At 42.3% G+C, this 144,179-nt stretch overlaps 1 protein-coding gene across 1 annotated transcript; it reads left to right on the top strand.

Annotated features, from left to right (window-relative positions):
• Positions 1-35,467: 35,467 nt before the first annotated feature.
• Positions 35,468-140,770, top strand: col13a1 (collagen, type XIII, alpha 1). The gene is made up of 39 exons (XM_070916542.1): positions 35,468-35,764; positions 43,841-43,910; positions 84,325-84,332; positions 88,895-88,921; positions 92,818-92,853; positions 94,460-94,486; positions 98,589-98,639; positions 101,014-101,049; positions 102,009-102,035; positions 102,283-102,309; positions 103,572-103,598; positions 103,688-103,714; positions 104,505-104,531; positions 107,400-107,441; positions 111,115-111,207; positions 111,831-111,872; positions 111,977-111,994; positions 112,527-112,553; positions 112,922-112,966; positions 115,090-115,116; positions 116,192-116,196; positions 123,199-123,281; positions 123,393-123,415; positions 123,553-123,588; positions 124,346-124,402; positions 124,495-124,518; positions 124,606-124,659; positions 124,882-124,926; positions 125,134-125,268; positions 127,388-127,429; positions 127,580-127,621; positions 128,300-128,326; positions 128,418-128,504; positions 132,418-132,471; positions 132,565-132,618; positions 133,119-133,154; positions 137,305-137,391; positions 140,549-140,587; positions 140,699-140,770. Exons 1-39 carry the CDS (start codon positions 35,468-35,470, stop codon positions 140,699-140,701), a joined length of 1,914 nt encoding a protein of 637 aa, XP_070772643.1. The 3' UTR covers positions 140,702-140,770.
• Positions 140,771-144,179: the final 3,409 nt, after the last annotated feature.

The raw sequence follows: 144,179 nt of genomic DNA, 5'->3' as shown, positions 1-144,179 counted from the left end.
ATGAATCCACATTGTTATTTTTTAATATTAATCATTTAGTCCAAAAATAATGACAAAATGCCCATTCCAAGTTACCATAGCCTAATGTGATTTTAACTAACTGCATGGGTGTTTCAACACACATTACACAAGGGTGACCGTACTTTCAAACCTCCAAACCAGCACCCTGAGGTGTTTGCGCCTGCGCTATGGGGGACAATTATTTCAGCGCTTAGCACACCCACCGAGCGCACACCTTTCAGCACCATGGACGCCTTGAACGCAGCATTTTCGTTGCCGAGTACTTGACGGTGGAAGGAGTAAAGCCTCCTGGAGCTGGTCAGAAAAGACCGACTTTCCCTTCGGCACGACAGCTAAACGTTAGCACACTGACACGTGCTGCCATGACGCTTGGCTGTGATTCAGAGCCTAGCAACAGCATTGACGACAACACATTGATTGATTGTACTTTTATTTTAATTGTGGTGAAAGCCGGGACAATTAGGTAGTGAATGTTGAAAACTGGGAGGTTTGAGTGTTTTACAGATATTTGTCCGTATATTATACTCTACCAGTTGCAAATGCCTTGAGAAGCAAATCTCTGACACACCAGAATGGACGTTTACATGTGGTGGTAACGATGGGAAGGCGGTTTCAAATTGCTGTCATGGTGAGCAGGATGTGTCTCCTACCTCCTGAATATGTCCTGTGGCCAAACTAAAAACAGAGCATGCAGTTTAACTTCTGACTGTGCATCAAGCCGCTTGTGTCAGTGAGCAAAAGTCAAGGAAGGTCAAGGTTCAGCGATGTCGTGAGGGTCACACCTCCCTTCCACAAAGACCATTAAGCAGCAGACCTCTGCCATTGACACAAGAACAACTGCCATGATGGATGTGGCCACACCAAGAACCGAACAGCAGGTCAAGGCTGAGCCGCATGGGGGGGGGGGGGGGGGGGGTCCATCTCCTCGTCACCATAAATATCCAAAGCAAATTGCATGGAAATCCAGCACTTTGTTTTCAATACAGATTGTTTTGGACCAGAATTTTGGTTTCATGACTCTGTAACGTTGTGGGATCATCCTTTGGGGACCATGAATATCTACACTATACCAACTTTCATGCTTAGTAACATTAATGGAATCTGCCAATTAGATTATAGTGTTAACAGTGTATGTGTGGTCATTTTAGCCTGACGCCTGATGGTGGAATCAAAGGAAAGGTGAGGGGTCAACAAAGGCAATAGATAAGATTTATCCTCTGTCTTTGCAAACTGGCCAGTACTTGCTAAATACCTTACGTTTGGTGAAGGGACATTTTCGCCTGATTGAAAGGTACGATATGTAACAATATGTGACAATTTACACATATGAATCGCTTTTTATTGCCAATGTGTGAATGGATTGTAATGAGACCCTTTCGGACTTTCTCTGTTGCCTATAACAGCCTGTGGACTGATTTCTATGTAAAGGACTCTGGACAAGCGATGTAAAGCAGGGGTGGACGACTCGCTAACTTTAACCTGAGCTAAGGTAACACTAAGGTTAGCCAGCTAGCTGTGACGTAGCTATGCAGCATGGTGTAGGTTGCTTCGTAACGTCAGCTGATGAAGTAGTACCTTTAATTTAGGTTGTCCTTAACAAAAGCTTACGGGGGTCATTAAAAACAATAGAAATATTGATGAGTCTTTCTGGTTATTTGCCATAAATGGAGCTTTTTGTGTTGATTTTTTTGACCCACAACCTGGTGGTTTGAATGTTTTCATTGTTCAACCAAAGTGTGGAGGAAGTTCTTCCATTTCTTTTTAATCATTCCCAGGTTGGAGTGCATATGGCAGATTTAGGGATGAGGGTGACAATTTCAGTTAGTCTATAAAATGCGCAGGAAGTCCTTTCCCGGGGAGGGATTAAGCGTACCTCAGGAACCACCCCCACCTCTCCTTTCTTTTATGGCGCCGTCCAGGCTCTTCAGGTTACGTTCCCTGCTCCTGAGCAGCTGTCTCTCTTTTATTCACGTGGATTGTTTTTCAGGGGCAGTGGTATGTGTGCGACTGGGTTCCCTCCTCTTGGGTCCTGATGGACTTTGCAGGTTGGGGAATCAGGGGGAGACGATCACCGGTGGGAGTGGAAGGGAAGGGAAAGGAAAGGAGAGGAGAGTGGTCATTGTCAAGCCTCTCAATGGAAGGTTTAATGGACATGTCTGCCTTTCTTTTGTGTTTCTACCCCTCAGTTTACTCATTTAAAGTCTTTGGTTCCCCTAATGCCACAATTCATTACTTGAACTACTTGATCTGTGTGTCGCTGGTTATCTCTTTCACTCTTTCTCATTCTTTATTTTACCTCAGTATCCGTCTCAGAGAAGTTCACATTGTTGTGCTGTTTATATACTGTGTACCCCAAAACGAGTGCACCCCGGGGTGTCAGATATAGTCAGATATAGTGACTGTCAGAGGAGATATGGAAAGATTTGTCACCGTATACAGAGCCTCAAAAGAAATTCTGATACATCTCAGCCCCCAACATGGTTCTGAGACAGCTGAACATGTTCTAACCAAAAGGAAATCAAACTGTAGAGTGAAAGTTACATGGCTTAAAGCCTTTATATACTTTTATAAACAATAAATACATGCTGTCCAGTATCCATGTTTTTTTGTCCATGAAAACTTAAAATGTAAGCTAATTTTACCTTTTAAACAGGACAGAAATACAAGCAATTTTGCAGTAAAATAAACATTAAACAACTGACTTTCATTGAGATTTTGTCTATATCACTTCATATTATTAGTTTATGTATCACCATGAAAAATCACCATGAAAGGGGGCCATAGTTTAAAAAAAAAAATCGTCGTGTCCATGGCTATAACACTGGGGAACAATTTGAAAAAAAGATTCTGTTGAGTTAGATTTGTATGCTGATTAAAACTAAAATTGGCATGCTGATTCCAAAATTGCAGTCAGTTTTTTTCTAGCACGTCAAGTTTTTTCTCCACAGCTTACCCTCCAGATAAGCAAAACTCCACTGATTAGCTGTAGTAAGACTTGCCAGCTGATTACGATTGGACTCATCTACAGCTACGTGGCAACTTGTTTGTGCAGTCACAATTGAGACAGTGCGGTGAGAGGTGTGTGCAGCTCCCAATAGGTCAGTACTATCACACACATATCTGTTAAGTACAGTATTTTTCATATTTTTTAAGAAAACGGGGATCCTATAGTTCAAAAACTTGACGTGATAGAGAAAAACTGAGATCAGTTTTGGATTCCGCACCCAAAAATTTGTTAAAAACAGTTGTCAGACCTAACTCAACAAAAATTGTGTTCCCCAGTGTAATTTATGCCCTGATGTTTTCTTTCCTGCTGCAAGAAGACGCTAATTGCCGTAGCTTACAGTAAACAAGGCCCTCTCATGACAAGGACAAGAACTATATGGGGAGAAAAAGCAATTTAGTCGATGATTCTGCATCACAGTCCTTCTTAGATCTCAACATTAGATTAGATAGATGTTCTTACGGGCAGTGTGAGCATGTAGTGCGAGTATGTTAAGTTTTTGCCTCTTGAAAGTGAAACGTATTGAACCTCAAAGGTGTTATGTGTACAGTTTGGAAACATACTTGTGGGTCATACTTTTGAGAACTTCACCCAAGTTTACTGCGTTGAACCAGGGGCTACTTTGCTTTTACCCTGCTAGTTAGGCGTAACAACAAGATTTTGGTGGCTTCTATATGTTCCTATACTTATCATTATCAGTGGGATAACCTACCAAAGGCTTGTTCTGTCTTTTAATCCCTTAACAATTAGTCCCTCCCCCCCCTCTTACTTACCATTACCATTCCATCAGATGGAAGATGTATAGTGCATCTTTTTGCAGGCATTTTCACAATTCAGCCTGACATTGGGGACATTAGAAACTTCACCAGAATGTCTGTTTGTTTGAAGAAGGACCGGCTGCACAACACAGTCAGTTTTTACTGACTGAGCCACCAGCAGGACACTGAGGTCCATGCTGTAGTTCTGAGACTGTCCCTGACCCTTACATCAAGGTTCAAGGTTCATTATTTGTACTTGTGGCCGGTTTTTCCGTATTTAATGGCTCAGGGCGCTTTATAACCACATGCTCTCTGCCTGCCGAATGCTTCAAAACAACTCTTTGGTTGTTATTGTTTCACATTGCACATCCACACGGACTGCTGTCAGTTGCTGGCTTCCTTTGTCGTGCTCTCGGGAAAGGTCCAAGATGACACAGAGGAGAGCGTGTAGCAGAGCAGGTGAACGGAAGAAAGGAATATTTGGTGAATGAGGGCTTTTTACTTCCTACCCCCCCCCCCCCCCCTCGCCCTTCCTCATCTGCTGGGGCTGTATTTAAACCCTTGAGGGTACAAGTCTCTCTCCAACCCCTTTAAATCCAGCTTCCTGTTTCTGCACTTTAGGTTTTGTTCTGTGGTTGTATGGGATAGCGAACACACACACACACACACACACACTGCAGCACCACAGAACTTGGAGCATTTGGTCTTCTAATTTTTTCTGATAGCTGCCAGATGATGCAGCCGGGGTGGGTGGGGGGGCTACTGACTGATGGTCTGACTGACTGATAGACCAGCTCGCTAAGCCACATTACTGTATTTTGAGGGGACAGGAAGTAGGCCCGTCTGCCAGAGTAGCATGGGGGGATGGGGGTGCTCCAAAGAACAATTTCCTGGCAAGAAAACTACACTTCCTTTGTCATGGGAGCTGCAGTATCCCTGGCCTATCACCTTCAGTCCCGTGTCTGATGGTACTCAGAAGTGTTGTTGAAAGTCAGAGAAAAGGCAGGAGCTGAGGGTCAGTGAAAGGTTAGGTAGTGTTAGGTCCTTGAAATGTTACGGAATGGTCAAAGAAGCTGCAAAATTTAGGACAAAATTAGATGCTAACAAGTAGACCCTATTTTGGAAAGGGTCTGATAGCTGTTGCATGCTTCATGTAATAAAAAAAAAAACATGTTTCTTGTTTCTTGCGCCTGTTATCATGCGAGGTCATACAAGTCTTTACACTCCTGGTTGCTGCATCTTAAAAGACAAAGACGTGTGCAGCCGTAATGCCATTGATTGGCATTGCTAGGCCCATCCTTTCAATGTAACACCTGACCCAGGCTACCTGCTAAGAAGCAATAACTTGCCATGTAAAAGCATGATGATCTTGCACAAGAACAGATATAAAAAAACCCCCATGTTTTCCAGCTAAGTGGCCTCTGATAATGGCTAGTCTAATAACATTCTAGTTTATCAAAACAACATGATGCGATGAATCTGGTTAGCCCTTGGTTTGTTTCTGTGGTTAAAACACTAAATGACACACTTAACATGGCTGAGCTTTCCAATGAGTCATTTATAACTAATAATCGCGGTTGTTCTAATGTGTTAACTTGCATTAACATATGATGCTAAGTGTAACCCTTATGATGAGATTACTTCCTGTTGTCTTTGGCAAAGTCCACTCCCTCATTTTGACATGCCCTCATGGTTTACTCAGTGTGACACTAATGAGTACTTACAGCAAGATCCTAGTATTCTGTTTGGCCCAAGCACTTATACTTCAGGTGAGGCACACTTTTTGCTAATATAGTATTTTCATCAAATCTGATATCTGATATTTGATCACGTTTTAGTCCATTTTTTAACCGCACTAACAGTGAGGCTCTGTGGAAGACAATGTGAGTCGAATGTGAATCGGTCATCTTTCCCACCACTTTGGTCCAGACTGAAATATCTCAACAACTTTCGCAGGCATTCATGGTCCCCAGAGGATGAATTCTATAGAATTGTGGGGTCCCGTGACTTTTCATTCAGGGTCAACATAAGTCTCAACAAGCATTGGATAGATTGTCATTACATTCATGTTTTTGGTGATCTCCTGGCTCATATGGCGCCATCATCAGATCAGAATTTTAATTTGTCCAATACTCTTGATTTATAACTAAATACCTGCAAAATGAATGATATTCCAATGACATTATTAATAATCTTAATAATGACAAGATAGTGACCATGGTAAATATTACCTCCTAAACAGCCGAATGCTAGCACTGGCCATTATGAGCAACTTTAGCATGCTGACATTAGCGTTTAGCTCAAAGCACTGCTCAAAGTACACTGAGACTGAAATCAGCCCTGCGTTTAAACAGCGCTTGCAATGACGAGTAATGAAATCCCAGCAAGGCCAGTTCTAATGAGTGCGCTCGTAGAACTGTAGTTACATCTTGGGAACTTCTATTTCAGGGGTCACGAGGATGGCATGTCTCAGCACTTTTTTAATTTTGCTCACTATACAGTACGTTGAGTAGCAGACAACGGGGCAGACTGTTGTCATTAGCAGTGTGGCTTTAAAAAAAATGTCAAATGGAATAGAAAATAGTTTTTTTTTTTGTAACTCTGTCAAGTAAAAATGAATTTGGGTCCAGCTCCTCAAAGGTGAAGATTTGCTGATTTTTCTCTGTTCCATGTCACTGTGAAATGAATCCGTTTGAGATTTTAAACCTCCTGGTCTCTGTGATGGATATTAATCAACTCATTTGAAATATAATTTATATTCTAGTATTCTTAGCTATTAAGATGAAGCTCTGGTGGACACATGGGGAAAAAAATCAACACAACCCACTGAATTATAACTATTTGTGGGTAACTTAAAGATACTCTCCCTGGTTTTGTTGTAGCACCAGGTAATTTGTGATCCCGTCTTTAGGCGGCCAGTCCCACTGCATGGACATACTGCAATAGCATTTACAATGCTCCGGCTGAGACAGTCGAGCTCTTCCTGTACCTGTCGCCTCTTCAGTCTGTGCTAGCGTTCTATCTTGCACATGCTGTCTTTGCGCTCAGTTGAAAAGCGTAACATGGCGCATATCAGATTTTTTCCCATGACTGATGGCTGTACTGCAGCCCCCCCTCGCGCGTCAGTGATGATCATGTGAACTGTGACCATGACCAGGAAGCAATTTGTTAGGCTTAAGAAGCCCTGAAGAATTGGGAGGCCCTCAGGTCAATAGCACACATATTTCCGCTTAGTTCTCTCTGAGAAGGGAAGACCTGTGGCTGTCCCCCCCCTTTAACTTTAGAGAGACAGAGTCAAGTCTTTAACTGCGCTGATGAACTGAACCCTCTTTATGAACGGATAGGTAATGTTACAAGTGTTCCGCCCTGATTATGCCATCCCATCATGGTGGGATCTTGGGTTCACAGTATTAGGTCTGTGTTATTTAAAGCCACACATGGGGGGGAAAAAATCCAGCTGTCTTAAATCACAAAAGTGGGGCTGCAAAAAACAACATAGCCGACAACGTCATTGTACAAAACAACATCAGCACGGTTAGCCAAGGTTGGCAGCGTCATGAAACACTGTCACAACCGTCATCACCATCATCTTCATCGTCACCATCATCATCAAAGAACAACACCATCACTGCCATCTACCCCCTACCCTCAAATAAGCCAAAATTTCTTTTATCCCAGTCCAACTGCTGGGAGCTCTACTCATCACTGAGTGTTAAAAGTTACACTTTTGGTGTAAAAGTAATATTTTTGGAACCAAAGCAGACCAGCCATCACTACGCCTCTCTGCCTACGTGCTTTCTGGGAGACTCAGAGCGACTTGATTCAGTTGCGTCCTTTGACGAATGCTGTGACTGGAAGCTTTGGGTGGACATGAGCTGTGCGGCCCATGAAATGCCTCAGAAAACAAAGTTTTACAGCACCTCATAGAGGAATAACTGTAAATCTAACAACAGTCACAAAGCGCTCTATAGCAAAGGATGTGAAATAATATTTGAAGAGTCAGTTCCAGATTGCTTACTTTGGGGTTTTGGGCTGTCCGGCAGCTGTTTTACAACACCCTTGATGGTCAACAATAGGAACTGATTTATTCTTTCCCTGGGTAGGTGCTAAATACATTAGATGCTTTGTATTTACTGCACCATGCAGGAGTCTTTGTAACTTATAGGAACACACTCCTGCCGTTTGAAAAATGTTACTGTTAGCCCGCATAAATGAATACATTTGAAAACGTGTTTTTTGTCTATACAATCGTAACTCAAGGCACACTTAACTAGCTATTTACACAGTTTCCAGCTTCATCAAATTGTCTACATCTGGCGTTTCGTTAGTTCCAAATAAGTTGACGAAACCCCCTAAAACAAATCAAGAGGCAGATTAGTTTAAATCAATTGCGATCTATTATGATTCGTAGTGTGATTATTAAGTCTATGCACATCTTTAATATGTATGTATGTGTGAGCTCAGTTACTTGCTGTCCATAAGTCCAGTTATGAAAGAAGTATTGAGATCTTTCACTTAAATAAAAGTAGTAATACCACGATAGGAAAACACGCCATTACAAATCCAAGTCCTGAATTCAAAATGTCAAACAAAATATATCTAAAAGTAAAAGTACTTGCCGAGTATTGTTATATTCCTGTGCAAGTAGCATTTTGTTTTAGCACGTCGTTGAAATTAAATATGCATAATGAACATGAGACGTGAGACAAAAATGTCTTTTGTTGACTAAAACCAGACTAAACTAAACAATAACGAAATGACTAAAACGTGACTGAAAGTAATCTACATTTTTGTCGAAAGACCAAGACTAATACTAAATCAAGATCAAGATCAGCCAAAATAGTCCATAGAAAGCCTGTGTCAGGAGTTCAGGATGTGTCGGGATGACAGATTATAGGCAGAGAGATGAAGGGAGGAACATTTACTGAAAATTGCCGGGTATAAATAAGTATTTTTTTACTTTCAAGGGAAATAGCATAGCTTGTAGCCGCTGACTCCACCTCTGGACGGTCGATGCTGGACTTTAAATAGAAGGTGATCTGACCTGAAGTGAAAGGTGCTTGTGGTGTCTATATCGGCAGGATATCCCCATTATCAACACAGGCACACTGCTTTTGTTACACCAAGGACTTTTTTTGTCTGTCAGTGCGTCACGCGCAGGTTTTTTTTTTTTCTTTTTTTCGGTCTACTGATATTGTGACAGTTTGGAGACATGAGGCTTTTTGTGCGGCAGCTGCTCTTCTGTTTGAGGACAATAAGATGATTATTTCACATGGTCAGTTCAAGGATACTATGGTAGGCGTTGGCTTCCTCTCAGGCGGCGTCCTTCTCTGCTGGCGTTTCTCATCTGCACACTGCGTAGGATCGCAGTGTCTGAGACACACTTTAAACTTTTTCAGCTTTTTTTTTTTTAACGTGGCAACGGCTGTTTGTTTGTCTTGTTTTCCATTGAATTTGTATTAAATGCACCTGTCAGAGACAATGCAACAATGAGTCAGATGTGGTTGTCATCTGTCTGCCATCTGTTGTTCCTGTGCAGGTGTCAGACGCCACTCAGGCCAGCTTATTTACTGTCACACAGTATATAAATAGTATTCTCATCCGTTTCTAATATACTGTATATACTTCATAAAACTGTTTCATTACTCTATAGTTCATATGGTATATAAAACATTATATACTTGTATATATATATATATATATATATATATATATATATATATATATATATATTGTACTTATTGTTCATACTATATATAGTTCTACTGGACGTTTTTTGGCACAAATAAATAGTCTAAGGCATTGCAACCTATATGTCACAGCGCTTTTTTTTGGTCACCTCTCTGATTTCTTTCATTTATTATCGTATTTTATTTATTTCATTCAGTGGTTCTTGTCGCATTGTTTTCTCATGTCTTAGCCTGTCCTCGCGAGTTTCCCCTCGGAGGTCATTAAAAGCCTTCTCTTATTGTGTTCCCAGATCTCAGCTGTTAAGTTAAGCACAACGTTATTATTATTATTATTACTGATAGAAATGATGGTCGAAACAGGAATCTCGCATTAAACCGCATTCCACTGTAATTGTACCTTATATGATTACATGTGCTGTGTTGCCCCCTGAAGTTGTGGTTCAGTTGATAATAAACACATAATTAATTAATTCTTAACTTAACGTAATTCTAATCCACGGCACTGAATGATGTAAATGCCATTTTAACATTGTGTGCTTTGACTTAGCCCACCGGTGTCAGCTGCATTTTCTTGGAGATCCACGGACGGATTTTGCTGGTAACATCATTATCATCATGGCTCATCAGGTGCTGGCCATCAAATGTCAACCCTCCTCAGAGCTCAGCCAACACAGTGGCAGCTGATCAAGCCTGACTCACGCTGAAATGAATTCATGTGACCTGCCTGGGGGCATGAGAGTGGAAGAAGTGATTCCCTGTGTACCTGTCCCACCAGAAGGACGGGGTCTGTTTCCCAGGACTTCTTAACTGCTGCAGGGAAGAGGTCAGGAGAGAAACGTTCTCACTATAACATGAGACCTTTTCTATTTAACGGTATTCATCACTTGATTTGGATTCCATTTGGCTCATAACTTTATCTTTAGAAGAGCCACGTTTGTCAGAGATGCACTTAAGCTATCATTCATGTAGACAAATGAATCGACCGGCCGCGGCTAAAATTACCACCCACAAACTCCTGCAATGGTCATTAACAAGACGAACCACACCTGAGTCAACAGAGCAAGTGCTCAGCTGTAATTAGAGGCTTTCAGAGTGTCTGCTACACTCCAGCATGGATACAATTACTCGACATAGACATTTATTTAACGCAACAGCGTACAACCTCATTCAACGGCCCCATTCCATTAAAAAAAGAAGAAGTTTACATGTTTATCCAGGGTTCTGGAAAAGCGGTGAATTCTATCATTTCCAGGTCTTCAAATGTTGGAAAAGGCTGGAGAAGAAGGCTTAAGAAGGCTCTCGCCAAAATGGATTGAGGTTTAAATGTGTTGAAAGCATTTCTTCCCTCACGAAACATTTGCAAAGCCAATTTGTTTTTACATTTTAAACCATGCTAGTACCTGTGCATGCGTTCATGCGCAGCATCGCTCCATAGCGCTACTGGTGGTCAGAATCTCCACAGGGGTACCTTTGAAATCGCACTTTGACACCCTGCATTACCATGGACAACGACCCCTTTACAGAAAGAAAATAGGCAATCAAACCCAGATGTCGCCACCCTCGCAGTTACAATTGTTAGTTATAACCGCTAAAACCCCTCCCCCCCTTATAGCTTTGTCAGATTGTTGCTCCACCTTTCCTTCCATCTTTCCTCCCGACTGTTTGCACCCATTGATTAATAGAAACGTATATGCAACTACCATTTGCACATTCACATGGGTTGTGTTTCACTTGCACGACCCGAAGTGGCATTTTTGTTTACCGGCCGACGCTGAAAGCGGTAACATTGACTTCAGTCCCTCCGAGTGTCCACCTCCCCCGATGGTGCAGGCGGTTGTCCAGAGCCATTTGGAGTGCTAGCCTTGCTTGACGAGCAGAGATAGAACATAAACACATTGATCAACACTGTACACTACTAGCTTAATGTTGGAAGAGCGAGTGAAACTTAAGTGTCCTTGAGCAAGACACTGAACCCTAAGTTGCTCCCATCGGAGACAATATGGCAGTGACGGCGGTGTGTGAATGGGTGAATGAGATCTTACTTGAATACTGTCCACACTAATGACAGTCAATTTCTCTATTAATATGTTGAGGGTTGTGGGGTTTGTAAGGGGTAATGGGAGGCTGAACCAGTTTACAGTTTGGGGACAATGTCATGGATTTTCCACTCATTTTTTTTTTCTTCTTGTTTTTTTTTGCGCGCACATGAGCACATTCAAAAAAATGAAAAGGAGTCAGAAAGGTGTGTGCGTGTGTGTGTGTGTCTGCCAAAGCATTAATTCGGGATGTCATCTCTCTCGCAGTCTCTTTGTCTGAAGTACATTTTCATTGTCCCAGTTCTTGATATCCATACATTGAAAACATGTTTTGAGAAGGAAAGCAGAAGATGCCCTGATAAGTCAAAGAATAAAGTTCAAGGAAGAAAACAAGGTTATCCTAGCTGGAAGGGGATATTACAGACAGTGGTGCAGACTTTTTGATATCTGCCTCCCACCCTAAATAGAGAAGAAACTGTTCTGCTGTTCAGAGCGGAAGCTGTGCGGAGGAGGAAATCTGTCTATGATGCCTCCTGTCCTGTTGTTGGCACACCCTTAAAATAGTATAGTAAAATAGTACTCCAACTTGTATTCGATGGATAACATGTACATCCTGGGTCTTTCAATCTTTGAAGCTCTCAGAAGTTTCAGTCCTGTTTCATGCTGAATAACACGAATACATCGATTCCATAAGTGCGAAAAGTCTAAACATAACTGACACTGTGCACTAAATAGTATTAGAATAAAGTATGAAGGTTCATTCTTGACCTTGGAAAATAGTGACTCCACAAGATAATCTTAACTCAGGGACCACTTTAGCAAATGGAAATACGCTCAGTTGGCATCATGGGAAGTATGGAACTTCGGTCACATGATAACAGATGGTCTGATGTGGTGGGAGATGGTTGCCCCTGTCCCTGTTCAATGATGGTCCCTGCAGCGTCCAGGTCATTGGCCTGGAGTCAGGTGCGGCTGATCTTGCTCACAATGCCAACATGCGAGTGTGATGTTACCACGTTTACCATCTTAGTTGAGATGGTTTACCTAGGCCACTGACCGTTCCAATGTTACAGTGTGCATATATCTTAATAAGCATTGGTTAACGGAGCCCAAATGTTCAGATTATCCTGCTCTTTGCTGATGTAGTACCTGATGACCACATTCTCTTCTACGGCATAGTGACTCAAACTCAACAATAAGAACATACCCATCTAGGACCACAAGTTGTTCACATTAGGGCACTCCCACATTACATACTATGTTTCTGAGCACTTATTTTAATGAAATGTTTTACTTTCAGTTTTTGTGGGCGTTTGTTATACATAAGGGACATTCATAGGAATTGAAATTGTATGAATTAAACATTAGACAGCATCACTGCTTTGATTCCAGTCTGACAGCAGAGACTTGAGGTCAGTGTTTCTGATCCCGATGAAGATCCAGTATGAAGAAACGCTGGGTAAGCATGGGTAGATTTTTTTTTTCTTTTCATGTAGACCCTACGAGTGTAGGCACCAGCAACATCTGGAGTGACCATAACAACGAGCTGACAGATGGCGATTAAGATTGCTGTGGCTGATTATGGGTTCAGGCTCTATAGCAAAAGCCCTGCAACAGCCCCCATGCCAGGAACACAGAGGGAGGCAGTCTCTGATACAGTACCTACCTGCACAGAGACCACTGAGGGGAAAAATATGGGCCAAACCATAAAATAGCCAAGCAGGTTGGGTTTCACAGTAAACCTACACCGCAGCTCCATCTTTCTCCCTGCAGCACTAAATATAAACATGGACAGCTGAGGAGGGCAGGGCTGAAGCTTCCTGCGGTTAAATTTGTGATTTATGCCAAAGAAACACCAGCAAAGCCTTTAATTGGCGGTCACTGCTGGCACTGGGACTTTATATAGCAACTGTTCCCAGACCAATTTTTATTAACACACAGATACATCTGTGCTGGTCTAGGGACATGCTTCTATTTTACTACTCCTTATCTTAACACTATAACCCAATTCTGACACAACATGTTCATGAAAGCTTTAACATTTACCTCTTAAATGGGGGCATGAATCAGACACAGGTAGGAACAAGAAGTAGGTGGTACAGTCAACTTACACTGCCAAATTCTCATTATCCTTTGCATGATGACCCTAATTGCTTATGCGACTGCAAAGCTGTTCAGCTACCAGACAGAGCAGTTCTTTGGTCCAACTGCATTATGACTAAGTAGTTCCTGGTAATGGTATAGCCTTAAGATAGACTTGAGCTAAAAATGTCCTACAAATAGTTTTTACAGGCCAGGATTTGCCCACTCTATTTAAGCTTTTGGTCATAGACAAAAACATTTTGTTTGCCTGAAGACAGTCAATGCCGCCCCCAAATTAAGAAGACAGGCACAACGAGAACAGGTGAATACGACAAGTACAAAAGGGCAATATTTTAGGCTCAGAGGTCAATGCAGAGGACTGTGTGATAAAGCGTCAGCAGTAACATTGCCTGTTCTTTTAACAAGTCTAATATCAAGGTGGTAAGCCTGAAGAAACATCAAGCATCAGCCTCTAGTTTGGATATTAAAAAAAAATAGTCAAAGGACTGTGGTCCTGTGTGAACATATACGTCAAAATGTTGTAAAGCCCAAATGAGTGACAAAGCCTCCTTCTCAATAACTGTATAATTACGCTGGTAATTATCAAACATTTCGGCCGAGGGTTGAGGCAGGTGACCGCCTACCCAGAGCCTGGTTTGTTCTGTTTGTGGTTTCTGCCTTTTAAAAGGGAGTTCATCCTTGCTGCCGTCGCAAAGTGCTTGCTTATTGTGGGAACCGTTGGGTGTCTGTAAATAATATCTTAAAGACTACAGTCTAGACCTGCTCAATGAAAAGTGCCCCAAGATAACTTCTATTATGATTTGGCGCTATATGAATACAATTGAATTGAATTGAATTGAATTGAATCTAGGACAGCTAAAACGGGAGAGGAGCATAAGACAGAGTTCACATTTTCAAAAGCTTGTGGACAGTCAGAGGACCAAGCAAATTTCGCCTTGGCCTTGAGCATTTCGGTGAGGGGGAAACACAACAGTAGAGATGTTTTTACAAAAACTCATACTAGTACTAAACCCAAAAACCTTTTTTTGTTGTGGGTTGTGGGGATTCGGCTAGTGCCGTGACTTTTTTCTGGACTGGAGCTGAGCTTCAGCCAAACATTTTAACAGTGTGCGGATGTGCTAAGGATGCCAAGTATCACTGTAAATGACCAAATCATCAAGGTAAACAGAACAACGCTTTACACCACCAGACACTAGACGATTCATCAAACGCTGTGACGTTGTGGGAGGGTTCTTTAACCAAAATGGCATCACCTTGTAGGAATAAACATGTTAGACGCAGACATTTCTTGTACCTGCTTGGATAACGAAACTTGCCAATACCCTTTAAGCAGATCGAAATTGCTAATAAATTTGGCGTACCCCACGCCAAATTCATGAAGGAATGTCAGATAACAAACAAGGATACTTTCGTAGCATCTCCGACAGTGTGTTATGTTTTGACAACAACTAGTCCAAATTACGCCCATACAACAGACTATTGTCAGGCTCTGGTACTCCATCTCCCTCATCTGACAAAATTCAAAAAAGTCAAAGCAAGATTTGAAATTTTCTCGGCGACGGTGTATGGACCTGTGTACTTTGCCTGAAATGGATAATCAACAATAGGCATGAGTGCGAGAACCTGGTCTCCTAGACTGAACTGCGACGGTCATACAGCTTTTTCATTTTACTTTGGGACGCACACAACTTTTCTTGTGCTGTAGATCCAGCTATAAACAAATGATGTCTGAACCCATTCACAGAATCAATCAGGTTCAGTATCAAAGCGGTAAAACTTTCAGCGCTGCCGAGAGACCCTGACCTTGAACCTTTATTTCTAATTCAGGTGAACTGACCCTTGAACAACAGCCTTAACTGACATTATTAAGACACCAAAAACACTGGCTGAAAAGTCATTTTGAAAACTGAACCTCAAAAGGTGGACGTACTTCACAATATGTTTGATCCTGGAAGTTCAGTGTAGTTATAAAAGGCATTGATGGAGGAAGTGAGGCAGGAGCATTAGGCTGGTATTTCCCTGGTCCCTGCCAGGCTAAACTGTTCCTCGGGCCCACTGATAAGCCCTTCAACTGCAGCGATTATAAGAGGTGTTTTCATGTTTTCTCAGCTCACCTCGTTGTGTTTTCAAAGCTAAAGTATTTACTGGCATGGAAAGGCTGAAAGAGTCCGCTGCGCCCGGTGAGTAAAAAAAAATGTAAATGAACTCCTTGGATGTTTTGTTAATTAAGGGTTAGATGTGAGCTTAGATTCACTGTAAGTCGCTCTGAATGAATCTTCAGCTTTTGTCATCAGCTGGACATAACAGCAGCTTGTGGAGCCTGAAGACACAAAGGGAGGAGGTCACTTCAAAGCCAGCTAAGAACTAATGTCACCACTCTGCAGCGAAGATTTTCACAACAAAACTTCAATGTCATTATGTTTTCAACATGGCCACTAAGCTTGACCTAAATGCTGTGAGGGTGGAGGCAGGGAGGACACTTGGTCCCTCCTGCTGGGCTGGCAGACCCATTTCTTCCAGGGCAGGCTGACTTAAAAATGACTAAGAATTGTCTTTCTAAACTAATTTAACCTGCTTTGCGATTCAGTCAGAATTATATGTACTATATGTTTCTGTGCTGATGACTGTAGTTGCAACTTGGTTTGGTGTTTGCAGTTTATGCTCCTTGTTACATCCCGCCCTTTGGCGGCCCTATAGGACGAACAAAAACTCCACCACCAACCCAATCGACCACAGTGAGACAACTTTAACACAACCAAAGCCGTGGGATTTAGGGAAGAATGTACAGCCGTAACACTCCCATTTCGTCATTAACGCTGAGCACTCAATCCATCTGGGTGCTTTCTCAGACAAGAGACCAACATGTTAAATTGCCAATCAGGTTAACGTAAAGGAGTGCATGTCTGAAAGGGGCTTTAGAGATGGATTGAAATCCAATTGCTGAAACCACCTTTTGAGGTTCAGTTTTCATAATTCAGTCCACTGCAACCAACCCAGTATCACGGCAGTTCATAAAATTGTCACGAAATGTAATCTATGGATTCTTGTACATGGATGCAAATTTCCCATTTTTTTTCACAACACTCAGCAAGACTTTCAAACTAATGTATTTAAAGTAGGAGTACAAAAACGGTATTGTTTTTTTTTTTTATTCAACATTTAATTTTATCCTTGTTTTTATGTCTTTATAGATATATATTTCTTGTTTTAATTGATGTTTACATTTTTAGTTTCTATTACTATTCTGTATCTTATCTTTCTGTGATTTATATAGCCTAATACAATGGTTCCTTCAAGTCAAAGTAAAGTAAATATATTCTCTGGTTAATTAACAAGACTGCAGAGTTGTGTTAGGGCCACCGCTCCTAAATGTTTCTGTTTCTTGTCTGAGAAATGCCGTTTTTCCATTGGTTTGGTATTGAAATATAAAGAAAATGTGTGTATAATGAAATAGATCAGCCATAAACTGTGCAGGAAACAGAATTTGAACAGGCATTCTCTCATTACGGTCAAACAAAAAGGTTATGTGGCTAGTAATAGTCTGCTGCATGGTTTGCTTAAATGTTATAATTGATGCCTTTCTTCGCCATTACCTGCATGGTTTACATATTAGAGCAATGATTTAAAGCCTGACCAATGGTTTCACCATCACCAGCCAAAAACTCTAGCTAACGTTCAGCATAACCTAACACTAGCTTAAGTTATACCAGCTGTATGTCAAGTCTAGCGTGGAGCATTAGCATAGGTCTTCAGGGAATTTCTTCAAATTTGGCACAAACGTCCAATTGGACTCAAGAATGAAGTGATGAGAATTTGGTGGTCAAAGGTCCAAGGACGAGGTCACTGTGACTTCACAAAACATGTTTTTGGCCAAAACCCAAGAATTGATGACCATATTTTCACAGTTGGTCACACCATGAAATGATGACACTTTTGACTCAAAGGTCGAAGGTCACTGTCACCACAAAATGACCTTGACAAACATGTTTTTGGCCGTAACTCAACAATTGATGCAGTAATTATGACAAAATTTCACACAGATGTTTAATACAATGATGGATAATGATGATGGATGGGATACAATGATGACGTGATGACATTTACCCAAAAGGTTAAATCTCAACTTCACTGTGACATCATAATGTCCTGGAAAAACGTTTTTGGCCATTATTCAACACCATAAGTCAGGAACAGCAGGGGAGACTTGTTGGTCGGACACTGAAGAGGTGACAACTTTGACTCAAAGGTCAATAGTCATTGTGTCCTCAAATAGATTTTTAGACATAATTTAAGACTGAATCAGGTGATTCCAGATTTCACACACATGTTGACTGGGACGACACGAGTCAACAATAACCAGCACAGTGCGGGCTTTCCTCCATTACTGCCTTTCACTTCCTGCCTTGTTGGGAATTTTGAGCGTCATTGGAATCACGTGACTGCAAACAATGTGTTGGTAATCGTGATCCTGTGAGTGAGTGAATTTCACCTCCAGTTCATCGAGCCGGGAGAAAACAAAAGCACCACCAAATATATACATGTATTATATGAGTCTGAACAGGCATGGGTGTAAACTGCGTCTTGACTGGTTGGCGGAGGCATTCGACCTTCAAGGAGGTAATTCTAGTGACATACCTCATTCATTTTGTACTTGAACATACAACCTGGAAGAATGTGTGGAGAAACACGATTGCAGAAGATTCCATACAGATGTATTGCATGATGCAATTAAGCAGTGACCATCCCATCATGCTCTGTGGCAAGTATGAAAATGCTGAGCAGGCCCAGTGTACTTTTGGATTTTGGATCAATATAGCAAAAGTTCTAAGTGACTGACTGAGTGCTCCCTGTCATCCAATGTGGAGGTTCTGCTTACTGTACCCTCAGCACAACAGAATCCTCAAGAGGAATTTACAGAGAAGAACCCCTTAGACACAGTACAGTACATGGGTTAAGAACACTATGTATTAGAGATTTGGGCCAGTTCCATACTTCACCACGAAATTGTTCAAATGTATGTGTTTATTCTACATATTCATCAGCTATTATTTTAGAAGGAAGTCATTTGGGGTAGCACTTAAATTATTTATTGTATTAAGAAGATGATCCCCATCTGGATCAGGACCAGCTGTTATAGAAAGCTCTTGACCTCAGCTGTCACATGGGTGTGGTTTCAGTAGACACAAGCAATTTTCACCCAGTTTAATGCTGCCAGCTTCTAATTATGGGGGAATATACCAATGTATGTGAAAAATACAATTCCAATCACGGTGCCAAAGAACTTGTTGCATAGCGTGCAGATCAGTCGACATACGTAGTTCTAGGGTTGTAATTATGGTTATAAAAAGTGTATCTTTACTAAATATGTCGAGTATCTACTACAGCCGAAACATACGGACTGCTGTCTAAATGATCAGGGTGAAATAATCACAAGGATGTCAGTTCATCTGGGATGGTTTAGCTGGGTATTGTAGAAATTAGGCCATGTTCACACATGCCTTCCTCTAGCTGTCCACCGAATGTCCTTGGCCTTTCCCTCCTTTTCCTCATCACCTGACTGCTTCACCCATCCACACACCTGTTCCCATTTCCCATCAGCCCTGCAGTCATCTGAGCTTCCCCACCTGCACCTCATTTCCTAATCATCCCTTCACTACATATACTGGCCCGCATCTTTTGTTCCTTGCTAGTTCATTTTATGTTATGTTGCTTCGTGCCTTACCGCCTTACCAGTGTTTTGGACCGTGTTTTCTGGTTTTGACCCTTGCTGCCTCATTATTCTGTAAGTCTTTGTCCCCCTGGTTGCCCTTCACTGGTTATCTGTGAATTTTAGAATTGATTGTAATATTTTGTTTGTGTCCCCCCCCCCCCACACCACACCACTGACTCTACTGATTTCGACATCCCATGTTGTGGACTTCAATCTGGCACTTTAATTTGGCTTAATAATCTATTCTTTAACTGTATCCATGGTGTGTCTCCCTTTTTTGTCGTGGCCAGATCTTAACAGAGATCCTCTGTCAAGGCCTTACTAATTGCTCTAAAATCTCGGCTTATCGCTAAAGGTGGCCAGGCCTTTGCTGTCCGGGCCCATCAGCTGTGGAACTCCTTGCCTGGGGATCTTAGGCAGTCTGTGTCCTCTTTTTAAATCTCTTCTTAAAATTCAATTGTATCTCATGGCTTCTCATTCTTAACTGATGGTATTTTTTTGTAATTATTCAACTATTTTATCATGTTCTATGTCTTTGTTTTGATTTTATTTACTTGTATTTGTTTTATCGTAAAGCACTTTGTAACTTGGTTTTGAGAGATGTTTTAGTTATTATAATAATACACATGAACCATGTCAGCATATGGAGGCGCAGGGAGGGGGAAGCAATTCGTCCTTTCTTCTTCAGGACATTCTAGGGACGGGCACAGGGGAGGCAGCAGTCGCGCCGCTGGGAGCACGAAGGGACAGCTTCCTGCACGAACGTCACAGGTCTTGACTGATGGCTGGTGGAACATCAGTTACCATGCTCGAAAACTCGACCAGACTAGTTATGTTTTCTCTTTTTTTGGAATTACCCCTCTTTCTAAGACTCGCAGGCTTGGTGTGTGTGTGTTATCTAAACCACAGTTTAATAGACATTAAAATGAATGCTACTTGTGGGCTCAAACTTGCAAGGCAAATGGTAGGAGATACAAGTCCAGTTGTAGTAGACAAAGGGGTCTCTGAACATGAGATCAACCTGTTTTGGGGGTATAAAGCCTGAGCTGCAGCATGAAGTCAAGAGGTACAACTCAATTTAACCGTCTGCCTGTTTCCGCCACTGGAACCTTTTTTTTATGAACTTTACCTGCACTTCAACCAGCAGAATCGGTGTTTAACTTTACTGCCTCTGCCATAGTTCCTGGTGCCAAAAAGCGGTTCCTTTTACTGATGGCTCATGGACTGTCAGGGTGGTCAAACGGAAACTGTGCCGCTGCTGCAAGTTGTGTAAAGCTTCATTGATTCAAGCATTGGTTACCAATAATATCAAGGACTATAAACTGACATTTCTTGTAATGTTTATGGACATTAAAAACTTAAAGTGAGTGAATGAGAAACTAAAATTGTTTGCTATTTGAGTCAATGCAGCATACCTACTACTTAAAAGAAATTACTTACAAATAACCATCTCACCCCCCCCCCCCCGATGCTGACACTGTATACTGGTTCCTTGCAGTGATCTAGTGACCCCCTCCACAGTCCATGAAGGTTACAGGTTAGGTGAATTGGAAACTCTGACTTGTCTGGAGGTGTAAATGTCCATGTGAGAGGTGAGGACTTAACAAAGCACTTCGTGTTTCAAGTAGAAAATTTGCACATTAGGTTTATACATGTTAGGGTTATAAGTATCTTATTATTACTGATGTTTTGACTTCAGACAGAAAGGAGTCTGAATTGGTATCGAATGTTGAATCAATGAAAAGTGAGCGCAGCTCCGTTAAAGTTACAATTTCCAAATATAAAGTCTCTTCCAGCTATTGCTTTCATGCACACTTTATAGACTCTCCATGAACATTAACAGCCAGTCAAAACAGTAACTGTGCGGGTCAAGTTTGTTTCACTGCTATTAAGTCTTCGGCCTCTCAATAAATCCGCAAGTCCTGGATCAGTATCCAAACCAGAAAGCTCAGGAACTCTGCTGGAAAAAAGAAAATCCACCCCGAGGTCTCTTTGTTAAAGTCAAACTGTCCTGCCAAATATCTATAAATATCCTGCTGAATGTTAAGGCCATGGATCTGACACCAGAGCCTCCAGGTTTTACTTATTGGTTCATCTATGATGTTGCAACCAAAACTCTCTGGGAAAATAAAGCAACATCTATTTGTATAGAAAATTGGTTGATAGCAGTTTTAAAAAGTCTAGACTAAGTAGTTTCTGCACCTCCAGTTAAATTCGATTTTTTTTAGTTAGTCTCTCAGAATGGAAAAAATGGAGTTTTGAACTTTCCTTTAATGGTGTTGGATGAAAAGCATGTTCTGTATGCACTTTGATTAAACTTTCACTGATATGTAGTTTCTAGGATTGAGCCTCTGGGTGTATGGGAACTCGAGAGATGACGACAGGGAGGAATAACAGAATAGATCTGACTCCACAAGGAGATATCCGTGTCATCACCGATGGACTACTGAGCAGCATATTTAAAGAGTCAGAGGAGATGAGGGGCTTTGCCTGGTTTCATTTATCTACCACAGTCAGGGATTTGCCCTCCCAGCTCCCCTGGCACAGTCAGCAGGCAGCTGGTACAGCGGGCAGTGGTGCAGGGCGTGGCTGCGCTGCTGCTTAACACTTTCTGGCTTCATCTCAAGACGGCAAAGTGTTTTGCTGCTCTCACATTCCCAGGACACCTCAACAGGCTGTCGCTGCACATTTGTGACGGCCAAGCTGAGATGAGAGCAGTGGACTCTGCTAGAGGGCTGATAAAGTTACTTCCTTACTCAAATGTAGAGGCAGAGTTTTGAGTTAGCAAAAGGAAATAGGGGTGCTTGGCATTATGTATATTTTTTTGTCTTTATATTTGTAACCACACTCGCAACGTGCCTCTGAAATATCTCACCAAATATTGGAAGGATTGCTATGAAACATTTTAAACATTCTTGTGCCTTTTAAACGAGCCGTCAGGACTTCCGCGAGGTCGTGATTGTCACAACTATACAGTCACCGCACTCGGCCATGGGCCCCAGCAGGTCATCAGCTGGAACCCGTATCCTTAGTTTTACCTGGAGCTGCAAAGTCATGCAATTTCTCCTCCACTTTAATGGTCAAAATGGGCCAGTGGGACCGGGACGTCTGATTTAAAAATGACGTTGACACCAATTGTCACTACAAAAAGGGGTGACCTCTTGTGATTTCAGTAGGACGTTAAAGCTTTGCTCATTTAAAACAAAACCTGGCTCATTTGACAATAATCCAACATGAAGTCACCCTATGAACAAAAAAATATCTGATGGTGTCAGGAATACTTGCTGAATAAACAACAAATGACTTGCCATCCCATGCAGTTGGCCTTAAGTTTGCTTCAAGGCCTGACATCTCGACCATCCGCAGACCAAGTGTGTGGTTAGATCTGAATCATCTTAGCTGTGCTGGTTCAGGCCAAGTTCGGAGCAGTCCAAACCCCAGCTGCTAAATCGGTCCGCTGACTGGGGTCTGACCGCGCGGGCATGACTGAACAAACGTGGTTGCAAATCCCAGTGAGCGGGACCTGGTGCTGGAGCGGCACTTCTCATCATGTTTTCAAAAATAAACCTGCATCCAATGAGCTCACTCACCGTTGCGGTTAGCCTAATTAAACCATGCAGCTGAGGATTATTCAGAAATCCAATTTCTGATTTGCAGGGAGTCCAGAAATATCTGTAGTAACTTCCCCGCTCATCTATAAATGTTAGGTGGACGGGGTTGTTGTCATTTCCTAACCCTAACCCTAACCCTTTGTTTCATGAATCTTGATATGCTTGGCATATGAGACACTAATCAAGGCAGGCCAAATAAATTACAGAGGATTAATACTCCTACATAAACAACAATGCAACAATAACAATCAGCTTGACTGAGCAACCCTATCTCCACACAAGGGTGTTGATATTGGATCATATCATAAAATCCTGTGTTACATTCAACTTTTCATCCTTGATTTCTCCAATATTTGCACACGGTAAATGAAGTAATGTTAAGGTCAATGAAAGTCTGTGGTTGGTGGTTGGTTGGGAAATACGCTTGTTTGCTTTCCTGCTGAGAGTTAGATGAAAAGATCAGTGCCATTCTAATGTCTGTACAGTAAGTCTCTCACATGAAAGCCTGGACGGACTATGTGTCAATCCACCCCGCACTGGCATCGACCATTGGCATTGTCCATCATGGAATTGTCCAATGTGAACATAATCACTAGGGGACACTAGGCTGGGCTGAGAGCGTTTTGTTTACGTGAATGGAAATCTGAGAGTTAATAAAATAGTTGACTGAGAAAACCGAGGTTCGTCCAGAACAGAGGTCCATGAATCGTCATTGGACATGTCTCAGCAGAAATTCAATACTTACCAAAGTGGAAGCCTAATAGTGGCAAACTGTAACAGCGGCCTTTGTAATGATCAGTGATGGACCCATCAGCCAAGCAAGAGCCATGGATCCTGTACTTTGGCGAAATTATACTGTGGGAATTAGCAGTAAATCGTAAGCAACTCGGTAGAACAAGCTGTGTAATTAGTTTTTCTTTCTTCATTAAAGAGCCTTTAACAACTCCCCACGTTCTACAGTAAAGCCTCGGGCTAGCTGGTTCTAATTTGTCATCCCTTACATATTATTAACCTGACCAACCTCAAAGTGGATCTGATACAATGACGGGGGGTTGCCTGAATGAGGATAACACCAAAGGCACCTAATAAGCACGTTTATTTTGCCAGGCATGTGGTAGTGCTTAGAGAGAAGGCCACATGTTTGTAGACATACCTTAAAGGACTAAGTTTCGTGGAGTTTTGACTCTTGACTAACATCTAACAGCAAACTGCAGGAACTACAACAACTCAGCAACCCCAAAATCCCTTGGTCCACCCCAACTTCGCCATTCGGACATTGTATGGTAGAATGCTACGATGTCCTCCTCTATCTGCAGGATCTGGAGCTGAAAGCAAGTGTCCAGCTCACAGAGGAGCTAAATGACCTGACCAGAGCTGAATGAGAGGCTGTAATTTATTTGACGAGGATATGTCAGCAATACTTTTAATATGCAAAAAGAAAATAACATGAAGGGTGGAGCGGGGGACTAATTATAGAAGAGTGAGAAAACCACGCAAACCACCCTCTGGGCCTGGGGTGAGGACTCGGAATCGCTGAGGCCCATGTGTGTTACATTGATCTGCCTCACTTTGTGTTGCTGGAGACAGTTAAGAGTGTCTGTTGTTGATCTGAGAAATAAAAAGAGCCATGTATGAGGCTGTGCTCTCGGTTTACAAATCCATGCGTACGGTTTATAAACCCAAAAGGCCCCAGGCTGTTTGTGTAACAATTACTTTGTGATTTTAATTGCCACGCAGCAAAACTTGTGACATAGTGGAGTTAGTTTTCCTGTGTAGAAATACTGGTTGATTTCTGCAAACGTGGGTGTGTTTGGGCTCAACACAGCACATTTTTGCCCCAAGCACCGAATGCCCTAGCCGATTAATCCGGCCCTGGCAGTAGGTAACCCAAATATCTGTACCACTGTAGTAATCCATCCAATAGTTGTGGAGATATTTCATTCTCAACCGGAAACATAAATCAAAAGTCAGGAGATCACCAAAGTAATTAAAATACTGTGCAGAATTTCATGACAATCCATCTAATAGTTGTTGAGAAAGACAAAAAGGAAGAAAGAAAGAGATGAAAACAAGCACTAAGCGAGGGACCTCAGCATGGCCTCATTACAGTCCAAGCGGGCTTGTGTGCCTCTTTGAAGAAGTGTGGCCTGTGACTGTTCTACTGTATAATAACACGGCGCGGAAGGAGTGGGGTTGTAATTTCGATATTCAGAAAGCCACAGCTGCTTGATATTGCGGTGACAGAGGAAAAGATGAAAAACACACTTGGACGTTTTCTGGAAGGTGCCTGGTGTTCCGGGGAGTCCTTGAACTGTTCGTCTCATTTGGTTTGACTGAACATGAATTGAAAGGCAAATGAATGAAAAAGAGACAGAGGGATGCTCTTTTTGTGGTCTGTTCAGCACTTGTTTCATTAAAAAAAAAAAAAACAGCCTGCCTGGCTGTGGAAAAAGCTGGTGCTTTTTAAGCCTTGCCAGTGTATTCACAGATGGAAATAGAAAGGTTGATAAACTCCAGTTTGTGATCCTCACTGGGCAATCAGTTGCTACTACAGACAAAAATAACAAGTATTTGTTTGAAAGTAAAAACCCAAGACAATCCTACTTTGTGTACATACTTCATTTTATTATACAGTTTTTTTTATTTCACTCAAATGTTGTGGCCTGCAAATAACCTAATTTGGATTGTTTGCACAACCAGCGTCATTTCCCCACACATGTTGACATTTGAACTAGCCATAAATTCCTTGATCAACGATAGCTTCCATTTCTCTTACATCCACCCAAGCTCTAAATATGCCAAACAGTGGGGTGCCCCAGTAGCCCACCTGCTAGAACCATATGAAGGCCAAGTCCTTACCACAGTGACCCGGGTTCGAATCCAGCAAAAAAAACCCAGTAGCATTAGAACGGTCATATTAAAGTTCCCATCATATATCATAGTGTGCACGTGATGCTCACGCACTAATTGTCACAGCCTGCCGTTTCCCTTACCTACTTCTCAATAGTTTTCCGCTCGACCCACCTCATCAAGCCAACTCTGCTCACCTGTTTGACTCACCTCCTCCAGATCGCCAATCAAGCCAGCCATATATAAGCCTCCCCGGTTCGCTCGCTCACTGCCAGATTGTTCTTTGCTCCCCTTGATGCGAGACTCTCCAGCACTCATTCCCGGATTCAACGGATTTTCCGTTGCCGAAGCTGCCTGTCTGTCTCCGACCGAACCGTCTCGTCGTAATCCCGGTAATCACCTCAGCCTTTTGGTGGTCCCTGACCACGAGTTCTGCTTCTGTCCCTCCTGGGTTCTGTGTGCTCGTGGCTGCCTGGCTTTTGGGCTGCTACTGGTTTCCTGATCCTCCGCCTGGCTCCGACTCGCTTTCTTTCCAAGTCTCCTGGCAGTCTAGTACTATAACTTCAGTTTTTGTCTTGAGTTTAACATCAGAAAGTTGCAGGTCATCCAGGTTTTTTTATGTCCTTTCATGTCCTACAAACCTCTGGATCAAGAGTGGGCTAACTACATGTACTTTAAAGGACTGTGGTACATAGCTTGTTAACAATTTTGTCTCTAATAGTTTAGAATTTTATCATTTAAAGAAGCTCAAGAAGTCAGTATTGCTGAGGGCTCATTAGAGCTGTGACTCTGTCGGCCTGGCTACAGTGCTGAAAAGAACCCTGTGGTTGTTCTTGTTTCCTCTATTAATGAGTAATGGGCCACTCTGGCATTATGGAGGGCCTTCCTATATGCTTTAAGATTATCTTGCTAGACTAAACGTGATTCTTCCAAATTGGTCTAACGCCATTTCATTTGGGTTTGGGGGTTATACCATGGAGCTAACCTCCTTTTTTGTTTTATTATCGTCTTTATTAGAGGGGCAATAGTCTGTCATTTGCAGTAAGCCTGCAGCACTATCAACAGGATGGCCAATTTTGGAGGGGCTAAAGTTAGTAGACGAGTCCTGTTGTTTATATTGAGACACTGTATTGAATTAAATGCCATAAATTTAGCTACAGCATTATCAGATAGACATCTAGTGTAGGAAGTTTTGCCTGATGGTGTATAGTCCAGCAATGGGAATACAAAAGTTATTAAAAAAGGATTCTGTGGGAAAAACTACTTGATGTTCGATTTCAATGCCAGAACAAGGTTGAGGGTGTTGAGGAGGTCCTTACCCCACCCAGGTAACAAATTCCTCAGCCAAGGCTTAGAGGACACTTCCCTGCATGCAGTAGTCAGAGCTGTCCTTCTGTACTCACTACCAGGGGCCCTCTTCAACAACCTTGGAGGCACAGGATGGTGTAAGTCCCCTAATGCAGTTCATCCTCAAGTAATCGGTCTGCTGGGTCCATGGTTGGCCAGATCATTTTGATACGATGTCGTTAAGTGCGGGACATGGACGTAGGTGAGGCGAAGTCATCAAGATTTATTGTAAGGTAGCAGGGAATGGATGTGTGTGTTGAGAGGAGATTGTGGCTGGCAGGGGCTGGGGGCAATGGGAGTTAGTGAAGCGTGCACTTTTATCAAAATTAATTAGTTTCAAAAGGGGGGGGGGGCAGTTTTATGCTTGCTTTTATGCTACCTCCTGCCAGTTGGAAAGTTTTGTTAAGTGGATGCAATATCAAGAAACTTCAGGGTATTATAGCTTTTTGTTTTTCTTGAAGCCGAATACATCTGCACTTGCTAAGATGCCACCAAATCCAACCATGTGCGACTTGTGCAGTGTTCATGGTGGTCCAATCTGTTGAGCTCCCCCCCTCATTTCTCAATGTTCTCTAATGGACACAGAGCCTGCTGTGGACACATGTGTCCACTTTAACAGAACGGGGCTCTTCAGGTGATTGGTGGTATTTCGCCTCCAGGGCTGTGAATGTCCTCCTGACCTTGGGACATTTCCCTTTTTTATTTCTAAAAGCTCAAGACAGATTGCAGCAATTGTGTTTGTTTGTCTAGTAAGACGGCCTCACCCATCCACCGAGGGTGACGGAATCGTCCATCACACGTCCAGTCTCTGTCGGCGTCTTCCTGTCATGTGCCACGAGATAACTGTTGTGATTTGGAGCTATAGAAATAAAAGTTGAATTGTATGTGAAGTAATTTAAAACTAGCCCCACTTTTACCAGCTGCAACATTAAAGTGCATAAATAATTATAATCCAATATTACATATTATTCTGAAATGGGCCATTCTGCCTAATGAATACTTTTGGTGCTTTAAGTATATTTTGATGCTTATACTTTTACCTGTAACAGAGTAATTCTTTACTGTGGTATTGTTAAGCCTCGTATGCTAGCGTTTATGCTCAATGGGCAATCTGTTGCAGTATTCTTCGAAACTCCAGGGGTGTACACACATGGCTGCACTTAGCACTGAAGCTTGCTGTTGCTGAGGAACAATGTATGTGTTTTTTTTTATCTATTAAATGTGGTGTCAGTCTCTCTCCGTGAGTTCAGAATCGTGAGGCTGTCCCTGTGGTCTCTCATGGAAGGGTCGTAGAGGTGCTTGAAATGACGTACCCGCTCGGCCAGCCTGGTTTCACAGACGTCCATGTTGAAACATTGTGCCAAGTGCGTTTCCTAGTTACAATAAATTCCGAGGTGCACGACCACGCGCCATGGAGCCTTTGGCATGGCACGATGATGGCATTTTGGGAGCATGGACCCTCCCGCCAGTGACACTACAGCAACCTAAAATCCAGCTTTACTTCACTACTATTTATAGGAACTGAGTTCCACCACTGGTGAAGCCCCACAGCTCAGATTGTAATTCATTGGCTGTCACAAAACGAGGCAAATATTTTCTCCGAACTGGCCCAAAACTCGCACAATTCTTTCCCAAAAATCCCTCTTGCCATGGATAATGTGTTTTCATAAGGCTGAATGAAAACAACATGCAACATCTATCAACATCAATGCCACCTAAACTGCAAAGAGAAATCCACAGTGCTTTTTGCAGAACACCTCATCTTTTCCACATGTTTTCCTGAATTGACCTGGTGCTAGCATGATGTATGAGTTGTAGCACGTATGTACTGTCAATACACTGGACTGATATTGCCGCATCACTTGGACTTTTGTTTCTCAATGTATGGGGGAAAACAAGTGACAGACCTGTTTCTGGATTATTAGTTAGAGGTAGTCCACCAACACTAGATACACTGTACTCATGCTTCAGATTGCGCAGCATGCAAACATGCTAAATTAAGATGGCAACCATAGAAAACATTACCTGCTAAACATCAGTTGACATTTTTATTGTGAGCATGTTCGCATGATGATGTTAGCATTTAGCTAAAAGCGCCACTGTGCCTAAGTACAACCTCATAGAGTTGCTGGGATGGCTGTAGATTCTTCCTCATCTTGTCCAGATCTTCCTGATCTTTATCTTTTATTATTGGGGGGGGAGGGGAGTCAGACATTGTGACTGAGTACTTTGTAAATCATGTTTATGTCCAAAAATCTGTTCATACACAGTCCATCCATACACGAATGCTAAACCGCATAATCAATAGAAAAAGATATTTACTCTATTAATACAAAATAACAATACACGTATAAAACTCCTGACTATATAATATTAATATAAAAGATCAGTCTAGAACAAAGGGGGGAAAATGCATCTTTTCAGTGCTTTGGCATCAAAGGTAAGCAACAGCTTCAAGCAACAAAGGTATGTTAAGAGCGATACATAGCTGCTACTGCCCAATAAGCCATATCATGAAATCTAAATCTATCAGAAGTACGACATATTTGCATACAGTGTTGTACTACAGTTGCAACATTTAGTTCAAAGACCAAATGAAGTAATGTTGTAAAATGTAGCAAGAGTGAAGAAGATCAATGAAGAGCAATGAATGAGACTGAAGCATCCAACTGTACTGATTTGCATGAGAAGCAGGATTCATCACTTTTAATTTAAAAGAATCCCATGATTGCAATAAATGTACCTTTTTTTTTCAAAGTGTGTCTTTCAGCTCTGAGAATTACAAAGCCAGCTGGCCACACCATGATTACAAGCACATGGAGTCATTATGTAGTGATTCCGGCCCATCAAGCCGTCGTCATAAACCTCTGCAGACGCATTGGCGTCCTAAGATGTGGCTGACAGTCGAGGGGACATCTCTTGGTCTGACTACAATTACAGTGCAAAGAAACCATCTTTAGAAATCTTTATTAGCATTTTTAAAAAAGCCTTCTGTGGTGGCCTGACACCATAAAGAAAACCACCCATGTGCTTTCACCAATGCAATTAGACAAGCCACTGCACGAGGTCGACCATCTTCATTCGACTGGCCTTTCAATCACTGCAGCCGAGCTGCACCAGAGCAGCAAAACTCTGCATTTATTAAAGGTAATGTACCCCTCAGCTTTACAGATTAATCAACATGGCATCACGGGGAAGCCACACATGAAACCGGAAAGGCTGCACATAATAATTTCTCTTTTTAATGGTCAATGGACAAGCGTGAAACCTGTATGTGCGCAAGGCGCTGCAGACCACAGCTGTAAATTCCCTACAGCGATGGATCCACTGAAACAGTGACATCTTCTGTTTTGCACCAGCAATGGGACGCTTATTAAATGTGTGATATGTAGAATTTTAGGACTCTTCTCTGGACTATAAGAGGGCAGCTAAAGTATATACGGTATACTGGGGATGCCAACAAGATAATCCAGTGGTAAAAAGTAACTCAGTGCACTCAAGTACAATTTGAGGTAGTTGAACTTTACTTGAGTATCCATTTTATGCTACTTAATACTTCTACTCCGCTACATTCCTGAGGGAAATTATTGCACGTCACTGATGCTAGGGAGATGGGTACCAATGATGTTCTGGGTGGTTTTAGTCACCCATTGCAGAGCCTCCTGTCCTGGGCCGTGGACATTTCCATGCCAATTTGTAATGCTTCCAGTCAGTATGCTTTCTATTGCTCCTCCTGTAAAAGTTGAAGAGAAGATGGCACGGGAATTTTGCTTTCCTTTTGAAGAAGTACAGCCGTTTCTGAGCTTTCTTAACCACGGTGGAGATGTGAGATGACCACAGCAGGTTCTCTGTGATTCTGATTCCCAGGGACCTGAAACTGTTCACCAGCTCCACCTCAGCTCCACTGATGTAGACATCATGATATGAAGTCTCATTGTTGTTTGTAATCCGGCCGATGATGATGATGGTTCTCTCTATGTCGGGGATTGTAGTCGTGGGTGTACAGCGTGAACAGGAGGGTGCTGAGCACGCAGCCCTGTGGGGCACTGGTGTTGGACACTAGAGTGGAGGAGGTGTGACCGCCAATCCAAATTGTCTGGGGTCTGTTTGTGAGGATGTCCAACATCCAGTTGCAGCGTGGTACTCAAGCCCAGAGGGTTAAGTTTGCCAATCGGTTTCATGCAGAATGCTGAATCCATCCATTTTTTTCTGCTTATCCGGTGCCGGGTCGCGGTGGCAGCAGGCTTAGCAAGGTAGTCCAGACGTCCCTCTCCCCAGCAACGTTTTCCAGCTCCTCCTGGGGGATCCCAAGGCGTTCCCAGGCCATCCTGATCCGATGTCCGAACCACCTCAACTGGCTCCTTTCGATTCGAAGGAGCAGCGGCTCTACTTCGAGCTCCCTCCTGATGTCTGAGCTCCTCATCTTTATCTCTAAGGCTGAGCCCAGCCATCCTGCGGAGGAAACTCACTCAGCGTTTTTGACGTGCTGGAGGACCAGTTTTTCAAAGCACTTCAAGAATAGAGTTGAGCACCACAGTTCTAGTTCCGATTAGTCACTGCAGACCTGATTCGGTACAGGAACGATGGTGGCTGTCTTGAAGCAGGTGGGAACAATCTCCTGTGACCGTGAGATGTTAGAAATGCCAGTGATGACATCGACTAACTGGTAGGCACATGTTCTCAGGACACGGCCAGGGATGTTATCAGGCCCAGCAGCATAGCTCACATTCACTCTCAGCAGGATTCTTCTCACATCCGCTGTGGATACTGACGGTGGCCGGTCCTCTGGAGGCGGGTAACTTGACAGCTGACTCTTTTGTTGAGGAGATCAAAGCGAGCATAGAAAGTGTTAAGCTCATTTGGCAATGTGGCCTCACACATGATGGGGGTGGGGGTGTGTGGTGCTCCTGCATTTGTAGCCTGTGATATTCTGGATTACCCGTTGCATACCTTTTGGTGTTGTTGGTGTTGCGCTCTCTCTCCAGTCTCTCGTGATGTCTCTGCTTGGCCTCCTTGATGCCATCTCTCAGGCTCGCTCTGTTGGGGCAGTAGGTTTCCTTGTCTCCTCACTGAAAGGCAGCTTTTTTTGGGGGGGGGGGGGCTCTGGACAGGGCCCTCACCTCTCCGTTCATTGAGGGTTTCTGGTTGGGGAATGATTTTATTGTACTGATCAACACATCTGCTGATGTATGATGTCACTGATCACTTATTCATCAATAATGATCTAATATAAAATGATAATGAGCAATTTTACTCTCTTACTTTACTTACTATTTACTTCAAGTTAATTTTTGTTGCGAAAAATTCTTTTCTTTTTACTTAAGTAAAATTTGAATGCAGGACTTTTACTTATTTTTGTAGTGTCGCTACTTGTGAGTACTTAAGTACGAATTGAAGTCTATTTTTTATTTTTATTATAAAATGTCCTCGTCTCTTTTTTTATTTTACAATGCCAGTTTTCTTAATGGCCATTTTTGTCTTTGCCAGTCAATCAAGACACAGTTATGTGATTTTATAAATCTGGCTCTTTAGCCGCTAAATGCTTCACTGTATTCGCCGGCTAGTTGCTAACTGTGCCTGTCTGCTGTTTGACGCCGGGCAGGTAGTGTGCAGTGGGTTTTATCAGAGCTTTATCCTGCTGCTGGCAATGAGGTTGATGAGAGCGAAATCTCCGTGGAGCTGACTGGAACTGCACAGTTGATATTAATTCTGTGCTGGTTTGGTCACTATGACTGGCGCCGTTCACGTTGCACGAATCCCACAAATCCATGAACATTTCTGGCAAATGGAAACTTGATCAATTTGACCACTTATTTTACTGGTTGAAATATAGAGCGTTAGCAGAATTCTGGCAATATCAGCGGCGAGAGAGCATGAAAGCAATTAGTTTGTGGTCGGACAAATAATGACGGCTATTCTTTGTTCAATTCTGTAGAAAAATAGGATTAAAACATTGCATGCATGTGCTTGCTGTGGAGGGGGAGAAAGGTCACTGACTCCAACTGAAACTGTTGTGAATCTTGACCCGGCAGGTCTTCATCTAGCCTCCCCGGATGGAAGAGGCTTATCAAAGGTTCATGTTGGCAGCATGAAGGCTACATTACATCATGCGTATTTGTGGTGCGGTGAGATAAGCGGGTTTTTAAAACTGAAACCCAGCAAACAGTGGAATATGGACTTCAAAAGTGACAGTTAGCGATCAGGCTATAGATGTAGTGGACTTTTTTTTTTCTTCACCCTGAATACAAAAAAAAAACTGTAAGCTAGGATTAAAGTATAAAGATTTTTCCACATTATTCATTTAGAGTGGTCTAAATGTCAGATAAAAGTCAGGATATCTTACCTAAACTGGTTTTCCGTTGGGGTCCTCGATGTAAAGACGGCAAAGATGCAGGAGCCTTTGCGTTTCAGGGTTAGTTTAGAGGTGAAATCACACTTTGGTGTAACTCACACACATTTGAAATGTTCCAGGCAGCCTTAATTAGACACTGTTGTTGGGAACCACTGGTTTAATCTTTAAGAACGCATTGCATTTCCTACATTTACCATATGTTTTTGCAAGCTGTGGAGTATAACATATGGTATTTTGCTAGTGTAGCGGAGTATGAAGTAGCATGGAAATGGAAAATACTCAAGTAAAGTAATAAAAGTAACTCAAAATTCTACTTAAGTAGGCTGCTTGAGTAAATGCAGTCATAGTTACTTTCCACCACTGGACACAACAACAACATTTTGCTGTTTTAACAGATTTGAACAGATATACAGTGCTTAACAAATGTATTAGACCACCTGTCATAAAAACGAGAAAACACAAATATTTTAGAAATCTGTCAAAAACGTGTTTCAAACTAAAAATTGTATTGTTATTTATCAGGCAAATAACAAACTGGAACAACTAAATAGCCCTTATTCACATATATTAACCAAAAATCTTAATATTCTGTACGACCTCCTTTGGCCCTGATAACAGTTTGCATTCTTGCCGGCATTGTTTTTATGTACTTTTCGACCGTCTCTTTTGTTATTGAGTTCCAAACCGTTTCTAGCTGTTCCCAGAGACTTGCTTTGGATGAAACTTTTGTGCGATCTACTTTTTGAACTCAACAAATCCCAGATCTGCTCCAGTAGGATTCAAGTCTGGACTTTGACTTGGCCAGTCCATCGGTTCCAGTACTCCAGATTCCCTTTTCCTTGGTCAAGTAGTCTCTGCACAGCTTTGCAGTGTACTTGAGGTCGTTGTCTTCTTGGTATACGAACCCCCCCCACGACCAATCGGGTTCAATCCAGAAGGGATTCCATGATGCAACGAGATTGTTGTGGTCGACCTTCTTATTCATGATACTGTCGATTTTAATATATATTATATATCTTCACTAAAATCACTCCAAGTCAAGCTTTCAAACAGTAAATTAGAAAAACTTTACTTTTCATTTTATGTGCAAAGGTGACTCATACCAATTTCAGGTAACCTGAAGGGACAGAGCTGTTTCCACATAACGCCTGTGAGATCTAGATAAGCACAAGACATCAACACCAGCTTTAGTCTTCGGTGGCCACGAGGTTGGCGTTCCACCCCGTCTGCACAGAGCACCCAACAGGTTCGCGGAATCCGGCAGATCCTCTTGCAAACAGAGCCGGGTCCGCACAGTGAAAAGCAAAGTGCGCGTTGTTTTGGTCCGAGGCTGCACAGCACTGTCAGGAGCCCCCACCCCCGCCTCCCGCCCGTCAGTGTACCACCGTGTGACTGCGTGCGCCCTCGCCTTTGCGCACCCTTAAAATATCCCTCACCAAGTAGGCTGCGCGGATCAAAGGGGCCAGCAACGCCGCCGCGGATCCCGCCCCGGCATTTCACCTAAAGCCTCGCAGAGGAGGAGCGTGCACCGCGAGCAAAGGGCCCCCGCGGCATCCAGAGCCGCTCAGAGGAGAGAGAGAGAGAGAGACAGAGAGAGACCGAGAGAGAGAGAGAGGCCGGCTCGGGTTTCAGGGGCAGCGCACCGACGGCTTGACCCGCTGCGCAGAGAGTCAGATCGCTCAGAGGAGGAGGAGAAGCAGCGAATGGGACAAACGGAGCGGAACGCAGGAGGAAGAAGAGTCAGAAACGCCACCGGCTGACTGATGACACTCCGCAGAATGCCCCGTCCTCTAACTTTTACGCAGTTGGCCATTTGAGTGCGGCAAGGGCGCTTTTGGAGACAGTTTGGAGACAGGTTGGAGAGGACATCTATCTGCAAAGCAGCAGAGAGTCGCAGGTCGTCGGGATTCCTCCTCTGCCGCTCTCCACCTGATGAACACAGGGATTTCCGTGCGGATAAAACCCCCCGAGTTAGACGTCTAGATATGGAAGAGGGTCAGAAGTGGGGAGTCGCGGGTAAGCAGCAGCAGCAGCAGCAGCCCTCAAAGCGCCCGCTGTGGAGGAATTGGAGAGATCTGTCTGGCGTCGCGGTGTGCATTGCGGTATCTCTTCTCTTCCTCGGAGTTTGCATTGTGGTTTTTGTGCGGACCTCGGAGTTGCAGTCCAGAATACTAAGTCTGGAGCGGCAGCAGCAGCGGGACGCGCAGCTCTCCGCGTGGATGTTGTCTCTGGAGCAGGTGGAGCCCGTTATCCTGGGCCGACTGGACCAGATCCTGGAGGAGGTGAGGTGTTTTTTTTTTTTTGTTTGTTTGTTTGTTTGTTTTTTTTACTATAAAAACTAAATCTAAACTTTTTAGAAATAACAATATGACATGTGACGTCTGGGACTACTACAATATTTGTTGCCCTTCGGTGTCATTCCACAAGTGGTCTGTACAACCCCTCAAAATACCCTTAATTAATTCTTATTTTTCCACTGAAAACCCTTCATGTGGCCATTCATTTGAAAACACCTTAATTTCAAAAGCCCCCTAATTAAGACCTTAAGTAGATTTTAAGGGGCACTTTCTCCTTAATTTACACATTCATTGGGAATGTTCAACAGACACTTTCATTACCAATTGAAGGCGTTTGTGATTTTGGTTTATGTCAGGGTTCCTACATATTTTGGGTGCAAATTGATATTTTCAGGGATTCTTGATCAGCATTCAGGTATTGAATATGTTTTAGTGAGGTTTGGGGTGAATGGGAAGGATTGGTAAAGGTTTCTGTGGTTTCAAGGGGATTGTCTGCACTGTTTTTTTTTTTGAGGGGTAAAAAAAGATTATCATTATTAATAGATACATTAATGGGATTATAATGTAAAAAAAAAAAAAAAAAAAAAGGAGGGGGTTCAGTTTCATAAGGGGATGCTGTGTGCTGCAACTTCCGATGGGACTCGCAGCTTCAGTTCAAGTCACTTTGAGCGGATGGTGGATAGTGTCGGACGGATGGGGAAAGAAGGATAACAAGTTGACTTATAAGTCGCTAAGAAGACGTTTAGTTACTTCGGTTGTGTGTAACGGTTTCATGGGGAACGAGCTGCTCACACATCCTCAGTAAGTATTTTAAAAATATGAATGAACTATTCTTGCGTTCTGCTGATCCTTTTTGAAATGCTGGTGCTGCCGACTTTGCAGTTGCACCAAATAACTTCTTACTTTATAACGTTTTTTTTGAGACTTCGCAAACCCAAACGTGTTCTCCTTAATGGCTTCTAACTTTATAAAGTGCAGGTATATGCTTTGTTAACAACTAATCAAGCCTCCACCTTTTTTTATAAAGGGTTAGAAAGCGGTACAAGAATGTCTTGGCCATTGACCATTAACCAGCAAGCTGTACATGTGTTGTAAATATCATGTGTGCTTCTGCACTGAGATCATGTGTGAGGAGGCTCTCTCTCTCTCTCTCTCTCTCTCTGGCCTTTCACATCTGTTGCTCCTGAGAGGTTGCCCTCTGTGCTGCCCTTTCATTGACCACTTCCACAGCTACACTAACAAGCTCTTCCAAAGTGATTGAAGTACCCCCATGGGGTTCCCCCGCTTTCCCTCTCCTCCTCTGTTTCCACCATTCCACCGCGAGCCCTTTCACTAGGGGCTAGTGTAATGCACTTACCATGAGAAGAAAGAGCGCGGGCTCGACAGTGGTGTTGCGCTCTCTATATGTTAGCCGCAGAGTCGACATTCTATCAGAGCAAATATCAAGAAATGATCCTTTTTTTTTAAATGCTCTTTGTTTGGATATTAGATAATGGACCATTTGTTTGATTTATGTATCAGAGACAGGCACGGTTGAGCATTTTTGGGAAACTGGGACTTCAAAGCTGACACAAGGTTGTTCGCCAAGAAACCAGCTTGACTTAAAGCTTGCATCAAACGAGCTAGGAGCGTCGTGTCAAGAGGTGTTGGTGAAGTCCATTCTCAACACACGGGGCATGAAATCTTCTCTCACTGTGGTGATGCACAGCCCGAGGCCACGTCAGCCGTGAGTGGACAAATAATGATAAATAAACGAGATCCCAGATCTGTTCAATAGACACGCAGAGGAAAGTCACCGATTTTTAGATGTCGTGCTCCTTCCTGTGTGTGTGTGTGTGTGTGTGTGTTTGTTCACAAATAGAACACAGTGAGGCTGATGCAGCGGAGGTTATATGCGACGAAAGGTGTCGGTAACAGAGCGCCTCCGTGGGGGCCCGGTGAGGAGGATGTCTCACCGTCTTCGTCTCCAGATGGGCCCGGGGGGGGCGACGCAGCCTCCCCCTCTGTTTAGCTCCGTGTGTATAAATAGTCGTTATTAATGGGACACAAGCACAGATGTGGCCTTTTTGTGGAGAGAGAGAGAGAGAGAGAGAGAGAGAGAGAGAGAGAGAGAGAGAGAGAGAGAGAGAGAGGACGTGTATGGTACTCTCACCCAACACTGTCCAGAATCCACCAGCATGTCTCCTGCAATGATGACCAGCTTTCTCTGTAATGGAAAATGTGCCTCGCTCCAGCAGCACAGAGTTTTTGAAGTTCCTTTATTATTATTATTATTATTATTATTATTATTCCAGTCACATTTGGATCACAGCAGAATCCATGAACTTATTGAGTAATGTTTCTAGTACATTTTGTTTGCAGTTGTTTTGCCTGGGTATGAGGCTGTGTAAAGGTGTCGTGTTTTTCCCACCATATCGTTCAGTACAATAAATAACAATGACACACACTGCTGCAACTAGGTGACGCTCACTAGGGCGCCTAACGGGGATTAATCCTCTGCTGAAAATAGTCCCCAACAAACGCACACTTTACTCCCATGTGTGAGTGGCGTTTGATACAAACTACAGTGCCCAGCTGTTTTAGGAAATGACTGGCCTAAAAATGACATGCTGTACATTTGTGATTTACATCTTCAGTAGGAACTAACGGGCTTGAGAGCCGCAGAAAGGGTAGGGAAGTTCATTTTGCTGGAATTTGTTGACAGTAAGAAAGATATTGAATAACACCATCCTTATGTTTTAAACATTACATAAAGTCTGGGTTCATTTCTGTCAAAGTTGTATTTGTGTTGTGTATTAATCATTAATGATGATATGTTATGCGGTGCCTGGACCAAAAAAAATGTTGTTGGCTCCTATGGTGGTAAGCATGATGTAGATGTAAAGTGTGTGTGTGTGTGTGTGTGTGTGTGTGTAACCTGACCCCACCCCCCCACCCCCCTTCTCTCACTTTAACATTTAGAATTGACCACAAAGTGCTCTCTGCGGATACAAACCTGGTGCACATAGTAAGTGCAGAGAGAGGCATGATGGGAGCTGGAGGCCACATTGTGAGGTGTAGAAATGTAAAATAGTCGACCCCCTGCTCCCCACAGGGCTGTCACCCAATACATTCACGCAACACAAACACAAATACATGCAAATACATGTCTACATCTTCTATGGTGGGTCTGTGTGTGTGTGTGTGTGTGTGTGTGTGTGGGGGGGGGGGAAATGACCCGCGTGCTAATAAGACAGCCTAATGCAAACACCACACTCAACTAGAAGTGCCCGAGCCACCTCTGCACTTCGTCAGAGCACAGTTTGTGATGGCTGCACACACACACACACACACACACACACACACTGAAAGTCATTTCTTTCACCTGACCCGAGCGATGCACTACAGTTGAGCTTGAGACTAAACAGGCGTGCTGACAGTTGCACGTATCGTAAAGACATGCCACGCAGTAATGATTTATAATGACTTTTGACCATTAAGCGTATGTGTTTTTCTTAATTCAAACATCAGGTCACTGTCAAGAAGTGTCATTTCACGACACGGCATTAAATGCTTTAGGCCCGAGCGATTGATGACATCCGTCTGCCAACAGTGCGCCTACCGGATAAATCAGCTTCCCATTACAGCTGCAACAGGCCTGAAAACCCTACAATAGCAAATCTCTGGTCGGGTAAAAGGTATAGAGCTGAAGTCCCTATCCATTTACATTCTCACTGGCTTGCCAATCGATCACATCCATCGAAGTGTGTGGCTAACAATATTAAAATTGATTAAGTTACTTTATTTTACCCAGATAATCCACTCAGTATCAGTATTGTCTGATCAATGAAAAATGGATTTAATGATATCATTAAAGTCAAGTTGAAATGTAATTTTCCATTTGTCGTTGCATTACAATATAAAAATGATTCTTTTAACTCCAATTTTCATTCGTATTGTCACATTTGAAATGTGTCCCGACTCCTTTCATGATGGTCAATTTCAGATCTCAGAAAAGAAGCCTGGGAAAAATCATTATGAAAGTTTTAGTTTTCATTAAGAATGAGCATGAAAAAAGTTGTACAAAATGTAATTTTTTCCCATACATCACGTACACACAAATGGAAAAAATGAAATTTCAGTTTGATAATGTTTTATCCTCTGGCTGTTATGGCTCGCTAAAAACAGAAATGTTGAATAGATAGTGTTATTGGATAACATAACCTTTCTGGAGTGAACCACACAACAATGTTGAGCAAGGGTATGTTCGGAGTATGCATTTTAGTAACTGACATTATCACAAATGTCAGTGTTTTTTTTTTTAGCCTGGGAAGCAGACGAATTTGCAAGCTCATGCTTTATTTGCTCTGGCTGATGATGTGTCTGGCCCCCCCTCCCGTTCAGACAGATTTCCATCAACCTTGATTCAGGTCGGGCCAGTCACAGTGGTTTATCTACTACGGGGTGGGTTGTTGAGGCATTTTTCGTAAACAGCCAAGACGGCTGCCACAGATGTGGAACGTTTCCGAATCGTCAGCATTTAAACAAACTGGATGGTAGTTCACGTTATTGTGCAAGTGGTAAGTGTTGGCTTCTGAATCATCGTGCCCACGAAACGTCTGTGTATCATGTTGAACTAGACGCCATATGAGTTATGAGTAGGAAGAGTGATCGGCTGTATCGTCCAGAAGCATTTTGGTCTGCGCCCGTTGATAAATGCGCCTTGGAAATTGAAAATGAACTGAGAGGTTCCAGACTAATTTGCGTTTGCCAATTGGTCTGGCCATGCCAGGCTAGGTTTCTTTTTTTTTTTTTGAACTTCTGGAACAGAACCAGGAATTCCTGCTTTCACTTGAGCTCTTCATGAAGCTAAGAAGTGAAGGCCAGGAGAACACTATATATAACAGGAAGTGTATGGAGCCACAGTGGCAGGTCTTGATGTTCATTTAGAGTACAGTATAGTAAAAGGTGTTTGTCAAAATAGAGTGTTAAAACCACATCAAAAACTCTGGCGTCGTGTTACTACCTCACACACACACACACACACACACACTTAACCCCTTTTGCCAAACAGATTGAGCGACCCCAGCTGCTCTACATGTGCATGCTATGCATCATAACTAGTCTCTAGGATATCATGGAATGACCTCGCTAACAGGTCATTAGGATGCTGAGCTGAGTGAATTCAGCTTCAGACAGGAGTAACATCCTTGGTTGAGTTAAACTAAAAACACTTAATCCTGACCCGATTGACACAATTTGCCGGCTTGCTCAGATGTCCATCGTAGATAAACATCCATAAATCTGCTTTAGAATTTCATTCAAATTAAAAAAATATGTGGATTTAGTATTTTTCCACCAGAAGTGTGTGAGGATTTTTTTTTTGGAAAAGCCTGGGGGGGAAGTGGTGGCCTTGAGGAAACTTGACCTCAGTATATCTAAAATCCTGGATATGGCCCTGTAAATAGGCAAAAGCAATTATCCAACAATTCAAATGTCTTTTTTTTCTTAAAACTGGCACAACATGAATACTATTGTTCCACTCACATGTTGAGCGAAGACATGCCAAATGCCCATAAAAGGAGCGAAAAGGTAGCAAAAAAAAAAAACCCCCACCTAGGATTCACATTGTTAAAAACCATCTTATTACAGTCTGTATGCTAGCTTCCAACTTACGTAATTTTTTCCCCCAAAAGGGTTAAAAGGTCAGGATTAAGACACACTAATACTTCAGATTTCCGTCTTCGCCAGTCGCAGACTCCCGCCAACTAACATTTATGTTAAACACTGGCTTTTTTGGAGCTTTTGCTCGTTGAAGTTTACCTCAATTTACGGGGGTTATTGTTTCCCACAGAGCAAAAGCAGTGTGTAATTTAGGTAGCACGGTCATTATACTGTAGGACGATGTACACGTGAAGACATGAGTTAAAGGCTAATGACAGTCTTTGAAGCATGGCCATTACATTTCTCTCCCTCTGGCAGGCCCTGCTTCTATTGTGAGCTTTGATGTGGTGATAGGCGCAGCTCTTTTTTTTTTTCTTTTTTTTTTGTTGTTGCTGTTGTTAGAACTGACTTCTGCAGTTGAACTGAATCTCCGCGCTCTGCGTTGTCTCTCGGGCAGCTCTGGCTGCACGGCTGGATCCGTCTCACTAAAGACTTCTCCAGTTGTGAGAGAGGTCTGCCAGTATCAACTAGATAAATTCCATCGAAGCATTCATGAATAATATAAAAGTGGGTTAAGGGAAATTTGTCCGGCAATTTATTCCGCATGAGACTTTTGAATGACGAGAGCACTTAACTTTGGAATCCTTTGGTTATTTTGAGGCCGTCATAGATTTTGAAGTGTGCTTCATGGCTAACCCCATACTTAAGAAACAAAATACTGACGGAAGGCCTGTAGTACATGCATTTATTTTTAGTTGTTCTTACAGTTTGATCTACTTTTGGTTTGTCTTCAGCCTTTATTGCTTTATGCTTCAACCAAAAATGCTTGTTGGATCATCTAACCCTGAAACCCCTTTGCGAAATTGGGTTCAGGTTCCATCCACCTTGTCCAGGTTTCAGGAGGTATGAAAGCAGGGTTTGAACATTTTGCCCTACTCCTTGACGGCAGGCTTTAGATGTGCTCAGACGGCCCTGTGCACAAATCTGATCCATTCACAAGAAAATACAGCCGAGCAAATGCTGCACATTTTCCCTTAATGATCCCTCGTTTGATCCATGGCAGTCCTCCCGCAAACCGGGATGACGGGTCCACCGAGGTAACAGGCAATACCCGGAATACTTGCAGCAGTGCTCAGAACGGCAGTGCCTTCATGACATCCCCTTCAGCACCTGTTGCAGGCCTCTAAACAGTTCGTGCTGGCACTCCTCTGCTGGTAACCATCAACAGTGGGACCGACTGCTATGCTGTGGAGAATGTACTTGGATGGTTTTGTGTTCTGTTCAGGGTCAAATCACACGCAGGCTTTTGATGACTTAGTGACGTGCATGGCCACACTGTAGTTTTTAGTTGTTCGTGTTGCTGTTATTTGTTGTTTGTGCAATGCCGTTATGATTTTATCAAGGCATTCCACGCTTCTGTTAAATTATTTATATCCTCTTAATACGTCTTTGGTCAAAGTTTGTTGTTTTTAAAAGTGCTCTACAAACAAATTCACCTGGCTCGACTTGGGATCAACTGTCACACTTGAAGACTAAACATTTTCTTGAACACATCATGTAAGGACTACAAGGGTGGCATGGGGGGGTGCAGTGGTTACCACTGTTGCATGGGAGGTAGAGCAGGGTACAGCGATTTGGGGGCTCGATCCCCTGGCTCCTTGGCGGCCATCGGTGTGTGACTGAGACCTAATCTGTAAAGTACTTTGGGAACCGCTATGGTTGAAAAGACATTTCGGTAGCTGTTAATACCTCGACATGCTCCTGGTGATGATTTTACCAAAGTAAAAACCAAGACGCAATGCCTTTTTTTGGAGGAACCTTACTTTTATAGTTATTCCCAGTTGACAAAAAACCGACTCTACTCAAGGTCTTACTCTCTTTTTCTGGAGCTTTCAAACACATCATGGGGTCTTCCATCGGCGTACGAACTCGCTCAGTTAATCACTCATTGTCCACGTTGGCTTAAAAGTTGAGCTTGAAAGTTCACTCCCAACATGGACAGGAAGTCCTAAAAGTGCTCAGAATTATGGAAGGTTTTTTAATATGTACAGTTTCATAACTCCACCTGCTAAAGACCATGTAACACGGGCAAAATATGTATTATATGTATTGCTGGTTTTCATTTTAGAGTCTTTAACTTTTCTAATTTGACATGGATACACTTATGACTTAAATATGTATTGTTTTTGTGGCATAAACTGGTAAAAAAAAAAAAAAAAGGGGGGCCAAGTCAAGAGCTGAAAAGTCCATCATATTATGGACATCTGCAGTAATTGAAGACATTTGATAGGTTGAATATTAAGGGCCCCATGGATGATAGTAAATTGTGCTTTGACAACAGACATTTCATGTAAGGTGCAGCGTGGTGTTGAAACGTCAGTGCACTCTAACGTTCTCGTTCCATTCCCTCTCGTGCAGAAGCTCGCAGCGCGGCTACCGAAGACGCGGGAGGCGAGAGAAGCTCCCCACAGCTGCCTGTGTCCCCCAGGTGAGTTCCGCACTCTCTGCGCCCACCCACCCATCCACAATGTCTCTCACTTTCTTTCACTGATCGATTCCACTCACAAAGGTCAAACACAAGGTCATGTCGGTGGTGATTCCTGCATTCGTTCTTTCTCGTGAAAGGTTCTTGTGTTGCTCTACCGTCAGGTTTGAGCATGTGTAGGTGAATAGACAGGGGTGCAGTGGGTGGGGAGCTCATTTAAGACAGTCATTAGTGGACATACTGAGTTGCGGTGTTGTGTTTCCACCTGTTGCCGCGAGAGGGTTTCATTTTTCCACATTATGCTTTGTTATTGATTATTGACACTGTGCTTATCAGCTTTTGCTGTTCAAGAGGTTAACTACAGCAAGTACATAAGAGAGACGAATGATAATACGTCATGGAAAGGGTGGGGGCAGCTTTAAACAGATAATAACAAGTGTATAATAATGAGATTTACATATGCAGTCATTTGTAATTAAATGCCACACAGTTAACATTTCTTTCTCTTTTGCCACTTGTGTCTTGTAGTGCTCTCTCTCTCTCTCTCTCTCTCTCTGAGCTAAGCTGACTGGATCTAGGCTGAATTTTTACTTGGAAACAATCCAGTTTTTTTTTTTTTTACGGATATAATCTGTTGTATTTGATAGTGTGCATGCCAGCCGGTGGCCTCACTCTGCACTTGTGCCCCTCGGCTCACTCGGACATGATTACAAGCTGAGGTGTATTTCCAGCTCAGCTGGCAGTCAGGGCCATTTCGTGTTCTGTTAGGTCATGATGCAAGCTGGTGTGATGAGGTGGCATCATTGAGGCGTTCCCGTGTAACCAGCGGCATCACTGTGGAGCATGGTCTGTAGCTAGGCAGTGCACTAGCCAACTCTTTACCTCTGAATGTCTGAAACCTTTTGTTTGTGACTCGTTGCTTTTGTCAGACATTATTAAATTGGCACAAGGGGGATTCAACCGTTTCAGATTTGCGTCCCAAAGCTAAAGCAGCTGAATTGCTCAGGAACTCCTTCAGTGTCTAAAGCCACCTGTTTCTCCACCCCCAGGTGGTAGTCATTAAGTCCACAGTTAGACAAGGGGTGTGTCTGTTTGTGTGTGTGTGTGTGTGTGTGTGTTGACTCTTTGCACTTACTGACACACACTTGACACCTCATGTCATATGGCATAGAGATGGGAAAGATTCCCAAGTTTGTGAGTGTTCATGTCACATGTCATGACGACTCAAGACAGCTGTACGACCGCAGAATTGCTGCTGTGCACAGACGATACAAACGTCGCGAATTTGTGCGTAATGCGAGAACGTGTTTGATTTCCTTTTCAGACACATGGGCATTATTAAGTATGTAGGTACGTTGGAAGAGTTTCCCCATTGGTAAAGGTGGTTGTTGAAGAATTTACAGTAACTTCTATATGATGTCAACGCAACATTAGCTCTTCTTGTCTTGTGCTTGCGTGACAAGTGTATGAAAAGGGGCAAAATTACAAAGGAGTAAGCCAGTCACAAACGCGTGGATATACGTAAATGCCACTGCACACAGAACACATAGAAACGGCAGTTATTTGTGCTTACTAGTCCACACTACACACAGCTAAGCCAGGCAAAGCTAGCTGAACGAATTCAGTCGAATACAACAGCCTTGCATAATTCCTACCTACATCGAGGTTCTAATCTGTGCCGAGAGGCGTCTCTTTTGTCAGTGTTTTATCTGTTCAGAACGGCCGCACTGGAAGGAGGATTAAAAAGCTGGCGGACGTAGAGAGGGTGGAGGAAAGATATAGTTAGCCTGTAAGTCATTCATACTGTTGAACTTGGTTGTTCACGTGAAAAAGTGACAGAAATAGTTGTGTAACAAATGAAGAAGAAAAAAAAGAGAGCTAGAAAGAGAACTTCCAACCCAAATGGTCGGGGGGGGGGGGTCTCCGAAGCTATTCCACCATCCAACAAGCAGTTCTGATGAACTTTCAGTCTCAGGGCGAGAGCTAAAATATGCTAATGAGTGTTTCTGTCCAATTTCAAAGTCTAACGGGCTTTTGCTATTGCACTGAATGGTAACATTTGAACACCTCCATGATGTTAGAAATAAAAATAAAACATTTTGTTCGTATTTAACAGCTTCAGTGAGGTTTTGGAAGCTAGCCTATCGCCAAAACGTGTGGGAGCTGCAGTTGTTGAATAGTTAAATGAAATAACAGTTTTGGCTCCTGAGGGCTTGCTCAAATGTTACCGTCCCACGCATGTGGACAGAAAACTCTTGGGTACAAGTCTTTTTAGTTTATTTTCTACTGTGTGTGTGTGTGTGTGTGTGTGTGTGTGTGTGTGTGACAGCCTGTGAGAACAGGGGGAGGCGCCCGTCGCCACACATTAGCACTAATTGGTCCTGTCAATAGGATGTTAGTGTTTTAACATGGCAGTAAGTGTCTGTGGGATGGCCCGTGAACGCCTGTTGAGGTGGCGGTTTGCTCACATCTTCAGAGGAGATTCTCCAGTCGCTGCAGGTGTGGGAGTCTTTTCAACTCGGAGCCACCAGATGGTCTGGCACTTTTACAGTGCCTTGTGAATTTCTGTGTCACACAACTGGTAGAATGCGAGTCTAGTGGGGAAGGAGGGTTTTTTTTTGTGTTGTGAAGTTACTTGACAGTCAAAACTGACCGGACACCTAAAAGCGTTATTTCTCTGTGGTGGATGTTTTAACAGGAAAGGACATGTCCGTCTGAAACAGGTTTTGCTTCCTGTTCATACCGGCCCTTGACAGATCCCGTTACTGCAATTGCAACCTGGCATCCATTGTCCTCGTTCTGTACACAAATACATTCAGTTAATATGAAGACTTCAGCAGCCTCAGTTAGTCAAGTCTTTTTAGTACAAAATGTTCCTTTTTGTTGAGCTGAGGAGGGAATTGAAAGATGTTTATCAACTAGCTTAAGCCTCATGTTGGCTTCAGATAAACTTTGGAATATATGTTTTTTTTTTGCACAGAATGATCCTTTTTTTAATGGCCAGTATGAACGGCAGGAACGACTACAGAAAGCAAAACCAATGTTGGTATAGACAACCCCGATTCTTTTTTTGAAACAGACTAACAAGCACCCACCCTCGACAGAGAATATGGCTCAGTATTTATTTATTTTATATATCTAAATATTTTACTTCCAGTTTTTCTTATTTTCCAACATTATGGTTCTACATGCTGCTTTAAAAGCTCTCCTCAAACTGCTCGCAACACAATTCTGTATATTGAATTCTTTATGTATGATTTTATTTTTCAATCCCAAAGTAGTCCAGCTTAAATATATTGAGTCTAGAAATACTCACCATGTGTTAAAGCCTGTGAATTCCCCTCATTGTCCTCAATGCTACTGCCCTGGACTTTGTATGGAGGCCAAAAGTGTTTATACACAATATATGCAATATAACCACACGATTGTGAAATAAATCAAAAAGTCAATATTCTGAAAGGTTATTTCAACCAGCTACTTTAATCCTGCTTATTGCACGTCATTTTGTTTTTATTTCAAAGTGTTTCTATTCTATTTTATTTTGCTTTGGTTTGAATGAGCATGACATTCTATATCATTGAACTGAGTTTACGAAATGTGTTGGATTATTTCACAGTTCCATGTTGGTATTACATATGTTTTCTGTATTTATTCATATGATTATTTCTTTTTTTTGTTTTGTATTATTTATTTATTTAATTTTACACTTTAGGTCTCCATAGAATTATCCGAAACAGACCTACTACGTACTAGAACTCCTCCAAGAAGCACAGGATTTGAATACATTTTCATGTATACTTTTTGGAGTAAGATTAAAATTCTTCATTAGAATCGGTCCCTGCTAAGAACTTGCTATAGTAAAAATCATATTGATCCATCATTGGATGTACGTATCAGTAAAACCACAATTACTATATATATATATATATATATATATATATATATAATATTCTCGTACCGTAGCGCATTTTTTGGCTGTTAATTCACTTGTAGATGTTGTGAATTGCGGGGTGTATTCATGTAGAAATGGCTATAGGGCGCCTTCCCAGTGCCCACCTGGCACCTGCCAGTCAGCACCAACCGCACACCGTGTTCACATGGCCGTCATGCTTTTGATTATTTACAGTGCCAGGTGACTGAGAGGGCAGAGCTCTGAGGCCGAGATGGAGTCAGTGCAGACTGGGGCTCATGTTATTTAATCACTGGCAAATGCATTTGATTAAAGGAAGTTGATAATCAATAACGATGGGGGGGGGGGGAGAAGGAAATTGCTCATGCGGCAAATAGTCTAGATGATTAAAACTATGTAAACGTGGCTTTTGTGTAATTACTAACCCCCAAAACGGTTTTTGAGACATTAGTGTTAGGGCCAAAATATGACCAACATTGCACGTCTTACGATATAAATAGTAGATTATGGAACTTGCTGAGCATGTTTATGTAAGAAATATTTTCAATAATGATAATATGATATGAAAAAAAACAACAACTTGTGCGCATGAGATGATAAGTATGTGGAACTTAATGGGGACGGCGGGCCTTGTGAGAGATCAGCGTCCACAAGCCCCGGTGGCCTGAGGAAAGAAACTCTGTCTCAGTCTTTCTGCTTTGGCTGCGACTGTGACTTGTGGGCCGCAACAGCTGGACCAGTCCATGGTCGGGGTGGTGAGGATCCTTTCACGATCCTGCAGGCTCTGGCTCTGCACCTCCTTGGTGTGTAAGTCCCGCAAGGGAGGGGAGTGTAGTTCCGGTAGTTCAACTGAGAAGGCTGTTATATCCTGGCACCAGAGTGACAGCGTCAGCCACTTCCCCCAGGTCGGCCTTGTCAATGTTGTCGGGGAGATCCGACCCAGCACCACTGTGTCATCGGCAGACTTAATGATGGAACCTGGCTACACAGTCGTGATGAGTAAAACGTGGTGTGCAGAACCTGAATATACACTGAATATATAAGGTGACCATAAAGCTTCCTGTTGTGCCAGAAGTTAAGAGGAATATATTCTCTTCTCAGAACATAGCTGTTGTAACTCTGGGCCAGTGTGTGTGTGTGTGTGTGTGTGTGTGTGTGTGTGTGTGTTTGAGGGTCATGGATGCCTGTTTCTCTTGAAGGGCGCTGAGTATTATTCTGAGCTTGACATGTTTCTGAGCCGCCTGTGAAAAATGAACTTTGCGAGTTGCTAAAAATAGAGCAGCAGAATGTGAGACACTTCGGGCCTCGTAGGTGCCACGGAGTCTGTTGTCTTTTTAAAAATGTTTATCATGACCATGAAGCGGAGCAATGGGCCTAAAAATATGTGTAGCATACGTGATGCTTAAAGTGGCTGGAGATGAATCACCAGACACATTGCTTATGGCCAAGCGGGCCTCATATCAACAGTCTGGGTATGTTGTTATGCGCAAACACCACATGGCCCTATTAGGATTTGGCCAGGATGGGATTTTGAGGGACGATGATAATGGAGCAAAGCCTATGAGCCAGTTCAGCTGACACTCCCGTGAAACACACCCCACTCTGTACAACACACACATCCAACACACTCTTTGCTACAAGATGACATGTTTAAGCTGTCAGTGCTCAGCTTACTCTTATACTGCCGTCGCTCACTGCAAGCATTCGTATAGTTTATATATGCTGGCGGGCTATTCCACATATGCTGGTTCCTTCAGAGCTTAGCTGGCGTGCATCTTCAAATGCTAAAGCTAGAAGTTGTGTAGGGATGGGTGGGTGAGGGCGCAGTGTGTTAGGAAGCAAAGTAAGGTCAGCAGCAGTTTTCTGAATGAACTATAACAACAACAACGACAAACGTTTTTTGAAAATACACCAATAAAGCTTTTTCCCAATAACTGGAAATGATCAGGGAATGATGCATAAATGATGACGGTGTCATAAAACACAAACACATCTGCTAGTTTTGCTATTTTTACATGACGTTTTCTGAAAAACCTCCCGTACACCAGTTTGACCCTCGCCTCCACGGCGTAGAACACCATGGGTGACGGGATGAGCAGAGCTATGTACTGTATGTGTCACCTCTCGCTCAGTATCACATGCTGACAAGCCACGCTGCCAAGAATAAAGATTCTTCCCCCGAGGATAAGAATGTTTCGCAGAGCCTTTGTTTGCGTTGGCAGCCGAAGCGCGTTTTGTCAGGTTTGTTTTGTCGTAATTGCCTGCATGCTTTTGGTCTCAATGAGCTCTAAATAACAATATTTCTGTTTTGGAATGAATTTACGTCGTTGGCCTGTGTTCACCTACATTTGGGGTTATAGTTGGGGGGTCTACATAAGAGATTCTTAATGGTGGTAACAGACATGCTGGTAGTCAAGCAAAGTTTTATTATTTCTATTATTATTATTATTATTATTCTTTTTAGATTTTTGTTGAGCACTATTCGTAATGTATAAATCAGGCTTGTTCGGGGTGATCGGAGTATTTAAACAAGAAACACAAGGATTGCTGACCTTAACCAATCCGGTACAGATCACCAGCTGGTTTCTTGACCTTTGGGAACCGTATATGTAACAAGGTAATCTAAGCTCAAAGGTCCACTTGCTAGCATCCAGGGCTGAATGAAGGCCGTGTGATGCTGCTGAAAGCAGGCACCACTGAACATTCTGCACTACGGAGCAGCTTGAAAGATCAAAATACAATACAAAACAGTGGCTATTCTTTTACATCTCTACCAGGCAAAACTTGCCAAATATACATGTATTAAAGTCATATTGTGTAACATGACAATAAATATACATTTTGCAGCTTTGAGTAAACTTTGTACCGACGCGTTTCCACTTCCTCCCACTGTACAAAAATGAAGCCAAAAGATCCCGGATGCGAGAGTCTGTGTAGTAGTGACGGGGGGGGGGGGAGAGCTCCGGTATCAAGGTCCCGCCCATACACCCGCCTGACCCAATCGTGAGCACACCACAGTCAATTTCAGCTGTCAATCATGACATTTCAAACCAAAACCAAACTCATCAGAAAAACAAACACTTGAACAAACATCAGCGTGATAAGAACTACGTAAAATGACAGAAACCATCTTTGGGGAAAAAATATATTTGACGTGTACTGATTTATTTTTATTTTTTTAGTTTGGCCCATGTTGTCCCATCTGCTAACATGGAGGGGGTTATGACCTATACTGCAGCCAGCCACCAGGGGGGCGATCGAGACATTTTTGGCTTCACTTTCAGGGAGCTGTCATGTCGTCCGTCTTTATATACAGCCTATGGTGTGAACACACATGAGCAAGAGTATAGCAGCCTCATCCAAGACTGTCATTTTTATTTAGAACACAGTAGAGAAAATGAAAAAACCCACCAACAATTTATTTCTGAGCAAAACAAGCCCAATGCCATGTCTGTTCAAACAAGCCACACGAGCACAAGTTAGCAGTCCAACAGGCCGAAGTAGAGGAAGGGAACGCGGCAGGGATGTGATGGCAGTCTTGAATTCACGGCCAAAGTCTGAGAACTGACTTGATTCCCCACATTGTTCTTAGATGAGAGGAAAGAAAAGCGAGAGAAAGGATTGTGCCTCAGCAAAGAAGCCCTGACTCACAGGATTTAGTTGCTTTGTGCCACGGCAACACAATGCCAAAGGACTTCAAGCAAAGGGGGGGGGCTCTGTGTATTGATCTGTATGAGGAGCCATGCTAAAGTCTGGAAATATGCAGGTTTTCGAAGGCAGGAACCGGAGATGATTGATGATTGATCTCTTTTGTGCAAGCATTCGTTGTCCTATTCGTTAATTCTAATTCTGTTTCTATAGTTACAACTTGGGTCCCTTTCTCACAGTTTCATCCATCGTTCCTACAAGTAATAATGACATAATAACGAGATCTGGGAACGCAGCAGCATTGTTAAAACAAAATTGTTGTAAACCCCCATCACAGTATACCAACCAGCTGTATGATTCGGCTTTGATCTGCTGTACCTACAACTGCCAGACAACAAGGTGGGGCACGCTGGGGTTAAGCCGCTCGACATGTCCCCACTTTTCATCCAGGTGGGGGACCTTCCCTGTCGTATATAAACGTATATAAAAAAAAATAATGTAATTCCAAGGGATACTGGGCTGGTATGTAGTGTAGTTGTGTTCTATGTTTGTTTTACCCTGAATAGTTTGATGCGTACGACGTCACTTTTATCTTGGGACAAGCTTTTCATTGACACTGTTGGCTCATGTCGGGGGGGGGGGGGGGCAGTACGTACGATAGAAGACAGGAGGTTTGGAGACGTTTTAAGGCCTGTTAAAGCCTGACACTTCAGAGGGAGGAAGTGGGCTTTGACATTTTACCTGTCTGGGATTTCAGGAGGAAGCCATGATGGGAGAACAGAGGCATGTAATCTGACCCCCCCCCCGTCTGTGGACAGACAGACTGACTGAAGATGAACCCTAGTATTTGTCCCAAAGGCTTCATCAAAACACATCTTCTCACATCCAGAACTGGTTCTACTCCCTGCCATTTCATGATAATACCAGAGCAACTGTTAGCTTTGGTCCTTCGAAACCGTAGTGGTTGGTGGCTGCTTTCTTTAGGCTAATTCCATCGGCTTTACCCTGGCTCATAGCTGGTGACTAGCTTTTGCAGTCCGTGCAAACCCTGCTGCGTAATGTTGCATAAAACAGGTGCTTTATTCGCTCGGTGCCGCGAACACAACACACAGCCCTTTTTTACAGCCGCTATACCACCCTTAAACTTCCCATAACAAAACCCACCATACCACGTCACATGCATTCGTTACCCGCAAGTCCATCTTCCTTTAAAGGAGATTGCTCAGCCAGATACCGTGCTGTATCGGTGAGATGTAAATAGCACGCAGGTTTCCCTTTAGAACAGGAGGGAAACCTGTGTAGACGGTGATATAAATGGTAAATGATCTCACTTATATAGCGCTTTTCCCCCCAAAAAAAACTAATTCACACACCTGCCGTGCAAGGTGCTGGTCTCCATCAGGAGCAACTTAGGGTTCAGTGTCTTGCTCTCGCCTCCCTAGCTTTTACCTCCCATGCAACAGTGCTAACCACTGCGCCACCATGCCGCCTTATATGCAGGAACAATGTCTTTATGGCCCCAAGAAACAAACACCAGACTGAGAAGCTCTGGTGCCAAAAATGGCTGCCAGGGTGGTGGTGCTACTAGAGGCCAACTGGATCTTTGGGCACTAAGAGTATTCCCAGCAGTCTGCCTGTTGACCGACCACTGCTGCCCACAGCCCGAGTGAAACGGCCTGCCCCCTCCCCTAGCTAGCTGTGTTCCCCCATACATACACATACATACATTGAGCAATACGCCTCCTGAAAAAATGACTACACTGAGTGAAATGTAAGGCATGTCCAACACTGCTTGAAATCTTTACATTGCATTTGTAACCTCAAAAAAATGTACATAAAAAAAATGCCAGTGGCACCACAAACCTAAACCTACTACTACCTACTGACAGGAACCCTGAGGCAGGTAATGCCAGCGTTACCATCTGACCCTACTTCCAAAGTACAATTGCCATAAACTTTTCCCAGTTTAAGTCTGTACCTGATGTTTTATTTACATGGACATATAAAGCCCATAAAACGAAAAAAAAAAACCCATCCACCTTCCTCGAAGAACCGTCTTAAGCATGAATCTATTTATCCTACATTGGACGTCTTAGACTCAAAACTAACAGAGCTCCGTTCATGAAATGAAGTATAAAAAATACCAAATCCTATTGAATCCGAGCTCATTAATGTTGAATTGCATCTGACTTGAATCATGTCCAATTGCAATTGGAGTCACAGTGTAATTTGTTGTTCACTTGATGACGACGGAGAGGGACAGATACACTGATACACTTCTGATTTGTGATAATAGGTTTCAAATCTCTTTCACTTCACAGGCTTAAATGAACCTGATATTATCCGGCCAGGTAATCCAGAGAAAAACAACCCACAATGCCCTTGTAAACAAGAGGCGTCCTCTAATCTGTGCAGCTGATCTGGGGGTGGTGGTCAGGAGCAGTTATTTAAGTCCCCCCTAAGTTCACCTTGACATCTGTGCTGACAGGAAGAGAGCACGGCAGATCCCCTTTCTTCGCTTGCGATGAGTACACAGTGCAGCTGCCAGTGTGTGGCCATACTTGGGGGGGGGGGGCGACAGTTATACAGACGAAAGAGGGGGAGCGGTGGCTCTAAGGGCTGGTTGAGTGTCGGGCTGGGATGATTCACTTTACATTGTCAATTTGTTATTCATATACAGTGTTTAACAAATGTATTAGACCCCCACCCAGTGTGAGGTGTTTGCCCCCACTGCCCTAAATGAACAGTATTGCTGATGACCAAAATATTTGATGTCTCTGTAATGGCCACCAGTAATCCACCAGTATGTGCAAGCCAAGCTCTTTAATCAAAATGATCTCTTTAATGCTAAAATAGAATTATTGTTGTTATCCATGAATTCTCAAATTTACTGTTTTACAAAAAAGCAGAAAAAAATAGTAAAGCACATTATTATTTTTGGATTGAGATGCCAGATTACAGTTATTTGAACAGAAACATTTGTTTTGTGGTTGCAAGAATGCAAGCTGTTGTCAGGGCCAAAGGAGGTCGTACAGAATATTAAGATGTTTGGTTAATATATGTGAATAAGGACTATTTAGTTGTTCCAGTTTGTTATTTGCCTAATAAATAACAATACAATTTTTAGTTTGAAACAAGTTTTTGACAGAATATTTGTGTTTTCTCATTTTTATGACAGGTGGTCTAATAAATTTGTTAAGCACTGTATGTTAAAGGAGGCAAAAGCTGTTTTGAATGTAATACACGTAACGACGTAACTGTGAGTTTGAAGTAATAATAATAACAACAGTAATAATAAATAATTGTTTTTGTTTTTTTACATGGCACTCATAGCGCGACCCCAGACTCATTTCCCCTGGTTTCATCCAACATTCCACTCAGCTGGTCACGTTCACGTTTTACTCCCCAATTTCAGTGCTGAGATTTTTTTTAAACCCCAAAGTGTAACGTGCCCCAAATGTCTGTTAAAATTCAGTTGACTACAGTAGGTAAAAGCTGAACCAGGAAGTAGTTCTGAAGGGTGTAGATTATATTATTACATGACAGTAGCATTTTTCCATGTGTGTGTTTCCCCCTTGTATTTTATGTCCTCAGATCTGTGCAAATAACATGTTATGATAACTGACTCTATCTCTAAAATTCCATAAATTGGAAGCCAATCCCTTCTAGCACAAAAAAAGGTCAAATATGTGGGGCACGAGCAGTTTGCCCCCTTTGAGTACTGTACATGACTATGAATGAACACGAAATGGTTCGTTGTCTCAATCACACGTGCAGTGAGTAGAAGAGGTGATCGCAGGAGGTTGGGGGGGACGGGGGGGGGGACGCACCATCTGGTTTCCTCATAATAAGAAAGTGTTGTAGTGAGCTTTCAGCCTCCCGATCTCCCCTCTCTCCCACTGTTCCAGCTTGAACACAACGCACACACACACACACACACACACCCACACCCAGCGCGCCACTCAAGTCCTTAACTTGTTAGCATCTTGTTTGGAAAGTGTTCACAGTCGACTTGGAGAGAAGTGTCCTCGCGGGCCATTTTGGCTCCCTGCGCACTGTCTCGTGAGGATTGAATTTGATTCACGCAAATAGTGTGCATCTGTAAACAGGAGAGCAGGAGGAGAATTTAAAAGGGATTTTTAATCTCCAGTCAAAAGGGCAAAAATACCCTTTTTGAAATACCAAAATGATCATTTTCTTGTCTTAGCATGATGCTTACCAAAAGTGAATTGTTCCTGTGTGAGTGAGATATTTTCCGAAGCAACGCTCCGCTGTATCTTGTTTTATGTCGGCCCGGTCAGCACATGTTTATGTGAATGGAATTTGGGAAATGCGTGGCCATTCGGTGAGAGCTGACCGCAAACGAGCGCCCTCTTTTCTGCTGTTCCAAATAAAAGCATGGGGGTGAATACAGCAAGGTGAAATTAGATGTAATTGAATCTGAACTTCCCCTAATACACCCCCCCCCCCTTCCCCCCCAAGGTACAATTACTCTTCAGCTGCCCCTTGTGGGGAAAAAAAGTATTCCAAATGGAGTCTGGTTGGACAACAGTACATCAGTTGAACCTATTTTGTCTTGATTCTATCAGCTATGAAACAGTTGCACATAATAAGACTGACCTCCAGTCTTTTAACATGCTCATGTTAGCCTTTTTCTGTTCGGGTTATTTTATCCTAACCATTAATTAGAGACAGGGGTGCACCGATCCGGATCCACTGGATAGGTGTCGGTCCTGATGCTGGCCTTATTAAGTGGATTAAGTATCGGCGGTTTCTTCACCTGCGTCTTTTAAAAATTAAAAAAAAAGTTATATTCAATCAGTCACAGCAAGCCGCCAGCTCAATTTAGTTTCCAGGTGTTGGGGGACTACTACTACGTATGTGACAACAGTTGTATAAAACCTTAAGTGTATAACAGAGGGAGCTCTGTGAAGTCCGATAAATGTCCCCAGGTGATGTCCCTTGAGTCGGTGTCGGTTGGGGCTGAAGACCACAGGCACTTTAGCCCGCTCCTAATCTCTGCTTGAGGCCAATGGCAAAACCAGCCAGCTATACTAGCATAACACGCCCGAATCTCCAACCAAACTCTCAGCAGTTGAGTTGCGTTGTGGGTAATGCAGGCGCCAGGTTTTTGAGAAGGAAGAAGAATATGTGGAATAAAAAACTCTGGCTCTGCTGCATCAATTTTGATCCTTTTTTAATTTCAAACTATCCGTCGTCATCTTCATTTTTGTTCCAAAAGGATACAAAGAAGATGTGAAACTCATAAGCTCGCCCTACAAAGCTGTCATTGGCTCCAAACAGTAGTCAGTGAGCACAAGACCTATTTTCATATCTGAGAAAATCTGAGATGTGGGTGCAGGCCGTGGTTCCAGAACCAAACAACTCAGGGATGCATCTGAAATTAGTGGGGCGGTGCACTAATAGCTGCAGTATGCTGGAACACAGCTGGAAATAGTTGTGAACAGAAGTGAGTTAATACAGCGTGTGGTTCCTTTTCAGTTCCACAGTTTGCTTTATTTGCAATGGTTCCTTGAAAAGTCTTACAATTGCATTTTCAGGATATATCCAGCGTCCTTCCTCTCACAGAAAGAAGAAGAGTTCTATTTAGTCTTTGGACCGGAATCAAATCTGTTGCACTACATGTTAGAGAGCCCATTCAGCTTGAAAGATATCAAACACAGCTAATGAACAATTCCAGACGCATAACGCATTTTGCAATTTGCATTCCGTCTGGCTTTTATACTACTGGCTCGCTGTTGTTGACGGCCATTTTCGCATACATGCATACATATATGAACATGCATGAGCACCTGCCAGACACGCCTTGCGTGGCTACTACGCAGCCACCAGTGTGAGAGTGGTTTGTCCGTTAAGGTAGACAAGCACTTTATAAGTGCAGTCAGTTTCTTGACCTGTTGGGCCTCTCAGACCTCCACTTCTTTTAAGAAGAAAAATGTGACGTTTCATCTCACGTTTTGTTGAGTCTAATAGTCCATATGTGACCAATTCCAATATGCGGGACCAGTCGAACCTTTTTTTGTCTGGTGTTTGTTGGCACAAGGGGCAAGAAGATTTGGCTGAAAGCGTCCTCCATAAACACGCAGCCGAGGAACTGATAGTAAAAAAAAAAAAGTATGTGAATGCAAAACAAGTACACATGCGCCTCACCTTCATTTTCAAAGTCAGATGTTATTCTCGTGGACGGCTGAGTTGTTTTCCAGATGGTGCTGAAACCCCCGACAAAACAACTCGCAGCTTTCACTGAGAACGTTACTGCCTGTTGATGATGTTTTGTCAGTATGATTGTTCACATTATGGTATTAAGTAAAAAAAATTTTGTTTTACCGGCAATCAGCACGAATCTGCAAGCTGAGAGGGGAACGTTTTTAACAGCTTAGCTGGACAAGTTGACCCGCTCATAACGAAACGTGTCACGCCTGCGCTGACGCATTGCTCGTGTTCACATATGTCAGGCTTTTTACGGTGTTAATTAGTCCCCGCGCGAATATCACACTTGCCATTTCACACTGTTCCTACTGTAGCGACAGCCTGCACAAGTAACCCTTGATGCCCTCAGTGAACAGATTCTGCGTCACAGCATCACGCCATCGCGCTGAACCAGATAGTTTCACATCCAAGACCAAAAGCATGCTTCACTTGCGTTTACAGTTAGATTGAGGAGTATCTGCACTGTAAATAATGGAGGACCTACATTTGGAAGAGGTGACCCAGAGGTGGGTAGGAAAAAAAATTGACTTTGGGCTTTACTGTCATAGCAGCTTGGCTTCTAAGTATGTAAATAAGTAGCGCCCTTTTTGAAAATGACGTATGGAATTAGAAAAGATGAACCTAAACGTTACAAAGTGATAACATACGTTCCATAAAGAGTTGAGAGCGGTTGTAGAATTGTTGTTCCCATGTGTATTCGCCACCATGTTTACGATCAATAGCCGGTCCCTGTCTGGTTATTTTTATCCATAAACGACAGGGTTTGGGCTTGATAGGATTTCGCCATCAAATCTGCTTGGAGAATCCGAATCCTTTTTTTCGAATCCCTTATCAAATCCATTATGGGCTCAGCTCTTACGATTTGTAACTGAAGTTAAAGTTGAAAAGAACCTCATTCAGAGGTTAATTTACGATCCATGGTCACCTGTTGTTGTCTGAGAAGGCGGCAGCAGTTCTGAGAGGCGGCCGTGTGAATGTCCAACCAGAAAATTAGCTTCCACGAGTTGCTCGCTCCACATGCTGTGGGTCAAGATTCAGAAGTATTAGGTTGATCAGATATTCATAAAAGTTTATTTTTGGGGGGGGGGATTCAGACTCCTGAAACTGACTCTTTGGTCTTCTTGGATTGCTAAAACGCACAGTCCGCTTGCGGAGAAAACACATTAATCAGACAGCAGCCAAGTCTCATTTTGCAAGCTACTCATGGCGTTAACGTTGATAAGCCACACACACACACACACACACACACATTTAAACAGCAGAAGGCAACAGTCACTGTAAACTGAATGTTTTGCAGATTGCTAATAAAAAAGACAGTAGGAGATTTGTTTGTCTCAGAGCCTGGCAAATCTGGGTGTTTTGTTAAGTAGAAATTGGCCATCAGAACCCAACCCTAATAAATCCAATTTAAAAGGCTTAAAAAGAGCTGATGAAAAGCAAATTCAGTGTGTCATGCAAAATAAGACGCCAATTGTGTTCTCATTCCAAATTTGCTGAGAGATGGAAAATGCACATAAACACCTAGTTCCTTCTTTGGCATGCACCCACCGCACAGCGAACCACTGTGCTACTGTGTCACCACATCAGCCCTGTTAAGCCAATGGGAGTCATTAAGATACATGCGTTCAGTAATGGCTGTTCACAGGGAACGCCGAGCCCCAAAACTGATACACTGCAAGTTGTCAAGAGAGTGAATTGTCCACAGCTCCACGACTGAGACTCCACACACACACACACACACACACACACTCTCCCAGTTTGGCATACAGTCTGTGAGGCCCGTGCTGCTCCAGACATCCTGTGGGTATCGGAGCGATTTAGCAAACCCACAGGGAGCATGGTCTTATGTTAATAGGCTGCCTGCCAACAACAGCACGTTTCGGAGGATTTTCTTTTCTTTTTTTAGAAATGGAGTTAAGAATCAGTTGTTTTTTTTTGTTTTGTTTTTTTTTTTTACTTTAGCTGGCTGCAGGAGGAAATTGCAGTAGCTCATTTGCAAGAGGTCATGTATCACCTTCAAAGTTCAGTTGTAATCAGGGGCACTTGAAAGACTGAGCCAACGGGAACACACACACACACACACACACACACACACACACTGGCCTTTTCAACATACATTGTTGAGCAGTTGACCAAAGAGGGAATCTCAATCAGCAATGCTTAAAATGTTTGATATTCTCAAAAAAAAATATCACAAACAAAAAGATTTTGTGTAATAATTGTATTACATTGTTTTGTGTTGTATTGAGTATTCTAAGTACTTAAAATCTAGGGGACTCCCCCCATATGATGAAGACATATTTTTCATTTTACAGATCGTACTAAATGTGACAGAGATACAGACTATTTACAGTCAGTGAGTCGCATGCCACTTCTTTGTAATATCTACTGGTAAAATAATATAGAATAACGTTAACGCATAATTGGCTGGACATCAGCGAAATCACCAAAACATGTTTACGCTCCCCACCTGTTAGCTGAACTGATTAGTCCATAATTGATTATCCACAGCTATTTTGATACTTTTTGATTAACTGTGTAAGAGAAATATGCCAAACGTTTGATGGTTCCACCTCCCTCAGATTTGAGTATTTGTTGCTTCTCCTAGTAACTATAGTACATTTCATATCTTTGGGTTTTGGAGTGTCGGTCGGACAAAACAAACAATATGAACACCTTGTCCACGTCACAATTTATGGACAAAATATTTATTATTCTACATATATTAAAACGTTAGTTGCAGCGCTACTATCCAGTGGCAGGGCAGGAGCGCCTGGAGTGGGCAGGGGCTGTAAAGACAACACAGTTCATTGATATGAAGCTTTTGTTAATAAGTCACCTTCTAGGTGGCTCCAGCGCTCCATTAAAGTTGCAGGCTTGTTGTATTAGCATACTTAGATAATCCCCATGTTGGTGGTAAACAAGGAAGTGAGAGCGCTTCTGGGTTTGCCGCCGTTTCGCGCCCCTGCCCGTCTCAAGGTGCTTGTGTGGCAAGTCACCAGGGACGCTCTGGGCCACGATAAGTGTGTGTTGCATTTGGGACATGAACATGCACTATAAGGGCCTCAGGGGACTCAACAAGTACCTTTGCCCCCTGAGTTGCCCCCTGGCCCCTTTTGAGACCCTTGGGGTTGCTGATTTGAAATGCCAAGCAGCTTCAGCCCTTGCTGTGCCCTGTTAGGGCCTTGGCAGAGTACATCCAGCCCACGCAGGCCATCAGGAAAACTGATCAGCAAAACCCAGGCTGTCCCACTGGATCGTGGAGAGCATTCGGCCGGCGTATGTGTGTCGGATGTGTCTGTCCCTTCCAGGGTTTGGGCACTATTAGTAGTTTTAGGGCTACGGTTTGCTGAGGCTTGTAGATTTTTCTGCCGAGATGCTACTCCACTCTGCATTTAAAGTTGGTTGCTGGTCCACATATTTGGTTTTGAAAAGAAACTGAGGAATGTGGAATGATAAAACCTACAACCTGGACTACAGGAAAAGGAGCTGTGCCAAACACGCCTTGAATGTTCAGCTTCTAAAGAGCTGTGTTCCTCTGGAGTTCGAGAAGCAGCAAGCTTCTGCCAGACAGGTGACTTTTTTTGGTTTCCATGGACTCTGTTTCTTTCTGTCTGTACTAAACAGCACCCACTATTAGACTCTGAATCAGTTAAGCAGCGCATGACTACGTTGTTTCTGTAACCATGTGTTTTTTTTACATTAGGCATTTATGTATTCTTGCCTTCTTACCTTTACAATGTCTTCACCTGACGTTCCCAACCCTAGATTATGTCCAATGCTAACATTTTTATCACAATATCTGTGTTTGACAACTACGTTATGGTTAAGGTTAAGTTGGGTTTAGGGTTAGGCAACCTTTTGGTTATGGTTGGAAAAAGATTGTGGTTATGGTTAATAAAAAAGCTAATGTTAATTGTAGGTCTGAGACAGAGTGCGAGTCAGACACACTACAAGGCAGTCAACTGCTGCAACCTTACTTTCCACCTTAATGTATAAAAGACATACTACTTCCTGCGTTGGTCAGGTGCAGAATTATCCAATATGGATGTAATTCCTAAGGATACTGGGCTTGACGTTCCACACTTAGGCCACGTCATGACACCCGGGCCATACGCTGACAAAGACCTGAGATGCAGTTGAATGCTCCAAAAGATAATAAATGGAGCTTTAGTTCAAATAATTTTGTCACACGTGGTTTAGTATAAAGTACCACAGGCACAGCTATAACAGAGCCTGCTAAGAGGTTTAGGTTTTGGTGTTTGGACACATCATAGAGAAGACCTGTGTCTGATATTTCAAAGGCCAAATCAATGTACAGATCTGTCATTTTGAATGAAACCTCTACTTTTGCAGATGCGCACACTTTGGGAGGCTTCACCCATACATGGTTTACCTTTTTTGTGTCAGACATACGGCACTGATTTGTTCGATCAGCCTGGAGGCCGAGCTTAATCCATTTCCCCTCGTGCTCATTGGATTTTTTTTTATATGGAGCCACATGTGGGGCCACTTTATAGAGTGATTTGCTCTCAGACTGACTGGCAGAAAAACGGACTTACGGACAATAAAAATGCTTAACTGTTTCTCAGAATGAAACTCGCAGGGGCCACAGTGACCTTATTTACCTGGTATGAGTATTGACTCATTGTCCTTCCACTGTGTAATGGCTACATTTTCATGTACAAATTGAGCCAACTTTTGCCACTACTTCTAGAAAGGCAATGCAGTTAAAGTCCTGTTTACACAGGACACACGTAGCCAGTCTAGTCCCATTGAAATGTACGCCTGATATCCAAAGTGAATATAATGTGTGTCCATTGTTACATTGTCTGAAGAGAAATGACCATGATTTTAAGTTCAGTTGATATTCTATGTATCTCCAAATCCTACTTTAGGTCCTTGAGATGCAGACTCCATCAGCTTGACATTACAACGAACTGGCTTGTTAGTTTTTTATTTCCTTCACCAGTTAACTTGTATTTCATATCACACAATTCACTTGGCAGCACTAATAAACTTTCAAACGTAAGTGACCATAATAACTGTGTCAGAGCTGGAGTTGGGAATCTGAAATGTTTATGGGTACAGAACAAAGGTAATTGACATTTAACATCTTATTGTTGAAAACATAAAAAGGAAGAAAAGACAATGAGAAGAATGCTTTATTTGGTGATATGTTTTGCTGATCCAAATAAGGCAATTTCAGCAAAGCCTGTACAAAGCATTGTGTGTCTTATCATGACAGTGAGGCAGTGGAAATAGTGACCCCCCCCCCCCCTACTTGAAATTGTCGCAAGTGAAAGCACGATATATGGGCGATATGAATAAGAGGTTTTCACATCAACCTGTCCCTGTGAAAATGGGACTTAAAAGCTTTCTATGTGATTTTATAAATGGGCACATCCAGTTTAAACGGTTTGACTTGTGGTTATTGCAAGTAGTCACACTGTATTGAAAGGACAATATGAGCATATTATGCAACTTTTAAATCGGAGACAGAGTAGCCTGAAAACCCAGAAAGTACAATAAAGGGCTTTACCCCTTTCCTTTACGATTGGAGTTTTTGGTGCGTCAGTGCCAGGCTTCACTTAGCGCTTGAATCAGCTGCTCATTCATTATGATGGTTTGACAGAACATTAACCCCTATAAACCCCTCTCCCTTTCCCACCTCAACCCCTACCCCCATCAGCCCTCTATCACCTCAGCACTGGTCTATAACAAGGGCAGGCCGCAGGATTATTTCAGTGCTATTCGTGTTGGCTATTGATGGATCAGGAGACGCCTGGTCTTGGAAGGGGGATCCATTACAGGCTCCAGAGACTCTGCAAGGGGTCATTTATACCCTCTGACCCTCAACCACCCTCCACTCTGACCCTAAAATTATGCATGACAATCTGGGAATAGCTATACCTGAGACATGGCGATGGACATGCACACACTGTATTTCTGAGTTTTAGGGAGGTACCAATAATTATGTAAATTGATTTACCCCAAAAGCAGAGAGAGAAGCCCTTTATTTTGAAACTGGCTTATAAATTAGAGACAGACCTTTGCTTCTGATCTGTTTTTCTTCATATTTAAGTTAGAAGTCTCCCTGTTTTTAATTTGCTGTTGATGTAAACTCAACTCTTCATCCATATTTACCTGTTGTGTTGAAAACTGATTTCACTCACTGAATAGCAGTCCATTCTACTTTGCCATTTTTTCACTCCGAGTTAAGCTAATGTCTATCAAACTTGAACACTTCCAGCACTGATATGAATTTACCATTTAAGCCATTTAAGTACAAGTCATTCCACCACCACACCACCCTCAACACTTGGCGACCAGTCTTTATTTGTTCTTGCTCGAGATGTTATTTGACACTTGGTCTTTATTTGTGAATTGAAAGGTTGCACTTGTCATATTTCCACGATCACCCTTATCTCAGCTGCTTAACCTGGAGGTTTCTCTTGGACGAGAGGGAGGAAGGAAAAGCACTTGGACATCTCTCGCACTTTGACTTTGTGATGCTGTGAAAACAAACACTGATGATTATTGGCAAGAGTGCTTTTCCTTTGCTTAATTTAGTTATGAGTGATAAATGTTGAAGGGTTTACACAAACACAACCGTGAAACACTCGTCAGCGCCTCCATCTTGGTCTATTCTTCTTCCCATTGACTTATTCTGCGCCATCCAGGGAACAATCTAATCTTCCCCTCTCAAATTCTTTGTTGTTTTGTCATTTTGGACCTGAAGTGCCTAAGATTCCGCTCAGCAGCCCAAGAAAGTGCAGCGCTTCCACGCAGGAGCGACGTCTTTACTTCTCCTTGTCTTGTAAAGACGTTAGTGCGTCAGGTCTCTGAGGTGAGTTGAAGAATGCAACAGGAGCAATTGGTTTACCAGAGACACTAAGTCGTGCACTAGTCAGCGAGTCGCTAAAAGCCCGGACCAGTGGAACTGAGCATGGCTGGAGCATTTTATTGTCAAGAGGTGAGAAGTGAAATAGGCTCTATCGAAGCACTCGGGTTGCATGGCTGGAGGCAGAAAGTCACAGCCACAGAATAGTCGATCCATCGCTCAAAGGCCTTGGAAAAGCCACCTCTGGTGTGGTCCTCTACACACCAGTTCATCCTTCTGTCTCCCTGTTTTCTTGGTCAAAAACACGAAAGCAACCCATCTGAAAAGCTGAAAAAGTTGGTTCTTCTACTGGGAAGGTCTGGGAACAGGAATTCACTGGAGACTGAGGCTGCAGTCAGTCCTGTCAGACCGTGCTGATCCCTGTGCTTACTGCTTTTCATAAATTTGTAGAAATTACATACTGTTTTGTCACACTATAACTCACAGTTTTCAGTAAAATATGTTGGATATTGTGTGTGTCATAACAATGAGTATTCACCATTCATAGAGGGCTCATAATTCACATTGCATAATTAGCACCATTTCAGTGAAATAGTTACGAAATAAGCTTGACAATTTAAACACCATTAATGTTGGCATTAAGTTGAACTTGATATATTTGTGTATTTTGGTAATGACATCTTTTCAGTTGTGCATGTTTGAGGTTTAACTTGATATTATGAATGATACACATTTAGAAATAAACAAATTCAAAAAAGAATAGGACATATGAAATCACCACATTTCGTCATTTTACATCGAAGACCACTCCAACATATTTCATATATGTAAGCATATACTTCCCACTACATCCAGAAAAAGGTCTATAAAACATCTTTACCTGACACTAAAATTGCTATTATATATATATATATATATATATATATATATATATGTAGTCCATAAAAAAACACTTGTCAGTGTACAAACCATTGAAGTGCTTGATAAACATCATACTATGACAATGAGTGTAGCACAAGCTGTGTACAGTCAATTCATGGGGTGGAATTTGGACACGAGACTAACTGTTCTCCAACTATTTACTTCCTGTTTATCATAATGTTCTGTGGATAAGGTGACTGTGCTGCTGGTAATTGGAGGTAAAGTGATCTTATCTAGCTGGGTATGTGCAGTTAGCAGGCCTGTTTTCTATACAGGTCAGAGGTCAAACCTGTTGCAGGCTCACCCCCGGGCTGTCTTGTTTGTGTTTGTGGCATGATGACTTCCCCAGCTGTTGAATGAGACAGCGCCGTGTGCAACAGTTGGTTTGCTCATCTAGCGTTTGATGTTCCTAACATAAACAGAGTTGTTTACAGCGCAGGAGGAGGTAGTGACTAGGTGGAGGTGACGGACACTCTCAGATATTAACTGACACTGCCCCCCCCCCCCCCCCCCCCCCCTGCAGTGAGTCATCAGGCAAATGTGTGTTTTAGCTGTTTGGCAGCGTGTTTACTTGGGAAAAGTTGATGGCGCACCATGCGGTTTTCCAACAGCAGCATGCTTCACATTCACGTGGGCAGCTATCCAGTGCAACCACAATGCTCCACTATTTGCCTTTAGCAGCTGCGGGTGCATTAGAGCACTAGTGTGTGTGCAGTGTTAGTCACGTTCCCTGTCCAGATTTTCTCAGTCAGTAGTTCAGAGATAAGAACCAGTCACAAACGCGTTTGCTCTTATGCTCTTTACAGAGCATATTACAGGGAATATTGTGGGTGTACATGTGTATCAGAATCAGAATCAGAATCAGAAATACTTTATTGATCCCCGGGGGGAAATTGTACAGTACCGGTGCTCCCATTCCAGAGTAGAAAAATAGCATAATTTAGAACTAAAGGTATGTACAAAATATAAAAATAAGAAATAGAAAATAAAAAATATACACATTTACAGTATTTAAGTGAAGTGAGGTAAAAAATATATATATATACAGTAACAATGTATATATATGTATGGATGTGTTGCACTGTAGTGTATAACTATATATGTATTGCACTATACATGTATTGCACTTAAACATTCACAATAAATAGTGAGGTAGTGTATGACAGGTGAAGTAGATACAGATACAGATTTCCATGTATGCCTGTGTGTGAGTCTTTTCTTCAATGTTTTAAACCTCTTTAAATTGCCAGTGCCTTTAGAGAAAGAAGACAGTGTGAGTGAGTGATTCACAGGAGCGAATTCACACCGAATTCCTTCACATCAAAAGGAGCCAGTTGAGGTGGTTCGGGCATCCGATCAGGATTTCAGCATTCGTCAAATGCTCCTTTCAGCAGAAATTTCATACGAAACAACAGAACTCATGTAGTTCCGTCGCACAAAATAGTGTCTTTGGTGTGCAAGAATTAATACAGACACAAGCACTTAATCACCTGCTTGGTTTCTTGCATGTACATTTGGACATGATGTGGAAGGCTGCAGCCGAACTGTTCGAGAGAAAACGATGACAACAACACATATGCCTGGCTGCTTTTGGATAAACAAATGACGACAGAGTATATCCACCAGTTCCAAGAAGTTCGGTCTGTTCAAACTGTCATCTTGGATACAGATCAGGTGGATTCTGATTCACCACCAACCCTGTACAACAAAGGGTCACTCCACGCACAAAAACAATTACAAACAAACCTAGACAGACACACCTTAGTAGTTGACCGGTGAGATCATAGACGGGGACTATGCGTCCCCAGTTGATCATGCACTAAAGTCAAGCATAGGCTCAGGAGGACAGTCAGAGGACGATCCAGGTTCTCAGTCCAACATCACATCCTGAACCACACATTCCACACTTACTCTGTTTTCCAGGTCGTCTGAGTACTGGCAGTCAATCAACTCACACCCTATCCGATGATGGATACCACATTTGCTTGTGTATTTATTGTTTTTGGTTTATTGTGAACTCCTGACCTTTTTCCCCCACATGTGCACAAGAGATCTGAATCTAATGGGCAGACTGGCTTGTAGTTCACTGTGCACATTCATGTACCCAGAAGATGAACCCTTTCTGTTTTGGACACTAAATGAGCATTCCTTTGGCGCTACCCTTAGGATAGACTTTTAAGTAGTTTAAGAACTCGCATTTGTATGTAGTAGTATTGTAGTATGTATCGAACCTAGAGAGGTTTGAAGTCGTAATTTACAGCGCATTTTATTCCCTCATGCCTGGCACCCATGTTACTTGACATGATAACGGTGAACATGTATGACCAGTCACCAAGTCAGCAAGGGCTCAGTCCACAAGTTCAGGGGGCTTTTAGTCTAGTTGCTTCATTGTTGGCTTGTTGCCTTAAGATGAACAGTGTATTCTAACCACCTTTTATATTTTCATTGCGTCACCCATGAGCTCTGGAGCACTTGAAATGTTAAGATCCCTGTTAAAATCAGTAACCCTATGATGTAACAGAAGTCCCCTCTAACTGACCTGCTGCCCTGTCAAAGCAGACCTCAACCCCACACCTTTTATCCCCTGCTGCACCTTTTTAAGTTCTGTGAATGAGCGCTTCAAGTATGCTCATCTCATTTGCAGTGGCCCCGGTATTTGCCGTCACGGTTGACCCTCTTGTGCCTGATTATGCGTGATGACATGGATACCCCAGATTATGAGGCCTGGTGTCACTAAAGGGGATTCAGACAACCAGTGTGTCACCATAGTGGCTCAGTCTCGCTCCAGCGAGCCAAAATGGACACCATAGCTCCCCTGCCTGCAGCGCTGTGTCAGTGGTTCCACAGGGCGACCAGAGCCGTGTTTGCTGAGAGGTTCTACTCTGCTGATCTGAGACACAGGGACAAACAGTGGCCTCCAGTTTTTGTTCCTCAGGTAACAATTGAATAGCAGATGGTTGATCTGGACTAACATGGCAAGCGCCGAGCAGAGGCCCAGTGCTAATGTCTCAGAGCTTCCCCTGTCCGGAAACCCTGGAATTATTTTTTTATCATCGTGCCAAGGAGTAGGCAGAGATTTGGGACTGTTTAATTGGGTTTTGTGGCAGGACTGAAGCCCATGTTTTGAAAGCTTTGAAGTCTGTAAATCCTGGAAGTGTAAGACGAGTGACCACCTCCCGGTTCTAATCACTTATTCAGATGCACATGGCCACAAACAAGCATACGGATATGACGTTTTTACATTAAAAAAAAAAACCAACATTTACCTGCTTTAGCTGAGGCCCCAAAAATATTTGTGTTGGAGTGGATATGAGACTCAGGAAACGATTAAGACATGATGAAATATTATTTAACAGAGAGCAGCTTCGATGCTCAGTTACTAACTTGACTACTTAAGAATCTCAAGTCGTGTCTTCCTTGTAGAGGGCTCTCAGCAAAACCAATTATTGTCAGTGTCATGCTCAGTTCCGTACTACAAGGAGTACATCAACATATCCGACAATGCTTTCTCGATATTATAAATGTCTCACTATGTCAGGTTCATGGGCTTTATCGTAAAAGTTTCATCGTAGTCTTTCCCATGCTATGAGAGAAAAATGAGTCCCAGGACAGAGCAAAAAGCATCTTATATCTTCAAATAATCCGATAATTGCATTTCAGGATTAGAAATAAATGTGAACACCACAAAACCTTGTTCATCTGGAGAGGAAGTAGTGGATACAGCCAAAACATTGTGAATTTCTTTCGTTGATTAGCAACATAATGCATTTTTAAAGGATTACTAGCTGTAGCTTTAACTTTGTTTTCTCTGAAGTTTAGGTTTAGAACCGCCTCAATTGTCAGTGTGTGTTGTGTTTGACTGTAGATTTGATGGCCAGATGCATAGGAAATCCAATGACGATCACACACAGCACACCTGTGTGTGTAGATAGGCAGAAGACATCTGGAAACAGACTCACAGAGAACTCGTATGTTGGGAGAGAGATACATGTCGTTTCTCTGTGGGACAGCTTTCTGGTGCTCGATCGGGCGTCCTCGGGGCCGGACCCTCTCTCAGCAGGCAGATAAAACATAACATGATGTGAACAGCTCGAAACTTCAGCCCACCCACCCTAGATCTATTCTTTGTTAACTATTTCCTTTGTTTCAAATTTCTTATCTAAAGAATACATTTGGCATTTTTACTTACGTTTTCTTTCATTACAAGCTGTGATCAATTCACTGCTTCTATAAATGCATATTCACATTTCCTATTTCATTAGCTAAATAAGGAGACAACATGATTCGATGCATCTTTGTTTTATCGGGATTAGAGGATATGTATAGTTCTTAGTTCAATTAGGTTGTTCAATTTCTATTGTACCAGTGTCAAAATCAGCCTGTTGACCCAAAGTTTAACATTTTTATTTTTTGCATTGCAAAGTCAGTTTATTTGTTTTTGCGTGAGTTCTTGATGAAGTGAGTCTGACTCTTCCCAAGCCCTGGAATGTGGGAGTATTGGCAGTTTTCTGATTGGCGCTGTCGTAAATTTGCAAATTGTCACTTAACGTCCATTAGTGTCCAGTCTGAGTTCAGTTTTATGACCACATGCCATCTGAAGTGTTCATCTTTTGAGTCCTAACAGACCCTGTTTTCATCACCCGGAGAGGCCAGGTGGACACCACTTCAGGGAAGGTTCATTCCTTCTCAGTGAAAGATTATTCATCACCACCATCCTTATCACGCTTACATATCAACATGTGAAATCCTATGCTCATCTATAAAGCAAAACATATGGTGGGGCTCCAGTTTACCCCTTTCGTCAACTATAAATCCAGCTAGTCTTGTCGCTCTCTGCGAGGTGAAAATCCTCTCAAACAACATTATCTACATACTACACATGAGACAGTCATTGAAACCACTGTTAATGCCCATCAAAGTATATAGTAATTCTGACTGGGCTTCATCCTGTTTTTACACCACTGGCAGAAGGACGTTATGATGGCATTTTCACTGGGTTCGTATGTTGGTCTAACCTACATGACTTTTCCTCTAGCAATCATGTCATGTCTAAATTTCCACTTGACCAACACATGACAAGGTATCCATGCTCCATACTGTATCCAGCATCAACTATGCATGCAAATGATATAGGGCAGTGAAATGTTTGTGGTGTCCCAAATTGCACAGCGTAGGGTGCCTCATGTCAAGCATCACATGCTTGTATATTTGACCTTTTTGACCTCTATTTTGACGTCAGATTTGTTCTTTTCTGGACGGCAGAGGGGTAGGAAACAAGAAAGTGCAGAAGGGGTAGCTCGCGGTGAGATGAAGGAATGCGAGACTGTCTTGTCAGTCATAACGCTGCCAAGCTGGAGGTAAACTGCCGTTTTTGCGGCCAGGCCTGTTTTTCTCATTTGGGGCTGCTCCATACGAAACCCGATCCCATCGTGTGATTGAGCTTTTCATTTTGTTTGTCTTTACAACGGACATACCATCCGTCATCAGTCGTTACTGTTTATTTTGATAGGCTGGTTGGGAAAGAGAGCGAGACAATCCACTGAGAATTGATCTGAAGGCTTACCGCAGGAATTACAATGCCCCCCAGTGTAGGTCAGATCCTCATTTACCATATACCTCATTTAATATAGGGCTACTGGTGATACTGCTCTGTCATGCTAAATAAAGTGAATAGATTGTGTGCAGTCCGCAGGCACATAATGGTGATGACATACAGTATAAGCCTAGTTAATGATCAGTTTGTTTCCCACAGCCTAAGGTAAGGTCTTGTTTTGTCCAACCAAGTGTCCAAAACCCAAAGATAGTCAGTTACAGGTATCTTCCTGAAGAAGGTCTTCAGGGCACCTGGTCCAAGTGGTTGTCGCATCCAACAGCATCCAACAACATCCAACAAACCCTACCCATGCATGAATGATTCAGTTTCTGTTGCCATTGGAGGGCAATTTTTGCAAAGGCACCACCAGTCGCTGTTTGCTCCCAGCAGCTCAGGTTGTCGGAAACAGCTAGTTTACAAGCGAAGAGAACAAGTTTTGTTTTGGCATTCAAACAATGCGGAAGTGCAATCTGTAGTTGGAACAACAGCCCCAGAGCCTGCGTCATCTGGTGGACTGGTGGCAGGCAAACCACTGGAAAGCCTCTGGGTGCAGGCAACATGGAGGGAAGATCAACATTGTTCATTTGCATATACTGCCCACACTATAACGATACAAAGCTGGTTGAAATTCGGCAAAGTTCTCAATTGATAGTGATTCAGCTCAGACTTGATAGGAGTTGATATTTTTGTTCCTCAATGAAAATGTTTTTATTTTCATTTTTTTGAAATACTAAATTAAAAGAAACATCGATATTTCTTCCGTTACATATTTCAAGTCCTGAATGAGAGAAGCCACAGAAAATGATGGCTACACAGTCATGCCAACAACAGTGAACATGGGCAGTGATACACTGGCTAACATAACACAAGCTAGTCCTCAAAGAAGAATTTTATTTTTTACTGAAATGCTGCTAATTGCTAATATTTTAGGCCTTGCTTCCTGGTTCAGTGTTGTCCATGTATATGTGATATTGTCAAGAACACTTTATGGATGCATGTCTCTGTTGCCTTCAGCGGGATTCGGTTTTCTGATACGTATTGGATTATTTTTACACTCGTAATATTAGTGAACAGCTTTGATCTAAATATATCAGATTGGTTTCGGCTTCCAAAAACTGTTTTTAAATATCTCGCAGTCCAAATGCTTTTTCAGAGCCTTTTCCAACCCGACGGGAAGGCAGTTCTCTGAAATACAAACAATGACGACTATATTCTACTGGAAACCACATTGGCCTTCAGAAACCCAGAGCACTGCTCTGTGTAAGGTGTCAGAAGGAATCAGATAGTGGATAGAGGGTGATGCGGGTTGGGCTGCATAGTTTCTTGCTGGGGTGTTCAGAGAAGTTGAAATCCAAGCTTTGCTGTGGTCCCACCATCAGACTGCATGAGGGGGGCTCAGCTTGAATCTCGAGCTCGTCTTTCGGCTTCATGGAGCCCCTGAAACACTTCAAGGACCTTGGTGTACATTGGTAGCCAACTGATCATAAAATGCACAGGGAAGGCTTAGAGGGGTGGGGCCTCAGGTTTCCTCTCAGTTTGTAAATTCAGGCCCAAATCTAATCTTTTCTGTTCACATATCAAAGGATTTCATGATAGCATCTAGAAATGGTCAAATTTTCCTCCTATTTTCTTTCACTTCCTTCTTTACAGTTTAGTTTAACCCTCTCTGATTAGAGCCAGACCACTTTGGTCCCCTCTAACACATAAGACTTGTGATGTTTATGTTGGCAGTTGTGCTTTTGTTTTTAGCCTAACAGGCGGGAGCCTTCGTTTTAACACTAAGAGTAGTGTGGAGCGTGAAACTGGACAAATGCCAAATTCCTACTGCACACATGGTAAAAACATTGACTTTACCTTCATTTTTTCAGGAATCTCTCTCCCTCTCTCTGTCTGAGCTTCTGTTTTAGTAGCTTGCATAGCGTAGTGTATCGGCTACCATTTCCTCTGCCTGGTAACTCGATTTGAGAATGGAAATCGCCTCTTTAAATCCTTACAGCACCTCATTCTTAAAGTTGGCAGGAGACTAACTTATGAAGTCACATGGGGGACCAGCCCTGCTGGTCCTCAGGGAGATCTGACCTCTGTGATATTTCACTTTAGCGATGTGACAAAGCTGGACTAAGTGTTTTTCTCACTCACGACCGTAAGATGACGGAACAACGTACACATAGGGGAACCTGAGGAGGCCAAACCAGGGTGTTTTGGTTGTTTTAAGACCGCAGGGTGTCAGGAAAGCGACTAATTGCCATGTAAAATCCATACTGCGTTTACTTTCCTCAGAAAATGATGATGTACTTCAGTCGCCCCGCAATGAATAACAGAGAAATGGACTCACAAGTTGAAGAATGTCAGCTGATGAAAATTCCTTCAGCTCATAGTTACTCTAAATTTGTAAGGGGCGCATTAAAATCCATTATATAAAGTCAATAAACAAGATGATCAGCATTACACAACCACTACCGCAGGGGCTGCCGTACTCAACGCAAAATGAAGGTCCCTTGTAGTTGCATAGACCCTACTTTGTAGCTGTTCCTAACTGTTAACGTTTCTTGCCCAGTCACTAAAAAAAAGGTCTTCCTATAGAAATGTTGCCACGATAACTAATTGTAATGATGGCCAAACCATGAAAATAAGGTCCCAGTCTTTATAAAGTGGTTGTTAGGAATGATAAAATATGATATCTCGTTGCTACTTGTTGATGTGATTTACTGGCCCCTTCACTTCTTGTTTGTTTTAATAGATCTGTTTTTGTAAGGCCTCGCTGGTCATTCATTTGTCAGGTTCTGAAAACAATAACACTATTTAGAGGAACATGGATATACGCACATTGAGGCTATGATAGAAAGAAAGATGGAGGAAGGGCAACTGTGCAACCCGCACAATGCGTGTACTGTTGTCTTAACCCGTACATAAAACACTCTGCGGGGGTTTACCTTGGTGAATTTGTCGTTCTAACCTTTGCTGCGATGCCATTTGTCTGGGCTATGTCATGTGCTGGACAGTCAGCGAGAGGTGGGGTTTCCCTCCCATGAGCCTGACAGGAAGAGAGTGGCGTCTGGATACTGCTCATTAGAACTGTCACATGCTCAGCCTATTATTAGAGACTGCCTTCAATAGATGATTGAGAATAATGTAATCATGGGCTGAAGATAGATTGATACGTTTCAAGGGCAGGATTCCTGCACAGTGAAAGTTTGGGACTATATGAGGATATTACGTATTGAGTTTAGTAGGGACAAGGTGACTGAATCGTGCATCTATTAATCAAAAAAGTCAAGGAAATGTAGTGAATAGTGAAGCGGATACTGCAGAAGCCCTCCAAGGGTTTGTGAATGAGTTCCTCAAGCATGTTTGAATATATTTGCTTTCAATCCATTAATCCCAGCGGACACCACTTGGCCTCATTTTCCAAACTAACTCAGGTCTGTTCACGTTTTGGTCTTGATTACTTTGCAATTACTTTGCATGCTACGATTATGGAATCCGAATCAAATCCCCATCCCTTAAGTAGATCTCCTTAGGCACTTTTTCTGCCTCTCCAACTCATCGAGCTTTTCACTTCAACTCCCACCTCAGACATCCACCCTCCCCACTCAGCTTCTGGGGGAACCCTACAGGATACTTTTGGATCAATATTGATGCAGATTAGTTGCAACTGCTATTGCTACTGTTTCCACACCCTCCTCTGCCTTCCCATAGCTCTGCCGCGTCCTTTTTAGCTGGAGACATCGAGCAAAGGAAGTGCAAGCTGGGTGACATGTGTTTTCATGACAGGGGCCGGTGGACTTTTGAAGGTTATTTAACAGCAAAGGGGCCCCTCTTGGGTTACAGTGTGGGAGGTGAGTGCATCCTAGCCAAAGGCGTTGAGAAAAAGTATTTTTCCGGTGGCTCTGTTGGTGAAATCCTTTACAAGAAAGTCTGCCTCATTCTCTTCAGCACATCTTAAAATCTTTCTCTTTTTGTTTATTTGTTCACCTGAATTATCCATCAGCAGCCTCTTTTTCTTTTTTTTTTGTTGAGGTTTTGCTGTTAAATCAGCGGACCTCTGTCAGTTTCTGAAACCACTGACCTCTCTACTTGGAGAGTCAAACTCATTTCTTTTCCTTTTGTGTCCTGCTAATTCCTGCCCGAAGGTCTAACAACAGTTCACCGTGTACAAAAAGCAAAGCTTGAACAAACCCGCAGTGTGCCTGAATGCAACCCCACCATTAAGTCAATGAAAGAGGAGCTGGTGCGGCTCATTAAAAGCTCTGGCCATATTGCGAAAAGGCACTGACTGTGCATTTCTAGTGGTTAGATGAATTAGCGAGTCAGGGAAATGTAACCTTGTATCCTTGGGCACCGATGTTTAGCCTAATTTCTAAATGACAGACCCTGGACTTTATTAACTTCCCAAGCTCTACGTTAAGTGTTTGTTGCATGGAAACGTGGAACTAATGGAAGTCAAATATGATTTAAAGGACATGTATATATAGTAATCCACATAGACTGCTCTTGTACTTGTGTCACATTGCTCAGAAAGCTTTACTACCGTTCACCCGCAGAGTGGATTCAGATTCAACACTCTGGAACTTACTCAGCTCATTTGAACTCATTTGTAAAGTTTGGACTCCAGCTATTGAAACTGCACTAAACCATATTTTTTTTCATTAACTATGGATCAAATTACTTTGTATCACTATTCATGAGTCAGATTGGCACCAGTATGACAGTGATGCACATGCAACTAAAGCACATATGTCATTTAATTACAGTTTGGCGGACACTGTTAAGTTTCATTGCAATTGTTTTTTCATTACATTATTATCATTTGTCATTTATTATATTAGGGTTCTGGGTTATTATTCAGATTTCGACTGAGGGTGCAATGCAATGCATGCTTTTTTGCACTCTCATACAACTGGGCCTGCATTGTACACCACCTGCCCAGAACCAAACCACAGACCGAATTAGCAACTGAAAAAGCTGAGAAGGGCCCAACATCTGGGGTCCGCTTCGCTTATTTTGCTACCACAAAAGCGTGAAAGCAAATAGGTTTGCTTTTGCTGTGTTTTAAGCTCCCTTTCACTCAGGATGAAGGTAAAGGGCCTGTAACATCTGTGTAAAAAAAAAAAAAAATGCTACGTGAAATGAAAAAGAGAGCATGCTAATATTAAACGTTAGTTAGTGCTTTCAAACCCAGCACAACTTTAACTAGCTTCTGAGACTGTTAGCTGGCAAACAATACTGTGTTCAAGTCCTTTACAGAAATACATGAGGAAGTGAACATTATTAAAAAGGGGGAAAAAATGATGCCCCTTGCTCGACCCAAGTGGCCCCCAAGTGGCCAAAAGAACAAATGAATGCAGCCTGAGGAAAGAAAAGTGAAAGGGTAAACAAAGGCGTGATTTATGGGCCTCTTCTTCTTCATGAGGACGTTTGTTTTCTGCTCAGACTGGAGCGGAGTGGCGTACGTTCTTTTAACGCATGCCATTTCCTCCTCCTGAGAGCAATTTCAGAATTATTGTCGAGTCAGGTTAATAGTGGCTTTTCTGGCCAAGGTACAACGTCGTCATTGTGGCGACCTGCTGCAAGAGCTGCTGTGTAATTATTTAATACCCGATTTTGGTGTTGTTTTTTTTTTTGTGGTCTAAGGCCTGTTGGAAAATATTCCAGTCTCCCTACAAAAGGATTTGCTACTGAGAGCCAGTCAACTACACTCGTTCATTTTCCCCCATTCCTGGACTGACAAGAATGGCTTGACATGAGACAGCCAGGAAAGGTTTAATGAAACTAAATGGTGTTTTTCGTAATATACGGAAGGTTATTTTGCCTCTACTGTAATTGATTTGATGCATTGGATATCCTGCAGAACCTTCAGTGGCAATAAACTGTACTTTTACAGTCTGCACATGGATATTTCATCAGAACGCTATGTTGTTCACAACCCTAAAGCATATTGGCTCCACAGTCGGGGCCCAGAAGGTGTCAACCCATCCTAAAGAGGCTGTAGATGCAAAATTCTTCTCCGTATGAGACCTTCAGGCCGTGAACCTCCCTCTTGAAAATTAACGACATGTAGGAAATGTGACCGTATGCGCAGGTTCACCCTCGGTCCAACAGCCAAATCACCTCTGGACTTAACGAGTACTGCTTTTCAGCAGTACTACAAAGCATGTCTTCATATTAGTGCGCTCCCTTTTTTCCTTCACATTTTCTCATAGCATGACATCAGGTTAGCATTGGAACCAAAGAAATCACAGGCAGCTTTCAAACGATGACTTCATGTTTTACAAGGCAACGGAGCTGTAAGGGCTCCATGGGAATGGCAAGAGATGTCTTGTATATAGTTAATAAGCAGAAGATGGGGACGAAGAATGGGAGCCTTTGTCCTGCCTCCGTCTGCCGAGCTGTCTGCTGTTAGGGACATTTCCTCTTTTTACTGCGCCTCCCTTTTCACTGGACAGGCTGGAAATGAGCATGGGCAATGGTGTTTGATGAACTGTTAGTTTGTCTCAATGAGACCATTTTGTGGAGGGCTCTGAATCCAATATTGATGTTGTTAGGGTTTGTTAATTCCCCTGTGGCTGGGGAGGAGAGGTCTGCACCGTTTGATTTTGTCAACAAACCTCACTCGCCTCCCTCAGAGGGCCGTCTATCCACATTTGGAAACGGAAGGCCTTCATATGGTGAGGGGTTACATTTGCGACAAATGGTGAAAAGGCATGACATTTGAAAAAACGATTTTGCCAGGTTTCAATAAGAGGCGGAGGCGTTTTTTCCCTTCCCATAGAAGTGCAAAAGTTCACGCAGTTCTGTCCTTTAATAGATACACACCCCTCAGTAAATCCCCTCCACTGTTTGCACAACTGCAGCTGAAAATCCTTGAAGTGTGAAAGTGAATTTACACAGCCTAGTGTTCTTTTCCCCTAAAAATCTGCCAATTTGAACTGTTTTGGCTTCAGAGCCAAGTGATTAATGCGTAGCTGTGAAGGTGATCGGACATGCTCTGCTGACAATGCAAACAAGCTTTTCACTTCCCTGTCACTGTATCTTTTAAGTGAAACCTTTGACAAGGGGTGGATTGAGTTTTTTTGCACGACGTGGACTAAGATCTCAAACATACCTCAGACCCACTGCACAATTCATCATTGCGTTGGACTAAGCTGTCACAATGAAAAATCACCAAATCCAACTGACAACAGTGTTGCAGACCAGCACAGTTCATATCTGCACTTTATGAAGGATGAAAAACATGCAACACCAAACTTTGGTCAGAGTTGCCCATTAAAGCCTTGTGCTTGGTTAATAGCTCTGTACCTCTGAACACTGACCCAGAAGTCAGATTAAAGAAATTGGTAGATCGTTGTTCTTTTATGCAGCCTAAAGGGGGGTCTCAGTATGCCTCAAACAAAGTTATTGACAGAATTCTTTGAGAGAGACTGGGGGAACAGTTGGATGCTCTGACCCCAGGGTCTTTGCCATAAGATGTCGCACAACCTAGTTCATTTAGAAGCATTCACTGTCTGCTGGCCAGTTGAGGTGGTTCAGCCATGTCATCATGATGCCTATGTGATAATGTGGCTGAGGTGAAGGGCTGGGCTATCTTGCGTAGCCTGCTTGGTTTCTTTTCTTCCCTTACGTTTAACCAAGTGGTTTTAACAGTCTAAACTTGACCATGCCTGAACCATACTGTATCGTAATCTTCGGGGGACCAGATCTGATAGAAAAAGTTATTTTTGGAGCATGCATATGTGTCGTTTTGGAAGGCAGTGATAAATTATCTATTTTATTACTTAAGTGTGAGGACTAATTTAGCGTTAAAAAGAAGATTGTCCTGCCCGATGTTGCGGTGGTTAGCACTGTCGCATTGGAGGTAGAGCGGGCTAGAGTGGGTTGGCAGTTCAAACCCCGGCTCTCTCCATCCACATGCCGAAGTATCCTTGGGCAAGACACTGAGCCCTAAGTTGTTTTGAAGAGTGCTTTATGATGAGTTAACAAGGCAATCATGCTAGTCTTAGTTCGGCTGGAAGAGAGAAACTCGAATTCAGAAGTTTTGTGTTTAATAAGGACAGTAGGTGTGAAAGTATTTCATTTGACATTTTGTGAGTTTATTCATTAGACTAAAGAGAGCTAAGAGAGCTTGTGGAAGGTAGCGGGCTTGCGCACATCTCCCAGCTGGAACCGTGGAGGGGTCGTCGTCTCAACCCCGCCCCACACACACACACACACAAATATATCAGCATTCCCCAGCTATTGGGCTGACTGTGGCCGGCTAGAAAAATGTAACATATTGCCCAACAGTAGTGTATACCAAACGATTGCTTTCTGCCAGACAAGAGCGATGCAACGCAGGGGTGGACAACTTGCTAACTGTAACCTGAGCTAAGGTCACGTTAAGGTTAGCCAGCTAGCTGTAACTTAGCTTCATGTGGCTTCGTAATGTTAGCTGATGTTAACTTGCAAGCGGTAAGCTGGTTTGTATCACGGAGCCAATGGTCCAAAAAAAATATAGGAACATTTCAGGATAGTAAAAGAACGTCGTGGGTTCAGCAGGTGTTGTTGCCAATGCATGTACTGTTGCATCATCTGCGCGCATCATTCATTTAGCAGAGGTCAATCATTGGTAAAAGTGGAATACATAAGTGGGCCTAGGCAACTCCACATTCCACAGGTACGCTATCTGAGTACCTTTCATTAACTCTGCGATTTATTTACTAGATGTCTTTCCATCCAAGCAACTGCAGATGGCCTAAATTCATAGCGTTCAAGCTTTTCAAGAAGAAGCTTGAAGTCAATAACGTCAGATGCCACGGTAAAATCTGACGGGACTGCTCCACAGACCATTTTGTTGTCCAGATCTCTCTTCGTTCTTGACATACTCTTTGTTTACTGCGCATTATTTGTTATTATAGTAAAGTGTCCAAGATATTTCATTGCGTAATTGCTATAAAAACATGCAAAAGCCAGCGATAAGTAAATGACTGACTCTAATAGGAGCCGGAAAGGGGGAACACCCATGACTTTGCATGTTGGCATGCAATATTAGATCTCCGTTTCCAGCCACATATTACCAGTGCATAAGCAGAAACAACAGGTGTTCGCAATAGTTAGACAGCATTAAGCCTAGCAGAGGAGAAGGCTTGGAATACATGATATCAATGCAGCCAAGAAAAGTCCCTTTTAGTGTGTGTGTGTGTGTGTGTGTGTGTGTGTGTTTATGAGTGTAAAGTTTGTTTCATGTTGTGCCCACTGCTTGTTGCACGTAAAGCTGTTGCCTCAGCGGCCCCTCGTCAGGCGCCGCTCTATGCGCTATATTTGAACCCCCCCCCCCCCCCTCCAAGGTGCTCTACAGTACGTCCCTTGGATGAGTGGCTCCAGCCAACAGGATGTGATGGCAGGCCCAGAATGCAACAGGAATCTTGCTTCCATGTTTGCTTTCCCTGCACTTGCAGAGAAGGTTTAAGCCTACCCTTTAGGGAGTGGATCACAACCACAGCAGTGACTGGAACAGCTATGCCCCGCTGTAACAGATCCCATCTCACAACAGAAACCTCACAAATTACAAGATTGTGGGTGCTTGTAGTGTGAAAAATAGAAGGTAGCGCTTGTTGGTTTAAAGTTACTGTCCCAGGCCTCACAGTTCTACTTGAAATTAGACATCATTTACCACTGGGAGCAGCAAACATGCCTTGTCAGACATGCAACAGATATGTTGTACGTCTGTTGAAGAAGGCAGTCGTCCAGCGTGGTAGTACTGAACTGTGCCTGGGTTCACAATTTGGATCCTGCGCAAGAATTTAAATTGTGAATGGGGTTGAATATCGTGAAAATCTTCAGGATTGGGATTAGGCAAATACAGCCTACTGCGTGAAGTGAAAGGGACAGGTGCATACCAGTGTTCTAAAACCAGCAGGAAGTTAGTTATTGCGGTTTGGCCCTCTGATTTGGCCCGTTTGTCAACACAGTCAGCAGTTGCATCAACTGTGACATGCAGCCTTTGTGCCCGATTGCTGCAATTTGCATCAAAATCGCACACTCCTTCTCCGACTCGTAACTCACTGTGTGTCTAGATTGGTGACTTACGCTTTACGAGGATATCATGAATCATCTCATGTGTATCGTAAAAGGTCCATGAATCTGCTTAGAAATCCTAAAAAAGTATATACGTTTTTTTCAGTATCAAAGTGGTGGTTGTCTGTACGTCCATGGGTACATTTCAAACAGCTAATAGCTAATTCGACATACTTTTAATGGTGCCAGTTTGCCACAATGCAAATGAATACAGACTCAAAAACAGTTGTAGCCCACAGCGTTTACTGAATCCATGGCAACATTATACTTCTTCCTCGCATCCCCCAGTGCATTGTGGGAACTGTAGTCCCACAACTTACTCATCCTCTGAGGAGCATTTGCTGACATCCGTAGCAAATTTCATGGCAAGAAAGGCGGTGGCGAGGAGTACAATTTGGGCATGGTTTAACTTCAGCAGCAGTGGCAGAAAAGGGGGAAAATCTGTACCTGTTGAAGTAGGACACTGCTGCCGGGCCGGGTGGCAAAGCTACCACGGGGCTTTTTATTGAAATTAATGGAGGTGAACATTAAATAATCTGGTTGTAAAAATGAGAATGTTTCATAAATTGTGAAACATCAGTAAAATAACAAGGACTAAGAATAGCCTTAGTTTGTGAGAATGGAGCACAGTCAATGAAAAATGGTTTTTCTGTTTATAGTAAAATACATCATATTTGTCTGGGATTCTACCAAGTTAAAGGTAGAAAGTACCAGCAAGAGATGATCTGTATTGCATTTGTTTGTCCCCATGTCTGTGTGATGAAAACAGCACTTGCCCTGTCAGCAGGCGACATAAAATGAACAAAGTGACTGCTCAAATTTCGACAAGAACCACACCTAATAGCAGGAAAAGAGAGAGAGTAATGTCCAGGTCCAGAGGGGGAAGATTTGTCACCCTGGCTGCATCATGGGTTACTCCTGTTGGCTCGTGTCAAACCAGTTTTTGGGGCTGGAGGAGGGATTGAATGTTCTGCACTCCCTCTGGTCGGTTTTATTAAATCATTCATGCTGTACGTCTCTCTCTCTCTCTCTCTCTCTCTGTCTTTTCCTCTGTTTGAGGAAGTTGAAGTCAAATTTATGACCCATCTTTTGACTGTTACCCTTGGGGCAACGCTAACGCTCACTCTTATTCTTACCAACTATTTGAGTTGTCACAAAATACCTTCTTCCTCCCCTAAACTGTCTCCTTCCGTTGCTCCAACTGCTTTTCATTTTATGCAAGTATATAGCAGGCCTCCCTCCAGGCCGGGGTGGACCTGACTGAGGGGCAGAGAGAATAAACTTGCTCAGAAGATAAGCCAGGGGATTCGATTTGACATTTCACAGAAGTGATTTGTCATTAGTGATTTTCCCCCCACTTTGCTGTGACTGACGTAACAACATCTTTAGTGACCTCTTGTCTGGATTCAGCGGTAATTGATTTTGGTTGAATGGCTCTCGGCTCTCTCATTGTCCTCCTGGAAAGGTCAAGGGGAAGCATATTGGTTTTTGTGAAAGGTCTATTTTACAGGGCTGAGTGTGAGTCACGGGCTGTGTCCGTCTGTCGCTCCCATATGTTTTTGATGAGAGAATCTGAACTACCAAACAGGGTTGAATTTCGCTAAGTTTTCCACGAAGATTTCACAAAACCGAAGGGTTCAACCAAAAAGGGAGATTCTCGGCTCGGAACCGCAACGGGCCTAAGTTATGCGATGGTCCTCAGCCGGTATAAAGGAGTTAAGAGTCAATACCTGGAAAGCGACACCTAGATTACAGAGGGTAGATTTAACAGAAGAGGAAAGAGAACCAAGACATTCCATCATCTTTAGGACAAGGCCAGCTGGGGTACAAATAGGAACATCTGTTTTATCAGCACTCGTTTCCATTTCCTCATGAAGCGGAACCGCGTAGTTGTTCTCTAGTCCACTTAAGTACACGTTTGAAGTACTTTAAGCCCACATCAAAGTACTTCAAACAAGTGGAGGAAAAAGTGATAATGGTTACAGTCAACAACTTCCCAATTCTACTATATAACTTTAATGAGGCTTAGAACTCGAATGAGAACAATGATGATAATGCACTGCTTTGTCGTGTGCCAGTAAGGTGACAGTATGAGAAAAGAACCAATTGGAGCACATTGGAGTATGTAAATTACGTGCTCAATACAAATAAGTCAGAAGCGCCTGAAAACTTGTGTGTGAACGAGATGTTGGGTACCACTGATTTAGACTTAATGGGACATTAAACCTCTCTGCGGAAACCCATCAAAATAAGAATCGCAATCACGTAGACTTAGTAGAATCGAGTCATTGTCGATAACAATGTAGTACTGATGGGTTCTGCAAAGACTATCTGACTGTTACATCCAAATGCAGTGACTGACAGATTTGTTATATCAGATTTCCTATAAATTGGCAATATGAGCAGCAGACACAGATTTATCGGTTTAACCCTGGTTCTTACTGGGAGTTGGGCCGTATGCCTGAATGAAAAAGGTCCTGCTGCTTGGCCCAAGTGTCTTGCATTCCTTTGGGCCGGGTGTGGTTGTAATTCTTCGAGGATTGACGCCGCTCCTCTGTTCGTCCACAGCTCAGGCTACAGATGATGATGATGATGTATCGTCTGGCGTCTCCCTCGCTTTCTCTTTTTACCTCCATCAATCCCAGGATTGATCGGTAGGCAGGCTATTTCCAACGCAGCCAGCCAGGGTAGTGAAATGTTTTCAAGTTTCAAAGGGGGTGGGGGGGGGGGCTCACTGTGGTAATCCCAGGGGGCCACGCGTGGAGCCTTTCCGATGCACAGTGATCGAACATGGCGTGTCTTTGAAAACACTGCCTAGCCTGGCTGTGTCTGGGGAATAATTCCTGGTGTCTTGTTGTTCTTTGAGGACATGGATTAAACACATCAGTGAGTAATGGCCTGTCTTTGAAATGTAGTTTTTGATGTGGAAAAGTGTTCTTCAAAGTGTACATTTCACTTCAGCTTCACAGTAATGGCTGGATTACCAACTGGGCACCTGCCCAGAAGCCCTAGACAGTTAGGGGTGGAATCGGAGGCCCACAGCTCACTGTTGCTCCAGGTTAATCTGGCCCTGTTCACAATATTCAGTATGCTAAGAATCAATCATAAGCAGGACATTTGAGGTGTTCAGACTGTCTGTACGTAATGTATGTTGTCATAAGCTATAAATCTAAATATTTTCTCTCTCTCTCTCTCTCTCTCTCTCGTTGTCTTACAGGACCTCCAGTAAGTACACCAGACGCCTTGTGTGACCTGCATGTGGTAAAGTAACTTTGGTTATTTTTGCACTTTGGTGTGACGTAGATGAACTGGAAAGCCCGCTCACTGAACATACCTGACGACAATATATTGCCTTGTCTGGATGCAGTGATAATCCGCGCATTGCTTTACTATATGGCTCTCCTTGTTTCTGTCATGAACCAAATGTTTTTCATGTACATTTCGGAATCATTTAAGTATTCCAGTTTTTAGAATTCCCTGTGTGAATTAAGATTTTAAGTACCTGGCCTCTAATAGTATTTGAGAAGTGGTGGCTAGCGCTGTTATTTTCACAGCAAGAAGGCTCTGGGTTTGAATCTGCTGGCCAGCTGGTTCTTTCTGTGTGGATTTTGCATGTTCTCCCCATGCCTGTAACTCTAAATCGCCTGTAGGTTTGAATGGGACCGTGAATGGTTGTCTGTCAGATACACCGATCCAAGGTCTCGCCACACTGGTTGCTGCTTGGTTGAACGCACACAAATAGTTGAAGTCAAACCTTTTGGTCAGAAGGAAAACTTTCTGACTATCTGTAGGAACACTGCTCCAAACATCTGGCCACTATGAGTTTGACTTTTGTACAGTTGTGTCAGTTTGAAAATCACGTTTGCCAAATATCTCTCCCTGGAAAATCTGAGGGATAGTTCCTACGGAAGGAAGTTTTAAGGTACATGAGGTCAGAGGCAGAGGCAGATTTTCCACTCTCACTACACTTCTATCTCCACAGGATCTGAGCATTTTTTTACTCCACATAAATTCCATGTGTCTTACTTGCTTGACATACAGTATGCCAATCACCTGTACCTTGATAAAGCTCTGTATTTTAAGTTTTTACCAATGTTCACTCAAAAATACCAAAATGTTTTAATTTATTTAAACTTTCACTTGTAAAATTAAGAAAAGAATGCGGGAAAATGCAAATGAGCTGCTGATCATGCTTCAGTTCAGTAAGTAAGTAAGTAAGTAAAAAAAAAAAGAAAAACAACATAAAATGGTTAAACTACAAATATTTCAGATGTAAACACATAGAATTTTCACCCCCTTTTTTTAACGTTTGTTTCTGATCTTGTAAAAATTCCAAATACTGTCTTGAGAAATAATAGTGATGCTGCTAAACAGTGAAAATCGAAGCATCCATCCAAAACATTTGTTGTGAAATTAGCAGGAAAGGATGTACAGGGCACCTTGAGCAGTGTGCAACAATCGGACACAGATTTGACAGATGGGCCCTGATGCTAAAGAAGCGTAAAGGCTGTGGTCCTTCCCTTGCAGTATTCAGTCGGACGACACAAAGTGGGTGGCTTATTTGGTTAAGTCAACAGCAAGGCAAGCCACGCAAAGCGAGGCAAACCAGAAAATGGCAAAGCAATATCTATGCAGATGTCCTGGTGAACTAGCTGGTGCTTAAAGCTTAGTGATGTACTGATCGTCGCTAACCGGACACATAAGTTAACACAGCTAATCTAAGGGAGTGCACTGTACCATCGACTCTAGTCTTATGACTGACCGCAAGCCAGGAGGAATATCATTTCTACTCCGACAGGATATAGTATCAAAATTGATGGTACTGTCTCAAAGGTCGCATTTGCCAGCACAAGATTACTAATTAGATGTTTTTCAAGTTACCCAAACATGTCAGTGAACTTCCTTGTCCTTGGAATACTCACCCATTATGACATTTGGGTTTCCACCTTTTGGAATCCTCCTGATCTACAAAGACAATTTTGCCAAGACGCACATCTTTGGAAGTTAATGATTCTCTCAAGTCAGGGTAAATGTTCCGTGGAGCAGAGGCATAAGTAAATATCATGTACCGTCATCCGTACCGTCTACTCCTGCTCAGGTTCAGAGGGGAGTGCTCCCCATCCCAGCTCACAGGGCTACCATATTCTGTCCCCGGTTTATTTCCTTAAAAATGTAACCTAAGACACAACTATAACGTGATCACAGGTCACATCACAGGGGCTTGGTCCTGTTGGCCCTTATGCATTTGACACACTTCGAAATAATGTGGGGGGGGGGGGGGGGGGGGGGGGCACCATCTGATTTTGATCAGTCGGAATAGAATACAAACAGGGGTCCTGTCAGTCAAGGGCTCAAAACACAGAAGCACAATTTACAAAGCCGAAGCCATCTTCTGGATCAAATAACACCAATAAGAACGGAGTAAATCAAACCTCTCTCCCATGCTTCCCAACTCACTTTGACTCACTCACTCACAATTGAGCCGAGGAGTACCCAAGGGACCATACATCCCACATATTATGGCCAAATATACCCCTCTCCCGTCACCTCACCCCCCTCCCTGCCTTCCCATTCATTCAGCAGCACTTTGCCAAATGGGAGCCACATGTTGGAGGGTCACTGTGTAATTCAAGTGAAGGGTTCCTTCTGGCAGTGAGTGACCTTTTCCCCCCCCAGCAGACAGCCTCTGAAGACCCAGTAGCAAACGGGCAGGCACCTACGTGCAGCATGTTTACACTCAGCACCTGGCCATTCACCTTCATACACTGCCAGCCTGGTTTTGTAGAAATACTGCTCATCTGACTAGCCAAGCACCGGTCACACTGGCCCAGGCAAGTGTATTTCTATCACATGAGTGAGAGTCGGGGCCCCAAGGAACCCTGGCCCCCCAGAGGCCAGGCAAAGTGCTGCACTAAATCCCAATGTCAGTTGAAATGCTAAGGGCGTTAGGACGAGTTACACCTTACAATAAGGTCGTCTTGTAGAGGGGCCGTGAGGGAAATTGTAGTTTCAAAAAGATATTTGTTCATATACTGTAAATTCTCATATAAAAGCTGGGGGTGGACAAAAAACAGTTGAGGGGGATTTCAGTCCAACAAAGTCTTATCATACTCACACTGCTCATAATGTTTTCATACTCATAATTCAATTTCTGTCTTTCTTGTTTGCCATACTGCTGATTGATGTTAATCTGCGGTCACTCAACACTCAACACTTCCTGACGTTTTCTTCTCACATTAATCACCCACCTACAAATGAAAGGCTGCCAGACTTTAATAGTAAAACCTCTGGAGGAAGTGTCTCACTCAGTGTAGCTTAGCATCGTTCATATGACTCTGTTGCTCTACTAAAGGAATTGGCGTGGAAATGGACGTCGTGCCGCATTTGAAAACAAAGAAGACAACGGCTAAATATGGAGGGACATGTTGAGTGTGCATTAACTGGAGAGCGGGAGAAATCAAGGCCTGTCTCTAATATAAGCCTGTTCCAAATAAAGGCCTCCCACTGATGTAAATAAAGGCCATTATTTGAGATCTTTATCATATTGTGTTTGATGACATTACCAAAAACGGATCAATGTGTAGCAAAGGGTTAGCACTGGTGGTTTATAAAGTCTCACTGGGGGGGTCTTAATTTGGGGGGTCCAAAAGCACACTATTTATTTTTAATTGCGGCCATGCTAGCACGTCAAACTTTTGCCTCCTAGTAGCTCCACTGAAATTAGCGTGATTGGTGATATATTGGTGGATTATGCTGTCGGAGTGGTATGAGAAGTTTTGATGGTCTCGAGAGATGTTCGGTGGAGTGTTCCCTTAACTTAGATGACAGCGTTTGTCACAATGCACCGTCAAGCCACTCCACACATTGGATTGACAACACAGCAGCAATTTGAAAGACATTTATATTCAGCAATAAGCAAGAGCTCAGAAGAGTGTATGACGTTCCTCGCATCAAGGATGTGAGAGGAATGATTGCCAGCAGACACCCACACACACACACTCTCTGTCTCTCTCTAGGAAGTGCAGTAGTCTCACTGGACTCCTCATGGAGGAATAATGACATGCCAGCATTCAACAGCATTCAAGAGCAGGCAGTTGCCGTACTCTTCAACAAAGCAACAACGTCTCAGCAGCTTTTGGAAAATGTCAAGAGTTCCTGTTTTGACTTCCAACCAATTAACGTTCCATCCGTCACTTAAGAGCTGCTTACACAAGAAGCGCTGATTTGTGTTCCGTTCGCTCCATGAAAACAAAACTCACTTGACTTTTGACAATTTGTCCCCTCTCGTTCTTAGAAGCCGGACATAAGGCGCGTTCCAGCTCCTTGTGATTTGTTTTTGATGGAGGTCACCATGCTGACATGTTGTCATATCCGCTTTAGCAAGTTATTCAAGTAGGGCCAAGGCAGTCAGGAGTTTTAAGTGGGGTTCGTCAACTGGAAACATAAGGACTTTCAGCATGCGTTATCCCCCAAAAACCTCTTTGTGGTGAAACTGTTTGTGCTTTTGTATCCAGGAAAATCTCCTGTTGTGTTCAAATATGATTCACTGATTGCCTGTTGACGTGAAGTTTAAAGAGGCATGTCACTGCATCAGCAGCCGTCTTTCTGTGTGCTGTCACTGAGCTGAAAAGGCCAAAATAAAACGTTTATGCAAGATAGTAAGTACGCCATCAAATTCATTTTTATTCTGGCCTGGTTCAGCGCAGGTATCTTTCATTATGTGGACTTTATCTGTAAAATTTACTCTTTCCTTTTTGTACCAATTTTCTCTCACCCCCTTTTTTCAGGGTCCTCCTGGACGAGCAGGCTTTCCGGTAACTGTCTTCTTAACTTGTGTGCCTCTTACGTACAGCATTTGCATGTGTCAGTAGTGATCACTGCAGTATTGATCTCTCCGCCCGCTCTCTGCTGAGTAGTTGTCTTCATTTGGATTTTCAAGCGAGCTGAAATGATCACGGATATAGTGAAATTAAATATGTCCGGCTGTTGTTAGTATGATAGCCACAGCTGTTTCCAGTACATTTTGTTTAAATCAGTGTAGAAATATTGCAATACCTGATCTTATATGATCATTATCTTATGGTAGCTAATTTGATATAGTGCTATATCTTTAGCTACATATTGATATGTAAAATTACAAAGTCAGTTTGTTGAGCCATCCAGCAGAAACTCACTCATTACAACAAAACTATGTAACTTGAAGAAAGAAATTACACAATATTTCTGTTGCTGAACAAGTGATAAGCAATAAAACACACCCTTTGCGAACGTGGTGGCAAATATGGTTAGCTAATGTTAGCAAATTGTGGTTCCATTCCACTCACTCTTAATCAGATTACCCAATGACATCTTATAATAGCGTCGGGGAGTAGCAGCCCATGTTAGCCTAGCTATTTTCAAAATCACGTAACGTTTAAGATTTGGTCATTGTGTAACGTAAATGCACATAAACGCACTGCGTATGTGAGCCTTTGACGATCACATTTCATTTGTTTTGTTATTTAATAAATTATACAGATGCTCCTTGAATAGCTGCAGTGTGTCAAGCTTTCTGAGTGGCCTGTAGCTACTACGCAGCGTGTTTCTTTCAATGATTTGTTTTTAACTTACTTTCAGGGAAAACTAGCTTCTTTTTATTGACGCAAATCACGTAACAAATGAAAAGGGTGAAAGTTCTGGATCGACAGTCAAATACACGTGACAAACAGCTGTAACAGTTACAGCAGCGATTGTCACAGAGGAAGGGAAATTGTATGTACAGTGCTTGACAAATGTATTAGACCCCCACCCAGTGTCAGGTGTTTGCCCCCGCTGCCCTAAATGAACAGTATTGCTGATTACCAAAATATCTGATGTCTCTGTAATGGTTAATCCACCAGTATGTGCAAGCCAAGCTCTTTAATCAAAATCTTTAATGCTAAAATATAATTATCATTGTTGTCCATGAATTCTCAAATTTACTGTTTTACAAAAAAGTAGAAACAAAATAGTAAAGCACATTATTATTTTTTGATTGAGATGCCAAATTACAGTTATTTACTTGCATTCCTGAACAGAAACATTTGTTATGTGGTTGAAAGAATGCAAGCTGTAATCAGGGCCAAAGGAGGTCGTACAGAATATTAAGATTTTTGGTTAATATATGTGAATAAGGACTATTTAGTTGTTCCAGTTTGTTATTTGCCTAATAAATAACAATACAATTTTTAGTTTGAAACAAGTTTTTGACAGATTTCTAAAATATTTGTGCTTTCTCATTTTTAAGACAGGGGGTCATCATGATAAGGGCCTTAAGTGGGGGCAGCATAGAGGAACACACATTTCAAAGAGAGAGTGGGAAGAATGGGGGTTAATTGGGGCCCATGAAGCAGTGTGAATCCATGAAATTCACTGGCGACTGTTTCAACGCAACTTCCCTCACATTGTCTTTGAAGCAACTGAAGAAGTCAAATAGCCTCGCGTTTATAGAACAGGGTATTGTCACCAGAGACCAGGGTTCGCGTCAGGTTTAGACTACCGAAACACCTGGTAGTCAGGGAAAGATAGCGCTTTTGGTCAAATATCGAAATGTGAATATTTACATGCTAACAGGCAGCGAAATGTGTGATTTTGTAGGTTGATTGAATAAATGTTTACTCGTTCTGCAGATGAAAAACGTAACCTAGGTAGGGTTAATGAACGTTCCCGGTGAAACACATTTGCTAATGCAAAAAGAGGGTTGCGTTCAACTTGAACCCTCTACTGGCCATCCAAGGCTTGCTATAGAACTGGAATTCAAATGAGTTGGCCAATCTGATTCTATATTATTTCTGCAGTCACTTCTCAGTTCAGACACCTCAGAGATGTCAGTACGGCAGTGGGACTGAGTGCTTATAGCTTTTAAAACCTTAACACTATCCATTCACTGAGCTACAGTCTTTCGACTGGATCGTGCCGTTGCCTCGTGGTTGTTTGAATTACAATTCTGTCCCTCTTTCTTCCACACCTCGAATGCATGTATGATTTGCTTCTGTTTTTATTTTTTTTCCACCTCTATCCCTCTTTTCTCCTCTATTTAACACTCCCCTCCTCTTTCGTGCTGAACCAGAGGTCTCAACATGTCAAACCCACATGGTTCCCATCATGGACAACAGGTGGCCATCTAGTATCTGACCTCTGTCCTGGGTTGCCAGTTACAACCAACACCCCCCACCCCCCCCTTCCCCATTTTGTTCTGACAAGCTCACTTGTGAAACAGGTCCATAAAACAGTCTCAAGCTGAGACCGGCACCGCGTTTTCCTCCTTTGCCGGAGTTTCACTGGCAGTTCGTGTCAAAGCGAGGATGAGGTTCCTTCCAGGATTTCTGATTGATTACCCCCGTCAAGCAGCGGGAAGTGAAATCACAAGCTTTCTTTGACTGAATGAGGGCGAGGGGATGTGGTTTTCCTTTTTGAAAGAGGACCTGAAAGAGTCGAAAACCAGGGAGCAGCGTTTTCCATAGGTGGTGCATAACATAGTCATTTCAGAATGTGACATTAAAGGTCTTCATAACCAAAGGGGATAGCCCTCACTGATATGATAGATGCTTCATAAACACATTGTTCCCTCCTCACCGTACACACAATTTATAGTTCTCCATGGGACTATAAATTGTGGGACCTTTCTTATTAGGCAGCAAAAGTAAGGTGAGCGCAGGACAAAACCAGGACTAACAAAGCTGTCCTGAAAACACTCATTTAGTGTGTAAAAGGTGTCCATTCAGACTTTTGATGTCTTTATGCAGTGGCAGAAGGCCACTATAGTACCCAAACCCTTAGTATTAACATCAAGGCCCTCTGAATTTAAATAAATACAGTGCCGCCTGTGTTTTATCGATGTCAATTTAGTCAACAGGAGACGAAAACAGAAGATTTGTTTGTGCGTTGTTTCAGGCTGTATGTCTGATTTAAAATGAAGTCCAGAAAATTGCAGATTCCTTTTATTGAGCTGCGAATAGTCATGATAACACTGATCTTCAAAGAAATCTTGAAAATGTGTTTGTTTAGTATATCGCTTGTTGGAAACCTGTCAGACTTGAAAAGGTCCATGAACATTTGTTTTGGAGTTCATCGTCGGGGAAAATCAAGTGGGCATCCCCAAATGCCGTGTGTGAAAGGTGATCCAGGGCGGACGAGTGTTCATGAAGCTATGGAGCGGGGCCTGGAACTGAATATGTGTCGGAGTGCAATCACCAACCACTTGCCTCAAATGACACAAGGAATAGTTGACTGTTATTCCAAACATCTCAGATTTATCTGGAGTCTCGGGTGATGGGCATGGCTGCATCAAAGTGTTTCTATCCTATCACAGTGTCGTGGTTGCTTGCTTGTCTCTAGTCTCAACATTATGCATGGTATGGTTACAGTAACACACTAAGCCCTCTCAACACAAATGATTCTGTCCCTTAAATGGATACCATGGCATTAGGACTTTGACCAACTCTGCATTACCAGTGTTTCTCAGTAATAGCACCCGTTAGCTTCACTGACTATTTCCAATAGTGCTAACAAACCAGCGTCTCAGATTAGATTCTGTTGGATTAGATGAGATTAGACTCATGTAGTGCCTTAAAACGGACAAAGAGCCTTCGAGTCTACATGTCAAGGTATCCCTTTAAGAGTTCACTTCTTCAGTCTTCAGCCTAACCTTCTTGTTGACCCCTGTTCCTTCTGATATTGCATTGGTCAATAGGGTGACAGAGGAAGTATGGGAATTCCTGGGAGAATGGTGAGTGACTTGGGTTTGTGCGTCAAGAGCTCTGTAGTAGTGCTTCCCAATGGCAAAAGCAACATATCATTTCTGTGATTTGTGAGAAAAGCTGCTATTTTTAATGACTGGGGGTTTATTTATTCTTTAAAGGCACTGTACACCTACGATCCACCCACATCGGTGATTTTACTCATTTTGGCCCAGATTAGAGCTGCAGTTGTTGGCCATTTGTCATGGATCAGCTTTACTCAGCACTACGCCAGATACTCTTAATAGTATGTTGTGTTATGTATGGTGGTAAATTAATTAGCCCCGACTTTTCTGTCTTATTTCTTATGTGCCGGCAGATAATGATAGATAAGAAATTACAAACCATTAATTACAGCGTAATGTCAGGAAATACCCAATAAACATTTCCAAGTCAACGTAATTACCAGTGAAAGCATTTGTAATCATAATAATCAGTAACAACGTAGTTTTACCTGAAACTGTTATGTTGTTTCGACATACATTCCCTCGCCTATCGGCTTACTGTCGAACTTTCGAAGCTCAACCGCGGACAGTTGAACATTAACTGAGCATAAATATCAACATGAGCTGGGAGAAAACTTGTGGAATTGTTAAAGTCCGTAGGGGCGTTACAACAAAATGAGATAATGCATTGTCAATGACCAGCCTTATTGTGATTGTACTTTTTGCACGTTTAAAGGGATGGTGTCAGAGGTGTTTCACTTTGGTATTACTTCCAGTCACTGCCGTGCAGTTAACGGCCTGCAATTTGCAGGGTAACCCACGATTCATTTCGCTAGTTTACCATAGCAGATATCCTATATTTATATTCAAATGAACCAGAAATGCCTCTAAAACTGCTTCTAGACTGTGGACATCATGAGTTAGCAGCATTAGAATCAATTCGGGGTCAAATTGATTACCCCTGCGATGAATTACCCAAAGTTGATTATGTCTAACATCTAATACAACGTTGGATCTGTTTGTCTCATTTTAAATAAAAAGTCGGCAGAACTGACACATTAGTCTGACTCTGCCCCCAAAATAGAACCGTGTTTCCCCTCATGCCCCTCGAAGGAAGTGAAGTGAAGTGAAGTGACACGTTTAACCCTCACTCAAATGTGTTGTATCACTGTGTCTGCTAGAGAAGTCCATCTTGATGCTGCACTTGCTGTATCTCTCCTCAGGTTCCACACGGCAATCTTTAAGGTCTTAGTATGCTTTAAGCCACTATGGTTGTACTGAAACGCAGTCAGGCGACACGTAAAAAAGGCAAAAGTCTATCCAAAAACTCTGTCTTGGGCGTGAATGCCAAATGATCTGGAAATTAGAAAGGATGTTTCAGACACTGATAGATTATCTGACAAGCACACTGAGGACTTTAGTTTCCACTTAGGTCCACTGAACTTACGGTAGTTCCCCTTAGCTCTTCCACCACCTCCCCATTATTAGGCCTGAGGATGCTGCATGCCCTTGAACCCTCTCCATGTCTCTAACACTGGTTCCTCTCTCTCTCTCTCTCTCTCTCTCTCTCTCTCTCTCTCTCTCTCTCTTGTGTCTCTCTCCTCTTCACACCTTTTTTGCATGCAACTGTGTCTGCTGTGACTGATCCCAGGGCTTAAAAGGACAAGCGGGGGAGAAGGTAAGTTTTAGGAGCACGTGCCATTAGCAGGATCGCGTAAGCAAAGAAATTTACAATTTTAGCACCAGTCAAAGACAAACCGCAACTTCGTCCTAAAATTTGGTGGCTTTGGTTTGGTGTCCTTTGTTATTTTGGTCATCTACGGTCAACCCAGCCTGCTTGCATCAGTCAATCAAGTATGAGTCGTAGAAAAATAGTGAAATATAAATAGGCTGTCATTCGAGACATTGCTAAAAATGTGTCTTAGTGGGTGGCGGTGCCGGTGGTGGTTCAAAGTGCAGAGCTGTGCAGCGTATTGTGTACAGGTAGCATGTGATTTACATCAGGAACTCGGTTCTGTATTTTCAAACAGCGTGAGGGTCGCATTCTGTGAATGGTTTCCCACCCTGGTTGGATTACCTGAACTCTTCACACCGTGAAACACAATAGTAACGATTTGTCACATAAGCGTCTGAATGTTCTAATTTAAGACTCCCCAGAAAGTGGAGAGACATTTATAAAGGCCACAGCAGAGTACACGAGGAGATTCTCAAAGAGGACATAGAATGAATAGTTACATATTGAACTAAATGAATGTTTTACTGGTGCGTTGCGCGACAGTTAAATCTTGGTTCTTTGTCACATTGAAGGTACCATAAATATGAACTTGCCAGCTGGGAGAGAAAAGATTGATATTGGCCTCAAGGTGGAAATTACTTGTAACACAATTTTTACTGGAGGCTCTGATATCTCCCACTTGGCGTCATGAATTGCAAAAGTGTGTCAACAGAGACGGTAAACATGCAGTAAATCTGCCAATGTCAGCAGTACAGGAGCATAAAAATCAAAATGATTGACTTTTACTCACATCATTGTGATGAAATGGCTTGCAAAGGGAATGTGATGTCGGCTGCAGTTTGCTGAAGGTTGATTTTAAGTTCACCGATGAAAATGAACTCAGATGTGTATGGGGGGGGGGTTATAGATCAAGTTAAATGCATAGCTGCTTTACAAGTAAAACTTACCTTGTGGGGTTTTTGATCACTTTTGGGAGCAATGTTTGTCAGAGTGAGTCCCTGTTTGCTTTGCTCTGGTGCAAACAAGGACGCAGATGCATGTGCATCATCTATACCAATGGTTTCACATCACTCCACCGGTCAACAGGTAGCAGCGACATGTCAAGAAATGCTTTAATACTCCAAAAAGGCAAGGATGAAGAAGAAGAAGACTGCTAGCTAATAAACATGGATGTAAACAATGGAAGTTGAAAAAATCAGCTTTGCAAAATGTTTAACGAGGAAGGAAATACATTCAACCTGTTTGTTGGGCCTCAGGGACGCACACAATGTGTTTGGTCAGTTTCTTTGTCCTTTGTGTCTCACGGACCATATATTCCATAATCTTGAGCAATTTCTTTTTAGCTACGCCAATTCATATTTGTCTTCTTCCTTCTTAAAGGTTCCGTAGGGAGTTTTCAGAAAGCCCTTGTCATTAAAGACATCGGTGGCCATTAGGTTAAATTCAGTCAGTGTCCTGTTCCTGGCGCTCGCACTTCGAATGCGTTAGCAAGCAAGCTACGTGGACTTGGTGTTGGTCCTTTAGCAGACCCCCATTAACGTTGGCAAGTGTTACCACTGTGGGGGAGGTGAACATTAAGCTGAAGAGAGGCTCGGGCAAGCCTCTAACGTGCAGGAACGTCACAAAACCGCTTTGAGTCCTTCACACAGAAATCAGTCCACAGGCGGGGTTAATTTAAAGTTAATTTCCAATCTGTTCTGTTTGTAGCTTGTTGTGCAACTCTGCACAATAATCACCGCGACCCGCTGGAAAAACACAAATGTTAATAAGGCGTCACCTCAACATGTTGCGCATAAATGTGCCTGTTGGATACTCTTCAAAACTGGCCCCCCACATTTGGTAAAGCAATCATAACATCCCTGTCTATCAACCGTATCAAAGCCAGAAACAACAGATTTACAGACGTGTTAACATTTGTTTGTCTTTGTGCTTTGTGATGTGTAGGATTTAATGTATGAACGAAGAGGAGAAAACGCAGCGCGTTCTTGGACTGTCATACCTGTTAGCCAAGCATCTTTAATATGATCAGTCAGTAGTTCCAGCCTCAACCTTGCGTGAGAGAACAGAAATAGTAACCTGACCGCCAAGATGGTGAGCGGAGAAGCAGACAATGTAGTGGCATCCAAAATAATCTACTGGCTTCCTTTTCATTTCTAGGCAGGAGACATATTTTAATACTGTGACTGGGATTAGTCCCATATGTGGTTCGCCTCTTGGAGCAGAGAGGATGAAGAAATGCAGGAATTACACGCAGGAGACTTTGCTGTAGATCATCTCTTTTTAAAAGGAAGTATCTTCCCCAGGAAAGGAAGAGTGATGTGTGGGCACAAAGAGAATAAGTGAAGACTACCTCTTCCAGAACACAGTGTTTTGTGGGAGGGTGTTTGGGGCAAACTTTGCCAGGCTGAGAGAAAAAAAACAAAACAGAAAGACATGATGGACACTCTTTCATTGAGTTTATTGAATGGTTTATCTACTCTAATCTGCACAGCTTTGTCTGCTTGCGTTTCTGCAAACGATTCAGGTTTTATGTGCATGTATTTGCTCTGAGTGGGTCCTGGTTTTAGTTGTGATTCTAACTTTGCTTTTCTAACCATAACCCCTTACAACCAAAGTAATCCAACCTCTGCAGCAAGTGTATCTGTAGATCTTCACCTGTCTAATCTACTAAAGCTGTAGAAAGCCAAGGAAACTGCCTCAGACGACACGAGCCCACTTTTTCCATCGTTACCTTTGCCTTCTGGCCCCTGCGAGATGCGTCTGCCGTGAAACCAAGAGTGAGAAAACAAATTCTTGGTTTCCTGAAGTAGACATTTGTTCGGAAATATTTGGAATCCCCTTTGATGGATCTACTGCGTGGACTATCAGATATGTCCTTGCGATAGGGTTTCCCTTCAGGGATAGAGAAGCTAATAAGGGAAAGTGCTGGAAACCTGAGTTGAGCCAGTCTGGCCTCAGTGGTTTGTGGGATTGTGCGGGGAGGGTCAGAAGGGCTGCGCAGACCGCCGCTGTCACAGTGTGAATCAACAATTTTGTGCCAAATCCAGAGCCCAGAGGCACTCCGCTGTATGTATTGCGGCGCCGCTGATCTTTTGAGTCACACTGTCGAGTTACGAGTACGATCTTGAAATAAGAGAGCTATCATCTCATCGTCAATTTGAACATTTTAGGCCTCATCGTGCATTAAAGCATTAAAAACAGCAAAATTCAGGACTAAAATCAAATATGGGAAAGATGGAATCGCTGCAATCAGAGATATCCCTCGCAGGGGCAAAGTAAATCCACGCAAAACCTTTTGCCTTTAGTTTAACTGTGGTTGAACTTGCCATCAGTCAATAGCAAATTGCCTTGAGAGTGCGAAACAGAGGAATACTATTAGCTATGTCACGCTACTTTTATATAACATGCCTCTTGAATAAGCTGCTAAAGGGGTGCAACGGCGATTTAATAGTGCGCTTTCATAAAGTTTGGGGACTTGTGAGAGACAGACTAAAGAACAATGGACAGAGCCAACGTAGCAGAGGCTAAGACATCCTGACTTTTAATCCCTTGTATGGGTTAAGCTCCAAAAACTCAGGATTCTACTTTTCCCAGAATGCAACTTATAGCATCATTCAAACTCCATAACCTCCAGTTTGTAATGCAGGCTCGTGAATTTGTAAACGCCAACTGAGATAACACAATGATGACATCGCTATACTTGCTAGCATGTTAGCAGCAAGCAGCGAGCTACCTGCTAGCATGCTAGCAAGCCGGGAGGAGCGCGCAGGTAACTTCACGGTGGTGCTTTCAAGTGTGACCAGAGCTTTACATTTCTGTGCATGTCCACCATGGTTGTCTGGTGAGGAGGCGTTTATGTGTTGGGATTGCTAGTGGATGGATTTGCCCCCGCTATAGCTATTTACCTCCAAAGGAATGCATCAATAAGCTGAATTTCTCTAATATCTGTAGAGGTGACTGGGAAAGCAAGTGGAACCCCTCCCTCCCCACCTCTCCATCTTATCTTTTGGTTATCTTTTTCTGCTGTCTTTCTATCTTTCTATAGGGAGCACCAGGTGAGCCAGGTCTGTCTATCATTGGACCAAGAGGACCTCCTGTAAGTGTCTTCGTCTCTCCCTACACCAAATACATGTTTTATCTTGAATCAGCACTTCCCGCCTGCATGTAAAGCTTTTTTTATTAGGTACCATTTCAGTAGACCTCTGCTCAACACATCAGGACATACAACATACTTTGTAGATGGTGTCGATAAGCTAGACAATTGGAGAGAGTTGCTCTTTCCAGGCTTGTGGGATACTGGGCACAGGTTTATGTTAGCCCAGCCAAACCGCCTTTAATCAAGCCTGGGTGAATGCACCACAAATGATAGAATAATGCTACATAATTGCAGGCTGTGTGGAAACAGCCACCATAAATTGGATCATTAGTCAGGCTTGTTTTATCAGGAGGCAAAGCGAGAGACTCCATCCTGGTCCAACCGGGGGTCGATGTTAGTTATCGAGACACCAGGTCTTAAAGAATCCCCTTGTTCGGACCCAAATTCTTGTGAGGCCAAATGAGTTTAGTGTGTATTTTTTTTCTTCTCCTTTTTAGTTTTCAGGAAGACAATGTGGCCTCATAAGTTGCGTAATATTCCATTTTTGGAAAAAAAAAATGGCATAACCAAGAGTCTAGCCAACTTAAGTGGAGCACACATCTGTTCTTCTAATTGACGGTTACTACAATCTATACCTGTGTGTGTGTGTGTGTGTGTGTGTGTGTGTGTGTGTGTGTGTGCCCATTCTTCCTGGCATTTTTGATGAATAACAGGCTGCGGAGGAAGCTCTGTGCAGTCAGAGCCGAGTCCAGGATTTAAAAGGACAGTCAGTCAATTAATACTTTAGCTAGTTGACCACAGCAGGTGAGACTGACATGAGAGACACCTTGGATGGAACAGGGGAGTTAATTCAACAGGGAGGGGAGGAGAACGAGAGGAAATGACGGCTTAGGCGAGCCAAGCACCTCGGCTTTTTCGCAACATCGCCGTTTCGTCGGGTTAGATGGATGAGTGCGAAGAGATTTTCCCATGCGAGAAAGGTTTTCAACTCAGCAGCTTGACTATGGGCTGCAAGGAAGTCATATTTTAGAGGTATGAACAAGATGTGTCTTTAAGCACATGGACAACGACTTCTCAAATACATGCAAGAAGCCATTTTAAGGGAAACACTGCTTGTTTGCAATGCAGACTTTAGATGCTAAATGCAAAGTATGTGAGTGTGAAAGGTGATTCTTGACCTGGCCAAAAAAGTCCCCCCACCACTCAAAAATATGTTTTTCTTCTTGTTCCTACTGTTGGATGTTTGAGCTTTACTGTGCAGAGTTCGGCACTAGAAGGCAGTTTTCACATTCATCTGCTGAAAACCGAAAGTTGTTTGATAAAAAACAAAAAATCTTAACTCAAGGTCCACTTACCAGCTTTTTGCAGAGATTTCAACCTCATGTAAAGGTCCTCATCAGCAGATGGATCTTTTCTTAGCGCTTTTGGGACTTCTCATCAGTGTTGGCTTAATAGTTGAGCGTGAAAATGAATGCTTGACCTTAGAAATAGTGTTTTGCCAAAACAAAACAAAAAAAAAACTTACTTTAAGGTGCACTTACTTACTTTTTCCAAGAGCTTTCAACTGCATCTCATGGACTTCATCTGAGTGTGAAAGAACATTCTCGATCTTAAAAATAGCACTTTGACGAAAAGGAAAAGTCTTAACTCACGACTGTGACAAAAAACGCCAAAATCAACGTCCATTCACTACCTTTTTCTCCGAACTTTGAACCACAGGGTTGAGTAGAGTATGAGAGGCTTGAAATGAACCTTGGACCTTGAGGTAAGATATTTTCTTGTCAAATTTGAAAATCTTGTATAAAAAAACCACGAAAGGCTGAACATGCCTGGGGACAGAAACCATTCGAAGCTCCCCGTAACTACCTGCGCTTCCAGACAATCTGTTTCATTAGTCACGTTCAGCACTTCCATGTAATTGTCTTTCCCTACGTCTTTATTTTCCCTTCACACCTAATTCCCATGGGATATTAAATGTCTTTTACCATTCTGAGAAGCAGGGTAGGAAAAGCTGAAACAGGCCACCGTCAAAGTATGCTGGCTAACCGTTATTGACATACACTCATTGAGCTTGTTCACCTCCTGTCCCCAGTTGTACATCTTGATTAGATTAGGACTCTTTGTCTTTTTTTTTCTTTCCAGTGTTCCATTTCAGCGTCTAATTTCCTCCTGTGCAGAGAGAACACACACTGAATGTATTCCCCAGAGTCCTCAGTATCACTCCTTGCGTCAAAATCAATTTCAGCGCTCACCAAATGCCTTAGTGCCGTGGAGGGATCGGGGGAGAGAACTCTGTCTTCTTTCACTGACCCGCTCCCAGATTTTTCTGTCGGATTTTCAAATCTGGTTGTTTTTCTGTTCCTCTTCTCTTTAGGGACAACCTGGAACAAGAGGATTTCCCGGCTTTCCAGTAAGTCAGTGTCCACACTGTCTGTCAGGCTGATACTCTCATTGATAAATAAATGAACTAGTTGTTTGTGAATAACCCTTGAATGTATAGTGACAGGAGATTGTAAGTTAACTGAGTATTTGTAAATTTGCATTCTGATTACCTTCTCAATGAGCTGTTCCTAATTAAGCTGTCAAATGGCACACAACCAATGACTAATTATTACTTCTTCATTACATACTTAGTAATAAGTTGCTTCATTTGAAGTGAATTTGTGTGTCCCTTCAAGTTAAGTGCTACATGATACTGAAGTATCTGCATCAAGATGTGCACACTAGCGAGCTGACGAAGACAGTTTGATGGCTTTAATGGAGTTACACAGATCCCAAATATTTCAGACGCATGTAAAAAAAAAAATATATATATATAACACAGGGTTGTAGGCAATCTTGTAAACTGCACTTTGCAGAGTAACAAAAAGCACAATTTTATTCTGTTATTCTGACAGGATAGAGGACCATTAAAGTCGGTAGGAGCCGTGCAAAATCAGAAATAGCGCAAAATTTCTTCTTTGCTGAGCAGCACTCCAGCCACGGTGCACTCAGGTTGAGGGGTGGCCAGGAGATTTATAAACGACACCGGTATTGCTGCAATATAGCACTGAGGGGGTTCTGTAAGAGGCCTGTCCAGGCCCATGATATATACAGTAGTTTGACAGTCCTGAAATAGGGCTAATCGTAACCTAAATTTAACTTTACTGCCAACAATACGTGATTAATCTAAAATGACAAAGCAACCTTGCCGAAGACTCACATTTCAATAAAATATTTGTTCACTCATTTGAGACTCCCGAAATGTATTTAGCCTGTATTTGCAAACAGACAGTATTCTAACTGATGCAGGCGTTGGTACCGGAATATGTGATGTGATTGCTGATCTCCGTTTGTGCTCAGACATCTCCTTCTTTTATTTTATCCCAGGGTCCCATTGGGTTGGATGGCAAGCCTGTGAGTTTCCCCAAAGCTCCTATCAAAAAGTGAAATGAGTAATTGAGTGCTCCTCCAGTGCCCAAAACTGTGATTATCCATGATGATAATGAGCACGATTAAGCTAAGAATGATTATGGTCATTATTGTAATAAAATCTCTATTAGTGTCATTGCTGTTATTATAGGGTGGGGTTAAACATGCTATGAATTTTTCTAAGGTACCAATGATTTTACCACCTGCACTCACTGTTTTAATGTCCACGCAGGGACAGAACGGACCGAAGGGAGACTTGGTAAGCATTCCTTCAATTTTTCATAAACATAGTTGCGCTATAATATCATTACAACCAGTCACAACCGCTCATTTGAGCCCATGAAACCTTGGACGTACACTTTGGTCATGTTTCATGAAATTTACACCGACAAGCCAAAGAAAATATGAAATAATTGTGTTGCAAAAGCTGCTGTTTATTTTGTGCCCCAAAAGTTATAAGGGAAAGCAGAGTGGTGGCCTGATTTATGCAACACAGTAATGGGCTTAACAGTGGGTTGCATGCAGTAGGAAAAAGGTCAAGACAGATGGGAGCTGTTAGCCACACTCGGTGAGGGTTACTAGGTAAAACGCTTACTTACTGAAATGGGCACTGAAGGATTTCAGACTGGGCCTTTTTCTTCAACTTTAACATTCTATACTCTCAAATCATTTGATTCTTTGTTAGCCTTACAGTGCAATGAGCATCACGCTGCAGGTGAAGCAGAACTAGGTAAATCAGCCATTTCAGCGTTGTTCATAAGTAATGACCCGAAGACGACGCACTCTGGCTCAGAGTCTCAGCCATTATAGAGCCAAAGAGCATGCAGGATGTCCAGCTTCCACAGGCTATTTAAGTTTATGTGCAATGTTCAGTTTCAGTGCAGAAAGAAGTGTTTGACATTCACGCAGGAGACTGGCGATCCCCCCCCCCCACCACCACCACCAATTTGGATCATCCTCTGGAATTATGTCCAGCTTCAATACAGATTTGCAGGATGAAAGAGCTCTGTTTGTTCTTGAATGGTATTATGGTGTGTTCAAGGTCTGAGGTGGATACACTGGCTTTTATCACGCCTACTGCTGATTTCAACAGCTTCTCGCATGCCTCTGCTCTTGAAAGACCATTACTCTTGGTCAGACGGGAGGGGAGTCATCATGCCGGGGTTTGTTTTTCGAAAGCGTGGGACCTGCGCCTTCTGCCCTCACCTCCAGTAAACTCCACGCCAGTAAAGATGACAAAAAGGAGGCCAAACAGTTACTGTTGAAATACTGTTGATTAATGGCTACGTAATGAGCTCCTGTTTCTTAGTCTCCCTCCTGACGAATGTCAGGGAGCATTGTAAGGGGCTTTGAGGGGTTGTCTGGTAAATGTACTCGACCACAACAAGTAACAGCAACCTGTAACAGCAAATTTGACATGTTTTCTCATTTCACTCATGTTAATTGGAAGAATTTGTGTTCAGTCATGTTGAATTATTTGCTAAGCCTGTAAATCAGACTGTGTTGCTGGTGTCATTTCAGGGTCAACGTGGTCCCAAAGGACACCCAGTAAGTTTCTGAAATCTGATATCAGTCCTGAGATGATAATCTGCTCATCTTTTACCTCTCTCATTCACCTGTCTTGCTTTGCATTCTAGGGGGAACCAGGGCCTAAAGGGGAGAAGGTGAGACATAATGTGCAGTAGTTTGGACAATTTGGTCAGCGAGTTTAACAGCCAGCAGTGGTGGAAGAAGTATTCAGACTCTTGACTGTTACGAGGGTCAGTCCAAAAACAGTTATATAATCACAATAATAGTGTTATTAAGCAACACAACACGGTTCAGCACCAACAGAGAGAAGAGATATATCTGTGTTGCGTATCTCGCGAGACTGTGAACAAAGTAAAATTTGTCTGTTTGACAAAGTGTCAGAATGTTTGGAGGATATGTGGCTTGTGGAAAAATGGGTCCAATATTTACTTTGGCGACTACGGGACGAAAGAATTGGTCACGTTCACTTCTCCCATTGGAGTGAATAGACTCAGGACCTGCCGCTGGTGTCCTGAAGGGGGCAAAACCCACCTGACACAAATACAGGAAATCAAACTCCAAAACACTGGTTCCTATATTTGACATAATGCTTCTTTTCCTTGAACACTCCTTTCCTGGCAAACGCCCAAGTCTTTTAAATTTGCCCCCAATTTGTAAGACAGCCTTTCTGACATAAATGTATAGTCTCCTAGCCCAAGATGAAATGACCCTGATGACATCACTATGACATCACCAGGGTAATTTCTCAGGCTCGGCAAAGCTCTTCTAGAGCAGCACAGAACACATCAACTGTTTTCACAGGGCGAACTGCACTCCCAATGACAAATTATAAGTAATTAGTGTAAATATACTCTATGTGAAAACCTCTACTATTAGTGGTCTTGATTGAACTTGTGATTTAACTTTTTTCTATTCTTTTTCTAGGGCATATGTGGAGACTACACACACCGGGTAAGAAAACACTATTGAGGAACTAATTCATTCTCATTACTATTTCACAAAAAGCTTTACAATTTTTCCTCTTATTCGCCCGTCCAACTCATACACCGATGATGGCAGAGCTGCCACGCAAGGTGCTGGCCCGCCGGACGGGAGCAACTCTGGGTTCAAACCCCCAACCCTGATGGGGTTTAACGGATGACCTGCTCTACCCCCTGAGCCACAGCCACCATTATTATTATGACACAAAGCGAACCTGTGCTGTTTTCCATCCCACAGCGAATAACGTACCTATATCTCTCACAGGTCCACACGTATGCACAGGTTTGCAATGTCAGAACAGAATAGAAAAGTGAAGTTAAACTACTGCAGAAGCTGGACAAACAAATGGCAGGTAGCACATGCGGAGCTCTGCAGCTCTTTGGCCCGCTGTCTCGGGGGTTTGGATAGTTGAGAGAAAACAAGGTAATTACCGGCAGACTGCTGGAGCGCACAGTGGGACGTGATAAGAGCCTGTGTGTGGGGGTGCCAAGAATAAGAGTCTCCTGTGTAAAGGGGGATTTTTCAAATAGTCCATTTCCAGCATAATTCAACCTTTCAGTTATTTAACTGCTCCTGCTAAGATGATCAAAGTGTATTTTGGGCGTCATAAACAAATGCTACCTTGTGAAAAAGCCCCTCAAAATACTAAAACAGTCCAATGCATGCTGAAACGGTTTTATGAGTTGTCATCGATAATGCATCATGTTGTGATATGCATTTCAGGGAGTTCAGGGGAAGGATCCAGAGAGGATTTTGGGTTTAATGTTGTCGAGGTAAAGTGTTCAGTTATTTAGAGAGTTTGCCTTTCAGGGCAAAGCCAGAAAGATCAGCAATATATTTCTTGTGTTTTTGTGTAATGTGTATTTGAATAACAGCCCGTTGTTAAAAGAAAGTTCAGAACATTTTGGGGAAATACGCTAATTTGCTTCTTTTTTTTTTCTGAGAGTGAGATTAGAAGATTGATATCAATCTCCTAGAGTCAGGACGTAGTTAGTCTAGCTTTGCATAAAGACTGGCTCTGTCCAAAGTGAAAAAATACACCTACAGCTATGAAGCTGACTGTTTAACAGACTGTAACTCTTTTGTAAAACTTAATACAGAAAAAGAAATGTACAAATGATTGATGGTGATGCTAAGCTAGGCTAACCACATCCTGACTCAAGCTCTGTACTTAACACAACAGCGTGAGATTGATATCCACCTGAACATAATCTATGAAAGAAAAAGAAACATACCTTTTGAGCTTTTCTTTTAAATGGAAATCACCTTAAAGTCACGAGACATTTTGTGTGTGGTTGGATAATGGCTTGTTGCCACCATTACCAGCACTGACTGAAATTACCACTTCCCCGGTGTGTAGGGCCTCTTTGTGCAGGATGTGCCTCTGAAAACCCTGGCTGCCTTGCGCTCCAGTCAGGCAATGATGTTGAAGGTTTGTGGGTGCCTCCAAACACCCTGATAGATAACCCTCAGCGGAGGGGGGGGAAGGGGGGGGGGGTGACACCAAGTCGTGCTGCAAAGAGAGCCAGTGCCCTAGAGTCAAGGCACTCCTCAGCCCTCTGCTCTCCACCCTAAAGTAATGTGGTGATGAGTTTGCAACTGGTTTGGTTCAACAGTTCAACAACAGTTTAAAGTGACTTTTTCGGAAAAGATATATCTTTAAAAATAGATGAAAAGAAAGTCACGTAATATGCAGTTACTATCTTTTTAAATTGTTCCTGGAATTAAGGTTAATTGTACATACTACCAAAGCAAGGGATGCCAACATTGAAATGAATTGACTTTAATTAAAAACTAAATTTTCAAAAGTGTGTGCAGATGATGTATGACAAAATGAAGTTAACAATAAAACTTACAATTTCATTTTCTGCCATTTGGAAAACGAAACGTCAAATTTAAATTAGATTCCATTATAGTTATAGCTATGTTGTGCAATTGGAAATTGAAATGAATTTTTGTCTGTAATTAATTACACAAATCATTTCTGATAAAAGAAAGAAAAAAAAAACAAGCAAAAAAATGGCAATTACTACCAACGAAATGGTACGATAGAAAACAGTACAACATAGTATAAAGATTTTCTATAGGCTAAAATGGTGTAGTATCAAGCTACAACTTTCTTTTTATAATATACAACCTATTTGAGGTTGGCAACATCTGACAAAATGCGTAGGAGAACAAAGAATAATTTTACTGTAATTATCCCCCCGAAATTATTTTCATATTTTACAAATTAGATTTTTACATTTTGATTTAATTTTGTCATGTTTAGAATAACACAATTGGGGGAAAGAAAACAAATTTAATTAAATTATTTCACTTTGATATTGGCAGCCCTTGACTTCTATACATCTGTTTACAGTTGTGATGGAGAGCTGGAAATGGTGAGGCACAAAGCAGCACACTTGCCTACTTTTACAACCTTTATACCCCTACTTATATTTACTCATAACACAATGTATATATTTCCATAGAAATAGTACTATTGTTCTTTTTGGCTTTCAGCTGATCTACTTAGAAATAGTGTGACTGATCACACATATAAAAATAAGTACATTCCAAAACTGACTTAACGCTATAAACATGTATGTTAAAGAAGTAAATAGTAGTGAATACTTCTTTTGGGCTTAAGGTACATTAGTATTATAGTATTGCTTTAAGGTCACTCGCTGCATAATAGAAATTGTGGAAATATGTACGCTGTGTAAAAGGTAGGCAAGTTGCCTGCGCCTGGTTCTATTCCTTCTACTGTCAGTGGGGAAATGTAGCTTTCGGTGGGATCATACTTGTACAGCCCCCTCCTAAACTTATATCTGATCGTGCTGGTCATCTCAACAGAAGCGGCGTATTGTACAGCCCTGTGTTGGACAGTTGCCCACAGTAAGTCTGGATGTGCACTCTCTAACTGTACTGCTGTACTCTCTTTGTGGCAAGACTCGCACCCACCTCTGCTCCGCTGCAATCTAGGGGCCTGGCTTACTGCTAATGGGGACATTGATGCACACAAACCCTGAATAGGGGATGCTTGACGATTTGCAACCAGCAGACTCTTGACGGTGCCTAAGAAATTGGAATGTTTTCACATTCTTTCACATTGAAATAAAGAAGCGTCACAGTACACCAACCATCCCCTTCGCCAATCCAGGCCCATAGTTTGCTGTACTGGTGCTTCTTTTTGTCTTTCCTTTCTTCAACCTTGAATCCTTGTTTTCTCTCATTTGCCTTCCCACTTCCTTGCTTTTCACTCTCATGTTCTATTTCTCTTTTTCCTCCATACCCCCCCCCCCCCCCCCCGGTTCTACCCTGTTTCCTTTTTCTGGCCTCCTGGTGACCTTTGCCATGTGACCTTTTTGCACCGCTGGCCACCTGTGCTTTGTGACTGCCCCCGGCAGATGTTGCCCATCACCATGCGCAACATGCCCTCAATAAGCCCTCTAATCCTAAAACGCCTCAAGGTACAATTCTCTCTGCCCCCTACTTGCCCCCTCCTCTCTGCCCACCCTGTGAATGCCAACCGCCGCCATCCATCGCCAAACCCGCCCCCCCCCCAACCCTGCTCCGCCATCGTGCTGTAATTAACCAACTTTTGGCTGCTACTGTTATATATTTCGTCATATTTATGTCTGAAGATATTTTCTGTTAAAGATGCGTGACAAGAAGGAACGAAAATGCTGCATTTCAAATCACTATGTTTTCTTTTTAGCTTTCTTTAATCTTTGATATAAAAAAAAATAATAATTGCAGTTCAATCTAATCATTGTGATTTTAAGTGGAGGTAGCCAATGGCAAGAAAAGACAAATTCAAAACAGGCAAAGTAGATTCTGCAAATAGTATTTACTTAACTTTACAATCAACTGATGAATCACTAAGGCTGCATTCAGACCAAATCAGGTGTTCCGGCGAAAACCTCCCAGTCCTCCCACTCACTTGAATGTGCGTAGTCAGTTTAGACTGCGGTGGTGGTAACGGCAGGGGGTGCAAAAACAAAAACCCATTGCACCGCTGTGTCGAAAAGTTGAAACAGATTCAACTTTTGGAGAAACGCAAGCAACCCAACGTTGGAGCTCCAGACCTGATTTGGTGTGAATGCGACCTAAGATGAATGAAAAGTCAAGAACATCTGAACTGGACCTCTTTCCTGTGGAAACAAAATCCGGCAATGATAAAAAAATTAAAAAAAATTTACAATCCTAGCATCTTCATAAAGCCATTTATCCTTCATAATTCATAGTCATCTCATATGCGTAAGTGATTTACCATTAGCGACGCATTCGCCTTCAGGAGCAACATTCAGGGTCAACGCAGGTACAAAGTAAGGACAAACATAGTGTTTGCTTTTGAACAGCATTGCTTTGATTGTGTTTATTATTTAGCCCTGACCACCATTTAGCCCTGACCACCATTTTCCCCCCTAACTTAAAGCGACTTAGCAGGTGCACTTGCATAAAGTTGAAGGACTCAAAAGAGACTGATTAAAAAAATGAATTGACAAAATTGAAGCAGCAGAGGCCAAGATATTCTGACACTCACTCCCTAGTTTAAGCTCCAAAAATGCCAGATCCTACATTTCCAACATTGCAACTTGATATTATTGTTAGACTCTCCCTACCTCATCTATCAAATTCCACACCTCCAATTAAGGCTTCCTGTCTCACAGGTGGAGTAGTATTCCCTGTGATTAGTAAACTGACCTTTATGCTTTTTGTAAATTTGGTGCCATTTGACCAAATGATTTGACCTAATCTACAGGTTGATCTACAGCTGATGGCATTACCAATTCTTTACCATATATCTGGACGAGTACATGTAAAGTTATGTACATAGCAGCCGTTACTGTCCATCAGTTCCTACAACAGTAGACAAAGCTGTGTGTGTGTGTGAAGGACCTCCGCGTGCTGCCCTGTGGGTCATTTGACACTAGTTGGCATCAGCTCTGTCTTATTTATCCCAGGTGTGCAGTCTGCTCTTTGCCAGGACACAGTATCTTGTTTGGAGATCAGCAACTACTTCGCTGTCATACATTGAAAACACAAGCTGGACTAACATACCGTACAGAGTTCATATTGCCTCCTTACGATAAATCGAGATGTCATGGGATTTCCATCGTGATGCGAAACAATTATGGCTGATTTTTGTTTCTTTCCGAAATGTTCAGTCATGAATGTGGTCAAATTGTGCAGAATAGCAGATTTTATTGTCAGCTGTTGGCAGCTGCAGTCTGCCCATAACAGTGTGTGTATTACCCTTGAGAGGAAAACACATCAAGAGACATAGATTACATCTGGACACATTCATACATGCGCGGATGAAATATGGATCTAATGTGGATGGGTATGTTCTCTATTATCTCAGAATATTAGCCTAGCAGCGCTCCCTGGTCCTGAGCTACTGTACATGTGTGTTCTCCTGCAGTGTAACACAGTGATTGCTGAGTGACGGGGGTGAGGCAAGCGTTAGGAACTTCTCTAAGTCGGACCACATGTGCACATAAATCATACGCTGTTGCATAACACATTAAATGTTATGCATTACGGACTAGTTGATGTGATCTATATGGAGACGTCCACTCTGTAAAATATTGATCTGCTAGCTGTCAGGAAATTGATTTTGTGAGTTCCGAAAGAGTAGCAGAAAGCCCTTCTAATTTGAAACGAAGGAGAAGCAGATTCAGTATGCGTAGCAGCCAGGCACATTTATTTCAGCCGCTAAGGTGTATTTGTTCTCTTCATATCCTGCGCTCATAGTAAATTGCCTTTATATGATTTTGTTTAGCCTTGGCGTTGGTTTGAGATAATTCCCCAGGGCTCTGGCTGTCAGTGGGCAGTCTTCAGAATAACCACACACACACACACACACACACACACACACACACACAGATCAGCTGTTATTTCTGCAGTTACAGATCCAGGACCATTACCTATATGATTCTACATGGCTGGTCAAAAGGATAAAAACTCTCAACTAAAACTGTAACTTAATAAAAACTACATCAGTGTCACTTATTTCCCAGTGCCTTGCTCTCCAGACAAAGGTAGTCGCTTAGAACAAAAAAACACCATTATAACCACATCTGGGATCAAATATTCGAAACTGAAGGTGCACTTACTAGCTCTCTAGAGCCAGTGGCTCTGGGGTCAGATGTGAATGTCCTCCTTGATCTTTCTCCGGCTGCTGTGATTGGTTTTGGTCTCATGTTCACAGACAGCTGATACGGCCGGTTGCCGGTTCACGATTGGTTGGCCCTCAATGTTTGACCGGTTTCCAGGCCCTTACCCAGGGTACTTGGGGTACTCTGGGTACTTTGAAGAGCAAATAAGTGAACCTAGATTTTGGAATGTTTTATCCCAGATAAGCCTTCCCAAGGTCAAGAATGAATCTTCGTTCTCAGGCATTATAACCGCTTGCCTTGCTCCCCAGCTAACCTTCCTCTTTGCAACCCCCCCGCCCCCCCTGCTGCAGTTATTTGCGGTGTAGTGTGAGGTTGTTGTGTTGGCATGGCAAGTGTGGCGAGGCTTGCTCCAGCATGACAGGTTGTAACTCAAGGTCTCTCAGCAGGGCGAGCCTGGAACGCAGGGACCCCCCGGACTTCCAGGACCTCCCGGGCCCCCAGGGACACCAGGCCTGAATGGAGCCAGTGGCCCACCGGTGAGTCCCAGTCAAAAATTTTAATTCTACCTTCACACCTGTTCATTAGCAACCTCAAGAATCATTTCAGCTTTTGCACAAACAACAGAAGCTGTTGGACAGAGACTTAAAAACAACATTCCTCTGATGTTTTAATCAATCAACTCACAATCAGCCCATTTGATTGCATTAGTGGCCATTCAATGTGTGTGTCTGTTTCTCACTCTCACCTGCCCTGGCAACCACAAATCTTTACTTTTTGTGTAAAAAAAAATGTTTTCCAGTGATAAGGACTTCAGTCAATAAAGCACGCATTCCCTCAATGATGGCCATTTCTAAATACTCTTAAATCAGCCTGGACTGGAAATGGGCAGAGTCACAAGTTAACCTTTCTCAGGGACACCATAAAAAGCTGGACAGGCTGCTGTCCGTGACTTAGCTGTTTCAAAAACCGACATCAATTCCATGTTGCAGCCTAAGAGCATAAGTTCAGTCGTGAAAGGTTTAAGGTGCGAGTTCAAGTCTGATTCAAGTTAACTTTGCTATTGTGCTAGTTTGAAATTCAAATGGCATAATGGAACTGGTATTGTACACAGTTTTGCAAATTGTGTTAAAAAAAAAAAAAATGTGATCTTTTCATACAGGGTAAGCCTGGTGAACCGGGCAAACCAGGAAAAGATCCAAGGGTAAGCTTTGGTTCAGTGAGTTCTCTGCGTTTATTTTTCTAGAACCATCTAATTAGTGGGCATTTGACATTAACCTTTTTATGATTTCTACTTTCTTTCTGCAGCTTTTACCTGGACTGAAGGTAAACACATTTAATCTTTGTGGCCTCACGTGACGATTTGAGAGTTATTACAGACAAACACGCTCGGGCCCAAATAAAGCAAGGCACATGAGACAGGGATCAAGTCAGAAAGTTTTCCGTTTGGTTCTCTGCGCAGCTGCTCTGAAATTCAGACCAACCCCACCTACACAACGCTACACGTTTCCTTTTGGATTGGATGAGTAGATCTCCACATGATGCATTCATTTTCACGGCTTATTTGCAAGGAGGAATGTGGATTGTGAGGTCAGAGAAACATACAGTCCTATAAACGCCTCTCATTATGGAAAACAAGCTGAACTTCACTAAAGTGGTTTTCACTTGTGATAGGCCTTAGCATGAGCTGGGCTGCTGCAAGAGCAGAGAGGCACCTGGGTGGAAAAAAAATGACTTTGAACCCCTCAAGTCAGGCCTCGGCCGCCCGCATTTCTGTTACTACAAAACACTGAATTTGTTACACTGGTTGGATATGTGCTTTGTATGTACACACTTGTGTTTTTTTTTTCTTCTCCAGGGTGAGCCTGGCGTGCCAGGACAAAAGGTGAGCTCTCTTCTGTGAAAGAATGTGGTCAGTGGAATCCAGGATGTGGTTAGATTGGCTAGGAAACACTTATTCCAGTGCACGATCTTCTGTACACACGGCCCATTGAGTAATTGATGGGTTTTTCATTGTGAACAGAAACCAATAACCATCTATTTCTATAATGGTGGACTTTTAGCCAAAGCTAAAATAAGGAAAGTAGACATACGACAGAGAGGATCGTAAAAAGACTTTGGGAGTGCCGTAGGTGAGGGTGGTTTCGACAAATGATTTGTCCCTTTGCTTGTCTGTCCACTCCCCATCTGTTTCCTGTTAGTCAACTTTCTGTTGAATCAGTGTTGATATTTGTCTTTTCTGTCTTTCCACAGGGTGATCGAGGTGATGTCGGCCCACTAGGTCCTGAAGGCCCAAAGGTATTCTACACTTTCTACCTATTTATTTATATATAACGTTTTCAAGTTTCCCTCAATGATTCATGCCAAAAAGTTTAGAATGAAACTCCAAAGGATACTCAGGTTTCTTAAAATCTTATCTTAATACAACATTTATGTACATTGGAATGGGTTACGTTACCAGACTGGCTGTGAGGCGATCCTCTTCTAACACGATTACGCAGTTACAATTTGAGTTCAGTTAAATGCATATCTTCATCTTGGTAGCTGTGTGCAGGGTTTTGTCTGTGGTTGTTTTTTTTTTCCTGGAAACAAACCTAACAAAGCAGGGAAACACTGTCCGTGGAAACACAAAGAGGGTATTGAAAAATATGCTAAATTGGGAAGACACCCAATTTGTCTAACTCAAATTGCTGAAGCTTGAACTTAAAAGGAAATTCCGGTGTTTTTAAACCTGGGCCCTACTTTTACATATTTTGACTCATAGGTACAAAGACATTGATCCAGTAGATCAGCCTCAGCCTGCAGCCGCGAGAACAGGCTACAATGGCTGCAATGTCATTCTTTGCAGGCAACTGCGCCCGTTAAAGTACGTCCACTAAAAGCACTCGTTTGCATTTGACAGCATTATGGAAAGGATCCCAACAGAGATGGATCATTTTGTTTAACCAGAAAAAGCAGTCTCGCTCTGAAATCTCAGACCCCAAAATATGTATAAAAAAAAAGAAAAAGAAAAATAGGGCCCAGGTTTGGAAATACCAGAATTACCGTTACCTTTTGAATGACATTTTCCATGCAATAAGAACTGTGGATTTTTGGTCTTAGTCACATCATCTGGCCCTTCCCAGCAAGCACCACTTTTCATTTATATAAAATAGTAAAAATAGTGAAAAAAAAAAAAGTTGTTCAGAACTGATATCATGAAGATACAGATGCCCTGACCTCACAAAATACACTGACACGAACATGCACACAGACAGTTTAAAGGATCTAAGCTTCGCTTTGAAGCTGTGTGGGGGGGGGGGGGGTGGCAAAGGGAGCTATGCCTGATACACCCTCCACGTGCTTGTCCTTCTCCACTTTTCCATGGCTTAACTTCCTCTAGAGGACACACACAAACACACACACACACACATATATGTACACAGCAACTGTTCTACACTAATCCAAGGTATTATATGGCACTGAGCAGTTAGTGCGCTGTGGTTTTATCAATGAAAAACAAAACAGGGATTTAAAAGAGGCTAAAACTCTCCATCGAGGTGATGAGAACAGTAGTCCCATTTGGTGACCTTAACATTTCGTATGTCACATAGTTAGACAGCATTCCTTACACAAACTCCAGGAGAAAAATTGAAAACGTTATTTTGAACCTTTTTCAAATCCAATACTACCGCGCGGGGTAACTCTTATGTGACGAAAACATCCAAATAATGTGGAGTGCTCGGTCCAAAGTTGGTGATTATCCTGTAGTGACATCTTTCACAATACACACAAAAAAAAAGATTAGTGCAGCTTTAAAGATGCTAAATGGTGCCTTCAAACCTGATGTTGACGTTTTGAAAACTCAACTCAACTGCTCAATTGCGGAGCTAAAGCAAAGCATCTCAGTCATCTGGGTATCAGCAAAACAGTTTGGATGCTGTCACAACAAAACCACAGCATATATCCAGTCCAATATATCTGTAACACAACTCTCAAAGACACTACGTTTAAGTAGTGTCCCTCTGAAGAAATACTGCAGCTTTTCTGCAGAGGCCGGGACCGCTGGAAGAACCTTGTTGCTGTGAGCTTCCGTGCATATTATTGCCTCGTAAACTTCAGCAGTTCTTCCATCTTGCTTTGTTTCCCCATGAAATCAGCCCAGAATCCTGCTTGTATTTTCTGCCATGAGCTCACAGGCACTGTGATCTGCCTTGTCCACCCCCCCCCTCCCCCCCCAGAGATTGCACAACAGGGATTAGATAACTCCTTAGATGCTTCCTCAACTGCTCCTTCAGTTTGCAAATCCATTCTGTGAGGCTTTGAGCACAGTCCTCACTGCTCATTGTCCGCACAGAGGGTCTTGTTGCTCCATCTAGTGGACAGCTGTGATGGTTATCAGCTGTTACATTTATAGTATTTGTCTCTGCTTTGCTTCACAGGGAGTTAAGGGAGACCAAGGAATTAAGGTAAGATTTCTTTACCTTTTTCGTTTGTCTGAATTGTCACAAAATATTAGGAACAGCTGCCAATACAGGTTACCGCCCATTTACTATGTTCTGTTCAGGGCCATAGCCAAGATTCTAGAAGTCCTGAGACCAAGACCCTCCTCTAAAACCTCTACCCTGACCCCAGCATAGATTATTTTGATTAGACACCAAAAAAAAAGATGAAAGTCTATGGGTGGTGTGAAAGCTAACAAAAAGGGTTTAAAGCTCCAGTAAAAGCTAGTGTACGCTAGTAAAAGCTAGGTTAGTGGCCTTGAATTGTTTTTCTCAAACTTTGGGGGCCTTTAAAAAGTCAGAATGTGTAACTATTTGTTATAGAAAGTAAACTGCACCATATGGACTACATCATCCTATGGCCCTGCTCTGTTGCAGATCTAGCTTCTGTTTTACTTCAATTCAATGTTATTTGATATATTTTTATTCATTTCACCCAAATCACAACAAAAGTTATCTCATGACACTTTACATATAGAGCAGGTTTAGACCGTACTCTTTATAATATTATTATAGACCTCATAGAGGCCTATGTTCTCTACAGCTATGAAGACAATGTGTTTTAGTCATTGTTCGAATTATTGAGCCAGAGAAAAGTGTAAAAAAAAAAATATATATATATTGTTGAAGGTCGAAGTTAAGTGTCCCCTGATGGCATAGAAGAGTGTAGGCCTGTGTGCCCGAGAGCCCCGGACAGCCCCAAGCCCCAATTTAACCGCCGGCCCTAACCTTACCATTAGCAAATATTTGTGAATGGCCAGTTTCATTCATATATGATGAGCCTCTAACTGAACACATGACCACTGAGTCTGAATCTGTATCTAGAATAAGATTCAGGTCCCCATGTTAATCAAAGCGGGTCAACATTGAGTGGCCTTACTTGCTCGGTCCGGATGAGAAATCACTTGCAGTTTCTGTCCAAGGACCAACATGGTAGAAGGCCCCCGAAGACATCTGTAAAGATTTAGATCTCCTCCTCCTTAGCACTCCCCTTTTTCCCCCTGAGCCTTCGCTCGTCTTTTGATTTTCCCGTGGTTGAAAGGGCGTGTCTTAGCTCTTACTGCCCCGCTGCTTCTCTGAGTTGATGTTTTCATCCACCCTGTGCATAATATACCTCTCCACTTTTATGTAGACTACACTCAGCTAACGCCAGTTCATACATTTTTCATATCCCATTCTATGAGATATTGCCATACATTACATTTTTTGTAACAATACTACAAAATTCTGTTTTCATCAAATGAAGAAAAGTGCTACCCCACCTATTTATGTTAAGATTCTGGTTGAATATTCAGGGTAAAAATGTTTGGAGTCAGGTTATGTCGATTTAAATCGTCATTTCCTTTTTTCACAATTGTCGGTAGGAAGACGGCGTCCCCATTCTTGATCCTGACTACAAAGTTCTGATTGGTTGACTGAAACGGCTATCAATGGGCCACCAATCGAGCCATTTGACTTGCTGAACAACTTTTTTGATGTTTGCAGTGATTCAGAGGTCTGGAACCAGGCTTAGTTTCTTGAGCAAGCCTTGTCTGTCAGGGGTCTCATGTCTCCATAGCAACAGTAACTCACCAGAGTCTCTCCAGCATCTCAGGGAGTCCAAGCTGACCTGCTCTGACAGCAGCTCTCTTATGGCCATGGCAGTAGCAGTCGCAACCATGTGTATGTGTGTGTGTGTGTGTGTGTTTTCTCCATTAAGCCTCAGAAATGGACATATGGGAGAAAGAGGAAAAAAAAGAAAACTTCAAGGGGAGTGCATATTTGTGGTATCCACAGGAAACGGTGATCTAGAAGGACTTTTATTGTTTAATAATATAGAGGAAGTGCTTTTGCAGACCGATCCTTCAATGTTAGGGTATGGTCGCCTAAGGAGTTGAGGCTTCTATCAACCCAGGGGAAATCTGGTCTATACGTAATCTCAGAGAGATGGCTACCAATGCTGTGTGCCAGCGTGAAATAAAACGGGCCAGGTAGAAGTTTTGTGGTATACACCCTAACCATTAATATCGGTATGGTGCCGACCACAAATCATGACTTCTCTAGACTCTAACCTCTTCCGTTCCAAAGCTCCCAGCAGGCTACAGGCCCATGTCTAGCCATGAAGGAAGCAGACACAACTACCACCTCAGGCCCGTGTCCCGTTTTATCACTGTGGTGAAATACTCTACTGCCTCGCTTTAGACTGACCCAATGCCTTTGAAAGCAGCTTTGATTCTGCGTTCCCCCGCGGGAGCTGAGACTGGGCAACAGACGACGACAGAGAGGGTGGATTTCGTGACAGAGGGGAGGGTGTGCCAAGAGTCACACTTGCTTGACTGAATGAAAAGGTATCTCTGCCTTTTTCCTTTCACTGCAAATGAGAAACAATGAGCTACCCAGCTGGAGGAAATATTATGAGCAGAGGGGCAGACAGTTCTCCAATCACCCATCTCATTTTATCATTGTTCACAGTGACCATACATCTGTGTGATGCACTTCTTGGATCTTTTGGATCTCTATAGGCGAAACTGATTCATATCCTTGAATGGACGCATGTCCACTTTAACTGTTGTGCAAGGAAATAATAGAAAATCATAGCCTTGTTTGAAAAACCGGAATCTCCTGAACTAATCAGAACACATCGGTGATCAGGTTGGGTTGGATTTATCCATTTTACACCTTTCACGGTCCCCAAAGGGTGATTCCTTGATGGTTCTGTTAGTCTTTGGGACACCCCATGAGCTTTCCTCTGGTAGCACGCTCAAGTGAAAATATCAGCTTTATAGACAAGAAAGCTCGTACTGTAATTGCATGTAATACTCGGCACATTCATTGTTTCAAGAGGATTTCGTTTTAGAATTTAGACTTTATTGTCCCAGAGGGAAATTTGTTCTTACAGCCAGTTCAACGTGGATATAAGCACAGCAGCATACAGATAACAACAATACATAGAGTCTCCATGAATACCTTATTACATCCAAGCACACAAGAATGTCAGCGAGGCAGTTCAATGCTGCGATAGGACAAAACTCCTGCGGAAGCGAGCCCTCCTCCATTTTAAGGTCCAGTACCTCCGTCCAGGCAGGTGGCAGTGATGTGAAGTGATGATCGAGGGGGTGATCAGTGATGGGTGTGATGGCTTTGTCGTTCATGTCTGAGAGCTTGGGCGTGGGAAGGCAGATGATTTTAGAGGCAGCGTGTTCGACGCTGGTAAGTTTGTTTTTGTCAGAGGTGGTCAACGTGGTGAAGAACCAGGATGAACAGTACAGCAGTATGGGTTGAATTAAGCAACAACAGGAGATGGGGGGGGGGCAACAGACAATGCTCACATGGACTCTTTGCTGGGATCATTTATGTATCGAAGTGATGTGTTAATCAAAACTGAGTTCACTGTCTATAGTGAGTCCAAGGTATTTTTTTGGGGGGGGGCTTTATCTGCAGGTAGGTATCAATGCACCATTGTGTGAAGTGAGAAATTGAGTTTTGATAGGCTGTGTCAGAGTTATTGTCATTGAGTAGTCTGAGAACGTCACCGCCTGCAGGGTAGCACTCATTTTTCTTGTTTCCTAAATCATATTCTTATTGTCATTCCTTCCAGTGTTTGTCTATCGCTTGACATTTCACAGAGAAGCTGCAAATTGTTGGTTGCTTACCGACAAAAATACTTTACTTTACTAAGGATACTAATATTATGGCCAAGAGCGAATCGCATTTTTCCAAATGTGTACAATTAGCTGATGGTTGTTCAAGGTGAGCACAGGGTCAGGAGTGGTTGGGAGTTGAGGAGCTGGACCATGTGACAGTTTTTTCTTGTTGTTAGGGGAAGATTGTTGCTTTTTTTGGTAAGAATGATATTGTCCACACAGAAGGAGATGTATGATGAGGCCGTGTCCACTTGCTCATTGATGTTACTGGATGGGGTCATGAGGTTTTTCTAGCATCCTTGTAGCCTGTCAATGCTACCACTGGTCCACTGTTTCTATGGTGTTAATTAACTACATCATGTGTATTTAACATTCATTAGAAATGATTGGTACTGGAGTAATAAGTAGCAGTACTCAATTAAACTGTTCATTGAAACATATATTCTTTTTTTGCATGCAAGAAATCCAATCAAAACACCTTTAACTGACCTTTTCCAAAGGTGCTTCCCAACAAGAGCCCATTTGGTATAAATATAAAGTTTACAATCAATATGTTCTGTGAAATACCTAATTTCTATGATATTTAGTGTTAGTGACACCGGCTTACTGATGTAACTTTTAAGTGGTCTTCATTTTAAAAGAGCTTTGTGTCTCCACCCTGATATATTGCTCTAAGCCTAATCCCGTCCATCTGTTACCAAGCATACTACTTCACTGTTTAGTGTACACATGGAAAGTGTACTTGCACTTGTAAATCATTACGGAGACCTTGGCAGTGAGTAACCGCATCTCCATTTCCTTCCCCTGAAACAAATGGAGTGTGACAGGACGACTTGGCCGCAGCGCAAACACAATGAAAACAAGTAATCCTGTAGCATGATTGGAAGATGATTACAGTTCATTTCACTGTGACTGATCGGTTTCAAAATCATCCCTCCTTGGACTTTTCCTCTGAAGCGGAAAGCCCGTGGTTGCGTGGCTTCAATAAAGAGATTAGCTTATTGATAAATCATGGTATGGCATGCCTGTGTGACAGATCTTTTTGGAACCCTTCCATTTCCACCTTACAGCTGATACATGAGTGTGAAAAGTGCACCCCAGTGACACCATTAGGCTAAAATACTCCGATGATGTGTGATTAGAATTTAGGCTTGGAAAACTTCAGTTTCTTAGGATACAGTTATGACATTGTCAGCGAATGAATGCTAGTCAAAGGGGTTCAAGGGTAGGGGCTGCAGCGATAGCAATATAATCAGTAGCTGCACCAGTTGGAGTATATTGCAATAGTATTTCTGGAAAGCTGCATATACTGTAAATGTGTAGCCTTGTACATGCTTCCTGATCCAACTTCCTGTTAGAAGGGGGGGGGGTCTGAAACAAATCAAGTTAATGTTGAACCCCAAATCTTCAAGTATAAAAGAAAACACCCACGAAAATCTCTGAATGACACCTTAGCTTATGTGTGCACAACACTTACAACCCCAAAACCCAAACGTTTGACGCATGTAGGGTATTAGAGTACCGAGACAAGAAACGAGTTGCCCTCCTGGCACTGGGCCTGGGGATGCCAGTGAGGCTAGGATGAAGGTTAGTCTAGAATTTGATTGAAGCACGCAAAATGTCCGCTATTTTGGTCTTTCGGTGCTAATGATTCCTGTTTCATCTTTTCCCTTTTACATTTTGTAAGAGATTACACTTGCAATCTTGACTTGTTATCCTCTGTCTACGACTATGAGAAATTATTTTAAAGCATCCTCAGACACATAGCCTGCATGGACAGTATACAGATTCTACTGGAGGCAACAGGATTGTAGGAACTCCCTCTACCAGCCAGCTACAGTATGTCTGTGATTGTGTGGTTACAGCTGTGACTGTACATCATCTTTAAGCTACCTACTCATTAATCTGAAAAGAGGAGCAACAATACAGACAAAGTGACTCAAGTGTGTTTTCCTATTCTATTTTTAACAACCAATTTTGGTTGGTCATGCTGTGGCTGGCACTTGACAGATGCTAATCAGTCACAGTTTTTAATTTCACTGTATACTTTTACATGGATGGATTATGGGACAATGGGCCCCTGCCCCCCCCACCCCTCCTACAAGGGGCAAAAACACCCAAATTGAAACAGACTCAAAATGGACACAAAAATGACAAATGACATTCTTGACTTTGTTGTCATTTTGTGTCTCTTTGTGGTCGTTTTTGTCTCTTTGTAGTTGTTTTGCATCTCTTTGAGGTTGTTTCACGTGTCTTTGTAGTCATCTGATTGACTACAGAGGCTCAGGGTCCCCTGACCCCTTGGGCCCCTTGACCTGTGCCTGGTATACCCATTCAGTAATCTATCCATGTAATTGCAACAAATAAATAAAATAAAATAAATAAATTGCTTTCTAGATGTGTATGCATTTATTTTTCAACATCTTGAAGGAAAAACTGTATATCAACTGTTTTCCTTTTCTTCCTTTTTCCGCCATCTTTATGCCATCTTGGCCATTGTAGGGAGAACCAGGTTTCTTGGGCGCTCCTGGGTTAAAGGTAAAGCCATTTTCTGAGCAGTGTGCGTGGCAGTTATTACATACCCAATCTGATCAATGGGTCATAACTGTCTTTCTTCCACTGCAAAGGGACAGGCTGGCATCCCTGGCATCCCTGGCAAGAGGGGCTACAGGGTAGGCCCGGAATAAGCATCCTAACTGTTGTGTTGTGCTTCTGTCATCCTTATTCCTCTTGTAGCTGGACATCTGTAAAGTCCGATATTCATCACATCAGTGTTTTGTGTTTGTGACTAGCCAAAGCGTCACTTAAGTCTGAGTGTGTTTTGTTTTGTCTTCCTGTGCTGTTAGCTTTTGTGCTTCAGTTGGCATTTGTTGGAGTGCTGTGGCCTTTATTAATGGATGGCTATAATTAGCCAGCCTTAATGACTGGTTCAGAATTGGGCTGGCTAACTGTTGTTGTTGTTGTTGTTGTCAGTCATTTCTAACAACACTCAAGAAGAATGGATTGTCAGAAAGCATTCTTAGATGTGCTGTGATTTGTGGGAATGTACAGAAATGCTATTTGACAAAATGGTCTTAACTCGAGACCATATACTAGCTTATTAACTGGCTTTTTTCTAGAACTTTCAAGTACTCTCACAGTCTCCATCAGTGGGTTGAGTTTGCTCAGTTGTCATGGAGATGACCGGCCTGCAGAGGCCTGCAGGACATCACCAACTACAGGAAACTATCGACCACTGAGAAAAACCATGTGTGCTCCATCCAGACAACACAACGGCTGGTGCGGTAATAACAACCTGGAACTGAACATGCTCTTGCAACTTAAAACCGAAGTCAAATTCATTGTATGTGCACACATACATGGCCAGTAAAGCTAATTCTGATATCTTCACTTATCCTTGGTAAGGACCCTTCTACACAGAGCAAAGCATTTTATCAATGAGGAGGAGGATAGAGAATAGGAGGTACAGCAGGTCAGGGTACTCCTGGCCAACCAGTACAAAGAATGGATGATGAGAATCCCACCATGACTTAAGACCAGGACAGACACTGCTAACTCCAACAGGGACCACCAGAAGCATCCCAGCTGGTCTCCCTTATGTGTCCACACTTACCTCAAACCATTCAACACCTTAAGATCTCTGCTGATGCACCCTAAAGACGGGCCCCCAATTGAGAGGAAGACTATAGAGGTGTATGATATTGACATCACATGCGACAGCTGCGGGGAACACTCCAGCAGTGAAACGGCATGGACCCTGATGAGAAGATACTGAATGAACAGTGGAAACAGACAACATCAGCTGTTTGCGAACACCTGACCAAAACCGCTCACACAATCCACTGTCAAAGGTCACTGACCAGGAGTCAGCGGATAGCTCGGGAAAGATCAGGGAGGACATTTACATCTGATGCCAGACCATCTTTGGACAGAGACATGACAGCCGAGCTATCTCCATGTCAACTGAGCAAACTTATTTCGCTGACGAAGACCATGACATGCAGGTGAAAGCTGCAGAAAAAGCTAGTAAGTGGACTTTCAGGCAAGGTGTCTTAAATCAAATTAGCTTTTGTGGATTGGAATCTGCTGATGTAGATTCCTCATTAATGCTCGCTAATTAAGCTACAATGTGCATTCCGTGTGAATCATTTCATTGTGTGAACCACCTCAAAATGTATGTATTAGAATAGATTATTATGAGGGTTTCTGATTTTATTATGCACGTATTATTCAGTATATGTATACAGAATGCTGACACAAAGATATCACTGACGGGCCACTTTAAAATTATCGGTACCCAGTACATCATTAACAGTATTGCACTGAACATCAAAAAATCAATATTTGTCAGTCAAACCAAATCTGGTCTGGTTAATACTAATAAGTTGTAATTCAGGTAAGACTTTTGTATGAATGGCCGGGTGAGAAAGGGAGAGCCAAGCATGGCAGCCCAGGGAATTAAAGGAGGTTCACCAGGACTGCCAAGCCTAATGGGACCAAAGGGAAATAGTTTGATTAGTGGATAGATGTACATAGAGCAATGCCTCCATCATAGTTCGTTCAGTAACAATTCAACAAAAGATCATAGAAGTCATTGTATGATATTTCTGTTACAGGGAGACAAAGGTGACCTGGGAGATAAGGTAAGAAATGACAGCATTATGAAAGGACTTATTTAATGAAGATATTAATATTTTAATGAAGACTACTTTCCAAATACTAACACGAGTTGAGAAAGTTTATGGGGAATGTAAACGTTATACATTCATTTAACCTCTAGGGGGAAGCAGGTCCTGAAGGCCCAGCTGGAGCAATAGTAAGTCACGACAAGCAAACTCACCAACATGTTGCAAATATTGACATATAATGCCAGGCCCGGCGCCACGAGGGTCTTAAGGGGGCCCCTGCTGTTTGTTGCTTTTATGTATGTGTAGAAAAATGCTTTGCCAGTATAATTTGAAGCTATTTGCACAGGTGTATGCTGCGCTGTCTACAGTGCTGGAATGCGGAGGAGGTCGATAGACAGGCATCACTTAGTTCAGCTTCTCAGCCTGCTGCTTTTCATGGTTGTAAATACAACTTTCGGTCCTAATTCCATTTTCCCCCTCGTGGTAGTTCAATCCACAGACAGAAAGGGAGAGAGAGAGAGACAAGCCGCAAACACCTGCGAGAGAATCTTTCATAAATTAAAAAAATATGCAGCGCTCTGCTAGTGCTACGTTCTTGTATGAGTGCACTGATTAATAACAAGTGCTACGTTCTTATATGAGTGCACTGATTTATAACTAGTGCTACGTTCTTATATGAGTGCTCTGATTAATAAACGTATTCTTTGGTTTTGAAACAGTAGCCTTATGTTGTTGTTGAGCCTGTCTGAGGCTATTGAATGGTTAAATCAATTCATTTTAATTTATGAATAAAATTCCCCCCAATATTTTATTAAGTCATAACAGCCCCCTCAGTAACTTCATCCTGGCGCCTGACCTATGTAATGCACAATGTGTACAATTTATAATCATTATGTTGAATGTGAAATTGATGAAGTTTACAAATGGTATTTTTCACCTTTTTAGGGTCCTCCGGGCCCGACTGGGGAGCCAGGAAAGGCTGAAATCCACAACAATGAAAATGTATGTCACTCATATTTAGCTGCTTTCCTTAGATGTAGAAAAACCAAAGAATGACATGAAGAGTATTGTTAACATTTATTATTCCTCCACAGGATATTCGCAACATACCCCTAATGGTAAGTACTCTAGGGGTTATCACGACATGTGCCAACACAGCATTTTTTTTAATTTCTATTAAATGAATGGATCTCTTCTCCTCTTAGGGCCCCCCTGGATTACCTGGACCTCCAGGGTCCCCCGGATTCTCTGGTACCAAAGTAGGAGACATTTTAGAATCTTCTGTGTACCTCGCAATCTTTGCGACTAACGATAAAATAGTTGCTAACTTTCCAGAGTTGTAAAATCTGTGAGTATTATTTGGCATCTGAGAAGCCTTTAAATTTGTGAGATGATGATAGTGATTTGTTACTCTAACTGGACTTCCTGAATCGTATGTCATGGCTTGCCTTGTTGGTAATCCAGCTTTGGTGTGTCCTCAGGGTGAAGTTGGTCTACCAGGTCCTCCAGGACTGGACGGAGAGAAGGTAAAACATATCAGTACTCCATACTACTAGCCAGGCAGTTAGTTGTGACATGAATGAATATTGTGATAGACGTCTATTAACTGTGATGACAAATTATGTAGGAGTGATATTTCCCCATTTCAGATTTTATGTAAAGATATGGCTTTCTTAACATACCTCCCTTCAGGTACAATTAAGTGAGATGACTTTGACCTCTTGTATTTTCAGGGACCCAGAGGGAAGCCTGGAGAGCCTGGTCCCACAGGCCCAGTCGGTCCCGAAGGTCCTAGAGGAGAGGGTGGTGTCATTGGCTTCCCCGGACCCAAGGGAGACAAGGGAGACATGGGTCCATCTGGATCACCTGTGAGTAACTGCGTTAACCACACATCACACCACATCACATCACTGCCTGGGGTTCCCTGACCAAAGACAGAGTCCCACATCTGTCATTATCCAGAGGGAAGGCCTCGGTTTTTCCAGCTGCCCTCTTATTATCTAATTAGAGACTCACTAGCTTGGAAGAGACCCCAGGAATGACACTGAGTTAAACGTTCAATTCACTGTGGCATGGATCCCGAATTTGCCCCCATATAAAGGGCTGTACTATTTGTAGCCTTGTGTTCTTCGAGAACCTACAGTAAATACTGTTAGTCCTGTATATCTGTATGTTTGATAGTTAGCTATTACTTGTTAAGGGAAACATGTATTTTGCCCTTGTCTTTGAAGTAGAATGGGCAGCATTGCATCCTTGACTAAAGCATTTCTGTATAGCCAAAAAAAAATATTGGTGGGCACAAACCTTGGTTTGGTCAATTGTTATATTCGTTTTTGTATTTTAATTGAAAAAATGCAACAACAAAAAAAACAGGCAATTTGCGAATGCCTATGTACAGTATAAATTGCATCATGTGGAAAAATTAATGAAATGCTCTTGAATAATAGTTGGATGCTCAATTTTCTACTAGTGAGCCGAGTGAGGATAGTCGATGATGGAAGAACTAATCAAATCCTTTGCTTAAGTAAAAGTATCAGTGCAACAATATTAAAATACTCTATTGCAACTAAAAGACCTACAATCAAAAGTTTAATCAAATAAATGTACAGAAGGATAATGTACTTTAGCTGTCCGAAGTAGAATTACTATGCATATTAGCCCCTTTCAGAGTGTCACTTTATTATATAACATAGAATATTGGACTATTATTACTGACATTTAAGAAGCATTTTAATATTGATTTGAACCTCATTGTACACTGTTGCATAGTTTAATTTATAATAACGCATCATGTTGATGAAATGTTTTGGATGAAAATATTACTGTTAAAGGTAACTAAACTCTCTGATAAATAGTAGTAGTAATAGTGAATTAAAAAAAAAAAGTACATATAAGTATAAAGTAGTGCAAAGCAGAGATACTCATGTAAAGTACAAGTGCCTCAAATTTGTGCCAAAGTACAGTACTTCAGCACTTATTTACTTTTTCACCACGGAGGATGGAATTCCAAACATTATGTTTCAATAGAACAAGTCGTCAGTGCTGGCGCTCAGTTAGACCCAGTGTATGCTGGGCCACCAGCAGTTGCTGTGAAGGGTAGGGGCTGGGTAAAGTTTCTCCACTTGGATGGGGGTCACAAAGGCTGAATCCAAGAGCCATTTGGGGAAACTGGTCACTGGTTTTATAGAAATGGGCTGTGTTTATCTGTTACACCCCAACCTCAACCCCAAGAACCAGCCCCAGAACTAGCAGCCACCTGACACAACGACGTTAGCTACCCAAACAAGTAAAACACAAAACAGATCAAATAGGCACCACGCAAGGGCATGCTGGGACCATATGGGATGGGCCCTGGAAAACAGATCTAAGTATGATGATTTATCAAGAGCATTTAATAAATTTTAGAAACCACATAGTGCAGGTAAAAATTAAGGCATTTGTTTAACATGGACTGCTTCAACAGCATTACACATTTTTGTTTTTTTAGTTGAGAGTTTTTAGTTGTCCCATTGCTGCCACTAAAGCAAAAAATATAACATTTTTCATTTCAAATACAAAAAAGAAGCCAATTGACGGAGGTGTACTGCCCCCCGTGCTGACTGAAGTTTAGGTAATGAATACTAAGATTGAATAAAATCAAAACTTTGTCATTTATGTTTTGATTCTAACATGTGGATCAACTCATCCGTCCCTGCATTGAAGTGCTCTGCCGTTTTCATGATATCCCCTTCCTTGTAGGGTTTAGATGGCCCTACGGGTGAAAAGGGGGCCACAGGTGCCCCTGGCCCGATTGGAAAATCTGGCGCAATGGTACGCAATGGTGCTCCTCAGGCTGGCTTTGTCTAAATGCAATGTCTGACCTGGCAAAAGGGGGAGAAAGTGGAAAACATTTTGTATTCACCCCAAGTGCTGTTGTAATTGTTGTCTGACGGGAGAATATATCGTCAACTTTGTGTCCCTCTGTGTCTTTGCCGTCTATTGTCACAGGGTCCTAAAGGCGAACCTGGAGAGGGAGGAAGGTCAGAATTGGTAAGAGTCAGTCGTTAACATACAAGTCGGATTGGTGCACTTGTAACGGTAAATTATGATGTTTTATGAGCAATATTTTCTGAATTAAAACCGGTTGCTTGTTTTTGTGTGTGTGTGTGTGTGTGTGTGTGTGTGTGTGTCTGCATTTAGATCTATGGTCCTCCAGGACCTCCAGGACCAGTTGGCCCAGCAGTGAGTCAAACTTGCGGTTTAACCCCTGAATCTAAAGACTAGCTCATGCTTAAAGGCCTCGCACATTCCACAAAGTGTTTTCAGTTATTTTAGCTGCTTGCGATGCTAAGAATGACATCTCCGAAACCTAATGAACGAATATGAATGATACCGTTATAGGAGTCACACCTTAAAGGTTGTCACTCAAGCACAACCTGCCCTCACAGCCCTCTGGGAAGAGGTGTAAATAGGTTAAATATGTGAAAACGCCTGCTGGGGGCAAATATTATTATTTTAGGTGCTAATTTTAACGAGGTCCACTATCCTGACATCTACTTTTTGGCACTGTTCGTTGATTTGCAAAACTTTTAATCAGCTAATTTTGAAACCTAAAAACATTTGAAATGCCTCAATAATTTAGTCGATGGTCATGCAGGTTCTTTTTTTCAACACTTCATAGTCTGTTTCATGTGGAGAAATAAAACGGAAATAGAATAAATAAAATGAAATGGAAAGAAAATAAAATAGAAATTAGATAAAATGTCGCTGAGTTGCTTAAACAACAACACTGAGCTGCCAAACTTGTATTTTTACTATTTATCTCTTGACGCTACTAAAATACACCAGCGCTATGCACTGGCTACAACTGGGAAACAATATAGAGAGTGTCAGTAATCCCACTGTTTTTGTTCCTTATAGGGATCTCAAGGACTTTCAGGACCCAAGGTGAGTACTGGCCTCCATTTACAGTATACGTTGTCTACATCATAGCCAGTCCATGCACGCAAGCGTAAGGATGGGATTCTGTTTCACTCAGGGAGAACCAGGCATAGGCGTCAGGGGAGAAAAGGGTGCAACAGGTCAGAAGGGCGACAAGGGCGACAGAGGCCATCTTGGACTCCCTGTAAGTACACCGGACCTCCTCTCCTGTCTGTTCTCAAGTTTCAGAATCCTTTCTTTGTCTTCTGTATATAGTTTGTGTTCTATCGCGTTGTTTTCTTACTCAGTCTCAATTATTTGAGCGATTATATCATAGCTTAGGCATTTGTTACCGACTGATGTTTCACGTCTCAGATGTTCCTGTTATGTTGTCGCAACCCTGTTCAAATGTTGCATGGAGGAGGGGGGGGGTGTGCGGATTGTGGATTGCGTAAATCATTAACACGGACACTCTAAATATAAACATTTGAGCTATTGTATGTTTCAATTCAAAATGTCATTCAAATGATGTTTTGGGCCGTTTTATGTTTTCTTTTATACACTTGGGTTCTATTCTTTGTTCTTGGTTTACACTGAAATTAAAAAAAACAAACAAATCATTTGTCCACACTGCATACAGTCACTCTCAGGTAAAAACCTTGTCTTCTATGACCATGTGTTTACAAATTTGCCCCTTGTGCTTTGAAATACTTTCAATGGATGAATGTTTGTAGAATGCATTAGAATTAGAATCAGGCATTCACACGGTAGCGATTTGTCCCCTCATAAAGTGGATCATGGATCGTGATGGATTCTATATTGTACTGTTGCAATAATACAATAACAGTTCATTTAAGTATGGGAAGGACTGAGCCAGTGTGCTCAATATAAGTAAGCTGACCAGGGGTGGAAAGAGTATCGCACAACACAACTCAATGAAAAATGTGGCGGCCAAGAAACCTACATTGCAATCGATCCCTTTGACCGCACATAGCCGGGATTTCGAGAAAACTACGGATACAGGCCACAAAGACACGTGCTGCAGATACAAAACACCAGAAAACGCAGAAACGTTACAAGTAGTATAGAACTAAAGTAAATGAGTGAAACTGAAACTGCCTGATTCTGATATCATTACAGATATTTGTTTGTTGTTGTTTTTTTTAGCTCTATTGCGTTGTAAATTTGCTCCACATGACTTTGCAGTGTTTCTGTATTTGCGGCACGCTTCTTTATACAGTCTTAAAGCAGTCTTAAAGCAGTCTTAAAGAAACGCGTTCGCCAATTTCGACCAACAACGCCTGTTTCGCGTAACGGTGCAGTTGTTTCTGAAGCTTTCGACCACACCTTGCAGCCGTCGTCGGTAGATGGGGTTTGCTGAGTTTGCTAACTGATGAAGGCTGGTTATTTTAAGGGCTTGAACAAACGACTGATGAGGTTTTTGGTGAGTCTCAGTCAGACCCTATAGTGGCTAGAGGAAAGTAAAATCTTTCTTAAAAGGATTGGGTCTGGTGATATTCTTTGTTTTGTTTTGTTTTTTTTTATTGTCGACAAATCCCATGAAAATACCAAAACCAACAATGAACTGATCTTGTTTAATAAGTCTTGTGTGTGTGTATCCAAAGCCTGATATATCTTATTCTTCAGGGCCATAAGGGACCCCTATTTTACCGTTGTATGTACACTGACAACCCCCACCGCCCTCCCACCTACCCACATACAATTACAAAAAAGGGAGAAAAAGTAGCCATCTTCTTTTGAGATATCTTTATGTGCATTTCATTATATTCAGTGCATAAAAAAACAATAACAGCACAGAACAATTAACTGTACAGTTCATCTAAATAGTGAACTTAATACCTGCAGGAAGTTCGTGTAACACTAGCAATTTGTATAAAATTCTGGATATTGACTATTTCCTGTGGATATTGCAATGTATCAGACGATTTTTCTTTATATTATATAGGAGCACAACTCTATGTCCATATTTAGATTTTCTTTTAGTTTCACCATCGTACATTTGTTTTAATAGTCCAAGCAGCCTGGCTTTATAATAAATAAATAAAGATATAAACTAACTAACTAATAACATTTAAATCTAGTCGTCTTCTTCACAGAAATTAATTCAGTGCATGTATATTATATTTTATATATGACGAATCAAGAGGGAGTCACAACCTGCCGTGGAGATTTGGCGACCTCTCTCGGGACCCCCAGGTTGGGGACCACTGATCTAGAGCACCTAGAACACATTGGACAATGCTGGATTTGCTGACAGTAATATGCAGAATAACACCAGACTTACCTACCTACCACACAGAAGAGAGACAGGGCTAGGGCAGCAGCTAAAAAGGAGGGCAATATTAGACTGAATAATGGGGGGGGGGGGGGGGGTCTTTCAAATGGTCATTCAGCATTAGTTTCAGGACAGTAGTGATTCCTACATTGTATTGTTAATTATTTTCCCCCTTTGCAGCTGGTACAGCATGTACACAAGCATCCACAAACAATGATGTCACATGTGGTCACATTGTCTAGCAAGACCAGTAAAAGACGATGCTCCCAATTACTGTCACTCACTTTACCTCCACCTCCGCCACTTCCATCACCCTTCATTTGTCATCATCTGAATGTGTTTTTGAAGTCACTTGAGTCACAGCTTCACTCACCCCTCACCTCACCTCCCCATCCCAACCCCCCACCCCACCCCCCACCCCACCTCCCCCATCATCTCTGCTCTCTAACTATGTACAACGCTATACAGGGGGCTCATGGGTTAGACGGCAGACCGGGTCCAGTGGTGAGTGGCGCAAGTCCTGTTCCGGTCCCCTGACCCTTCTCCTCCTCTTCCTCCTCCTCCTCCTCCTCCTCCTCCACCCCCCCTGCTACAGCTTGTTTTTGACGTCTGCCATGTCTGCTTGTCCGCTTGCTTTCCCGCTTCCCATGCTCTTGTATGTCTCTTTTCCTAAAGTAGCTCTGTGTGGACAGGACTGTTCAGGGTTGGGTTCTGAGGATACACTGGCATCCGTATTACCCCTTGGTTTACATTGGCTCATGTAAGGACCACAACCCCTTCGCGGAAATAATTCAAGTTTGGCTCCATTTTTTCCAATTGGACTTTACACTTTAATAAGTGTGTTTCTGTTAAAAAGAGGGACTCAAAGCAACAAGGTGGCGACTATGACATGACCCTCTTGTCTTGCTAATGGTATTAGTGCTGCGGAAATGTAAATTATGCAAAAATCTGCGCTTGATTTGCTTGTATTAATCGAATACCGGCTTTTATTTGCGTGCTTACAGTTTGAACACCATAAGATTTGTAATTTGTTACTTCAAGATAATGACATAAGCAGTTTGTGGTTATGATATCTTGATACTGGCCCAAGCAAATCATGAGAAACCATGACCGCTCTGGGTTTGTCGTTGTAAGCGTTACGTTACTTCAGGCTGATAGGTCTTTCAAATTGACCTTAAATCTGTTCATTATCTCCCATCACTACCATGGCCCACTAAAGTGAAATGTTGTCTAATGCTGCTTTGAATGTCCACCTTGTCTGATGCCAGATAACAGTGTAAACCCTCAGTCCTCAATCCTGCCTCAACAGTTTCCCGCCTCATGATTACTGCATCAGGAGTGGGCCGCAAAGTTGCTGTTGCTAAGAACTATCTGAAAAGGAGCATGCAGAGATGCCCGCGCTGCATGTTGACATGTCATGCGGTACACTTGGACAGCTGCACATACTGGATATGCCTGACATGCGAGGTCTTCCTCTCCAATCCTGACTGCTACTCAGACAGAGAACCGCAGCTGTTGACATTTTATTCATTTTTCCCTCCTTTTTAACAGTTTGGACAGTAGTTCAACAAGTTTGGTGTGTTAATGCTACAGGTGTCAGGATGGAAAATGATGTCCTAACCCTTTCCTGTCACTCCAGATTAGTGGGGGGGAGGGAAATTGGTCTAAATGGTCCATGACATTATCTTTTTGTGACATCTATTCATGTCCACCAGAAAGCTTGTTGGTTTACTGATTTGAAGGCATTAACGGTGATATTTTCTCTAGTATGCTTTTGTTTGTATTTGCAAACAGGTATTTATTTCCCCTTTCTCTTTTAAAGGGTCTAATAGGACCAGCAGGTGTGTCAGGGCCAGCAGGACCAAAGGGAGAGACAGTGAGTATCTCTGTGTCTTTTTGTGTTTTTATTCAAAAATAAATATATAGTTTTAGAAGAATATACGCTTTGCATTTTGTCTCGTCACTACAGGGTGAAAAGGGAGATGCAGGATTACCAGGACCAATCGGGCCGCAAGGCATCCCTGTGAGTCTCGTAATTCAATTTCAAATAGTCACCACAACCGGGAGCGTCTTTTAGCTCATTGAAAGCAGCATGTTTACAGCAATCTGAAACATTTCACCAGATTTCTCACCGAGTCTGACACGATGAAAGGCTGATACTGAGTTGAGGCCGCAGAGTGGCTAGTGTCATTAAAGTATTAAGCGTTCAGATGGTTCGTGCTTCTTTAAGATGTCAAGCAAAAATGAGACAATGGGATGGTGAAACTCTCTTTTGAAATCAAGAATGAGGACATCATCTTTGCTATCATGTATGCAAAGCGTTGACCCAGTGTGCAAGGACTGCCCTCGTCATTCAAAGGGCCTCAAATCTATTAGAGGTGGTTAATGCAGACTTTTAATGTTAATGTCCAACATTGTGGGAAATGTTTGCCCTCCATCCCTAGCTAATAGCTAATGTACATATTTCTTTTAGTGAGGCAAATAATGCACATCCACTAATGTTATTTGTCATTCTTTTTGCAGGGTTTAGTAGGACCACAAGGACTCAAAGGGAATCGGGTAAGTTATAAAGTTATGGCCAGTTATAAAGATAAGAGAACCAAGGACACAATTCTGGCAAATGGACACAGATTTAATCTATGCTTTTACTCATTAAATTCATTAACTGAACGAAACACTTTCTGAGTCATATTACAACAGGCCAGATTGGTATTTGCATCCGTAGCATTATTTATACTCTGCTATTATTGTTGCATCTGCCTTGTGGGGCCATAATAGGCCACTTGAGCAGAGTTGCGACGATTTCAAAGATGCTCCTCAAGGAGGAGATGAAAATTAAAGAACTGAATATCAATAAATCGGATGTTCTCTTTGATATCCTGCATGAAAAGAAAGCCAGATGAGTCAGAGAGTTTGCTTTGATATGTTTTTTTTTTTTTTTTTTAAATGATCCTGAATAATTCACGTCAAGGTGTCTTTTGCCTTTCTGAGGCAAATGTATTTGTCTTGCAGTAGCTTTGTTTTGAAACTGAGGGTCATGGATGCACTTCAGAATGAACTTCAACAGATCAAAAACCTTGAATAATTCTTGACAACACTCCAGACATTATATTTTTAATCAAAGGAAAACTAAAAAAGATAGTAAGATGTTGATAAGTTGGAGACTTGGAGCTATGTTTGCCTCTAGCAGTTCTCCTGTTTTATAATGTGGATTCAGTTTAGACTGGGATTTGAGCGATGGATATCAGTCTCATGTCTGTGCATTAAAACTATAATAGCTATGATCAATATTTTTTATTAAAAATAGATGAAATCAGTATATGTAAGGGGTAAAACGTGTTGCTCCACAAAGAATGATCACCCACTCTGCAGTTCCCTTCAATTCTACAGAGCTTTATATCGACTTTCAGATCATTGTTGTTTATAGCCCACCTCACTTAGCGTTGTTTCCACTGTACACTACATGCCAAGCACCAAACAGCACACAAGGTACAAAGTAAGTGACTAGCGACTAGGTGAACATAGTGGAGCATCCGACAGCTAAAGAGCCAGATCGTTTTCTTAGTGGTTGGTGGAGACCAAAAGAGAGCTAAAAGGAGAGTGAATGTTAGACTTTGAATGCTGATGTTGTTCTGAGTCTGTTGGATGTATTAATAAGACACTTATTTATAAGACAGCATGTTTGAACTGCCTTGCAGGTTGAAGTACAGAGCTGGAGTCAGAACATAGTTAGCCTCGCTTTAACATAAAGTTTGAAATGGGAGAAGCGGCAAGCCTGGCACTGTTCAAAGTTAAAAGGTGTGCCTACCTCCACCCAAACTCACCAATAAACACACTGTATCTCATTTAATCCGTACACAAGCAAGGCGACGTACAAACAACAGTCTCTAGGGTCAGTTACGTGCTATTTGTCAGTGCAGTGACCGTTTCCTAAGGTCTTGTCGACCCTGCGAGGTTATCAGGTTTGGTGCCATTGTGCCCGTGCAGAGACCAACATCTTTGCTCACTGACCATATCTGGCAACCCGCCCTTTATCCGGAGATGCTGCACAGAAGTACCGGGCTGATGGATAAAGCTCTGTACTTAACACACAGACATGAGACCGACATCCATCGTCTTACTCTCCGAAAATAAAGCAACCAAGCGTATTTCCCAAAGTAGTGAACAATCCCTTTAATTGGCACTGAATATCCAGACAGCCCTGCATAATGATACTGTGTAAAACTGTCAGAGATCTGTTTGTAATGTCCACACACCCTTTCCTCTAAGAGAATGTTTCTGTTTCCTTCCCATTAACCTGTGACTCTTTTAATATTTCCACTCCCATCTTTTAAGTCTCCACATTTCATAAGCTCTCTCAGCACCTTCAACTGGCCTCTGGTCAAAACACGCAATATTCTCAATGTGCAGCTACAGCAACCAAAAGAATCCGCCCCTGATAAACACACCTGAATGTGACCGTCCAGTTGAAGGTGCTGAAGACAAAGCTATGGGATAGTGTTGGTGTTTTTACTCTTGTCCTGTCTTCCTTTGTTTCCGCAGGTCTTCCTATCCCCTTTTACTTCCCTCCACCTTGCTCTGTGGCCCGTGGCTCTTTTTATTGCCGGGGTTGCCCTCTCTCCCTCTCACAAACCTTGGTCTCCTGCTCCTCCTCTTCCTGCATTCTAATGTAGACCTGGGTTAATCTTCCTCCTCATCCTGTCCCACTCCTACTTAACAGTACCTCTTCCTTGCAAGCCTTCATCCCTCCAACCACTGACCCCCTCTGACCCATATCCCAAATTGGCAAGCAGTGCTCTCCCGCCATCGTCAGAATGTACGCTTCATGTAGCTTGTAGAAGACGAAATTTTGCATGTTTCTGAGATAATCATTTTTAATTTGTTAGAGTTAGATGAGATTCCCTGCAGTGATCAAACTGAACCTTTCGACATTTAACCAGTGCCTTTACAACAGGTGCTGATAATTCATTTGCCATGTTTGTAGTCTTGACTCAGAATGTGAGCCTCTGCTACTAGCAACACTCACAGCCGGGCTTTGCCTTTTAGCCAAAAGCATTTGAGCCATTTGAGACAGAAGCCTTGAAGTCTAAAACATGAGATTCCAGTTGCACAGGTCATGCTGAGACAGCACATTGCTATCGGGCAGCGTATTATTGTTCTCATCGCACTGTATTCCCTCGACATCAAGTCGTAATTTCTTCAACTGATTCCTTACAGCCTTTGATCTTGGTGGGCAGGTGTTCTGTTAAAACTTTCAACAAGCAATGTTCCAGTTTAAACGTAAAAGAGTACTCCACCTATTTAGCTCCTCCATCGTCAGACTCACAATGGAAAGTGCAAAGAAAACAGTGAGATATATTCTTTTATTTCATGTATTCTTCTTCCTTGTCAAAACCTGGCACCTCTACATTACCCACAATGCCACTCGACTGAGAGATTTGGGTGTGTTATTCTAGTAGCCTGGAGCCTCTAATCCTTACGCACAGATGTGGAGCAGGCTACAGAGGTCTGGTAAACTACAGTTTTTTTCTAACTCCACACCCCCAGATTGTTTTCATTTTCAAACTTGGGGTCTTCAGCCCCAAACCCCCTGAAAGTTTTTATACCACTTTTTTCACATTTCTAGTGGTACTCCCCAACCCCTGTAAATACACTTTGATGCGTAAAATGGAGAGTTTCCCTTTAATGACATAATAAGTAATTTTTTCATTGCCTTTGCCTCGACCATTAGCCATATTAGCATAATGTGATGTCCCTATCAGCAGAGTGGCAGCATGCCTTCAGAAATACAAATCACAGTTAAATAAGTGTGGGGATTAGGTTTAGGAACAACTACTTGGTAAAGGTTAGGGAAAGGTTTTTTGGTTAAAAACAACTTCTTTGTTCCAAGAACTACATGGTCAAGATTAGGAAAAGAAGGTCATGGTTAAAGAAACCAACACTGACTGTTGGTAGAAAAACCAGAAAAAAACGAACGGCAGCCTCTCATGTCAAAATGCCAACACTTTGTCCACCCATCTATCCACTCAGCATTTTAAAACATTTCTTACCACATTTCTCAGTGGGACTTGGAGTTGACCATACTCCAAAAGTTCATATGTGTACATTCTTGAACCTATGACTTCCTCAAAGAACCAGATTTATTAATGCAGTTTGTAATAATGACTCAACTAGAACAGTGTCAAGGCCAAGTGTTTTAAACGCTCCACCAGCCAGTCACCTCACATAGTCCATCCCCCACTTCGCTATTCTTTAGCTTTTATTTCAGATACTATCCTGTCGCTCATTTTCATATTTGATGTTTCTTTCAGCAGATTATCTTCTGTGATAAAAATGAAAACTTGTGCGTGTACGGCCTTCTCACTTTTAACTTGCAAGTCTCCCAACGGCTGCGTTCACTGTACAGTGGCTTGTAGGTAGCCCTTGGTAAGATATTTGGATTAAATCTGCTCACCAACAGCACTGGCTTCAATTTCTCTTCCCTAACTCCCTCTACTAACCTGGCCTCTCCACATCATTTACAAAATCATATTGTCTTTTGAAAACAAAAACAAAAAAGCACACCAAACATTAGTGAATTAAAATAACTTATTTCTCACATATATATGTAAGAACAACTGACAGATGAAATCTTACAAAAACAAAATTGCTTCATGTGTAATGAGGAGGACTAAAGTTTTTCTTTTTTTTAATACGCTGTTGTTTGCAGGGAGAGAGGGGCAAGAAAGGCAACAGGGGGGCCAAAGGGGATAAGGGAGACCAAGGAGCACCTGGATTAGATGCCCCCTGTCCGTTGGTATGTCAGTGGTCTGATGTTTAACCAAGAGTCAAAGGGAAGGAGCACTATTTTAGAATACACAGAAACACAATCCGATAGAGGTTCAGTTTCTCTGAAAATGTGTATTCAGTAGTCAGCTTCCTTTTGGCTCTGGTATTCAGTGGTTCTAATCAATCTCAGGTAGAGTTTGGTCCAAGAGTCCACTGCAGCGTGTCAGAGATATGGTGAGATATGTGATTGATGAGATTGATGAGATGAGATTGTCTAATTTCCCCCCGGGGATCAATTTCTGATTCTGATTCTGAGATCTAAATTTGATATTTTGATCTATTACATTTTCATGAGAGCAAAGGAAAAGGTTGTGGCATATGAAAAATGACTTGGATGGACCACAGACCACAACTCTGCCTGAGGAACCTCTTTTTTTTCCAGACAGTAGACAGACAGGAACCAGGCAGCCACTGCTGATGAGTATCAACAGATACCAAAAGTATTTCATCTTGAATTTCAGCCTCCCCCTGCAGCTCTGTACCCTTCATGTTAAAGAATGGGGGACAGATTGGAGACAATCAAACTAGAGTTTGAAACCATCCCCTTAATACCCGGCCCAAGCCAGAGAGAAGAAATAAGTTACATCAAACCCCAACCTGACCCATCCATTTTCAGCCATTTGTATAAGTCTGGGTTGCTGTGGCAGCAGGCTCGGCAAGGTAGCCCAGATGTTGTTCTCCCCAGCCACGTCCACCAGCTCCTCCTGCAACCAACTCTAGATCATACCCATTCCAGTTGGTAACTAACCTCTGATTTGTTAGCAAAGGCACCATTTGTCATCACATTCTACACCCGAAAGCTTTATAAACCTTTCGAACTTATCTCAGTGAGCCCAGTTCCTGTCAGTCCCAGGTTCCCTGCATGTTCAGGAAACTTGCATCCGCCCGGTGGACAGAAGCGGAGATCCTCCTGCCATTAAGCAGTGGAGGACAAACACTCCTCTGCTGCACATGAGCTGCAAAACTGGTTTTTAAATGGTTGATTTCACAAACAGGGTTTCCGAGGCTTTAAAGGGGAGAAAGGTGAACCTGGCTTGCCAGGCCTGGATGGGCTGGATGCCCCTTGCCCTGTGGTATGGTGCTCTTTCCTTCCCTTCATTTTTCCCAGCATGCCTTTAGCTATCCCTAACCACACCCCACTATGTAGATAGATTCACAAAGACATGCACGTTTGAAATCTAAATATTGTAGTTGACTCACCTAGTAATAAGCCAGAACTTTTCCAACTGACCTCCCGTTGAACTAACATGAATAAGCCTTTCCCTCATTTAACTCAACCTCTCCATCACAAATACTAAAACTTTCTGTTAACCTCACATGCAAATCTATGATTGTGACTAACATCATCGATTACACAACCAGAAGTATTCTAAATTTAAAGCCTTGAATTGCTATGATAAGTGTGCTAGAGCCCTTCTTTATAACTCCTTGTTTACTTCACCATCTCTTGCATGGAGCACCCATTCTTCCCATCTCTAAGGCAACATAATACCACAGGTGGTGAAAAGCAATAGAAACTATTTGGTCAAAGCAAGCCAGAGTCCTGATAGTAGCATGGAAAGCATCATTGCAGCACGGTTCATTTTTTTAGATTTCCTGTGTAGACTTTTAGCCTCACAAAGCCAGCCCGCGAATTTGAACATGGGTTCTGCTTTTGTTTAGACTGTTCTCTGCCTGCTTTTGGGGATGAGTCTGTAGCATTCTATTTGCTCAGAAGGTGATACTAAATTCAAGTTCCAGGCACTGCCAGGAGTTGTTGTTCAGTTCAGCTGTTAGTTTAAAAAGTTGTTCACAGGTTGTGGGAGTCCTAGGGACAGTGAGTCATGTCATTTTCTAAACACTACCCCCCAACCTGCTTATTGGTCCAACGTGAATCTCGTCATGTAGGACACCTCCAGTTTCATAGCAAAAACTTGAGTTTGCGAGATCAAGTCTGGCTTTGCAAGGCTGCTAGGTGGTTAGATTTGGTGTTGGAAGGTACCTTGGTCATGGTTCATAAATCTGGTAATGGAGAGACGGATCGACATTAAAGGTCTCTTTAATTTCTGAATTTCATCTTCACAGGTAAGGCTATGTGTTAGAATTTTAGCACATCAACATATCTTTGTAAATGCAAGTGTGAAACCTTGGCATAATTACTGAAATAAACAATAGCCTCTATTGCATATATACATATACATACATACATATACATTGTTATTGTATATATTTTTTTACCTCATTTCACTTAAATACTGTAAATGTGTATATTTTTTATTTTCTATTTCTTATTTTTATATTTTGTACATACTCTTAGTTCTAAATTATGCTACTTTTCTACTCTTGAATGGGAGCACCGGTACTGTACAATTTCCCCCCGGGGATCAATAAAGTATTTCTGATTCTGATTCTGATTCTGCTCAAAATTGTCAGTGAATTTCCCATTGATCTATTATTCTTTTCGCAGTCTTACAGTTCCTAGGAAGCCTTTCCCAGTGTAAGACTGCTGAAAGCTTCGGCTAGCACTAGAATAGCAGTGCCATCCTCCTGCTGTGTGCCATAAAACAGCACTGTTAAAGTGTCATAAAGCAGTCTCTCTTGCCAGATTTACTGCCAAATCCAGCTCAGTATAGACGGCACTAACCTTCTTGGTTGTGGTCTCATTTGTTTATTGCTTATTCCTAGTTTAAAAGATGGTATAGAGTTCCAAAATTGGGGATCTGCTGGTCCTGGAAGTACTTTTAACCACTGCGAAGGTTTCTTTTAATGGTATCCTTCATGTTCCTTAACATAGAAACACAGCACTCTCCTGGATAATTTGATCATCTGTGAAATTCAAGTTTTTATTCTCAGTCAGTTTGTTGTGGCAAATGACTGTAAATACTGCAATACCCACGACTGTTGCTACGGCAAAGAGACCAGTCAGTGGCCCAAATTAGAGCTGTACCAAATTGTCATTGCCAACCGAGAACAAAACACGGCATCAAAGGCAAAGACGGCAAAGAGAAAACTAATTTCAACTTTTTTCTTTATATAATTGTAAATTGCTTTTGTATGCATTGCTGCTCCACACTTGCATGATAATATTGTTCATGTCTGCAGCGGACAGTATTTTTCACTTCAGGTCTATTTCTTTCTTTTTACAGGGAGACGATGGCTTACCCGTACCAGGATGTTGGAATAAAGTAAGTAGGAGAGTTTGACACTGTTTTGGGGTGTTTTTTTTTGTTGTTGTTGTTGCTCATCACTGTAGTAACTAACATTTCGTATTTTTCCTTTTTGCTTTCTCCTTGCAGTGACAATAACTTTGGAATGGCTTGTGTGATTGTACATAGGATATTTATTTTTTTTTACTTGTTCTGTTTTCGTCGAATAAAAAAAAAAAAAATTAAAATCCTAAAAAGATATGGCAAAATGTTTGTACAGATTGTTTATTTTAATACATATGATAGTGTTTATGTATTTGATTTTTATATCTATGCATTATTTTTAATATGATTGGATGAGTTCAAATTACAATGTTGCTACATATTGCTACATATGCATGATATTTGTGCATAATGTGAAAGTGGACAATGCTTATTAACTTATTGTATTATGTTGTTTTGTTCTGTTGTAATAGACCACGCTGCACTGAGTTGTGGGCTGGATTATGTGTTTGCATTTGGAAAGAGTTGAACTCTCCTCTTTGTGATAAAGTGTTAAAAAAAAACGAACATGGACAAGAGCTGCATGTACACTCGTTTCTGTTTTACTAAATGTTCACACAGTGACAGAAAGCTGTTTAAAGTCTGCACTTTGAGATTTTGGTCATGTGCTCATATTGTGCTGATGAACGTGCAGACCTAAAGGATCAGATTTAGGGCTGCCGCCAGAGCAACAGATGTTTTTGTCCCATTCACGGTAGTACCGAAGGATGATAATGCCGGTCCATCAGTCCATCTAAGCACTTTGGTCCGGAGCAAGATATCTTGATAAATAATGGCTAAAAACGATCATATAAACCTGCTTAGAATGTAATAAAAATGCTAACCAGGTAACATAGTAACCTTCTGTACATTGCATTTTGTGATTGTTATTGCCGTAAATGACAGAAAGCAGGAAAGGGTTATCAGATGGGTCAAAAATAGAACTGTACACATCAATCAACAATGATATTATTAGCCAATGAAGTGCAAGATTAAGACCAACAAGTCAAAATTTCCCCTACTTTAAAAAATAATGGCCAGATTGCCAAGAAATGGAATGCTTGATAAACATGGCTTCAGATAAACATGGAGGGTGATTCCTAATCATTTAGAATGGTTCCTTTATTGCCACAATCAGTTCCAACCTTCAGTTTGTACACAAAAATATCAAAAATCTGCTAATGTGTAGATTGCATTAAGATTTCCTGTACACGTCATGCTTCCCAGAGGATGAACCCTTTGCATTTGAAAACGCCATGAACGTTCTTCCAGTGCCACCCTCTAGACAAACTTAAACTAAAATGCTTCATGAAAAAAATATCCACGTTGATTGTTCCGTCTAACTAAAGTTGGGTGGCGTCACTAGCGTCTGCCAGTCTTGGTACGCCACACAATGGCGCTGATAGCAACAATTTTGGACTGAAACTGAAACAGGCATTATACCCTTTATATCTAAACCACACCATACCAAGTGGTGTGCTCATCAACCATTAAGGGACAGCCTTAAATTCATTCTCTGAGGTCTGATTTTTCATTGTATCCGAGAAAATCACAGCTTTGCTGTTAACATCTCCGAACCCAACACTTTGCACCTGGAGGAGGGTGTCAACGACGATCTCTAAACCATTTGAATCTTTCAGGCATGAAAGATCCTGATAACTAAATGTCAAGTTGTACAACAGGAAGTCAACAGCTCTGTGTTTTAGCTTATTGTGTATTCCATCTGGTGTCAGTTCATTGGAAGTATTTTTTGTCAAATGTCACGGGCAGCCATCTCCCGCTTTGTTGCCGCCAGGCTCTTTGTATTAACTGTGTTTGTAGATTGTTTGTTTGTCCGTCTTCTAATCTAAGGCATCGTATACAGCCCATATTGTCGGATGGAAATACTGCTGCTCACTCTTAAGGCATGCTGCTGTAATCGTCACATTGTCTCACCCATTTATGAAGAAAGCTGTAACCTGCTTGGACAATGGAGATCTTTTTCTTTCTTTTTTTTAATCAAGACCTATAGAACATTTTATCCACGAGCATTTTAACGGTGTAGCTGTTCTCATTAAGCTAACCTCATTAACTTTACCACGTGACTCAAGTGTTGAAGAAATGGATGGACTGGCCCGGAGTGGAGCTTGGTCCATTATATGCTGCTGCTCTTTGACAAAGCTTTGTTTGTGTTTTGCGCTGCCTGGATTTGATGCTGCCGCGAGAGATATGTTGATTGGATCCTTTCCAGCGACGGAATATTCTGCGTGTCCCGTTGCTGCACAGTACCTCACATTAAGTCATGCCTTAAGTCACTAGCTGGCCTTCACTTTGTTGTCATGCTGATCATAAATACTTATGTGGAGATATGTTATGAAATGTTCAAAGTGTTGATTGTGTTCAAAGTGACAATTCATAATTAAATATACATTTCTGAGGATTTTTGGTTTTCTTCAGTTATGGAGGCTAGAGAGTGCCACTAGATTCATGACGCACATATTGATTATTCTTTAATCTACTGTATTGTGGACATGCAAGACACAGCATTTTAGAGAACGAATGAAAAGAAAAAGAAAAAAACATTTGCTTAGCTGCAGTTCAAGGTTTAGGACAGGCTTAAACCTGTGGTCTCTTAAACTCACATTTCTGTGTCAGGCAACACTATTCTCAGTGTAAAACCACTGTAATTGTGTAGTTACATTTAAAAGGCGTCAGTTGATCTTGGACTCCAAAAAGGATTGTTGCCAACAGCCTTATTTCACAGCAACACCAATTTACACTGTAATTTTCATGAAATGAGGTTATGGTTGCTTTCATTGTCTCCCGTAGGCAATATATGTCTTGAATGAAAATGAGCCAAACGCACTTATATGAGTGCCTCTTTAACCTTCTGTCTGTCCTCCAGGAGTTGCCCATTAATCAGCTGGACGGTTGTGCCTCCTTCCAGGAGTTTTAGAAGTTATTAATGGCGCAGCAGACTGTAACAGATTATTATTATTGCACAGTCAAAATGCTGCAGAACATGGCATACATTTGTGTAGACAGATAAAATACATCGGGCATCAGATTTAGCTAAAACCCCTGCAACTTCCAGCGTGAAATAATAATGTTTATGATAATTGTATTAGGGGTTTGGTCGCGTCCATTGATTTACCCTTTCATTTAGAGTTTAATATGTGTGCGCGTGCCTCAAAGCACGGGCTGAACGTTTTTAAATCTAAAGGAATGATCCTTTCGGGCATTGTCCCAGCCCATGTCCGCAGCTGCAGGGAGAATTAAGTCATCCACACCAACAGTGTGGGGCTTGCCTTAGCCACTCGGTAGCTCACCGTATAGGATGGTTTCCCAGCCCCTTTGTCTATTAACAGTGTCAGTTTCCCTCATACAAGTCTTACTGGTCGAAAGTCCTCCTGATTCTCACTCAGCTGCTGTGGTTTAGCTCTCAGGTGAGCGTGTTTCATTTCAAAACGGTCAAACGCGCCATTAGAATACGTCTAAGCAACGCGTGAATTTAATGGAAAACACAAGTGTAATTACGGTCAGGTCTCCTCGTGCATTTTGCCCGCCGTCCTTCCTGCATTTGGTAATATTAGAGTTTGTTGTAAAATAT

This window comes from Enoplosus armatus, chromosome 12, assembly GCF_043641665.1.
Source record: "Enoplosus armatus isolate fEnoArm2 chromosome 12, fEnoArm2.hap1, whole genome shotgun sequence".
NCBI classification, from domain to species: domain Eukaryota; kingdom Metazoa; phylum Chordata; class Actinopteri; order Centrarchiformes; family Enoplosidae; genus Enoplosus; species Enoplosus armatus.
The sequence above is the reverse complement of the archived record's forward strand: the minus strand, read 5'-3'. Positions and strand labels throughout refer to the sequence as shown.

What these genes read in the sequence shown, in the direction of transcription:
- col13a1 (XM_070916542.1), top strand. Translation starts at nt 35,468, where the DNA reads ATGGAAGAGGGTCAGAAGTGGGGAGTCGCGGGTAAGCAGCAGCAGCAG. An exon ending in TTGGACCAAGAGGACCTCCT is followed by an intron (nt 98,640 to 101,013) that starts GTAAGTGTCTTC and finishes TCTTCTCTTTAG; the next exon opens with GGACAACCTGGAACAAGAGG. An exon ending in AGGGAGGAAGGTCAGAATTG is followed by an intron (nt 127,430 to 127,579) that starts GTAAGAGTCAGT and finishes GTCTGCATTTAG; the next exon opens with ATCTATGGTCCTCCAGGACC.